Consider the following 132386-nt stretch of genomic DNA (forward strand, 5'->3'; position numbering starts at 1 on the left):
CAGTACAAATAATATTCCTTGGTAGTTTCTTTTCATCCTGCAAATATCTGCTCTGCTCCTTCAGCTACCCAGCTCTGTGTGCCTCAGTGCTCTGATTTCCCTCAGTTTAGTACTGCTGCTTTGTGAATGCAGTGCTAAAAGCAAAAGTGGAGTTAGTCTTGCTTTTGTGTCTTGCAATGTCCAGAGCAGGAATTTTACAGCTTTTGACAGAGCAACAAAAATGGACTTAATTAATTCGTTGGGGTATTTTTTTTATTGTGGCTGCCCATCAGAAGGCTCTGTGGATTGTCCTCTTCTTCCCTCCCATTATTACAAATACAGTAACTGTGCTATGTTTGAGAATAATTGTTTGGTTCCCTGCAGGGATTTAGACACTAGTTAATCATGCATTAGCAGTTTCCATAAGATGTACTTTCCAGGATGATAATGTGGTTCTAGTTCAAGCATTCATGCCTTGGAAGTATTCAATGTCTGTGTGTCTGTGCTAGTTTACAGGAAGCTAGCAAGGGATGTCTTACCTTCATTATGTTTTTCATAAACGTATGTGTGTGTGAATGGGTGTTTGCACGCTTGTTTATACATGTGAGTGTATATAAAAATCAGAAGCCTTTCTTTAGTGGCCAGTGGAGATATTACTGGGAGAAGCCTAATCCTATTGCCAGTGGATGGAAGTCAGTCTGATCAATGAGGTCCACAAGGGCACACTCAGTACTACATCTTTCCAAATAATTCTGTTGTAGTTTAATTGATGTGGCTCTAAGGCCATGTTTTGTATTTAAATATAATTCTAATCCTTAACTCTTTTATTTAGATATTGTAGCTGGTCATTCAAACATTCCTCTTAGTAGCAAATGTATAAACTCAGAATAATTGAACTCCTTGGCTCTGGTCTCCTGATGATACGTGTGCATGTCATTTCTTAAATATGCAGTTTCTGGTTTTTTCACTTTGACAGGCTATTTTGTCAGTTTTGAGTTTCATATTTCCTCAAATGCATATTCTGAAGGCAGATGCAGTTTTCAGTAACACTCTATCATAAGGGAACTTAAAAACATAAAACCAAAGTGACCATTACCCTAATGGGAACTGAAGTGCAAGTAACTATATCACAATGTTATTATGCTTCTGTGTCAGTCATATGTGTGGTCAGTATACGTGTGTGTAGTGCAAAGGAGAAAGTAGTTTTAGAACTGAAATATGCAGAATCTCTAAATGTTTCAAGGCACAGTCAATTCTTTCTTAACAAAGTTTCTCCATTCTCTTTCTTCTTAGGTTAGTGTACTATCTGACATACAGGCTAAATTAGGCAGGTCTCAAGAAGAAAAATGTATGGAAATATATTTGAAAGCACCTGTTCCTGTACCTCCCACCACCTCCTTTTGTGGAATGTTTTAAAGGATTTATAAAGTTCTTAAGAATGCTTTCCTAAGTGGTATAAAACTTTCCTTGCAATAATAACTTCTCCAGTGCCTACAGTTACTCTGCTATTGCAGTTGTTACAGGTGTTTGTTAAGGATTGAGTCCTGTGATAAGAATTTTAGTGTTGTATGTATTTTAGAGTACTTTCTTCATCCATAGACATGAAATATGGCACTTTCTCATCTGATTGTTCTCTGTAATTTAGAAAATTATAGTTATTTGTGTGTGAATTAATCTTAACACTCAATACTCTAAAAACAGAATAATCAAGAGTGCTAAATGAAACATTTTCCCTGTAAAATTTGGTTAATGATTTTGTCTAAGCTGTTTAAACACCTATTTTGCATATTCCAAACATATTCTTTACACTGTCCAGTATATTTAACTGAGCTGTTGTTGTTGTATTGTATACACACCAAAACTGATCAGAAGACATCAAAATCCTTCCAAAATATTGGGGAGGGGGGGAGGGAGGAGGGCTCTGTGAGGATGGAGAGCATATAGTCTGAATAGTTAAAGATCTAATGAGTGCCAGAGTGTTCAAAGCATAGCCTTTTAGTCCTGATTTCAATTGTTGCACAGACGTGGACTCCTTCCCTCTCATTTCTCCCTTTACTCTGCTGATGGGATATGTCAGGTGACTTCTGTGACAGAGGAAACCTATGAAGCTTCTGATAAGTGTAAAACCAGAGTCTTCTCTGTAGTGATGGCCCAGGAGAGTAGCACTTCACTTGTAGGTCAAAAGAAGCATTTTGTGGTGGTTTCTGCAATAGCGGATCCCTCTGACTCTTGGCTCTCCATTAGGGGGTTTCTTAGTACATGTTGTCTGAGTGACTGAATCAAATGGAGTCAACACAAACACCAGTATTTGCTCACTGAGTAATTTTTTTTTTTTTTTGTGAGTATTGTAGCTGTGCAAGATAAATACTTGATTTTTTTTTAAAAAAAAATTATTTTTGGTATACAGATCTTAAAGCACATTCAGAAGAAGAGTTAATATAACTTTTTCTGACTGATGCACTTAGAAAGAGGTCATGGCACTGGGCAGATGTAGCAATGAACACAGCAATATAAGGACCTTTGGACTATAGGTTTGGCATAGGAAAAAAGACGTGGTGAATCACTCTTTGTCCAGTTAACCATGTGGTAAAACTGGTGGCCTGTTGATGTACTTGTCACAGTATTCAAGACTAGATATGTCATTTGCTGTCTTGCACTTACAGTGCAGAGACACACTCCTGTGAGAGCAACTGAAATCCTGCATTTGTAAGGAAGGCTGGTGATAAGGAATATGGACTGGAGTTCATTTACATGGTGAAGGGAGGAGTAGAAAGAGTAATTAAAATTTTAGTATTTCATGTGATGCATCTTTCTGGGAAAATAGCCACACAGTGACTTGTGCAGCATTCCCATTCATATCACAGCTGAATAAAATCATGGCAAGATGAAGTTTTATAAAATTTCATTCTGTATTGTAAACAGAATAAAACACTACAAAAAAGTAGAGATAAAAATGAATCTTAGTCAGAGAAAGGTTGTTCAGTGCATGATGATTTTCCCGTTCCTTTGCTTCTGCATTTTTTTCCTTCCAGGCTTTCAGATGCTGAGGTGATTTTAGGTGCATCTTTATTTCAGAAGTAATTTAAATACAGATTTGCATGTTTATTTGTGGCTCGGGTTAATTAAAGGTCAGTATTTTGGGAGGGATTAAGGGGTACGTGCAGTTTCCATGGGATGAACCTCAAAAAGATACCAGTGATTTATCTATCCATATGCACATGTGTGTGTGCATATAAGGTATGGTACTTAAACATCTATTACAGAAAACAGCACCCTGGGGACTTGGGTAATAGATCATTTTAATGTATGAATAGGTTACATCCCTAACTACTAGTTGGGAAGGGTTACTACTTATGGGAAGGGGGCTAAAGTAAATGGCCAAGAAAATTTATAGTGTTGCAATTCAACAAAAATATTGATTACAAGATGAGGAACTCAATTTTTATAAACTTAATCAACACTGATTGTTTGATTTCAGTTAGTAGCCTGTCAGGGAGGAATAAGAGCTTTGAGCTTGGAGTTGTGCAGTGGGGGGAAAGGAGCTGGCAATGTTTTAGGAAAAAAAAGTACCAAAAAACCTAAATCCAAAAGCACTAATGTAACTTTCCAGAAGATTCAAAGACTTAATATTTAAAAGGGAATAAAAACTGCCTAAGTTTTGTTTTGTTTGCACTGCCATATATTTCCCCGACTGGAAATTATATTTCAACAAGCAACTGCTGTATTTATTGGCTTATATTTTATTTTGCTAATATTCTGCTGGTGTCCTGTATTTCCATAGTAATCATGTAATAATCTGTTCCACAAAATAGTAGGTTGCCAAGATCCATTTGGAGCTGTGAGTGCTGTGGCCAAAGGTCAGTGCTGGGGAGCTCTGCTCCTCAGTGTGCAGGTGCCACTTGCATCACAGCCATTAAGCATGAAACTAAAATCAATTTCACTGCATCTTTGCAAGCTGGCAAACGTAGGATTCACCTCAGCAGAAAAAAAAAGAAAAAGACCCAACTGGCACACATGGTATGCCTTTATAAAGAGCTGGACAGGACCTGAAAGAAGTTTTGAAGAGCCTGTAACTCTGGTTGTGTCTCCAAAACCAGCTGTTGTATTGTCTCTGCTGCCACCATTCAGGTCTTTGCTGCATTTTTGTACTGTGTTTGAAGTGATTTGCCAACAATAGCTTGATTAATGCAGTGAGCTTTACAGTGGTAGCAGAAAGTGTCTCAGAGTGTGGGCTTCTGATCTTGGATTTAAAATTACAACATGTGGCTCCTCCTCAGTACGTGATCCACTATTGACTGTATGCTTTCACTGTATGCTAGAGATTCTGCACTACCTCCTTGTTGAAAAATTGACTTTCCTTCCTTCACTGGTGTCAGAGAGAAGACAAACTTTTAAGAAGCTTTTCCTCCTGAACTTGAGATGATTTATGAGGTAGATGACAATGCCTTTCAGGTAATTTAGTGAAAGGGCATCCAACTAATTGATGTATCAATTTTGAAAAATCAGTTGAATACCAATCATTTGCTGTAACAGTCTTGGTTACTTTAAAGTCAAGGTCTAATAGTCTAATTCTTGGTGAATTTAACAATAAGGAATAAAAATCCTAAACCTGTTTGGCCCATGGGTACAGTTTAAGTTACTGTTTAAGATTAAGTTGTGTTTTGTTCTTTATATGAATTAGTTGTTATTTTTTTTCTTCAGAACATTGTATTCTTATTGCCTTCATTCATCACTGATTTACAAGCATAGTGGTATAAGGTTCTGAAGTACCCCTGAATGGCTCAACCTTCCAAGATTCTGTCATATGTGTCATAAGTACTCATCTTTTACCTGAAAGCCTCATGCACTTTGAGGGCCCCAGGCTGAAGGAGGCTTCCTGCCTTGGCACAGCTATCTGGAGCAAGAAGGAAGCTGTAATTTTGCCTGGAGGTCCTGTCCCTTTAAAATAGTCCTTGGACTGGGGAGTGATCCATGGCTCCCAAGAGCAGTGAGGAGCTGCTGCTGAGGAGCACCCTGTAGGATGAGGGCTCTCTAGGATGCCTCTCACCCACCTTGGCTGCCAGGAAAGCTTCTCCCTGCTCTCATGGGCTTTCTTGGTTGTGGGGTCACTGCTAGATCACTTCAGTTTCTGTTTCCTTCAAATTTCTCTTGGGTAAGGTGACCATTACGGAGTGTTTTTAATTTGACATTTTCTTTAGAAGCTATCAACATCCCTGGAAATAACATCTGTCAGGGAGATGGCAAGCTGGGAATTGGGTGCCTGCCCAGCCATAGCATAACAAGGCCACAGGGCACAATTGACTGCAGTGAACAAGGAAATTTCTGAGCCATTGATCCACAAGCCCATAGAATGTGTGAAATTGGAAATGTAGCCTGTCAGAAGAAGCTAGCCATATATTTTTAGATTATCTTAAAAAACAGTATCCTTAACCATTACTTGGTAGAAAAGAGTGTTTCTTTTTTCTAAAGACTGTTTTGAGGGGAATTTTGGTTGGTTGTTGTTGTTTGGGCAGATTGTTTGTTTGGTAGGGTTTTTTTTTGTTGGTTGTTTTGGTTTTTAGAATTATTTTCTACTGGTAATGATTGTATGAATTCCTTTCAAAGTCATTTTAGTAGACCAGCTTCTCTTTCATATCACATAGCTTTGTGTGAGCACATATGCATACATAGTTGTTTACATAAGTGGTTTTCAGAGGCCAGCACTAAGAAGCATTTTGCATTATACTTTTGGATGGTAGAACAAAAGACCTTGTCCTTGGCAGGACAAGAAAGACTGCTGAGACCTATTTAACTTGCAATGTCACCAAGATAAATAAATGTGTAACTGCATCCTTAGGAGAAGTCTAATCTCTTCTGACTTACTTTCTTACCTTGCTTGCAAGTATCTCTTGGCTTCAGTGAAATTATTTCTGATTAGCATGTATGTCAAACCATCCTAGAGGCTATCATATCTTCCTCTTCTGTCAGTTTTCCTTCTTTTCGAAGGGTTATTACTGCACCAGCTCTGTAATTCCTAAAAGAGTTTTCCTAGTGGCTGTGAAAAGTTTGTTGGAATCTGCAGCATGGCTGCTTGAAGTAGTTTCTCATTCTGTGAATGGATTTTTCTGTCTCATTTGCCAAAAGAATACATGAAATAAGGTGGCTTGGCTGGGACAGCATCTTTCAGCACAGCTACTCCCTTGATTAACCCATCCACTCCTACTTGAGCAGTAACAATTACCTCTTTCATGAACCTTTTTGTCTTACTCTGTATGACAAGAACATTAGCTATTCAGAAAATGGAATATTGCCATCTCTACCTGTGGAGGAAGAGAAGTGAATGCTGTTTGGGCATTGATTGCATTTTAATGTTTGCAAGCACCTTCAAATTTGGGAGATTATCTTTTGTGCTGTGTGCCACTCTTCTGCCAAAGCCCTTCAGTGTACAAAATTCAGCAATTTTATTCTTTCTCAGCTTAAAATTAAGGTGATGAATCCTACCTATAATTTTATTTTTAAAGCTATACACAATTTGAGAAGTGTTTCTTTATGATAGGTATGAGATAAATGTGAAGCAACATTTCACAAACTACATCTCTCTCTTAAGGAAAAAACCCCATCACCTTTATTACATGTTTAGTGTCAGTGATGGCAATTGCACAGGATTTTTAAAATGAAGGATTTTCTATGACCCTCACAAAAGAGTAAGCAGATCATTCCTGTAGGGCCCGTTAACTTTTACACAGATTTGAGAACAAAGCACCATTAAAGACCTTCCTTTTGTCTCTGAGATGAGAAACAAACTAGAGTTCTAAGTCACCTGGTAGTTTAAAGAGTTGGCCAATGTAAATTGAAACTAATGAACTGTGTTGCTATTTTGGTAAGAATTAAAAAGTAAATCAGATCATGAGTGTATATAGATTTTCCTTCCATCTCTTATGAGTTTCCCTACTTTTGGTCGCTGATGGCAAATGTTTTTTAACTGGTAGTCCTGTAAATATTCTGTATTCTTGGCAGCAAACTGATTAACTAGAAAAATATAGAAATTTATGACCTAATGTCCCACTTTATTGCTTATCCAAAGCACATTAAAACCAGTTTCACAAGAATTAGACCAATCCAATTTGTGTCTAAAGTTTGCTCTGAAGAGCAAATATTACTGTTTAATTAAAGTTAGTAAATTTATTAAAATAAGAGAAGAAAAATGTCAATGATATAGCCTCTAAATACACTTATTCATTCAAATAGTGAACTTCTAATAGCTGTTAAATCAAGGATAAATAGTAGGAGAAAGAACCTTTGGTGAGAAAAGTTTTGACATTTCCTTCATTGTGTACCAGTAGTACTCATACTCCTTAGCACATGGAGGGAGAAAAGCTGTGCTTCCAAACATAAAGATATTTACTGCAATTATAATCTAGATAGAAAATCAACAAGATACCAATGGAGTTCCTTGTAATTTTATTTAAACTTTATTTTCCAAAATTTTTTATATATGCAGCCAAGCTGAAGCTTGCAATTCAACAAAATTGTGAATTTTGTGCACATCTTTACCCCACAGTCTTCATTGCTTCTATAAATATTAACTTTAATACTATCTCAATGTCTCCAGTATTGCTGGTTCACGTGGTAAATTATGTTCTTCATAAATCACATAATTTTTGTTATTAGCCTCATATAAATAAGCAGATTTGCTTGGATTTTAAAATGTTCAGTTTTGCTTGAGAAGTTAAGCGATAATACTAATTTCTATTATTTATCCCTTTTCCAATAACATATCAGACATTTTGCATATGCAGAGCAAAACTGCTCCTTGCCTCAAATACTTTATAACTTAGGCTCCATTATTTTCAGTTTTAAGCTTCTCAGAAAATATTGAAGTAATTTTTCCAAAATAAAACACTTGTTTCACAAATTCAGCTAAAGATTTTCTCAGAGCTAGTTGAGTTCTGATAGTAAGATTATTTCTAGCATGAGTTCAAACAAAAATGGCAATGCACAGGACCATATGCAGTTTTTGTTGGGTTTGCTTGATGTTATCATATTATCCATTGGCATAGCACTTTTATTCAGGTGGTCAACAGGGCCTGTTGAGCCTTTTTTGATGCTTTTTTATTTATTTATTTATTTATTTATTGCTTCATCCTTATAATCCATGAGTTTCCTCTTTGAAGGACAGAGAGTCAAATCCCAACAGCCTTACAGGAAGACCATCTAATATATGTCAGATAGAAGTTAGAGGTATGTGGACCCTGGCTAAGATATTAATTTATTGTTGTTACAATGATTCATCATTCTGTCTGATCTTACCCTCTTAGAGTCCATGTCATTAATGAACATTGGCATGACACAAAATCAAAACTAATTTCATTTTGTAAGGGACACCCACAGCTGTGACTCTTGCTGTAAATATGATCATGTTGTTTTTCTGTCACAATGATGAGTAGATGTATGTAATGTTAATAAGATAGACTTTCTAGCAGTGATAGGGGAAAAAGAGTTCAAACTGTATTGTGCAAAGCTTGGAGTTTATATGTATGGGCCAAGAGAGAGATTTCTAGCTATTCATCATATTAAGATAGTTCACAAATCAGGTGGAATGTCCTTTGCTTAATTTGAAACTGTTGGATTAGATATTTAAAAACCTAAAATCAATATTTTGAATAATGAAGGAAGCCTACTATAAAGCTTTTCTATACCAGAGTAGGAGGACAGCTCTGGAACTAAAATCATGGACAGTATTTATCAGTTCCATTCAGTTATTTTTTCAGTACTTTTGTAAAAGAAAGACAGAGAGCTCTATGATTACTATGTGTCAGAATGGCAACACAAGCAACTGAAAGGTTTAAAGAGAAAGATGTCATATCCCCTTTGATAAAATCATAATTGAAATGTGATAAAGGGAATTTATCCCTCAGTTCTCGAGGTAGTTTATTAATTTCTGAAATCTCCTATCATCAATGGTTGAATTACTATGTTATAGTATAGAGAGGGACAGAAAGTTAAAAATGAGCAGTCTCTCCCCGATGATCCGACAATCACAGCTTGCTATCAACTTTTCTTCTTTTCAGGGATTAATCCACATGGGAAAGACTTGCTTTTTCTGTGCAAAACTTGCTCTCACGTGCTGCTTGACAGTTGTGTTAGCATTAAGCACTTCAGATAATATAATCAAATCAAATCTGAATCTCCCTGTTCTTTCACTGGTGCTTTTTGAGGACTGGGTTTGAACTCAAACCTAAATTAGGCTGCTTGGATTATTTTCTAGTGGCAACAGATCCATTTTGGCTACTTTATTCCTCTTGAATAGGATGACTTTATTGATTCTATTTAGTATTATTTATGGTTCATTTTGGGTTTTGTTTATTATCTATTCTTATGACCCTAATATGGAATGCTTTGGCACATAAATAGGTCAGCTGACAGACAGCCAACACACACACAGAAAGGCAAGTAAATCTCCAACAAGCAAACAAACAAACAAACAAAAAAAAACAAACAAAAAAAACCCCAAAAAAACAAAACAAAAAAAAACCCAAGAAAAGTACCTACAAATCAACAAGCCCCTCACTCCCAAAAAAACCCACCAATTATCAACTCAACAGTAACAAAGCCCCTAATTTTTCATCTTAATTTAATTAGTCACCTCTATATTTCATTCTTGTGCTCCTTCTCATTTGCAGTTTGTGCCTGAAATGAGCTGTTGGAAGCAATTGCTTCTGTTCATTCTCTGATTACAGCATTTCCACTCTTTCTCTCTGTTGTACCTCAACCAAAGGTTAGATTTTGAAACCTTTGTAACCATTATCAAAAATGAAAGGTCGTCATTTAGACAGGTTAGAATTATCTATTTCAGTCCCAACCCATTCTTGTTTTCAGGTTACTGCTGCAAACAAAAACTAGCATTAGTCTCAACCCTCTACAGAAAAGAAAAGAAAAAATCTAGGAAGGAAAATTTTCTTTGTTTTTTTCTGGAACTCAAAAACTTTAGAATTCTCTTATAGAAGCAACCACCAAGACATTTTATCTAGGTCATGAAAAAGGTGCTCTTGTTAAGCAGTTTCATTTTCTCTTCAATGTACTATCATCTTCTCAAACAGGCTGTTGATTACCACAATTAAGACAAACAAAATAACTGTTTGGCTTCTAATAGAAACATTAATTACCTAGTAAGTCTGAGATCTGAAAGTTTATACTAAAGAAAATGTTCTGGATCTGTGGTTTATACTTCTGGAGTTGTATAATGATAGTGTTCATTAAAAGTCATTCTTGATCTTTAAGTGTTTAAGGATTGGTTTTCTAAGTTTAAGCTTTCAAATATGCTTAATAACTGAGTAGGAAGACAGAATGGTAATCCAAATGGCATAATGGTCTACAGAGCCATAAAACTTTCAGAATAAACTTTAAGAGTATGATAGAAAAGGAAATGTGAAGGTAGAGCAACATGATGTAGCTTGTTCAGTTCTGTACTGGCCCTGTTCCATTAGACTGGCTTCTGGAAACCCTTAAATTTTCAGCCTGGTTCTGATCATAAGTGTTCACCTCAGGATAATGCATTACCTCTCTTTGCAGGCTTCTGTCTGTGTGAACATTGTGACTGTAGGCTGGGAAACTGGGAAGCACTATGTAGTCCCTGTGCCCAGGTGCCTCAGTGGGGAAAGAAACACCCATCTCTTCCTCCTGCAGCTTGAACTGCACCCATGCTCATCAGCACCAGCAAGCAGTGCTCTCAGTAAAACAGGGGCACTTTTCTCTGCCTTTAGTAGTTACTGTTTGGGCAGATGCTCATGAGAATGTTTAATATATTAACCACGGTTTATCCTCATTTCTAAGGCCAGCTTTGAGTGAGAAGATTAATCCCAGTCTTCTAGTGGTTTTAGCCTGTACTCCACAGAAATCCTTCCCATTGTTTGGAGCAAGGTACATAGGCATTTTTCAGATTCCCTTGTCTTCCTCTCCCATCTACTTCGTGTTTTCAAGATTATTGTTGCTATTCATGACAGCTTCATACAATTTTAAGAGAGAATTAAAAAAAAAAAAAAACAACCAACCAAAACAAAACACCACAACATAAACTCAAATCCAGCAGTGTGGAAAGATTTGCACTGTGTTTGGTATGCTTTTGGGTGAGACTATAAGCCACTGCAGGGGAATCCTATTTGATTCTTCAGCTTTGCTGTCCCCTGCCAGGACAGGGAATGACACTCATGCTTGTTTCCTTTGATGAGGCAAGTCCATTGCTCTGCACTGTCTCTTTTTCACCTGAGAACCTGAAGATGAAAATAAAGACCAAGAGCTGCATAGCACCCTCCTGTTCTCCCATGTCACTGTGTGGTGACACAGAGAATAAAGTGCAGAGCAAAGTCTGGCAGTTTGCAGCAGGCAGCTCCCCAGGCACTAAATCCACTTGCATGGGCCCATGGCTGAGGTGGTCAGCCTGCTCTGGGAGCTCCACCTTATACACAGCTGTAAATTGTTCCAAAAGCAATTTCTAAGTCACTTTTGTTTTCATTTAGGACATATTGACTGTTTGAAAATATTTTTATTTCATATTTTCCCTTCCTCCTTGATCCCTTTGAAAGGTATAAGGTGAATTAAGAATATAAAGCTCTAGCCAGCCAAAAGCCATCCATGTTGATTTCTGTTTGAGGCACTGCTTGTCATGAGAAAAGTCCAGATTGCTTGTTAGTACTGAAGCTTGAACTTCAGAGGAAACAATTACCCTTGTTAAAAGAACTCTGTTTAATGTACAGTGCATAATGAGAGGACAACAGGGAGGATCATTTCACTACTTAATGGACTACAATTAAACTTAAAGCAAACTTTTGTCCTCATTTTCACCAGTGTAACACAGGCCAGGATTCTCCTCCTATGACTGAACAAAATATGAAAGGTATAGTTCTGCAGCTGCTTTGTTTCTGTGGAAAGTTTCCTGACAGTGAAGTACTGTCAAGAGGCAGCTGCAGAATCAGGCCCTTTGTACACATGCACTTGTAGTAATCTTAAAAGAAATAAAATGGGACCAGCTATATGCCACTTCAGCGCAAAGAGAAATCTAACGTCTTCCATCTGCTCCCTGATCTTGCAGCTGCATTGAATTATGATGTGCTGTCACATTTATAGGGTGATTTCATCAACTGATTTATTTAATTAATTTAGATTTAACATTGTACAAAGGGTATGTGATAAAGTGGTGTAACTCTTTCCTCAGCCACCACACTAGCTAAGATTTATTTTGAGTATCCTCTGCCTCACTGTGTCCTCCCTTGTGCTTTTCAAGTTGCAGGCAAGGGAGAGTTCAAAATAGCTGGTTGGACCTAAAGCTGCTTCACTAACAGTGCTGCCATGGAGCAGAGCTGGCAATTTGATTCTTGTGCTGTGATGTTAGAGTTAAAACATCCATTTAGTCTCTCCACCAAAAAATATCACCCTGGTGTATCCCTAGTGACTCCTGAATATGCACAATCTTTCCTATAGAAGAACAGATGCACCTGGGGCCAGGTGGATCCTTGGGGTGTTAACAATTTTAAGATATGTTTCTTTAATACCCTTCTTGGATGTATTCTTGAAATGGCATAGACTGCACTCTTTTCCTTTGTTTCTCTACAACAATGAAATCTATAGGTGCTAACAGATAAAATCTGTAGCATTATAAATCCACAGTTGTGATTTGGTGACATGCTGGTTGCAAATATAAGGGACTCTTTCCTATGACGGTTTCAGGAATCTTAGTAGGTTTATAAAATGCTATTATCTAATGCAGATATCAGGGAAATCAGGGTACAGGTTTTGGCAACAGCTATATGCAAACTCAGGAAGTCATGATCTCTAAAGTCATGATCTCTCTGCTGAAAAACTTCATGTCAAATAGGTGAGATAATAGAACAGAAGTATTCCTAATTAAATATACTCTGGTATACATTTATATTTCTCTGTGTGTGTGCATGAGAGTGAGAAACAGGTGTTTAATTGCACTTCTTGGCTGGGTGGACACAACTCTGAGAAACCAGAGGAAGTCACCGTTTCAAATTTTTTTGTCTTAATATTTCTCCTGTGCTCATTTTGAATGAGGGCAAGAGCCATGCTGAGTAAAACCCAGAAAAATACCAAGAATGGTTTAACTGAGTCAATGCAAAAGATCTACATTTGTAACACTTATTTTGTAGTATTGATCATGCTGCAGTTATGAGCCATAAGAATTCAGTTATTCTCATATATAAGGAAAAAAAATTGTTTTTGGTGGAAGAGAGAGTGAAGATGATCAAAAAGGGACTGGATAATTATTACAATGTGTACAGAGAAGTGGTCTGGGCATCTTTTTTGAACCCCTGCTTTATGAAGCCAGAGATGATGGAATTGTCTTCTGTGTTTCATTTTCATTTGTCTTGCTTTGTTTTTCATAGTCTTGAAAAATATTCAACCTTTTAAACTGTATTTTGCTGGTTTATTTTCCTATAAATGAATATTTACTAAGAACATAGATTATTTCTATGGAAGGAGACTGCAGAAATAAAATGTTTTTTTGCTAGTAGCAAAACTGTAAAATAAGAGCTCCGTTTAAATGCATGTGCTTCATCTAAAAAGCTTCTAAGTTCTCTTGGCTGTTCTAATTTCACAATATTGGATAAAATCAGTACAAAGGGAACAGGATTATTACAGAAACTAGGCTTGTTTCTACAGTGCTAGAATTAGGATTGTGACCCTAGAACTCTAAGCAGCATGCAGCAAATAAAACTGAGGAACAACCCAGTAGTTTCTTGTGTTAGATAATCATAAAAGTAGTCATCTTGTGGCAGTTTGAAAAAAGAGTCCAAACAATGTAGGAACTATATCTTAATTTCAGAGATGATCAGGGTAATTACAAGTTGAGAATGCCATTGAGATAATGACTCAGACTTTTTGGAAGTTTATTAATCAAAAGGTGGAGATGAGAGGCAGAAAACAGCACAGTGTGTTCAGTAGTACAGAATCATGAACTACAAATAAATTACACAGAAGACCTATTTTTATAATAATACCCATTTCTAATTATTTTTTACCTTGTGTCTATGGCTAAAAGTGGGTGTTTGTGTCACAATCAAATCAGATTTGCTTTCTCCATCAGTATAGTTTATCTGAGTTAATAAAATTCTTCTTCCCCCTTCCCCTACCAACAGTTTGTGTAATTCTCATGTTGCAACAGACCCACATGTAAAATCAGAGCTGGTTCTCTGTCACTACTGCACAGATTAACTTCTGTTCTTATTGAGCAATTCACCTTTTGGTTCTCCAATCAGTACAAACTGCTTGGCATGGATGCTGCTGCCTTCCTCCATTGCACTCTTTATTTTCTGTGGTTTCTACAGTAGATATTGCTTGTCAGGAACCATGTCCTCATTCCTCTCACTGAGGGGATTATTTAGGCTGCCCTAGCTGAGTACATGTAAAATCAAGGCTTTCTCCTTGTAAAAGAAATCTCTGCTAAGTGCTTTCAAATCTGAAGCAGCATCGTGAGCATCGTGTGAGTTGGTAGCTATGGGGAAATATAGTAGAAAATACTATGTTTAGCCAGAAATTTTATCTATTATTTTTGAATGAGGTGTTGAATCTTATGAACATACCATGTTTGGCAGATTCCTTCAGGGCTGTGTTTAAATTTTTGACAGTTTTACTTTTTCCTTTTCTTCTTCCTGTTAATGTTCAGCTTGAAAACTATCACCACTTCCAGACTGAGCTGTGGTTTGTCTAGGAAGTGAAAATGAAATGCTTCTCAACCAGAAGTCTGATCTCCATATGGTTTCTCTCAGCATTAATAAGAAGCTAACAAAAAATCATCCTCTTTTGTCAAATGCGGAATGTTTGACTTTCATATCCACTTTTTAATTAGAGAAACATGTCTGAACCTGGGAGATCAAGCAGTTCACAGACGACAAGTTAATCCATCACAAGTCTAACAAATCCACATTTAAAAATAGTCTCAATGCTATCCTTTGGTCAGTAACAAGCATTATATTGTTATTGCTTGATTATTAATGTTCTTTTCCCAGTAGTAGTCATCTGAGATGTCTTCATCAAACTGGACATGATCTGGTTAATGAAGCAATCGTGGGAAATATAATATTGGCCCTAGCCAGAAGAGAGAAGTAGCAGAGAAAAGTTTTACTTATCTTTACTTACATGAGACAAAATAATGTTGAGACATTTTGTGAACAAATCAAAATGTTGTCTGTTAGACATGTTTACAGATTGAATTTTTTACACTAAAACACTGGAGAAGCTTATAGAGAAAAAAAACTTATTCAAAGATTTCTTTATTATGCTCATTACTTGCTGTTTGATTGGAAAGAAATAATAAATTGCTCCCACTTCAAAAAATAATATTAGTCTGCTGGGCTGGTCTTCTGCTATCCCAGCAGAAGACTAGATCATAGCTAAGAAAAATTTCTAGAATCAGTGCAGCAAATATTAGTAAGAAAAATAATTAGTGAGAAGCAGAAAATATTTTAAATCATTGCTCATCCATGAGGGTTAGCATCTCATTAGGTAGCAAATTAAGACCTTGGTCACAGTAATACCTTCCAAGATGAAGCAAATGATGTCACACACAATGTGTGCAGACTCCTGTGAAGAGAAGCTAAGATCACTATTTGAGCTCTCTAGTGTGCCTTTTCTAGCAGCACTTATCTCTTTACAGACCCCATTTTTGAGTGTCCTCACCACCCAGGTAGACTCCTTTTTCCACTCCTAGAATTTTCCTGACTCTCATACTCTTTATGGCTGTCTTCTGATTCCTCTGCACTTTATGCCCTATATCCTTTCTCTGCAGTGTTTGCCTTTGCACTGTGTGACCACATTTTCTTTCTGCCTTCAAAAATCTCATCTCCTGTGTCAGGCTTTTTAATTCCCTAGCTGGTTATATATCAGTGGTGAAGGGGCCATCATCTTTCCTAGAAAAGTACACCTTTAATGGTCTGTAGCCATGTGAAATAGTAAAATCCTTCTGTGTGCTTGCCTAGGCTGTAAGCATGCAGCACTTTGGCAAAAGGACTCCAGGCATCACATCAATAATAAGAAGAATGCAGTGAGTACTTTGGTTATTTGAAGCAGATGAACAGATCATGAGCAAAAAAACCCTTTAACCAAAATCAAGAGTAAATGCTGTGAAAATTGTGAACTACACAATGCTGGCAACTCTTGAATATTACAGTTTTGTGAATCTTCCTACTTGTTTGTCAAAAACATCACCACTATGTCTCCAGAGATGTGATCTTGTCTCTTTTTACTCTTACTTGCTTTTCTTTGACTTTCATATTTGAACCTTTGGAAGAGTACATAATAAGATTAATCCCAAATTGCTAAGATTTGCTTGGTTTCACATTAAATGATACAAAACCTCTGTGTTCAGCATAATTTCAACCTGAAATCATAAATCTGCTCACAGTCACTCAGCCTAGGATCATGGAGAAAATTTTAAAGGGCCCAAATGGAGGTTTCATAATTAAGCTGTCAGCAGGTTTGGATTTCATTACAAACAATTTGAACAGTTCTTTTTACAAAAGCATGCATGAGCAACTGGCCAAAAGACCAATCACAACTGAGTCATGCTGTCACCAGAAGGAGGATATGAATTTTTTCTACTGATAATGGAACAAAATGCTAGTAATATTCACCACTGGTCTTCTTTTTTTTGGACAAAACAAGTCATTTAGTGGTGCTCAAGATTAGGATTTTGGCAGCTAGACTAAAAACTTTCAGAAAGTTAACCAAATACAGCACCGATCTTATACTGTAAAAAAGTCCATGAGAAGGTAGTAAATGCACCATGAGCAATCAAACCAGGAGCAGCTGTCTGTGAACCTAAAGAAGACAGCAGGCTAATGTCATGTGTTGGAGGACTGCCTCCTATAGAATTAGCAGAAGCCATAAAGGCTGGAGCTCCTCTGTCCAAACGTTCATGGCTTTTTGATCGGTATTGAGAGGAGCATTAGAGAAAGAATAATTATAAAGACTTCTCTCTGTTAAGAGCTATGCTGCCGTTTTTAAAAATTAACTTTTTAAGAAAATGACAGGACTCTGAAGGCCAAAATAGCTGATATCATTTAAAAATGGGGAGATTATTAAACCCATGAATAGAATTTGAGAAATTGTCACGAAACTGCAGCATTCTTGCAGACATATTGTCCATGCTCAAGATATATGACAGGACTCTGGGCACCTATGTGTAATATATCTTAAATGACTTCCTAGAAAGGTCTTGCTAAAAATACTGCTGTCTGTCTTCATAATTGAATGGCTCTAATATGTGCCTTTTAAAATGCTTATGCCCAGAAATTGTACTAAGGCTACTATAGTTCTAGAAGTTTCTTACATGTGAAAAAAAATCAACTATTTTAATGTGATATTGATTATAACATGATATATTAATTCACAGTGTCCTTCTGAATTTTTATGTCTTTAATGAATAAAGGGAATTTAATTTAAGATATTTATTTTATACTTTTCCTGAAACACAAGGGAATGTATTTCTCTTGATTGAGAATTAACTATTCTTTTGACTTTACAAGTTTCTTTGAAATATCCATGTACTATTTTTCAGTCCTTCACACTGGGTATTTAAGTAAAATATTGGAAGAAGGCATGATGGTTTTAAAGGAGAAAGAAAAATCAATAGGCAGCTACTTAGAGTATTGCAGTATGCAGATAAGCAGCTTTGCTAAGTCTGAACTTTGCACAGCAACATCAATACAACTTGTAGAACAATGAACTTCAATACAAATGCTGTGGAGGGAGAGTGGAGAAATGCTTCTTATAAACAGAGCTGTAAATGGTGTTAATGCATGTTGACAAGAGCCTGCTTGAGTAATTTACTGTGTTCAAATACTTTGCAAACCAATTCTTAGCAATAACTGCTTCAGAAAAAAGGCATGGAACTGATGTGGCCTATTTGTGTGAAATGCAGCCTTCCACCACTACAAAACTGACATGTTTAGAAAGGCTTCATTTCCACAAGGTGTATTCAGATAACAGGTTTTTGGTTTTTTTTTTTTTTTTTTTAATTGTGTAGAATTAAAATGTCTGTACAAAAAAAAATAAGTATTTCACATGTTGTAAATGTTTCAGTATAAAAGATTAGAAGTATTTTGTGAATCATAGCTTCTTAAGTGTATGCTACAAGGATTATATTGGCATGTGTCCTGGATAACTGCATTACACTTATGAGTGGTGAAGGCATGACTAAGGTATTGGTTACACTAAAGAAAGGATGTGGTGAGTCTAAGAGTTTTAAGTACCTACTCCTTATGCCTCAAAAAATAATTCATTGCATACCTGGCTATTCATTCAGCTTTCTAAAATGCAGTAGTGATAGCCTTCAGACTTTGCAAACACTGAGTGGGGCTGAAATAGTAATTCCAGATGTAAAAGACAAATACTTCTGTCAAATTTCTGTGTTTGCTGGGAACACTGGCTTCTAGGAAGTTCTTGGGCAACCCTTTGGAGAGCTTCAACCTTGTCCTCACAGCTGTGTCTGGAAGGTATAACTAATGCTCTGCCAAACTCCTGGTTTTTTTATTTCTGGGGAGCATCTCACAGTTTTTCTTACTGAGTTTTTCCTATCTTTTAGTATGTATATAGAGGATTAATACAATGCTGGAGACTGGCTGGTTTAGGTCGGTCAAAAAAATTGTTAAAATAATCACTGGTCCCCGAACTAGTAGCTAGAAACTGGCTTCAGAAAGCTCTTAGAGTCCTCATAGCTGCTGCCACCTTCTTTGTAACTTGGAATGCATGTATGTTGTTGGGTGGCATTTGGGTGGACAATTGTTTTTCCCTTCTCTTGCTTTCTTACTCCTCAAGTCCATTGGCAAAATCAGATGAGAACTTAACCTCTGGTTATAATACCAGGAATTAATTTTCATTGAAGGAAATCCTGGATGTTCTGGTAATGTCAACATTTAAATTTAAAATACATAGCTAGAAAATCTAAGGAAAAATATTATAATTAGGGTTAAAACCCAAACAGTATAAGTATGGGAAGCAGTGATCTCAAGAGTATGCATCTTGTTTTGATTCCTAGAGAAGTACATCCCAGCAGAACCTTCTGACTGTTAACTAGATGAATCATAAGTAAAAAAAGTAAATATGTTCACTTTTATGAAAATGTAACTGCTAAATATTTTTGCTGTTTACCTATTTCTACATTTTATAACTATGAATATCACAGTTGTGGGAAAAAGTGGAATTGAATGTTATTTTAATTAAAAACATAATGAAAATTGACACTTCATTGCAACATAAGCAATTTCAACTACTCTCATTTAAATGTTCAGAACAGTTTTAATATCTCATGTTGAGATAATTGTAACTTTCTATAGATTGCATGATGTAATACATTGATCTTGACCCAGAAAGAAAAAAACTTTTAGCAAGCAGCCTTCAGTATACAAAGGGAAAAAAAAAAAAAAAACAAAAAACTATGGTGATATAAGATGCCTGAGATCAGATCCAGGAACACACCTTGGTATCTTTTTCAATCCTTGCAGGTCAATTATTGCACATGACCTCAGGTCAGTTTTTCTGGCCTGATGTCTCCCAAATGTCACTCAAAAGTTGTTCTGTGTCCAGAGCACTTTTATTATGCAAGCCCCAACTCAAAATGCTGGAGGTTTTTTGTTAGTTTTGTCTATTTGTTGAGGTGGTTTGTTGTTTCTGTTTGATTTTGTTTTTTTTTTTTTTTAATTTATGGTTCAGAACAATTTATAATAAGACCTTTAAATTAAGATGATGGTATTACAAAATGGCCAGCTACAATTTCAGCTCTGTCTTTCCAATGCTGTGATACCTCTGAGTCAAACACATTAATCCTACATGACAGTCAGGAAGAATCAAACTGTTCTTGTTGCCCTTCTGTCTTTCCTGGATACTTAAAAGTCTATCCACGCTTTAATGCCCTGAAATTTTTACTGTTATATTTGTTTTATTGTAAGTGTTTTTAAAATCATGGACTTACCAAAAGCTGAAAGAGCTGGTATGGTTGAAGTACACATTAAAACAGGCAAGAAGCTTTTTGCAACATGTTTGGTACCCTTTAGATCATTTTCTTTTGGGGATCTGAATTACATAATTTAAGACAATTTAAACCTATTTTAGTATTTCTGCTTCTAGTAAAGTTGTATGAATATTTTTGCTCATGATGTCCCTGTTAGCATGGAAAATGTCTAACTTCTCTTGCCTCAGAATAGTTTTTTCAGCTAGCTGCCTGAATTTTGGTACTTATATTTCCCTCACTCGTCTTTGTTGATGGTGCAGGTTAAAGCTGACTGTATACTTTTTCCCTAAAGGTGAAGCATTCAGCTTCAAGGAAAATTTCTTACCCAGTGGGAAAACCACACAACTCTATTTGCCCAACTGCAGCAATGCTGTGCTGCTCGAAAATCCGCTTCCATGCATTTTGCAGGTCTTTTCAATGACAATGAACCAAGATATTGCTACTGTGCACTTTGATTGTTTCCTGCACTTTTCTGTCCTGTAGTGGGAGGTGTAAATCTAAATGTGACTTTCAACATTCTCCACTCTGTCTGATGGGGATTTTTTATTTGTCACATCTCTGCCCTCTGTGACTACAGTGATTTGTTTCTTTTCTGTCCTTCTGAGAGTAATGTTATGTGATGTTGATTTGAAGAACTGGCAGAGAGGCCAGTCGTCCATTTATCTCAGAGAGGACATTAGAACTAAATCATTACTCAGCTGCTGAAATAAAGGAATTGTGCAGGAGCTGCTCAGCAGTGAGGGCTGTAAGCTTGTTCCCAAAACAGTCTGTCTTACTGAAAAGTAACTTCTGTGTGAATGAGGCCCTGTTCATCATCCAAATAAGTGAAAAGACTGTTCTCTGATGCATCTTAAGTGCTTGCTAACGTGAACCACTCAGAAAATAGGGTGTACATTTCCAAGGGAAATCCGGGATCATTTCTGATCATCATTTTTGCTTACTTCAAAATCTCTGGACACATTTGGAAAAGCTCTACTTCATGGGTATCAATTTACAGTTTATGAAGCTGTGATGCCAAATGTACTGTTTCTGCAGTAGGTCATAATTCAACATTCTGAGTACACAGCAGTGTGCCGTTGATGCTCAGCTCCAAGAGAGGGGGTGGGCAAAATATGTGAATCTGATTTCCAGGACTGACTTCAGCAAAGGAAAATGTAAATAAACTGTGAGCTTTTATATCTTTCACAACAAGGACTGCTTCCCTATTTATTCCTCTTTTCCTGTATGGGAAATAGGGCTTTTTCTGCATATTGCTGCATGCCATCCTTTCATGTTTCCACTTCTAAAGATTTTTTCTTCCAAATTTTTCATCTATTAGGTTTACATATGCAGTATTATTTAATCCCAAGAAAGAGAAAAGCGCTTGATTTTCATAGTTTTAAGTTATGAATGTTGTCATTTTGGGGCATCTACGTCCCTTTTGACTAGGAAATGAAATTTCCAAAGTTTACATGTTCAGTTCCTCTTTCCAAACCTACTGGGTGCATCCATCTCAGATGCAGTTATATTTTGAAGAACTACTTCTTCATATAGAGGAGAATAAACAGCAAATAGCCAATGATTTATTTTGCCTCTTGAGCTTCAGTGTTTGAAGATATTTGTTATCTGGTAACAATGACTCAGGTAGTTATTAATGAGTTATGAATGATGTTAAGCTCTTTTTATTCTGTATTAATAAGAAATAAAATGACCAATGAGACCTTTAACAAATGTATATAAGTTTAGTTCCCTGAACTTCATGAGGAGCAGTCATTCACAATTAACATATGACAAAAACATTGAAATTGGGGGTTCCAATGTCAGAAGATTAAAAATAATGCTTCTGATAACACAATGTCTCCTCCGCACTTTGGAAAATGGACATGTAAATACGCTAAACATATTTAAAAGATGTGATGCCACAGTGTTATGATGAAATGCAAACCTAATGCACAGGCTTGGTTCACCAGCATTGGCTTTTATATGTATCAGCAAGCTGAGACAGATTTTGGTGACATTTAACTTTATGCTTATTCTCTTGAGATTTTTGAGGGTTGGTTTTGGGAAAAGAATAACAATATTCTTTTTAAATGTGGTCTGAGTACTTAAATTTTGTAGGACATAGGGCAAATAATTTTAATTTTATCATCCACATTGTTCTCAGTAGTGTTTTCCATACTGTGTTTGCTAAGCAAATTCTACCTGTGATAAATGTAAGCAGTGAAAGATGGAAAAATATTCAGAATTTGAAACTTGTTCTGCACTGATTTCCCACCTAATCATTATTATGTTTCTTTCAGAACTGTCTCTGAAATGGAACTCCCTATACAGGCAGTCACTTATATGCATTACTAACTCATGTTACTTGATTTTTGTGATTTTTCCCAAGATAAGAAATTGGGGCAGGAACATTGCTGTTTAAATTTTATTCAAACTAATCAATCAGAACAGAAAATGAAGACATTATTAACATTCAAACTGCATTTTCACATCCCACAGACATGTTTTTTATTATTATGACTAACTGTGTCAGCAGTCAGACTAGACATAGACTCGTTGCCAATTAATATAAAAATTCCTTTCTTTGATTTACTAGGAGAGACTGAAGGGACAGAATTGTTTTATTTTAGTTCATGCATTTCCTTTCCCCAGGCTTCACCTGATTGAGGTATTTGCTCTCTGTGGGTCAGTGTATTTTAAAGTTATTAATTATTTCACTCCAACCTATGATACTTAATTAAAGCTTTAAACAGAAATAAATTGGTTATGTTTGGTGAAAACGTTGTCAGTCAGATGGGATTTTAGCAACATAATAGAGCCGATACATTTGTTTTGTTTATAGCGATACTGAATGACCTTGAAGTGTTCATCTGGCCAATGTGGACTCTTTAAGATAAGAACCCAATTTCTTTTCTTCTCTTTACCTGGGTTAGGATTAACAGTCTGCATTATCAAAAGGATATTAGTACATGACAAGCCTACAGATATTTTTTCCATTGCTTTCCTTGCTGTCACTTAGAGCCAGCATGAAGGCGCTGTCAGCAGAACTCATGTATTTGACTGCAGCTCTGGCTGAACAGAGAAGATGGTAGCTTTAATATTCACCCTCCAAGATCTGTTATTGCATTTCTTAAAGTTTCTTTGTGTGACTGACCGAACAATGCTGTTGTTCTGTTGCTCTGAAAGGCAGAATTCTGAAATGAAAAAGTTATTAGATTGAAACAGACATTTCCCTGCATCCTTAGAACCATCCTTAGAGAGCAACCAGATTAAGAGTTAGGTATTAAGCTCTTCCAACCCTCTCTCCTTTGCTGGAATGATTAAAGTCCAGAGGACTTTGTAGCTGGTATCATTTAAAACCAGCTGGGCAAGTAAAGCATTTTCAACATGCCACAAAATATTCTGCCCTTTTCTAGACATCAGTGATAGCTAGTCTGCTATTTCTATACTTTTCAGTTGCCAGCCAGGACTAGGAACACATGTTCTTTCTGTAATAAAAATAGAAACATTTCAGTAAATAACTCTATTATAAACTACATTTTTATCCCAAATTCCACATTTAGGCAAGATACCATGATGCCCTAGTTTTCATCCAGCTGTTTCTCTAAGGTTAATTCTCTGTGAACAGAACTAGCTTTTGATATCCTAGAGAGACTTTTATACCTTTTCAATAACATAGATGCTCTGTTTTCTTTGGAATAACTACTATGGTCTTGTGAGGTGCTTCCTCCCATCTTCCTCCCTTCTGTAGTACAAATGCACTCCTTTAAAGGCAGCATCTGGGCCAAAGTTTTCTCCTGCTTATGTAAAACCAAATGTTAAAAATGAATTTTAAAAAGGTCATTGTTTGGGCTATGAGTGCCAATCTGATATAGATGTTACTCAAAACTGAACATAAGCAAATGCCCTTTTGGCTAAGATCAAATTTAGCTCTGGTTTAATATCTGATTTATCTTACATTTAGCATTTTCTAGGTTAAAGCTTTAAAAAAATGGTATGTAATTTTCAGTAACTTTTTTTGTGCTGTGTACTTTTGAAGAGCTGGGCACCAGCTTTTAAGATGTAGTTAGGTCTGTGTATTGACTGTAAGTTGAAAACTCTTACAACACCAAGCAACCCCAACATTCACTAGCCTGTAAACAATTGCAGGGTATCACAGCTTGCTATTCTGCTGATCCTGAAAGACAAACCTTCTCCTTATACCCTGATATTTTCTATGTGGATGAGCCTCACACTCGGAACACTCTGGAGGTTCAGATTGTCAATATGTACCTTGCTGGTTGGAAAATGCTGTCTCCAGGCTCCCGGGACTGCTAATGCTCAGGAAGCAAGCTGAGCTGAAGCACTCAAAGACACAGAGGAAATACAAGGCAAGGAGATGAAAGAGGAAATGGAGAGACAGAAAATGCATGAAAATATTACCCTCCAAGTCATATACTTGTGTTATGTGGAGCCTTTTCTTCACAGATTTGGCAGGCCCTTTAGTGGAACCGATAGCTCTCTGGCAAGAGGAGAGGCATAATGTCAATTTGTCTGAGTTAAAGAGCCAGTTTAGTGGAGCATGAATTTCAGTGTACCTGAAAAGGGAGGCATGGATATACAAGAATTTCTTGTATATTCTTGTATAAGGCAGAGAGATTTTCATAGAGATTTTATTGCATTCAGCAGAGGTTCCTAACACAGGAAAGTCTTGCACAAGGTATGCAAGTCCATGGCTTCATTGTATACTTGGCTGGGTTACTGAATATTAAATCTTGTGTGTACATGTAAGCACTGAGAAAAGATGCAGAGACACATAAACCTAGGTGTGTATCTATTGCATCTGCAATTTTTTCTTTGGTGTTGAGATTGTAGTCTGCTTTATTTTTCCAGAAAATGCAGGAAATTGGAAAATAATATAGGCATCATAAACTATGGAAAAGCAGACAGTATGCAGCCAGTCCAGAAAAATGAAACTCCAGACTGTGAGAACTTTTTAAAATTGTAAGATATTTGTAGTGCTCCAGCCTGTGCAAAACAGATCAATAAATTGAAAAGCTGTTGTACAGCAAAAGCTTGATCAGTTCGGGTTTGCAATTATCTTTGACTCAGTAATTACATAACTCTGGATCCTTTCCACCTGTCATATCCTCTGACAATTACTTTATATCCCTTAGTGTCACAACGTCATATTAGTTGATAATGACTTTGCTAGGGTCATATCTTGCATTTTATAACCTGTTTCCTATTTTGCATCTCTAGTGTGGACCGCATGATACTGTGTAATGTTAATAAATTCCCTTCAAATTTAGAATCTCCAGCTGTTTGATACATAAAAGTGGCATTTCTGATCTGTTGGTTGTTTATGAAGGTCAGAACCCAAGTAACATGTAACAGGGAAACATTCTGAGGCTATAAAGAATTTGGTTTCATTAAATACCTTAGATATCGCTGGGATTTTTTATTATTTGATGCAAGACCTTCAGATGACCTAATTTAAACTGCACATAGGTAAATTTTCTTAGTCATATTAATTTTCCCCATGTCCATGCAGTCAGTGCTTTACCTTTCCTCTTAAACCAGGGAAGGAGTGATCAGCTTGTGGAGAATAATATCCTCAGCATATCTGAGGGAGTCGCATGCAGAGGGCCTCAGTTATTTTAAGCCCATACTTTTGTCTAGAAGTAGTAAACCTACCGTGAGGAAGTTGATTATTATGGGAAGTAGATGCCAGTGGACAGCAATGTGGATAAAGGTGTTAGCAGCATGGCCATTTTCTCCATTCCCAGGGTGCAGGAGCAGCACTGCTGCTGGGCAAAGGCTCAGGTGAACACTCTGATGTTACCCATATTCTGGTTGCTGCCTTTATAAATCCCATTGCGTGGACACAGGGGTCAGTCCTCTGAAGGTGCTGTCACACGATAGGGGATGCTGACATTACCAGTGCTCCCCTAACAGAAGGCAATATGTGGGTGTGAAGTGGGCTTAGAGAACATAAGCTCTGTACAAACACCGTGCTCTTTCTGCAGGTTAATCAGGTCTTTAATAAAAGACCATGAAAATGTCAGCAGTCTGAACAAATAAACCAGAATTGTAACTGAGTGTTCATTCAAACAAAGAAATAGAAACCCCTTTTTTATTAATGTTCTTCGCACAGAAAGAAAATGGATTAGAAATCTACTTAGAAAATGTTTATTTTAGAAATATTATCTATAAATTTCATAACACAACTGAATATACATTACACATTAATCTTAAAGAGATGATCATGCTTTAGGCCTGCAGTACACATTTTTTTAATGACAATTTTTTCTTGGTAAACAGATTAAATAAATAGAAGAATTAGCAATTAAGCAATTAAGCAAATAATTAAGCAATGCTTGGTATAGGATTAATTGAACGATGGCAACGACAGGAGAGAGAGGATGATAATGTTTTGTATAAAGCAAAAGGCCAATCATTTATACTTTTGGTCAGAAATATAAAATGCTCTTTAGCCAACCTTTTCTTACAGGTAGTGGTGAAATACAGTTATCCATGGAAATATATTTTTCTGAGTACTAGATGATGAGACTGAATGGTGACTGGTCTTAAAAGATCCCACTATTGTATCCTGAATTCTATATTAGACATAACTAATTATCTTTCCAGTTAGTATAATTCCCATTATACTGTTCTAGAAGGGGCTGGGGGAGGTTTATGTGGTTTTTTTTGTGAAGGTTACTTTTGAAATCATATGAAAACCAAGCTGGCAAGCCAGTTTGATTGCTTGCTCTTCTTGTAACACTTCTCTCACTATTCTACAGTGTTTTAAAACACTGTAGTAAATTTTCTTTGGGCTTGCTTACCTGTAAAATAAGGTTAATATAATGACATATCTCCTAATCACTGGAAATTAGTTTGGAAGACAGGAAAGCTATACACTTTGTACACTGCAGATAGGTGGAAATACAGTTAGTAAAACAAGATGGATTAAATTGCAGTGAGGAAAATTTACATTTAGTATAAGGAAAAACATCCACTCTTTAATATGGAGATGATGAAGCATTGGAACAGAAAGCCTCGCCAGTCCTTGTAATTTTTTCTTTGTTTCAAGAACTGGTAAGACAAATATTAAGAATGACAGTCATGTCTGATCTTTCTCTGGAACCAGGGATCGACTGTGTAACTTTTGTAGAAGAATGAGTGTGGAAGGAATCATGCATCACCTATCTAAAAAGACTGATGAGAAAGTCAGTATGCACTTCATCATTTTTCACTGTATGAAATGGTTTCTGCCTTTTTTGTTTCTTTCTTTCTTTTCACTGTTTCCAGATGAAATGGAACAGGGTTTCCTAGATTCTATCATTCTATGGATGTTGTCAAAGTTGATCATACCTGCAGAACCATGACCACATCTTCTGGATCCTCCCTGTGCTCTCAGATTTGCCTTTATTTGCATTGTTCATCTGGAGATAAGGTTAAAAAGAAGATTCATACTTAGTGTAATGCAAGGTTAAGTCTAACTGACATCTTGTTTTGGCAAGGCTTCTCCTCTTTTATATGCTCAGCTCTAAGCTCTGGTGTTTTTTGCTGTTTTTTGACACAGGTGTGGTGTAGTGCCATCGTGTGGATTCAGGATGGGTGGAGGCAGAAAATTGGCTTGAAAGACAAAAGCAGGTAGTTTGAATCACCACAGCCAAAGAAATGACAGTGTTATTCTAGATTATCACGTTCTGAATAGCCAGCCCTCCAATATTTCTTGAATAGTGAGCATCATTCAATCTAGTAAACTGTAGAAGTAATAAAAATTCATAATTGTAATCCAGAATTTGTCACAAGCAAAACTATAGATTAAGAAGAATTCTTTGTAAGTGCTCTTCTCCTTTCCTAAATGCCTTTTTTTTTCTGCATATCTATCATGCTTATTGCATGATCAGTGTAGGCTGGTATACTTGCAAAAAAGTTTTGTTCTTTGCATGATAGTCTTCTAACTAAGCTCAGCAGCATAAATAGTGTTGATTATGCCAGGACAGTGTGTTTTTTCTGTCCAAAATGGGGCAGAAAAAAGAGATACACAGAACAGTCGTAATGGAGACTATCAACTGCTTTTTACATGGAAGCAACTAAGTCTGGAATGGGGCTTTGCAAGTAGTCCCCTAAACAGGATCATATTTTGTAGAATCTATTAAAGAAAAAGACATAGAAGAGTGGGATGTGAATTTACATGTAATGTGATACATTGTGTTGTAGTTTCCCGTGGAAAACAAATGCTTTATTTTTTGCCATGTAGAAAATAGCAATGCATATTTTGAAACTTTATAATGAGCTAAAATAACAGTCTGGAATTCATGCAACAACAGCTTAAAACCCTCTAATGCCTACATGGTTAGATGGGTAAATTCCTGTTGGGTAGCTGATTCAGCTTGCTGATTTTGGACCAAAGCATAAGAAAGTTTTCATCGATCATTAGTCTTTGCAGAAAGGTGTTTGAGTGTCTAACAGAGTTCCTGTTGGGTACTGTCCCTGTCATTGAACATATTATCCAGACATTAATGTTGATAGCTTTGCCAGTGTGTTTATGAGAAAGGCCAAAATCTGAAGAGGCACAGACTAAACTAAGTCCTTCCTTCCTTCCTTGTTATGGCCTTGATACTGTACGTGAATAGGAAACCTATTATTACCTCTGCAGTGCCTGTCTTATGGATTAATAGCAGAATTTAATCTCCCTGCATGTTAACATGCACTACTCTCTCAGCAGCAATAAATTCACACAAAGGTACCAGCAGTTCACCAAAAACATTGAGTCCTGTGCTCTTTTGTTTCACCTCAGGTGCACTATGCCTGAGATTTCATATGAGTGAGTCTGCTTGATGACTAGTACATGAGAGAATCCACATTACTGCTTTAATTACTTATAATGAAGGATCACGGGATGGTGATGTCATCATTTTAAGGCTGGCTATGTCTAAGTGCACTGCCAGGAAGAGGAAAGTTGAATGATGATTTATGTACCTTGGACAAAATTCAGGTAAAAACCACTTCAAAAATGTTAATTATTTGAGGTCATTTTTTATTATATAGGATCTGTTCTTTAGAATTTCTTCCAGGTTAATAGTGTTCAGCCTGGGCTGGTTTCACAGGAAAAAGCATCAACTGTGTGGGGGGAGGGAAAAGAAAGAGACAAAGGGTGTGATTTATTGACGTGCACTTTGCTATTTGTCACTAACAAAGAGATGGTTCACAAATGTCTCAGACTCAAAGCTGCGATCTGTCAGAACTGCTGAGCTGAGGAAATACTACCACTAAGCAAAAATAGATTGGTCAGCAGTTGCAGACTTCTCTGTAAGCAGGTCATCCCATACTATCTGCATGTGCAGCAGGCAGACCAATTTGCGGGGTTAGGAGTAAGGTAACTTTGTTGCTGTTTATCAATGTTTATCAATTAATGGTTTTAATTAGTTACATCATTGACTAAAAAACCCCTCCCTGATAAATTGATTTTTTTTTTCTGATCTGGCTTACACTTGCTTTATTACGAGGCGATTTTTCATTTGAAATAAATACTTTATTATCAAAGTGCAGAAGGTTTTTATCACTTCTGAGGGAGTGGAGGAGTAAAAGTGTGCAGAAGCAAAGGAATACTGACATCTGTCTGGAAAAAAGATATTAAAGGTACTACTGATCAGTGTTAGCCTGATAAAAAATATTTGAAGGCTCTGTGAAATAGTTGTGAGGGTCCCCACATTTTTTGAAGTCTACTGCCACTTGCAAAAAATCAACATTTTTCAACGATGAAAGGGATTTGGTTTAATATTATAAATATTTTTACAATTCTCCTATGCTTTGTGATACTGTTGATTGCATAATCTGTAAATACTCTTATATTTACTAAACAGTAAATCTAATACATATTTACACCTCAACACCTCAACTCCAATACAGTTATATATATATATACACATACATCATAGAATCAGAGACTATTCTTAATTGGAAGGAACCCACTCTGAGCCCTACACAGGACCATCCCTAAGAGTCACACCACGTGCCTGAGAGCATCAACCAAATGCTCCTTGAACTCTTGAAAAAGCAAACTGTTACCATGGGTAGTTATGTGCATATGAATTTGCTCATCATGAGCCTGAGGAAAGCTTTGCTATGGTTAGCAGATCCCATCACAGTAAATAAGTGGTGGCATTGACTTGGCTCATAAAATCCTAATCCACACATGTATGTCATTACAGCTCGTGATAGTATCTCTGGAGTGGTAAATACACTGTATGTGTCACAGGAATGATTTTGTAGACTGTCTGGAAACACTGGAAGAGTATCTTGAGTAAGTTGACCAAGACTTCTAGGAAAAATGGACTGAGTTGTATAGTACATGGGTTGTAGGACTTTGGAATGCTAAGCTGGAAAGTGTGAGCCTTGAAAAAGAGTCTAAGCAAAGCAATTTCTCCTGGCATATGGACCAGGATCTTTTTTTATTTCTCTTCATCTCAGTGGCTTTATACTGTTCTAGCATTGAATACCTTTATGTTCCAGTGTCTGTCATTGACCATGTTGGCTGTTTCCCTTGACTGAGAAAATGTTCCTGCTTGCTTGTTTCTGTCTTGAGGAAAAAAATTTATTAGACTAGTGACCCACAGCACCAAGACAGTAATGTGACTGAAGTTCTCCAATGACGATTGTGGGTACATCTGCAGGCCTAGAAGTCTGACTAACACCTGCAGGATCAGAGTGAATTACACATTTGTGGTTTTCAGAGAATGGAGATTTAATGAGAAAACAGCAAACTGACTTAAGATGTAGCAGCCTGGTAACTGATTTTCAACCAGTGGGTGTTTAGTGATGACTGTACATTACAGGGAATGAGGAATGTACATAGCTAAGCTTACCTGGGGCTCCCTGCCAACTTCCAGGAGACAGGTAAAATTTTCCTTTGTCTCCTTCTGCCTGTCAATACTGTGGTCCTGGTCTGTATGTACTGACTCTGAACTCTGTTCCTCGTTGGTGACTCTGAACAACTCACTTTGTATCACAGACCACCTTTGGGGTCTCTTATTGCAAATGTGTTTTTCAATAACTCCCTTTTGAGATGAATAATAATAATAATGGAGAGCATGTGGTTAATGTTCATGGAACACTAAGAGAAACAGACATGAGTTATTTCCATGAACAACTCTGTATTTCTATTACAGAAAGATAAATCACAAGCTTATTTTGCACTGGAGCAACAAAAGCAAACTATGTTCTTCTAATACTTGCAGTGAACTTTTTTTCTGGCATCTAGATAGAAAGTAGTTGAAGCACTTTTGCTGCAGCAACTATGCAAATAAGAAATACTCCATGCCTGCTAAGATATCATAGCTCTGCTTTTTGGTACCTGATGGTTTAAATGCCTATTGCTAGCCAAAGGTTCTTGAGCCAGTTGCTAATGAATTGCTTTCTGCAAAGGGAGAGCATTACGGTAATTCTGATACCCGTGCAATATTTCCAGCTACGAGTCTTTGCTAAGCTTTAGATCACCCTTATGCAAAAGCAGTGAAGCAGGTGATGTGCAAAAGGGAAAACTGTCACTGCCAGATCCTGTGTTTCAGAGCATGTCCACTCACACACTGGAGACACTGAGCAGCTGCCCCAGCCAGGCTCTGAGCTAAACTGGCTGGTACAAAATCACTGGGTTTATTCACTGGACCCCAGTGCAGCTGATGAAACCCTCTACTACTAGTTGTGGACTCAGCATTTTTATACTATGTAGGGGGGGAAACGTTGAAGAGGAGGCACATTCTAATTTGGGGAAAAAAATTACTCTGTTGCCTTTGCCTTTAAACTCGGTCAAGAGTCCTGTTCCAAATGTTGCAAGCTCTGACACCTGGGACTGGCTTTAATTGCTGACTAAGGAGATTGCAGGCTGAGCCATGAGTGAGCTGCTTGCTGATTTGTACTGGGTCATGGAAGGCAGCAAAGCAACTTTCTCAGGTTCATTGCCCAGCTTGGAGCAATAAGGCCACTCCTGTGGGCTCTATCAACAGCAGCTCTGGGTCACTCTGTCTGCCACTCTGCTCTGTGACTTGTAGCCAGTCTGTAGCAGCCAATACCAAAGTCTAGAAAAAATGTGGGCCTGGAAGCCTAATTTCTTCGGGAAGCAGATCCTGGTGAGCCCTATACAGGTAACACATCTTAAGTCAATCCTGACATTTCACTCAACATTTGTGCTAGAAAGGTGGCTTTTGGACAGGACACTGACAAGGACTGAGCTTGTCCTGCCCTGAGGGTGTCCTCCTGAAGAGCATTCACTGCTCCCATGCAGTGATGCATGTCCTTAGTTCAGGTCCCTTCACTGTGCCTCATGCGAGCCCTTGTGCTTTTACGTCTGTATTACACAGTCTTCAGGGAAGCACTTGAACACTTGGTTGCAAAAGGCTCATTAGCAGACAGAAATTACACAGAGAAGTACAACAAGATGTAGACAAGAAGAACATGAACCTCAAAGTTCAGGGAGGAAGTTGGAAGTACAAACAAAAAAACTTCAGAGGACAAATCTTTAGTGTGATCTCATAGTGGAGATATTTTGAATTCCGACTCATGTAGGATTGTGTAGTGACATTAAGTCACCTTGCCTAAGTCAAGTTCTGAGTCATCTTTATGAAGTCACTGCAGGTTTCTTATGGCAATAATCAATAAAAACTTCTTTACAGTCTTATTTCAAGCATTTTCTGGAGGGAAAACTATTTTCAGGAGTTCTCTCTCATGGGTAATGACAGGAAGTTTGAAGAGGATAGGTGTATTGCTGACACAGGTACAATGGCATTTCAGGATGTATTAAAAAAGGCTGGATTAGATTCACAATGAGTGCACAGAGCAAATTAATTTTGTCTGAAAACATCCAGCAAAAATAGTTTGATTAATATTGTAGAACAAGACTCCTACGCTAACAGCCACAAATTTGGGATCTGTGGGACATTTGGGTAAATCTTTGACATCCAAAATGGAAGATGCTGAAGGCAGTAGGTGCTTTAAGATTACTTCTGGGTTGTGATTTGAGATTTTTTGTTTAATAGCTTAGAAGAAGCTATTACTCTTAACTTCACGCTCTGATAATGTGGTTCCAGTTGGTTTGTGCTAGAGCCTCCTGTCATTCTCTGTCTATTTAAACTTCAAGTTCCCAGTGACTTGGAAATCAGTTCTGACAGAGCAGGCATTCTTGTTTCCAGTCTTCTACAGAACAAGATGTCAGCAGGTGACAACCAGTGCTTCCTTAATATAGTTAACAAGGTTCAAAGGACTTAATCCATGGCCCTTGTGAATGTCTTGCTATTCTGACAGTTTCCCACTAGCATCTTAAGCAGTGGGTATTGAGGACTGTCAGCTTAATGTCTGACATTGTACTTCAATGTAGACTGCTTAATTTCATCCTCTAATCTGTGGAATCTTGTTAAGAATTATTGTGTTAGGCGTTCAAAAATAAAGTAGATTCACCAAAGGCAGTACCCGCTTAGCTTCTTGGAAGACTCTATTGAGCCAGTCTCAGGTACTTTTAACCTGAGACTTAAAACCTGAGACTGGCTTTAACTTTTTACTTTTCTCTTGTCTCCTGGCCAGTGGCATAGAAAGCTATGTATGCTTTGTTTCAAACAGGCAATTTTTTGTTTAATTTGATTTGACATTAAGCATCTTTTCCATGTAGATATACAGCAGCCTCTGAAAAAATTGCACACAACACCTCTACAACAGATCCTAATAGAGCTGGGATTGTGGTCAGCAGAGTAAAGATAAATTCCCTACAAAATAATGTGTAAGTAGTTACTATTACATAGAGGGGACAAACTGCATTATACATTATTCCTTATCACTTTAGGCTGTTTCTGTGATACCCCCACGAGTTGTCAGGGTACCTTCAGGAGACCCAGCCTGCCAGAGTGGCTGGGGACTGCACTGGCTGCACATGCCAACACCTTGTATGTCCACACCCTTACAACTCTGCTCTAGGACCTTACTTCTTACAGTCTCCATGATTGTTAGTTAGAGACATTGTTGCTTTTTAATAGACCAGACATCCCTTTCATTCAGGGATGCCTTATGCAAAGCATTTGCTGCAGAAGCAGTATAAAAAACTCAAGACAAAACCACCTTCCCCACGGGAGCACTTCCTCAGTACATGTTGATGAAATATGTCAAGACTCTCTAAATTGACTTCTTAGGTTCACTGCACAGTTTCTCTTTCAATCACAATCTTTTGTCCTGTCTGTGCCTTAGTTGTATATATTTTGTTACTCCTTCAATGGTTGATTTATTGGTGGAGAGACCAGCTGTGCCTAGTTTACATGAACTGTGATATAGGAGGCCTGAAAAGGTCTGGTTTAACTTAGAAATATTGGAGCTGTAAAATTGATGATTGCAGGTTGATAGAGCACTGATTTACCTGATTTCTGTTTACCTGGATCAGTCAAACCAGTTTCTCCCAGGTGTCAACTGACCAGTGTTTCAGTGTAGAAAGTGTAATGGAAAAAAAATGCCATTTCAAGTTGTCATTTCATGATTTTTTTTTGTCAGAATCTAAGGGACAAAGGCAAATATTTCCAAGTTTTCTCTTCCAATTATTGTGAGTCTCTTCCACAACTATTGCCCTACATCAAACACCACTTTGTGTGGCCTTGCTTGTACTCACTGAGCTCTTAGTTTTAGTTAAATGCCGCTGTATGTGCTAACAAAACTGAAACAGCTGTGTTAAATTGCTCTGAGTTGCAGTGGTTAGAAACAATAACTGTTTCCATCATATATGAAACTCCAAGAAAGACAAATATCTCTGAGCTAGAATACAGGATGCTCCACAGCCCAAACAAATAGAAACAGACTCCGAGTAGCTGAACTGACCATGATGACTTCAAAAAGAAATTGCCTAGCTGTTGATAATAGGAGACATATATGACTGTCAGCTCATCTCGTAATAGGAATAAATTAAAAATATGATGGTAACCTACTTTTCGTTAGCTGCTTTAGGTACTTAAAGTTTCTCTTGTCTTTCTCCCCTGGGCTCTGATTCCTGCTCTTTGAGTTCATGGAAGTCAAGGCACAAAGGAATAATAGAATGAACTTCTAAGGGTTTATATTATTTCTGTGCATGTGTGTAAAGGTAGGCATAATTTCACTAAAACAGAAATCTATCATTCCTTCTATCTGAAAATGAGTAAAATAAACTGTCCTCGGTGATTTGATTGCAACACTAAAACAAAAAAACCCCGTTACTTTTATAACCTTTTAAATACATGTTTTACACTGGTAAGAGTTTTACTGTTATCTCATACTGCTGTTGCTGGTTTTACTAGGGAAAGTGCAAGTCAGAGCCTTGTGCTATGTAATGGGTAACTGGGCAGAGACCCTGTCTCTTCTCCTTAAATAAACCTTATGTAAGATTTTGCACTTTCATATAGGTAAGTGTATCTTGCAGAAAAGAAATGGTGTCAGTGTATACTATGGAAAGCTGTCATGACCTGTCATTTTGAACAAGGGCCTCAGGGAAGAGAGGTTTGTTCCCATTCCCTTGAAAAATCAATCCACATCTGCCTGTGCATTAAGCTTCTAACTAAAAGAACTTGCACCCTCAGCACTTTCTGAAGACTTTCTGCTAAATCTCCAGAGTGGTCGGTTTGACCAACGCGTTCTGCACTGTACAGATCCTCAGGGCCATGCAGGATGTTAGAGGGTCAGGGACCTCGTGCTACAGGGTGAATCCCTACTGGGCTGGCCAAGAGATAGCAACGCTCATTTTGCTTTTTGTTTGCCATGATGATTTGGAGAAATTTCCAATCCTTTTAAAGTTCAAGCTATGATCAAATTCCAAAGTCAAAGAACAGATATGAGTTATGGCATTTTTTTGCTGTGTGTCATTCTTGTTTTGAGGCTTGTCTTCTTTTTTTTTTGCTTTTTTAGGAAAACCAGGTTGCACTAATATGCTTGGCATCTTGGTCATAGTTACCTATTGTAATGAGTACAAAAGACTCTTTTCCTTTTAAATAGTTGGTTTTGCCACTTAAAATCTTGTAACTTATGCAGCACTCAGTGTGGCTCCATGTGATGTGGCTACAATTCTGAAATTTTAATTTTAAAAAGTTTTAGGAAATTACATACTGGAAAAGCCTACATAAAAGAACAGTGTCATAGTATTAGGCACTCAAAACATGAACAAGATTTACCTTTTCAATCTGAATTCACCCCCTTTGTTCAGAGTGTTTGTACATGTAATTGTATATTCTTGCATTTACTGGACTCTGGGCTTACTCAATGCACAGGAAAAACAAGAATTCTTCATGAGTCTCAGGTATGTTATTTTAAGGTTATATCTTTGGGTTGAATCCTAGGAATTTACAAGTTTGAGCACTAGTTCTGACACATTCCTAGCTGTACCTGAATGAGACTTCTACGGCATGTCAGTGAGCAAATAAAAAATGCATGGGGCAATCTCAATCCTAACATTTCCTCACAGGCAAGCTCTTGATTTCATTTTTAATGTAATGCTCTTTAAATGTAGAGACCGTGTGCATGTGTAATAGAAAAACACATCCTGTTAGATCGATGGAATACAGGGGCAAACGTGCCTCTATAAACCATGGCGTAAATGAAGATGTGTGACCGGACTAACTGAGTGCTCCCTTTTATGGCCATGGTACCATATATTTAAGGTTACAGTACAGTGGGAATCCAGATCTCTGGAATTGCCCTAGGATCATATTTCCTGGTTTCTAGTGATTACGATTTAGTAACATATGGTGCTGAAAGTAAATCAGATTATGTAGATCATTTAACCCAATACAGGTTAACTTAGAGGTGAAGTCCCTTATAAGTCCTGATTCTGATATTTTTATACTAATTCCTATAATGACAAAATTAATTGTTATTCCATTGAATGTGATCTTCTCTTCATTAACTTTGGTGTGTCTTCATGCTTATATTCATAACTGAATAATGGTCATGATTTTATCAGTTCTTCTCTGACAGAATTTGACCTGGTAATTTTGGAGACTGAAGACTCTCAGGTCACCATTTCCCCTGATGGCACTGGGGCTAACCCACCAGTGACATTAGGTATAGTGCCTCTATTCTGAACCTATGAAGGTTTGAAAAAAGTGAGGCCCTCTCGTTGTCACTGTGGCATGTACTGAACCTTGCTGTGGGTGGCAGGAAGAGTAGCACTGCTGGGAAATGTCTCTTGGCTCCCTCATGCAAAGCTGGCTGTGCCTCTTCTAAGGAGCACTGAGACAAAGTTAGACCTGACAAGATTTTGGAGCTTAGTTGTTGAACTTAAAGCATAGGAGATTTGATACTGCTCAAGAAAGATATACATCTTCAGTCCAATTTAACTGCTTTTCATACTGAAACCCAAATATTTATATATTTTCAGTTACTTTCTCTACTATATTAGTTATTTCTAAAATTATGATATTTGAAATGTCTTTTCTAGATTTGCAAACTACATTTGCTTTTCAGGTTTGAAATCTCTAGGGTATAGTATGGTTATATTTTCAAGCTCTCTGCAGCCAAGAGTAATAAGGAATGAAAAAATAAAGTGAAAGCTCAGCTTCACAAATATTTACTGGTCATTTAGGATGTATTGCAGCTTTATCTGGTTGTTACTATTTCAAATTAAATTGGTAATGGAGTGTTTTTTAAGATCACCTACAAACTTCAGAAATAGTTGTAGTGGGTAAATCTGACTGTACCTTGGACAGAATCACTCTCCAACACATTCACCTCCCCCCAGTCACTCTAGGGGTAGTGCAGCTGGCAGGGAGGAGGAAGCTTGCCTTGGTCATAACCCAGGCTGGAAGTTCTTCATGAACTTTATGAACAAGTAGGGAATTGAGGTTATACATCTCTCATATGGGCTGTTATATTTGACACCAGATTTTAAGAAAGTGGGATGAAAAGAATATTTTATTGTTATGATCATAGTAGTGTACTATCTGCTGGAAATGGACCTGGAGAAGAGTCAACAAAGGATGTTTTCTATTTTGTTAGCTGGTTTTAATTTATCAGCTGCCAGCTTCAATGTATTTCTCTAACTAGTTGTTGGAAAAGTATCTACCCCCTACCATTCAGATTCTGATGAGGGATATGTGAATATCCTTGTGCGTGTTCATAACATTTCCAGGCAGATCCCAAATGTTTGTTTAAAAGCTAGAAAAATCCAGCCTTCAAAGTTCAGAACTTTACTGCTCATACTGATGCGAAGAAATTTATCATGCCAATATCTGTTAATATCTCAGGGAAATTAATGCCTCTTGAGTAATGGGATAAATGTTGAGCCTCAATGCCAAGGTGCCCGTGGGTTACAACTGTTGGGTTTATGTTATAGTATGGTTCCAGGCAAAAAGGATTGTCTCTGCAAATGAGATAACCGTGAGTCATCAGCCCCACTCCTGTCCCTGATACTAACTGGGGATATTCCTGCGGTGGTGGAACGACAGCTGCCGGCACAGCTCTGCTGGATGCCCTGCTACAGGCACACCAGGCTTGCAGGCTCTCTCACACGAGGCAGTGCTCATCATCACAGCAAGAGGTTTACATCCTCATCCACTCACACTTCTGTAATCCTGCTGCTCCACGAGAGTACAGAAATCATAACTTTGGATTTCACTGAGTTTGGAACTTCCATTACCGAAAGTACAGCAGTCGAGCGCCAGTGTGTATCACAGTGACCTTCACTCCAAATGCCTTTTTCTGACATAATAGCTGCATCCATGGCACTTCCAGGACAATCCTTAGAACAATGACATGAAAACTGAACTTTTATTTCCTGACAGTATTAGAGGGTTTTTGTAACAAGATAGATGCAATATGACATGAGATTCTGAACAGAATTGAAACAAAAAAGCACCTGTTGTGCAAATATTGGGAGAATTTGTTTCCTCTCTGCATGGAAATGCTCCAGCATAGTCGTCCTGTGCTTCATGGAAACCTGCAGCAATAAAGGCAAGCATTTGAAAATTTCAGATAAATGGTTAGAGACCTATTTTGGTACTGACTTCTGATGGCACCAGATATTGTGATTTATGATTTCAGGATGGTTTTGATAGTTAAGTTTATGCTTTCACTGAAACAATCGGATGGCCAGAAATCAGGAAATTTTTGAGGCTTAATGTATTTTCAAAAAGGCTTTATATTACATTTACAGTGACACAAAATACTGTTGTTGGAGGAACTTAAGAATTTTATTGCCAAGAAGCAGCAGTGAGGTCAGATGAGAGCAATCCTGGTGCAGCCAGCTCCCAGGAGGGACACCTTTGTCAGGTCATCAAAGGAAACTGGTTCTTCCTGGTCATGGTCTTGGCCCAGGGTCTGCTTTCCCTCATACAGCATCTTCACTTATGCCAGTCTTTTGTCACTGTTTTCACAAGAATCCGGGTTTTGCCTTGAAATCTATTTATTGGACAATCCTAAGCTCTTGCTTGTTATCAGTTGTTAAACTTCTTGTTATCAGGACAGTCTGTAGCACTTTCTTCACAAGTATCACTTCTTTCCTCCTGACTTGAAAGAAATAGCTTCTTGGTTCCCTTCTCTAGGTGCCAAGATGGAGACATCTCCTAGCACAGGTTTGCTGCTTCTTCATGGTAGTCAGCACTTTTGGATGAGTATTTTGGGAAAACACACTGCTTTTAACTCTTTCAATGCTCTCAAGTGGACAAAAATTAAATAGATAATGTATGTGGATATTGTGCAGTTTATATGTTAGCAATATCTAACAAATAGAAAAGAAATTGACAGAAGGATAGGAAAATAAAGCCCAGTGATTGTGGAAAAACATGTATATAAGAAGTTTAATTAATTATGACATGCAGATAAATTCTTTGTCACTGTCAGGATCAAAGTTTAATCTGTCCTTTTCCTATTAGATCTACCTCAGGAAGAGTATCTGTTCAGTGCCACCGTAGTTGTAACTGTATGAAAGACTTGACAGTTTGATCACAAAATAGTGTTGAATGTTAATAACCCATTTTTGTAGGTTTAAAATAGTTTTTTCCTACATGATCAACAGCAGCACCTCAGACTGAGTTTCTACAGTAACCAACTTCATAGCATGGGAGAAAAAAGTATTTAAGCCCTGAACTGATCAAGAATTGGATTTTAAATACAATATTCTAGGAAGGGTTTTACCTGAAAATATTTCAGTGTTCATGCATGAGTGTTTGGAAAACATGGAAAGGTGGGACAGTCCTGACGTGTCCTGCCCTGATGCTAAATGAACATGATCTAAGAATTGTGATGAAACCAAGAAACAGTTATCAATCAGCATCAGTTTCAGGAAGCATTATTGTATCGAGACATCTCATGGTGCCTTTATAAAAGAAAAACCTACAATAATTTAATAGCTCAGCCTGCTGTGCCAAATAAATGAGTCAAAGCAGGGGGGTGAGGGGGGGAAGAGAAGGAGTATGAGCCATAGTTTCACAATTGCACTAGCCTGCAGGAAAGTGTTGATTTACTTCCAAAGTATTTCTGCTAGGAGAATGATGGGAGATGTCACTGCAAAGCTTGAGCTTTTCTGGGAAATTAAGGACACCTCACTTTTTTATTCTCCATTTACAAGCACAGATTTTCATTCAGTTTTCAAAAGGCCTTCAGACAAAGAAACCAAGTGAATGACGTGAAAGTGTATTTTATGCATAGTGCAGCAGAAGTTAGCTGTTGGAAAGAGATAGTTGCTATAGGCTTGTATGGCTCATGTAAACTCAAGGGCAGATGGTTCACAGCCTGTGTTGGGCCTCTTCAGGGATGTGGAAACCAGGCTGGGCAGGAAGGGTTTAAGATTTTTCTCCTGAAGTTTGAATTTCAAGTGGAAAATTTAAAATGCCTCCATTTTGATAGGCTTTTGCAGGGTTTGAGAGATGCTGCAGTTATGTTATTTTTGTCTTCTGAATGGTAGGCTATGTTTTCTGGATGAACTATATTTCCTCAATATATAAAAATTGCTGACATAAAGGACAACAGCTTCAGGAAGAATGGTGACTACATTAACATGAGAGACATGATCACAGTAGCTGGGACACAGAAGACACGCGTATTTCATCCAAGTTGGCCAGCGTTTTCCAGGTGTGTTGTGTGTAAGCGACAATCCTCTGAAAACAAATAAAACTGCTTAGCTTAAAAGCCTGGAAATCAAATGAAAAAATTATTCTGGTGACCTTACTTCTGTTCCTTGCATGACGAACATGATGGCATCTAAAACCAGTTTTAGTGTGCTGGAGCAGAGCCTGAAGCTGGCAGAAGAGTACAGCTTTGGCTTCAGTTGCTGAGATGCCAGAAGAGATTGTAAGTCCTTGAAATTCTTCCAAGAAGTCACTTTGTCCTGGATGAAAACTGGCATTTATCAGTTCAGATGATAGTGGTGTATTTTAGATGGCATCAATATTGATTTGTATACTGCACGAGCTTTTAAATATGATTTAAGATAAAGCTTAGCTTAATGTAAGACATTTCTCCACAAAGCATTGATTTAATGTTAATGTTTTATGTGTTGCTTTCTTTGCTATAGACTTTCCTTTGGTTCACAGAGACTTCCCAAGTAACCTTCTCAGTTTCCTCTTTCAGGCACTTGCAAAAACCCCACAAACACTTGACGTGTGAATAAGTACTCAAAAGTTTAATTTATACTATGTGACAGGCAGCTTCATAAGCATTTAATTAATGGTGGTCATTATTGTTCCTCTCAGATTCATTATTACCCTTCTAGTTGCTTCGACTTGGCTTATTGTTTTCCAAGCCTTATGAAGACCATGGAAGAAGATTTAACTTGATGAAGATCTAGCAGAAAAGTCAAAATAGGTTAGTTCTTTTACTATTCCTATAGGATAATTTCTCATACTTTGCCTCTTAAAGTGCTAGGCATTGTAAGCAGAGTCCTTACTAACCTAGAGAGAGAATTTCCTATTTGACTTCTATTTAAATAATCTACAGCAATTCTTGCTAGGTGCAACGGCACGGAGTATCAGTCTACTCTGTGTGTCTACTTGACCTTGCTTGGGCGTTTCAGAGCGTGAAGGCTGGGGAAGCCGAACGCTGTAGCTACTGATCTGTGAATCCTGACGACCAGATCTCTGGAGCAGCGCGGCTGTGTGGAAGCAGCATCAAGCTTTCGGGAGATGAGCAGGAAATAAATATCTCCTCGGCAGGTTGAAGATGCCCTGACAGGAGAGGTGCTGGGAGAGGGGCAGGGTTTGTATCAGCTGGCAGTCGCTGCGGCCCCTCCAGAGCCTGCGCGGGCGCGGTGCCCGCGGGTGGCGGGGGGCTGCGCCCGCCCCATCCCGGGGCTTCCCGCGGGTCCGGGGCGGCTGCGGGGCAGGGGCCGGGCGCTGCGGCGGGGCCGCCGGGCGGAGGCAGCGCCGGCAGTGGCGCAGCGGGGGCTCTGGGCGGTGTTTCTGAGCGGCGGCTTTTTCGGAGTGCTTTTCTCGGCGAGCCCGACCTGTTAAAGCGCATTTCAGCTTTGGCTCGGTTAGGTTTCCCACCCCCCACCCCCTCCCGCTTGCGGTTTAAAAGTGGCGTTTCGCCGCTCAGCGGGACGCGTGCGTTCCGGGTTACTTTGGTTGCCTGCCAGGTAGCGCACATCTTCTACAGCATCCTCCTACCATCAAGCAAAAATTGTCTCCTCTCCTAAGGATTAATTATTCAACACGTTTAATGTGTTTCGGCTGACGGGGAAGACGGCCACTCGGGTACATCCTGGTGCCGCAGCGCCTGTCCCCGCTTTGTCTCGCACCTGGTGTGTTTGCGCGGCTCGCCTGTCTTCCTCCCCCCGAGCCGCCGCCTCCCGCTCCTCCCGCCCGCGCCCCGCTGCTGCCCGCGGGGCCGGGGGGACGCGGGCCGGTGCCCCGGGACGCCGCGGTGCCGCCGCCCGGCCCCGCACCTTGCCCGCGGGGATGCGCGGGGCGGGGCCGCCGCTGCGCCCCCTCGGCGGACGCTCCGCGGGCGGGGCGGGGCGGGGGCTGCCGGCCGGGCGGGGCGGCCCGGGCAGAGGGGCCCGGCGGCCGCGGAGGAGGGGCCGGGGGCTGGCCGGAGCCGGGCGGTGCCGCCGCCCGGGCAGCGCCGGGGGCTCGGCGGCGGGCGCGGCGGAGCGGGGGCTTCGCTCCTGACTTCGCTTCTCCCCGCAGAGCCCGAGAGGCGCCGGCACCGCTGAGGGAACGAGGCGCTTTCTTCCCGACCGGTGGCGGCGGGGCGGCACCGGACCGAGGGAAGGACCGGCGGAGAAGCATCCCGGCGCGGGCTGTCCCGTCCCTGCCCGGCTCCGTGCGTCCCATCGCGGCCCGCAGCCGCCGGCCCGGGCCATGGGCCGGCCCGACTGAGGGCCCGCGGACCGTCCGGCAGCCCGGCCGGTGCTGCCCGGAGCGCCGAGGCGGGGCCGCAGCAGCGCGGGGAAGATGCGCTCGGCGGCGCGGACAGCCGGGTTCCTCCTGCTCTGCGGGGGTAAGTACCGCCGAGCCCGGCACCCGGGAACTTTGCGGAGCTCAGGTGGCACAAGCGGCTCGGTCCGGCTCCGAAAATCTTGCCACAAATACAGACGAGATATAAATAATCCTGATGCGTTTTCTTCGTTTTTTAAAAGCTAAGTTAGAACAGATGTGAGTTTGCTTTTCTCTGAATTTATGATGTGAAAGGGAAAATATTAAAGTATATTCTTATTTTAAGTTTTTAAAACATGATTTCTTCTCTGCTATCCCACTCCCAGAGCTTTTTGTATCATTAGATAAAATGCGTTTTGGATTGGTAAATGAAGATGACCAGAATATAAATAGTGATTGGATTGTAACTTAGATGATGCTATCCACAGATGTCAAGTTTCTAAAACAAACAGAAAATCCATTATATCTCTTTTTCTTCCATATGGCTTTGTTTGCTGATGGATTTCTGACGTTTACATGAATAAATCAAAGTTGTATGCTAGAGAATGCAGTACAACCTTGCACATCAAAAATGCATTTATGAAAAAAAGTAAAGCCCAAACTAGTTCACTAGTTGTTCTAACAGTGAGTGGAGTGCAGTATTAATTCTGCCCTTGTAATTCCCCATAAGCGTGTGACTCTTTCCTTCTTGTTATTAATTCAGATTAACTGTATTAATTTGCACCACTTTAAACTACTTTCAGTACATGCAGATATTATAAAGCTCCTAATTAATTTTTAAATTTTTTTTTTTACTATGCTAAAATACTTTTAAGTTGCCCATGTGTTTTCGCTTCTTAACACGTTGTTATTAAGGCCTGATTTTTGTAAAATCTCACTAGTAGTGAAGTTTAGGATATAAGTAGATAAAACGTGTAGGAGTTACGGCATCTAAACACACACATCTCGTAAAAAAAAATAAAGTGGGTTGCATCCCAAGACATTTCACTGTCAGGAAGAATTAGCCGTACTTGTATTGCTAATGGATGATCTATCATGCCTACTTTGCTTTTATCTTTGGCAAATCCATTTTCTTTAATGTTTTTGGCAGAATTAGGAGAAATGTAATTTACGTAAGTTCCTCAGCTTGAGGGGTATGTTTTCATTAGCCAAAATGATTCACATGCATTTGCTTGAAGATGATTTTTAGTGATTTCTGTTTAAGCTGGACAGATAAGCTTTCTTTAATTCATGCCGTGATACCCCAGATTATTGCACATCCTAAACTAGCTGGTGTTAGGAACTCCGGAGCTGCTTTCTCAAATGGCTTTTTTTTTTTTTTTTTTCCCCTGCAGCATTTCCCTTTCAGTTGGACCACCATTTGATTTTACTTTTAACTGCACAACTTTACATGAATTTCATTCTGAAACTCTCAGATGGGAAAGGGGTTCTCTCTACTGAAGACAGATAGCTAAACCTTCCTGAACATCAGACCTCAGCAGTTGGAAATAGTTTCAAAGGCTTTTTATTAAATGTAGCCATAAATTGTTAACTTTCGGATCTGCCAAAAATATATTTGGAGGAATATTACAGGAGCTAATTTATTTGAGTAGAGTAGGCTGCCAAGTAGATTTTTTTTGTATATTGCTTGCTTATACTTAAAGTTTCAAATGTTTTGTTTATGCTCTCAGCTTTGACTACTGCGGCTTAGTACTTGGTTTCCCTTAGTTTCTACTAAAACTATGGGGAAGGAAAGTTGTGTACATTTATGCCCACACTTTAGGAACATTGTATTCATAGTTATTTCAGAAAGTCTGGTGTATTAGCAATGTTCTATGGGGTGTCTGTTGATAGAGAAACACTGCTTCACATTTACGTGTGCAACGCTAATTAGCTTATGTGCAATAAGAGCTGAGTTTACAGCATTATGTCTTGGAGGTATTAGCAAAACCCCTGCATGCATAGAGTTCTAGTTTAGGAGCACAGCTGTCTTAGGAGTGATGATGCGTTCCCATCGTGGGGAATACAGTGAAACTTCAGTGGGCTCCATCCTGGGGGAAAGCCAGGGATTCTTCAGTGGTAACTGACATGCTCTTGCCAGGTGTTGTGAAGTCTTTTCAGCTGAGCAAGACCTCATCATAGAGGATTGCCACCCAAAGTTAACCTGCAGGGATACCCTTGCACTCAATTGTTATTGGTGCATCTTTGGTTTATATAAAGGTTTTGGAAAGCTTCAAACTGCCGTAGTCCATAAAACGTGTGCTCACAACAAACCCAAAGGCATTTTACTGAGTGAGCTGGCGTAGTCAATCTGGTGAACGTGCTGTTAGTAGAAAGGATTAGATTTGGTTATTTTGTATTGGCAGGCTTCAAAAAGCACACTGGCCCATTTGTTCTGAAGCAGAAAGGCACAGCCTTGGCGTTTCTGCACCACGGGCAACGTGTGAGTCTCCTGTAGGCACTGTCCTTAACGTGCAGTAGCCTAGAAATAGCAAAATAAAAGGAATGTTTCTTCCCAAATTAAGGCTTCTGTCTCTTTTACCAATTAAAAGAAATATGCAGGGTTTTATTTTGGAGTGTGCACATGTCTTTTTCGAAAGTTTTGCATCTTGTCAGTTGTAGGACTTCAGGGTGTTTAGTTGCCTGTCATGCTGCCTGGTTGTTTGGTGCTGGAGTTTTGATTCTGAAAGCTCATTGGTATCAGAGGAGGACCTTGTTCAGTTAAATGTAGAAAAGAATGCCAGTGGGAAAGACTTGGTAGGACTGTCTTGTAATTAAGGGGAGTACTTTTGATGAGATAATTTCTTTTCAGTGAATAAAACACAGTTTGTAAGCATTGGACTATGCAAATCTTTTAAAATTAGAAGGGAAATCTCCTAATGGAAATAATAGGGTTCCTACTTCAACAATGTGCTCTTGAATGCTTATTATTCAAACTTTTTTTCTATTTTATTGACTGTGATATAAAACTTCTGGTGAATGTACTAGTTCTGATACTCGTTTATGGACTGTTTGGGATCGATTCTTACAGTGCATTTCCCTGCTGCTAAGAGTGCTGCTAATGTTTTGACTGGTTACAATTTAGAGCAAATCCAGGCTCAACTCATGCATCCAGATCAAGGACAGACCAACTTCAGAAACCAACTGCAGATACTGGCATTCTTCTCCCCCAGGTGTGGATTATTTCACATAATATTTGTATTTCATGATAGAAAATGAGTGCTTTCTCTAGGAAAAGAATACCTATGTGATTCTGTCAAATAAAAGATCTCCTGTGCACTCATACTTTTAGATCAAACCAGTACTGATCAGTTCAAATGGTGGAGCACAGACCATTCATTGACTTCAGTCAGGAACTGGCTAAGACATAATTTGTGTGCCTCCTTTTTTTTTTTTTTTTTTTTTTTTTTAACAGCTGTCTATCAGATAATGTATGATCAGGATTTTACATTGTAAAGTAAAAATTCTTCTGTTTTATTATAACCCTGACTGTGGGCAAAGGGAGTCTGTGGAGGAGCACGAGAGGCACTTCATTAGATCTTCTGTCTTAATCAGGAAAGAGCAAAGCGTTACGTGGGAATTTCAAACCTTGCTGCTCTTTTTGATAGGAAAAGGAGCATTAATCATGATGCTTTGGTTCCTTCCTACTTTGTTGTTTTTCTCTGCCCAGAGGTTCAACATCTTACCTTCTGGCTCTTCCCCAGGTGGCACGTGTCCTGTCTCTGGTCACCTGCTGCTGCCTGCATTGGACTGTGAAAGTGCTGCTTCACTTGCACAGCACTCGCCAGGGTTCATCCCAGCGCTCCTACCACGGAAGGAGCCTGGGCTCTCTGTGGCCCTCTAAGCTTCATGTCTCCCCTCGTTTTACTCCCATTGTCAGGTCCTTCACCTTCTAATTTCTTCACAAATGAAATTTTGCAGTGGAGTTCACCTCCTGCAGTGTTTTCCCTTTCACAGAAAGTAATTTACTGTGTAGGTTATTTTTTAAATTCATGTTAATTGGATCCATATTTGTGTTATATTTAGTTCCCTTCTCATTGTTATGTGCTGCCTTCTCAAGGTGTCAGTCAGGGCAATATGTGCTATTGGCTTGATTATTTCTGCTAGTCAGTTAGTTGCATTCTTGGTCTTTGGCTTCATTCAAGGGTTTTGTTACTATCATAGAGACAGTATAAAGGAAATGAATATGATGATAACAAAAAGCCAGCATTTTAATGCTTAAAGCTCATTTGTTAGTCTTTGATTAACAGATGAGATTCCTCATAGCATTAACATCAGCAGTCAGTCTGTATGACAGTGTGGGTTCAGCACCTGAATGCAAGATGCACATTCAGTAGCATGCCCACCATCAGTTTTTCAACTGTATGTCATGTTATAGTCTCTTACATTTTTGGTTTTTTTACTGAAATGACAGACATGGCTGGTGAAAACACATGTATTTTGTTAATTTTCATTTCTTCCATTTTCCCCAATTTGGCCCCTGGCAGGAGGGAGAGGATTTGTTCACTTTTTGGTGTGCTTTCATGTTTGGCTTGGCACGGCTGGTTCCACTCCTCCAGGCTGCTTTCTCTCCCATAAAGCAGCCTAGCAAACACAGATATGCCATGGGTTGGAAGAAATCCATACTATAGAATCTCGGTGTTTTCTGGAGAGCCTTGTTGTGCAAAGGTCATTTAGAGCCTGTCTGCGGTGGGGAGAGCGTTTGCTCTCTTCAGACATTGGCATCCTTCAGCTCTCCAGCAGAGCTGTAAGCGGTGCCAGCTGGTGATGGACTGCAATTATCTCTTGGTTTTGAAATTTAAAAATTGCCTGACAGTGCTTATTGAGCATGGGTATTTGTTTCAGGAGCATTGCAAAACTTACCTGAACACAGGCGGCGGTTCCCTATGGGAGCAGGGTGGATATTAAGACCATCTTCTTCCAGGATTGAGGCACGTTCGTGCTGCAGTCTGTTCTTAGCTCTTACTTTCTACTTTTGTTTGGTTTGGCAGAAGCAAAGCTTAAAAATTCACCAAAATATTCTAAAGAAACTTTGGAATTGTTTATTCTCCAGATGATTATTTTTTTTTTTGTAACGGTCTTATATTTTGGAAAGCAAGCAACTGAAGCATTGCAAGGATAAATACAGCATTTACTGCAGGAGAAGGACAGATTTGAGGTTTGCATATTAGTTTGGTTAGATCAGGGTTCATATTCAATTGACAGCTGTGCTACACATTTGCTCAGTTGTCTCACACTCTCTCTCAGTTTTCTGTAAAGTACCACCATCAGTTACTTTATCCTTAGAATATCATGTGCATTGTTGATTGACTAATGCAGTTCCAATCTGGGTGATACTGGAGCCTACGCAAAGCAGGGAAAACAGTGGGAAATCTTACAGAATCTCTAGAGTGATAATGCATCAATGAAAAACAGCATCGGATGTTCCACAATGTTTTGGCAAAGTCATTATGAGCCTTTTAAAAAGTTTTCATGTAGTTATGTTGCTAATTAATAAAGTTATTAAGAAAGTTTTTGTTAACAAAATAGTAAGTCAGCTGAGGTGTAAATAACCAGATGGATTTTGATCCTTTGGGAGCTCACGATTTTTAAAAAAATTGTCTAAAGCTGTCTCTTTTTTCCTCACATAAGGAGAAGACAAAGCTGGTTTTCTTAAAAGATTACTTCATAAAAATGGCTAAATAGTTTCAGATTTCTGGATCTTGAAATGAGACCATAAACATGCTAGGAACATTTTAACCGAAGAGATGCTCTGTAAATCTGCTGAAACGAAGATGATCATCAGCGCTTTAGAGCCTAAGGGAAAATTACAGTGATTGCAGTCAAAAAAGGGAATTGGAAACTTTGCTGGGGTAATAGTGCCAGAAATGTTGTTTGACTGAATTAGTTTAGAAATTTGTCTGATTGTAAATCAGGTGATTGTAAAAAGAAAATGGATGTATTACTCCTAATGGCTGTCTAATGGCTTTTCAGTCTATGCATTTAGAAAACTAATTAAACAATATATTTAACTGATATAACAAAGTTGCTTGTGTTGCTGTAATGGGTGGTTGGGTTTTGGTTGGTTTTTTTTTTTAATGTCCATTATGGCTTTTTTCTAAGTGAGACAAATTTCAGTCTCAGATAATAAAATTAAATCTAGCTTTTTCTCCTAATTCAGAGGCACCAAGTTTTCTGATATGGACAATTCCATTATCTGTTCTTTTCACTTGTGAAATGGAAAGACTCATTTTGACGTGAGTAGACCAGAATTTCATGTATCTCCAAAGCCCCTAGTTTTGCCACTGAATAAGAGCAGGCATCCTGTGGTCCTGTCAGTGCCATTCTGAGGGTGTCTTGGAGATGAGACTTAAATCTCCCAGTGGCTTAAAGACACAAGTAATGGTTTCTCTGGATTTGGGAGGAGTGGAAGCTACTGTGGGTAGTTCTTTACCATTCCTGCATAAAGAGCTGATACTTTCATTTTGGCCCCTAACAAAGACAATACAGAGCAGCTTCCTTTGACTCCCTTAAGAGGTGATACTTCTTCACTGATTGGCTTCTGGAAATTTTTTGTCTTTGTTGATGAGGTGCCCTTCCATACCCTATTAGACACTGGAAAGTATTTCTGTGCAAAGAGAAGTAAGGATGTAAAAAATATCAGTGGTTCAGAAGATGTTGATAATGGATTTTATTCTCGTAAGTTCTCTTTCCACCCCTACCACTGTGTTGCTTAAAACTTGTCTCTTGTGTTAAAATTACCTCTGTGTGTTGCTGCTGTGCATTTGGGAGGAAGGTTCTGACCGCCAGTGTTCCACCTGTTTGGTGAAGAAGGGGAGTAATAATTTGCATTAACACAAATAAAATGTAACATAACATCGAAGAAAAGCTATTGTTTACTGAAATATAGCCCATAACAATCTATGACTCTAAAAAGCTGATTAAAAAAAATTAGATTAATTATGTCTATTTGGATGAGAATAGCCAGTATAGCATGATTAATACATATGTTTATGGCAGTCAGTCATCTCAGAAGACCAGAGGGTTTGAAATGTATATGTACTCTAGGGCAGCAACCAGGCTGTGTTTTGCACAGCATAAAAGCAGATACTAGAAAATTATATGAACACATTTATATTGCCAGATTGTGGTGTGCAAGACTGTAAGTCAAAAGTGTGCTGTTCATGAAATCTGAATAACAGTGAGGGGAAAGGAAAGAATCCAAAGAATTCTCATCAAGAAAAGGCCTAAAGTTTTTATTTTCATAGGAAAAGTTTATTTTCCAGAGGGAAAAAACCCACAAAAATTAAAATTGGGAGTAGTGGAAGAAAGTGGATTTGCATAAAGGGCATTGGCTGCCATGTAAAATTTGCACTGTGATGACTGGGAAGTTCTGACAGGACCTTTGGAGAAAGTATCCAATACTGATTTTTAACAAAACAGAGTGCTGCTTTGGCCCCTGCAGTGAGAAGTCATAATTTTGTAAAACACTTGAGTGGAGCCTTCTCACATCTCTGAAGTGCTTAGGCATATGCTTAGTTTTATCCCACATCAGCAAAGCATTTTAGAGTGGGACTGCTGCATCAAAGCCCCGTAAAGAACTGCACAGTTCCCAAAGTTAAAACTCTCTGGCAGTACATTCACGGGCTGGATTTCTCTTTGCTCCCATTTGATGTCTAGTTCCCCTTTCGTGGTGTGTGCTGTCTAACCATTGAAATGACTCTGAGGTGCAGGATTTCCTGTTGTGGGACCAACACAACAAATCAAGATAACATCTCCAATTCTTTTGCTGCATGGAGAATACAAAGATTCGTCTAGTTTGGAAACTGCTGCACGTGTTATTACTCAGGCACGTAGGTGAGGTTGGTTTGCACAGAACTCTGTTTTGCCTTGGTTTACAGTATCAGGGCTCGTTTATTTAGAGCTGGTTTGGATGTCTTTGTCCTCCCTTGTTTGCCTGAGGTTTAGGTACAGTGTTCCTGACCACTTGGTCAGTATGGCTAGGCTAAGATACACATCTGAGATTCTTTTCACTGACAGCATGAACCAAATTCTGTGTGTCTGTGTATATAGCAAGAGTGACTCTTTTGACTGGATAGTTTTAATGAGTAGCCTTAATAGTCTAACTTTCCTCAGTTAGACCCGGGGAGATGTCCTTAAGCCTTTCTGTAGGACTGTTGTTTACCTGGGCTGTAGATTTTTGGCAACAATTTCTGGTGCTACCTTGGCTTGCTTCTGCTACCTTTGAACTGTGAGTTATGTATTGGGTGCCCCATTTGTATTTTGATAGTCACAGTGTGTTTGGAGAGAAATACAGAAACAAATATTAAAAAACCATGGTGATTGTCTGTTACTGCTTTTCAGCAATTCTGGATAGAGCTTTCTCTAGCTGAGCTCTTGGATGCCAATGAAGTAAAAAGGACTGAGGAAAATGATTTCTGTAAAATGGCTCATCCCAATTGATTTTATGAAACAAAAAAAGCAATGAGAGTGTTTAGATTTTGGGTTTGAACATACACGTTTTAAAGTAATGAAGGGGAAACAATATGGCTGTAATATAAATTTTATTGCACATTTCAGTTCAGCGTTGCTGACACACTCTAGATGAGAAGGCATTTTAAACAATTTTATTGCTTTGGTAAACTTTTGCCTTTGTGAAGATTAGAAAAGTTGTCTTAAATTGCTTTGCTGAGAGGACTTTCTGGCTAGTGAGAGAGTTTGTAACATGTCTTTTCTAGATTTTTTATTTAGAAAAGGAGACAAACCCCAAACCTGTAGATTTAACAGCAAACAGGATCATCTTAAGAGACTGTGAGAGATAACCCTTAAAAGCTCAGTGAAAACCAGAAACATTTATAAAATTATTTTTTCTTACCAAGGCATTGAAGTGAGCCTGTTGGAAAATGGGTCTTTTTTAACTATTTATTTTCTTAGATTCTAGTCTAATAAAATTTGAAATGAAAGTTGGACCAAAAGTTTTAGGGCAGTAAATGTCTAAAAAAAATAAGCAGTAATAGCCTAAGGTTTTACTTATCTTTTTGATGTTGCCCGTCCACCTCTTTTTTATTTTCAATCTTGCCACCATAGACTATTTTTATTTGTGCTTTTATAATTTTTCCAATAATTTCTTGAATCCTCATTTTCTTGGCATCATGTAGTTGTGTGTCAATTTTTTAGTTTATCGGAAAAATTTTGTCCTCTGTCTTTGCACAGGCAATTTTGGTATCATGGCAGAGCCATCCTAATACCTGGCAATTAGAAAGCAAAGGGGATAAATCTGTGCAAGTCTCTACTTTGGCCTTTCAGAATATGTTTGTCCACAACACAACTTCCAGAAGACAATAAAGGAAATGTACATTATTTAAATATTTAGATTGGTCATCAGAAACTCAGTTTAGATTGATTACAGTAGTTATATTTGTCAGTGTAATAAGAATGGTGGCAAGGACTTTTACTTATATTATAAAATGTTCTGTTGTTGAAGAGTCCTTATTACAAAAGATTTTTTTTCTCCTTTCCCTGGTAAACCTTGGTAATGGTATTTAGATAATGTAAAAATTAGTACATAGAGTCACACCTGACACAATAGTTTATTTCCTGATGATGCCTGGCAATGTCCAGTTTTGAATGGTGCATTTTGGTCTTCATACTTCTTGAAATGCAAAGAAATTTAGAAAATGCTGTTTTTGAAGAAAAATATAAATGAGTGGCAACATTTATTTACAAAGACAACTGAGAAAGCACAGAGTTTAGAATTTTCAGTTTAAGCTGAAGTGTTACAAAAGTGGATATACTGGTGGAAATTGAGTAATGGTGGAAACAAACACTTGGGAGATAGCAAGTGATGCAAGGGAAATATTTTGATGGCAGAGAGCTACGAGGATTGTTGGCTGCATTGTGGGGTTTCTTTTAATTGGGAATATCTTAAGAACAAGTGGGACAGCAGTGTATTCATGTTGGTTATATTTAATCAATCCTACCTTAGATGAGTTAGATGACCTCTTTTGGAAACTTTTGACTTCATCTTCTTATGGTTTTGTGCTCGGGGTGTTAAAAACAGGACAAATGCAGCCTTTGTATGTCTGCTGAAACTAATGTCTGGTGTTTGGTCAATCAGGGCTCCTTATGAGATCATGATAACTTAGTCTGCAGTAAATGTAACTTGAGAGTTAATATCAAAATACTTATATTGTTAATCATCAACAGCTGAATAGACAGGAGTTAGATGCCTTTGATGTCAAGACGAGCTTCTGGAGTTTCTGGTTTTCAGAATATCCCCAGGGATATATTTGATATGTGGTTGTCTTTGTCTTCTCAAAAATCAATTTCTAATTCCATGCTCAACATTCTCAAATCCCACCAGTGAGTTGGGGACCTCACACTACCACTGAGCATTTCCAATTAAGGCCTTAGAAAAGTCTGTATACATATGGCCTAACCTTGTCACTGAGAAGAGTAAAGAGTGCTGTTTTCTTCAGATAAAAAATGAAATGCATTGCAGTGATGATGTTTGTTGAAGTAGACACAGGATTTGAGGATCCATTTTCTCAATAGTTAAACTGGATTTATGATTTGGTAGGCAGTTCTTGTTAAATAAGAATTTAATGACAGCAGAGAGACCATCAAAAAAATTAGCAGTGGGAATATAACTTTACTGTCAATATTTTCCACCCTGAATCCTAAATTGCCATTGCCAGGACTATTTATCTGTCTTTGACATCAACTGCTAAGTCACCCTTTTATCAATGTAATGCTTTGTTAGATTTTGATCTTTGAAAAACTTCAGCTTATGTTTTTCTACTGTTGCTTCTGTTTCACAGTTAGCATCTTCCACTGCATTCATTATAGCTTCACATGTTTGTGTTTAAATATGCTCAATTTAAAATGGGGTTTGGGACATGAGCTACTTAACTACTCTTGGTTGGCAGCACTGGTCTCATGAAAGGAGCTTGTGATAAGGTGTTTTACAAAACTCCAGGGGAATGTGGTGCAATCCTATAATGTTATCCTATTTCTCATTCTTAGAAGATTTTTGTTTACCCTATACATGCCAGCATGACATTATCCCACTCTGAATGTGAGAAAGGCAGAGGAAATCTATTTGAAAAAGACTGTTCCTCCTTTCCAAGAACTAAACTCAATCCTAACTAGTCTTGATTTGAAGCAGAATTGTTACCTGGCCACTTTTTCTGCCATTTGGACAGAAAGCTACGCGTGTGTGGAAAATGAAATTGCACTGGGTGCGTGATTACCTTTCCAAATGTCCTGATAGAGAGTGCAGACACTGTCACAGCATCTGTGTTTGTTTAGGCATGTGATTTTGTCTGGGATGAATGTTTTATTTGGATTTTTTTCCACATTTAACTTTTGAATAGCTTGTGAGTCCAATCTGTCTCGCAATAGAATGAAAACATTAAGCCACAGCTCTTTCTGCATTCATTAAGAAGATAGGAAGGAGCATTATCATGGCAGAGGTGATTCAGAGAAACTGCAGAACCTCATTTTTGCCTTTCCACACCAGACACCTCTATCTAACAACTTTAATTATGACTGCCCTTAGATACACCCCTGGATCAGGGAGTGTATTGCCTGAAGTCTTTTGTGCAAAGGCCTGCCTGTACTTTTTTTTGTTAAATGTCCACATGGATTTAGGATTGACCAGAGATCCAAAATATAACCCTATTTAGAAAGAATGAGCTTTAAAAAATTGTCAGTGAGATAAGAAATTAAAATAATGAAAAACCACAATGAAATTAATTCAGCTGCTACGTTTCAGCTGCTACATTCCAGCTTCTGTACCTGTTTTATTTGCCTGGGGAAATTTCAGCAAAGTGAGTGTTAAAATGCTTGTTTCTTTTCTGTTTCTTATGCCAGTTTTACTGGATGAGGGAAAACAGACTGAAGCTTAGGAAAAACCAGGAAACTGTTAATCCAAAAGTACTGTCAAAAGCAGAATGGGCAAGATTTTCAGATAATGGTTCGCTTCTATGTTTAATGCGGTCATAGTTTTTTCTAGCATTACTTAATGAAGATGGATTTCTCACCTAGATTTCAGATAACCTGGAGACTGTAAAATAATTAAAACAAGAATGCAATTGTCACTATTATTAATAGTGTTTTTTTTTTTTTTTTTTTTTTTTCATTTAAAGATGCCATACATGCTTCTGGAGAGCACAGTAGGACTTAGTTTCTATTCCTTTTACCATGGTGACTTTTCCCAACATCAAGTCATGAAAAACACATTAGGTGACAACTTCAGAGTTTGCAAATCACTTTGGAAGAAAAACTGTAGGAGTAAGGGATTGTTCCATCTATCTCAATGAGACATTAAATCTGAAATCTTAAAGTCATTGAAGTGTGGTCATTGGCAGCTTTCTCACTGCTGATGTTTTTGTAGAGCTGTCTGGGTAAACGATTTTGGATTGTTGTGGGAACAAATGGCCAGTGATAGGCATAGTGATCTTTGCCAGAGTTAGGTCAATATTTAACAAGGTCTTCAAGCCCTAGTCAAAAATCACCTAGCAATCCTACCAACGGAGTATCACACAGAAACTTTGCATGGGCTCCGTGTTTTAAGTATCCATGGGTATTTTTTTATAACAAGATGTTGATATGGTGATATATGAAGTGTGAAGTTGCAGAGTGATATAAAATGAGTACCCTGGAAATTAAATAAGCCACATGGACTGTTTTGCTGATTTTTATCTCCCTAAATAATGTTCCTGTTATTTTGTAAATGCTGGTGGAGAATCAGGTGCATTTAAGGCACTTGGCATTTTCTGGAGTCTGTGTTTCTCATTATGAAATTAAGAGCCTACTTACCATCAAGTACACAGATAAATATACACAAGTTTATTTGGGTTTACCCTTTCTGGAGTGGTACTTTTCAGACTGTGGTTTCCTTCAGTACATGGTTGACTTATAGTGGTGGTCTTTGTCTCAGTGCCATTGTTTCTGTATTGTGCCTCTGGCAGTGGAATACCCATGGGAAAATGTGTTACCTTTTGATCACTGGTTTTTGAACTGTAGGTTTGATGGACTGTCAGCCATGGTAAAGATCTGAGATGCCTTATTAAACAACTGTTTCAGTATTGCTTGCAATTAAAGCCTTGATGATAAACATGTATTTGGTCATAAGAAGGGGATGAGGACTGAGAGACACACAGTGATACAAAATGCTGGGAACCCCTTTTGTGACAATCTTTCATAACAAAATTTTTGTTAACAGTTTTGAATACACAACTGCTCCTTCCTTTTTTTTTTTTTTTTTGAGGGGATTTTAATTTTTTGTGGAAAATACTCAGTTATATATTTATATGTATATGCACATGTGTAAAAATAACAAGTTGAAGAAAAAAGTAAAAGTAAAGAAGCTTCTGTCTGTCCAGTAGCTTGGGGGCATTTGCTGCTATTCTTTAAGCACCGAAAAGGACTTGTAACTTTCTGAAACAGTGGACATTTTCATTATAGGGGGCTTAAAAAGACATTCCAAAATAAGTTTAGAATCAAACCTTTGTCAGAATATATCCTGTCTGCAGCTGTTAGGTTACTTAGTGTGTTTAAATATGAAAGTTGTGAAGTCAGGATTACTCTGCTGGATCTGTAAGGTAAGGATTTCCTCTTTGTACACTTTGGCCTGTCAGATGTGGTCTGGGCACTGATGTCATACTTAATATATTATATTTTAGCAGCGGCTGATGAACACCAATTCCTGTCAGCAGAGCTGGATGCATTTGTCAAGGGAGAAAGTGAGAAGCTGCCGTTTTGCATCACACTGTCACATCTCCCAGCACTTGTGGTATTAAGCCCTGCTTCCCTCACACTCGGTATGCAGAATGAATGAGGCTGTTTTAGTATGACTTCTGGTTTTATAGTTAGCTGAACTTTGAAATTGTCTCCTAAATCATCCTTGCCAGTAGCATTAACTACCCCTTTGCTGGTAGTCAGAGATTATTCTGCAGTAAGTTAAAGGGTAACTCATCTTCTTTTGTGATGACAGGAAACATGGAGGGATGTAAAAGATAATGGCTAATTCAAAGCAGAGCACTCCACTCTGCTTCTGGAAATCCATCAACTCCATTCAAACACAGATCTGAAATTTTGCAACAAACTTGGACATCTCTTTCCTTTTTGCTGCTTCAGTAAATTGGTATTGGGGGGAGGATGGTGCAGATGCCTGTGAATTATGATGCCTTTCATTACAAGGGGGTGAATTGCACATTAGCCTGGCATTCAGAAACCTGGAGGTTTTAGCCACTGTGCTTTTGGTGTTTCAAAAGAGGTAAAAGTGTGATGCGAAGTAGATAAATGATGTGGTATTAAAGAAAGGTCTTTATCCTTCCTTCTCCTTTAGCAGCACCAAAGCTCTGAAAATAGATCATTTAAAAATGTTCTTGTGCAGAGATGAGTCATCCCAGCTGTACGGCTGGGCCAGGTAGTGAGCGACAGGGCCAGGTGGAGCAGAGGAACAGCAGGTGAATTGATCCTTGGGTAAACACCTGTGTTTGCTTTTTTAAAATTTTCTTGGTAAAGACAGCTGCAGCAAGGGAGCAAGAAAAATCTAATGTAATAACAAGCCATGGAAGGACATTTGAGGGAGTTACTTTTTTCAGAAACAAACTGTATCTATCTGGCTCTCTTCACATGGAAGTTGCATCCATGCTTCCTGTTCATTACCTGGGGTTGCTTCTGCTAAGTAAAATCTTGCTGTTGTGGTTGACACCCAGATTGTTGCTCCTGTCATTAGCTACTTCAAAGAAATGATACCATTTTCTGCAGGTGGAGGAGTGGGATCAAGAAAACATTTCTGCTGAGTCAAGAGCGTTACCTTTTCATTTACTGTGTTCTTCTGGAGCAAGGCATCTTGTAAGACCTTGAGCAAAACACATGAAAATTCTGGATCAGACTGTTTGCTCATGAGGAAACATGGACAGTGAAAAGACTGGGTGGAAACAGGAGCAACCCACTTTTTAAATGTTCTAAAAAACCTTAGGAAGCTCTGTGTCCAAGACAGTTTTTAAGACATCCCTGTGCTCTGGGGAGCTCTGGAGATGGAGGAAAAAGACCAGATTCTTCTGTTACAGCCACTCTTAATCCTTGAGTATAGAAATAATTTACTTAGGCAGCATTTAGGTATGGCAGTCAAAAGCACTGTAAAAAATTATGAAGTAGATTGGTTTTGTTAGACTGTGATTATACTTATTCACAGCTCTTGATAGGTGTCATGTACTGTGAAGCATTTTTAATTTCCTGAGAACAATGTAACTTAAGATATCTTTCTTCACCAGGCCATTTAATTTATTAGAAAACTGCAAGATCCATGTAGTGCAGGCTCTGCTAGTGATTGTTGTGCATCATTCCTGCTGTGAAAAAGTGGAAGCATGGTAGATTGCATGTGTTAAATTGATGCACATTTTAATATGCTACATACAATATGTCTTATACATGCTACATACATTATATATTTCTATATAAGGTGTGTCAGACATAAAGAAAACAAATATTCAATGCTGTCCCTACACAGTCATTGTAAAGGATAGTGGGAGTTGCCTTACTGAAGTGCTGTTTCTTCCTACGCTGCCACATGCAAAAGAGATTTATGGAAAATAGAGGAAGCAACACTGATGAGAGAAACAGATTTACAGTGAAATCCACTATCACAATATAGCTACACTGTTTAGCAAACACCTTATGGAAGACAATACAATGTGCCAACAAGACTGCTTTTATTTTACAGTATTTCCTTACAAGCTAATAGACAGTGTGCTTGATAAAACAATCTTGTTATGATAGATGTATTGTCATTATAAATAAGTTTTACTAAATGAATTAATTTGTTTCATTTACTCCTTAAAAAGTCAATATGTTACTGGAGAATTAAGCAGTTCTTTGCTGTCAGTGTCTTAAATTCTTAAGGGGGGAGAGGTAAATAAATAAATGAAATAGTAGGAGATAAGATAAGCATCCACCAAAAAGAGTTGAAATTTTGTCCAAACATTGACAAGCACTTCTGCCTTCCGAGGCTTGGATCGGTCCTTATGACTCACACCCTTATGAAAAAAAGAATAAAATTAAAAATGTCTGAATGTTTGCATTCACAAGCTTATTATCCATGATAAATCAGGGAAGGATATTTTGCACAAAGTCAGCTATTGTCTGAAAAGTTCATAGCTGTTTAATAAAACAAGTAATTGGTATTATTTTGTTGCAAGGATGAACTTTTTTCCCAGATAGTAGGCTTGCATGATTCTGACTTGTACGGTTCAGGTGCTTTTATTGGCAGCTTTCATGATTTATGGCTTGTTGAGAGACATTTTATTTCCTATTCAAGGTAGTAACAGCTTAGAGTCTTCAATTAATCACTTTTATAAGTAAAACTGTGCTGGGTATTTCAAGAGCAATATTCAGGCCGGGTTCCTTGAGAGATCCAAATTGTCAAGAAAACCAAGAACCAAGTGGATGAACACAACCTAGTGCATGCAGATATATATGAGCCAGAGAGGATTAAGGAGGCTGTAGCTGTAATGTCTAGACTAGCATTTGTGACTGCTAATGCACTGCTAATATGGGTCTGTTTTTTCAAACAGAGGTGTTCAGAGGGGGCTCAAGGTCTATTATGAGTTTTCCTCCTGTGACAGAAGTGAAATAACTTTGGGTAGGATCAAGCTTTGTGGATTTCAGCTGCAAAACTCTCATTAAGTTTCATTTCACCTTTTGTGTTGGTTTTGAGACCCTGTCAGAATTGCATTTGGCACAGCGAGAGCAGTGAGTTCATTGAAGAAATAAAGAATTTTAAAAAGCATGATTGCTTTTACAGTCTCATGGTGTGTAGCCTGGCAGGACAAGTGTCTGTGCCCAGAGACTCTGTAGTTCATATTCTTGCACTGATGATTAGATCTAATTTCTTAATAAAAACATTAAGTGTGGTTTAGGGAAAACATTGCAGTGAGATGATTAGTGGTGGAAGGAAAAGACATCCTCTTACTGGAATTCAAGTGCCTTCCTCTGATTTTAAGGCACACAGTGATGACTATGCTGCTGCTAATGTGTGTTTTTCACTCTTAGCCTTAGAAGTTGAGAAACACTGAAGAGGCATGAATATAAAAGCCTGAGAAACTAAACTGGTGTAGGTATCTGAAGGGAGGTTTGTTCATACTTGAGAGAATAATGATAAGTTGAATGAACAGGTTATTGTCAGAGCTTCTGCATTTGAGGATTCTTTATATGGAAAAGAATAACCTCCATGATCTCATGGAATTTTGGCTTCTGAGAGGGCAACACACTGGCTTGTCAAGAAGAACTTGATAGGCTGCAGAGGACGTAATGTCAGATGAGGAGTTAGGAAAAATGTTTTCTTTTTCATTTCAGTTCTTGGCCATATTTCTTCCACTTTACCTGTTACCTCCTTCTCCAATTTATGGCAATGGAGATCCAGTATTGTAAAAGCTCTTTGTGGTCTGTGAATGGAAAAGTACTCTTAGTTCTAGTAACTAAATATTACAGTCATCTTGTTTGCTATTCTCAAGTATTGCTGTAATTTTTTAACTATCTCAGTATAAAGGTTAGTGAAAAATCCTATCTTTGTTTCTTTAAAGAGATATTTCTGATCAGTTTCATCATGTGAGATACTGCAACACTGGCGGAATTGTGGGAAAAGATAAATGCTGTTAATCCAGTCTTTTGTTGGTTTAAGTAGGATTCTCTGGTGTGTATTGCCTCCATTTGTAAGAATCAGGCAGTACTTTTGCCTCTTGTAATATGGTATTTGTTTAAAGGCAGGATTCCAAATATATTTGTTGGCTTTTCTCCTGAATCATAACTGTAACAGGGACATGGATACCTTAGAGAGCTAAATATCCTGCAGTCTGGTTTGCTACTGATGTGCATACATAATTTCCACTGACAGTAATGGGAGTTACATGTGTATAGAAAACAAAACAGACCCCTTAAAAATGTTGGTCAAGTAATAAAAGCTAGTCTAAAGAAAGGGTGGAAGTATAGAGTGGGAGGGAGACTTTTTTTTCTTTTTTCAGTTTGCTTTGTCTTTAACTTATCCTCATCCCACTCATGTTAGCTTAATATTTTTTTATGGATTCCATCCTGATCTATTATGGCACGAGGGGTAAGAAATAGGTAATCAGAAGAAGATTTAAAAACATATTTACTCCCTTTTCCAGCTCCCAGAGGAGTGAGATGTTCCCCTGTGTAGTGGTGGTACCACAGAAGAGCCTGCCCTACCTATGTGCTGCTGAAACTCTTCTTTATGATGCAGGAAATTGTAGCGTTGCCCCCGCAGCAAGGGCAGGGCTGCAGAGCCCCCTGCCACTGAATTAGTGCATCCCAGCAGCATCCAGCATCCAAAGTGTGAAACTGGCTATCCCACTGTGTTTATTGGGAACTCTACTGTCCTTTGCATGCTCTGTGTTATTTTGAACTCTGAACACAGGAAACATAACTTCTTTGGAGGCTGTCAGACTTGGAGTGTTTTCCTTGAGCTTCATTGAGAAGGGAGAAGCAAATTCCTGGATAGTTAGAATCAGCGCTCTGCAGTCTGTACCGTAATTAAATTCTCTGCAACCTGTGTGTTTTCATTGTTGATCAATGGTCATTTGTCCTCAGAAGTAACTAGCTCTGGGGAATGTAAGAAAGAATAAAACTGTTCAGAACCTCAAATGTTATACAAAAGGCGTAAAATTAAAATTGTCCTTTTCCAAAATAGCTGAGCGTTATGGCATCTTGATAAAGGGAGTGCTAGAATATGTTCTCTTAATAAACCTCAGTAAAACCTCTAAAAATAACTACACAGATATATTCTAAGTTGATTACCAGTAATTGAACTGACTTAATGTAGTTGGATGATGTCATGTAAAATATTCCTCTAAAGTAATTTCTGTAGACAAGCCATTTGAAGTCCTCTTGCAGGCAGCATAAACATCTTCATGTTGCTAAACTGAGCACTCGGACTAAAGCACTCAGCAGTAGAGCTCTGACATCTCTCTGTTTTATCTCCCTCCTTTGAGCCACTCTGGCTTGCCTGTAAGAGGCTGCTTTGCAATGACAAATGTCTCATCCTTGTTTTAGTGAAAACCTGAGAAATCTGTAGCAGTTTAGACATGTTAGTTGTAGAATAAGAGAGTCTAAAGGTGGAAAGGACTTCTGGAAGTGTCTGGTTTCCAAGTTTCCCTGCAGTGTGCATTTCCAGTGTTCTGTCCAACTTCAGCCTGAGCAATGGGGACTGTTCCATGGCCTAATTCATCTCAGGAGAACGAAGCTTGGAAAATGATTTTCCAAGGTTTTGGTCTTGTTTTTGCATTTGCTTATATGTTTCCTTGTATATTGGCTCTTGTATTTTTATAGCCTTTTAAAGCTTTGTAGTTAGTTAATGCAGATAAAATCTTCTTCCAAAATGTGTTTAGCTTGGATTGTTACTTTTATGGAAATGGTTTAATAGCATGGGGGTTTTGCTATGTTTATTTTTTTTTCTTTTTATTTTCTCTTTTATTTTTTGTTTCCTTGTTTGTTTCTTTTTTTGTTGTTTGTTTATTTGTATTTGGGTTTTTGGGGGGATTTTGGTGACATTTTTTTTGGTCGGTTGGTTGGGTTTTTTGTGTTTTGAGTTATTCTCTGGGAGCCAAGACATCCATGACTGATTCAAGTGTTCAGGGTGCAAATGTAGATTTTACAGAAATAAAGTGCTGTGTCCCTGCTCTGAGATTTTTCTATTTACTGACCTAGCTTGGTTTAATATAGAAGCACCTCAGAGGTTTTCTTCATCAGCTCTCTGTATTCCTTCTTCATGCCCTGAGGTACTGGCATATCAGTAACTCTTGGGCAGTTTTGTTTACTGGGGTACCAGTATATCAGTTACTGAGTAATCATTTTGCTGATACAATGGAGAAATTCAGTCTGAGATTTGCAGATGCTACTCTTCCCTTTACCACATCTGGAACTATGCCCTGTGAGAAAATGCCATAATTTTGCTGTTTTTTCCCCTAAGGCCACAAGTTGTTTGTGTGGGGTTTTTTTTGTTTTGTTTTGTTTTTTTGGGGTGATTGTTTTTTTGTCCAGAAAGGTTGGTCAGTGAGTGATTCAGTAAAGCACTGATGTGCAAATCCTGTCAGAAATTTGCACTAACCTCCTGAACCTGTCAAAATGCCAAAGGCACTGTTAGTTAGGATGCTGCTCTTAATCAAGAGGCCTGGCAAGGCCAGAGCTGTGGCTTCTGTTCTTGTATTATTAAATATCAACAGCTAATAGCGTGCTTAGTTAGTAGTAGTTGATTCTTTGAATGATAGCTTATGGGAGAAGAGCACATCCTGTGTATGAGGGGAAGAGTCATTAACTTCCCCTTGAATAATGACATTTAGGAGCAGGCTTCAACATGCCCATGTTTTGCCCCTTCCCCTGTTCGCCTTTGAAGAGGCGATTTCCTCTTTCTCTCGTATGTTGTTTTGCCAACTGTCCTGGGTTGCCCCCTGGAGCATTGAGTTCTGTTTCCCCAGAGGCCTTGTGACAAGTTTTCCTGCTGGAGCATGAACCTAGCTGGCTGAATGAGTATCCTTTTTGAAACCTCTGTTCTCTGTGCACTTAAGGGACATGTCTGTTGTAACCTTTTGCAGAATCAGATGCTTGCCTTGCAGGTTTGAGAGTTGCTGGTGAAAGCTATTGTCTTCCTAGGCATGGAACACAGCAGGACATGGACTGACAGATTTTGGAGTCTTCCTGTCGCTTAAAGACAAGTCTTAGTCATTCAGATCAGGACTGAACCTATAGTGTTTTGAGAGAGGCTGACAATGCCATTTTTATGTGCAACAGTGCACTCTATTCATCAAGGAAATGACCGCAGAAATGTGTACCCAGCTGTCTCTGTATCAGTAGCATCTATGCATAGCAGCTGCTGATGTTTGTGATCATTTCCTATCAGGCCCTTCTTATTTTGGTGGATAAGCCTCAAAATAATTAGTTAAAATCTTGGAACTCAAGGACACCTAAGAGCCAAAATCAAAGCCACTTCAGTAACACTATTGTTGCATTGCCTTAATCCGGTAAATTTAAGCCGACGTTGAATGATGTTCTCTCAGGGAGTTTGAGGCAGTATTCCCTGCAGTCCTTGTCCTTGAGTATCTCCTGCTGCAGCCCTGGTCTCATGCCACTCAGCCCAGAGGAGCCTCTGGAGTCCCACAGCACCCTGCAGACCCGGGTTAGCTCTATGCGCTGCGTGGGTGTCGGGTGCTCACATCTCCAGCTGCTCAGGATATGCCTGCGGCGCTGGATGCGGAGTGTGCCTTGGCCATCAGCAGATACCATCTGAGCAGGGTCCTACTCTAACACTTGGATTTCTTGTTGTCATTTTAAAATCTTTGTAGCTGTCTCTTCTTCATAAAGAGACCTTCTGGCTCTTTTAAAGTTGTTTTTGAAAGTCCTTTTTGTACAATTTTACAAGAATCACAGTAAGAAAAGAGATTCTATCGTGGCCAGGGCTTTAATCTATTATTTATTAGACCTCAATTAAATGAGGTGCCTGTGACAAAGCAGGGTGCATGGTGTTGGTTAAGTCCCCTGGGTCCCTTGGTATGCAGTGTATCAGAACTGTCAGTGCAAAACACTCTTAGAGAGGAACTTCCTATTTGGACATAACCCCCTTACTACTTCCAGCTTCTCTTTGCAAAGGAAATTGTGTCCTTAAAAGCAGATTATAGGTGGATTAGGTCTGTACTGAAGACATATCTGTGTTACAGACTTTACCTGATGGACATAGTTTTGTCATTTAGATACATCCTTAACCTTTCTGTGTCCCAGTTCTCCAGGTGTAAAACAGGGATAAGATTCTTGACAACTCAAAGTGGAAATCCATTAAACATTGTGAGACCACTTAGTACTACAGTGATGGGGAAGAATTCTCTAACGAGGAGATAAAATTTCACATTTATGTTTTTAAGGGCTTGACAGTGCTTATCCACACAGAAACTACACCACAAATATGTGTCCATTCTGTGAAAACCTGCTGCAAAGAGGGAATCTTTTGCATCTTAGAATAGCTTAGAGCTGTTGTAGACCTGCATATTCAAGATGTCCTGTGCTTTTCTGTTTGGGCCAGTAAATATTTCTCACCCTAGTGCTGGAACTTCATTTTCTTGTCCTAAGTCAGGTACTGTGAAAAGAGTATAAGGTCTGTGGAAAGGATGAAAGAAATATGCTGGTGATTGAAAAACTTTGTTTCTACTAGCAACCAGGAGTAGGTAAACAAACATTACTTCTTTTTTTCTCCCTGTTGATGTGATTTTAAACCAAATGAATGCTTACCCAGTCAGTACAAAAAGCATTCCATGATTTGTGCTGTTTTGGTTTGGGAAGGAGGAGATGTGAACTGGGAGACTTCGTACCTTGAGATTCTTTGTGGATATTTTGCTCCTCAAAGCGGCAGTCCCCATCAGATGCTTCTCAACAACCTTAGTTTTTCAGTAACCTTAATCATCTTTCAATGGATGTTACTTTGAGAGCAGAACTAATACACTGACTACTTACAGTGGATGGAATGACATTTAAGATCAGGTTTGCCTTTTTTTCCACCCTCTTGACAGTGTACACAGAACTGATGTAGCTGACAGTGGTGTGATCCAGGGGGCCACTCTAAGTGGCTGCTTTTTCAACCACTTGTTAGAGCTCCCAGTCTAGGCTGTACTTCCTGAGCCATTGAAGCCTTCTCTGTCAGATCAGTGACTTGGAACAGTGATCAGTGCAGCAGGTTTCTCATTTTGCATGGTTTCCTGACAGGAGGTAGACTTCTTTTATTTCTAAGAGTTGATAAAATCAGAACTCTAAATCAGAACTCTGTTACAAGGCTCCCAGTCTACATCTGTGTCAGCTGTGTATTAGCAGGATACCTTTGTTTTCTAAGGTGTGTAGATTGATACTAGACATCCCCAGTGTACCTCACATACTTAAACTGACAACAGTTCTAATGAACTACTCATTTACTTTGGCCCTCTTTTTTTTTCTCGTGAGTAATACCAAGCCAATACCAACAAATTGTCTTAATACTTCAGTTTCATGGTTAGTTGGTTGCTCTTGTTTTGAAGTTTTCCCCTCTAGTTCTTTGAACAGTTGCAGTAGTTGTCTTTACATGGAAAACAGGCGAATTTGTAGTCATTACAAATAGTTCAGAGGGCAAACCCTAATAAAAGGGAGGAGTTCAGCAGTATGCTTTCCATGTTTTAAGAATGTATAGAATAATACATGCAGAAGAATCAGGGACAAATTATGCCCAAGTAGTGTATACTGATAAGACAGTCATTGATGATTTTTTTGTATGTGGCCACCTAACTATACATCAGTATCTTTTGGATGATACACTGTACTCTTTGCAATTACCCACAAATTTTAAGAAAAATAAAACCCAATTGAGTAAAATAGTGTGCAGAATGTAGCATTTTCCTGCTCAAACTGGTGTTTTAGTATCAATGAAGATTGATTTAATGGTATTTTCCTCATAAGAAGAGTTCAGAACACCAGTTTCCCATTTTTTCCTAGTATGTTGTCCAGGAAAACAGAATTGGAGTGAATTCTGTTAAAGTTACTGGAAAAGTCATGGAGGCTCTCCTCCTGGAAAGAATAATGGCAAATTTCACTGGGACATCTGTTTGGTTATTTAAAAAAAAATGGCATGATGTTAGCTTGACTTTTTTCAGAGTGGTTATTTCAAATATTATTTGGTTGAAAAGAAATATTTTGGATTTTAGTTAAAGGTATATCCAGTGCTTTTCTGGGTGCACATGTTTATATACATGCAGAGAAATAAAAATCATTGTCTTATTTAGCTGCTCCTTTCTGACACAGTTTTATTTCATTCATGGAAGAATAAGTAGAGAAAATGTAATAATAAACTTTATTGTGGTTAATGCCTTAAAGATTGGAAATCATCTGGAATCTGTGATCAAATTACCAACTATTATTATTTTAAGTACCCATTTTCTGTTTCCATCTAAATAATGATGACCAGTAGGGAACTGCTACATTACTTAGCATGTTCATTAGCAATTTTTCCTTTTGATGGGGCTTACAAAAAAAAAAAAAAAAGAGGAAGAGGTAAGAGCTGAGTCTGAAGGTAATGCTGATTTGGATTAAGTTAATAATGGTATTTCCATTTGGAATGTTCAGAGGAGCAAAGTACAAACCCAAATTAAACTGTATGTGAATTCAGCAGTTTTCAAGGCTGAAGCAAAACAGAAGTTAAGTTTTTTTTTCATGTCTCTCTATTGAATTGTGATAATTTCATGAAATTACTCTGCAGCTAATCTGGGCAGGAAACCAACCTTGTCAGACTGAAGTCTAATCCAGATCTGTAACTCTGAGAGCAAATTTATGAACGTGGAACTTGGTATCACCTCTTCACTCATTCAAAAGAATTTTAAGGCATCTTTTTTGGCTCACTTGTAATTTCAGAAGCTTATTCCCACTAGTTTGCTCACCTGCCTCTGTATCTTGCTTTTGCCAGATTTACGTAGCCAATTATGCTCAATATAAAGATACATTAAATCATTTAAATTATTTTAGAATTCACATGGTCTGACCAGCCAGAATGTTTTTTAGATACTTAAAACATGTTTTCCGAAAGTACTTCATAAAAATAATCTAACAATCTCCAAACTCATGCTACCTTTGAGGAGGAGATCTCTATGTTTTCTGGAGTCAATGTTACTAAAATGTAATGTGGATATAGGGATGAAACTTGTAGGAGTGTAATCAGCTACTAAAATACTCCGAATTCATCCTTAGGTATTTGCTGAAAACTGCTACCTTAAGGTGACAAAGGTGTGAAGTAGCTGTGTAGACTGACATTTCAACAGCCTGTAGATGCACTTTCCCTGATTCAATTTCTGCCTCTCAAGGTCTCTTGTCGTGGTGGTGTTCATTTTCAAAGAGCAACTACTTCAGTTGTTAAAACATAATGGAGAAGTCTTTATCCATTACATCCAGATGATGTTTTCCATTGGTTCTGCTAAAAATCTGTTTTACTAATTGTGCCCACCCAATTGTTGAATGTGCTTTACCTTGGTTTACTAGTTTTCAATATTTTGTTTTGTCTTGTAGTTTTGGATGGTTTTCTTTATGTATTTGATATAAAACCACATTCATATATTTTTTCAGTGCAACTGCCTGGTTAAATGTATTTCCTCCATGTGTGATTTTGTAGGTATCCAAATGCACTGTAGAGGACTTGGGTGTTTTGTCTGTTGTTTGAAGTAGAAGAGCTGTAGTTTGTTCATTAGGAGCATGAGGTTCAGGGTTGCAGATTAACCAGCTGCACTGCCTGCATTCATGTGGTCACAACCTTCCAAATTTACCCCATCATGAAAGGAAGAATTAATTATACTCCTAATTGACTGTTTCCTTGGATATAAGCAGGAAGGAACTGCTAGGAGGCAAAGTGATTAATCAGTTAAGCTAGTTACATCAATCAAATGTGTGAGAAAGTTCATCATCCCAAAGGCAGAGTAAAGTAATGCCAAAATACAAAAGCCGTCAACTCTTCCATTGGGGTTTTGCTGTGTTTCTTTTGTCAGTTTTCCGAGGAATTGCAAAAAAAAAAAATAAATAAAAACACATGGTGATTGACCCAGTCTGCTTGACAATCTGTCTGGATTATAGTGGAAGAGGTAATGCAGCAATCTGTTCTCTTATCAGACATTGCATGTAGTTCTCATTAAAAGACCTTAGCATACGTTTTTCATGCAGATGGACAAGTCACACGTGTCTCCCAAACAAATAACTCGGTGCCACTATCTCACAAATCCCATCAGTGAAATGGAGTCCTTGGTTGCAGTCTCGGTGACGTACCACCCACAGAGCTTGATCTAGTGAAAGCCTAAAACTTTAACTCTCAATTGACAATGCTTCATAGTGTTCTCCCTGTGTCCCCTGGCTGCCAGCCCTTCCTCCCCCAGGGAACATATGGCACCTTGAGGGCAAGTGAAAAAATTCTGGAAAATCCCTCTGAAGCATTATCATCTTCAAGTGAAGGTATTTTGAATAATTGTAATTGACTGGATTGTAAACAGCAGCTTTTAAAGAGCAGTTAAGTCTTCCTTGCTTTGGCTGACAAGCTCTGTCAGAGGGGAAGGGAGAAGGAAAGGGAACCACTCTTATCCTTTGCTCTGGAGAGCCTTTGGACGAGCAAGGCCCCATGCACTGGGTGGTCTGTGTGTGCCATCCTTCCTTCTGGGCAAAGTTGGTTTAAGCCCAGCTTGTCACACACAGTTCCACGCTGGGAGACACATCTGAGGGAATGGGGTTGGAAAGGAAGAGACAAAATGTGGGTGAGAACAGCTTCTGCTGGCCTTGCCAATAATAGCAAAGGTTGTGGCATGACGGTCCCAGAGCCTTGAGACACAAGCTCAACACTGACCTTTGCTTCAGAGGAGCCACTTGTGGCTCAGAGCCACAGGAACTGAATTGCCAGGACTGGAAACTTCATTGTCATGCACTATTGTAGGAAACAATCCAATTTCAGTCACTTCTCTATGTCTATACCTAGAAGCTGATAAATAGAAGGCTTTCAGTTTGCTGGAGCTCTGGAGGGCTGTGGGTGCCAATCATGTGATGATTGAAGGAAAACTTGGGAAATAGAGCTGTGGAGGAGGTTATGAGGGGTATGAAAGTATAAGAACAAACAGGCTTCTGTAATTTAACACTGGAAAAACTCACTTCAATTCTGTAAGGTCTACTGGAAGTAGTAATGTATTGAGATATAAAATTCATACACAATAGCCTATCTAGAAGAAGACCGTATGAACATTTATGCTGAACACTTCTTGATTGTCTAAAAGATTAGGGTTCAACATGTGTGTGTGTGTATCTGTATTACTACTTTCATTAGATTTTCACAGATGTGCATTTCTGCTTATGAATGAGCACATACTAGTACATAGTGTTGTTTGTACATCACCAATATGAAATTTAAGTGTTGATATGTAAGTTGTTTAAATCAGAAGAGAAATATGAGCAGTATTAATTTTGTTCTTGCTTTGTTTCTATATTTGAAACACTGGACTGTGTAATGAGGATATGCTGAATGTTAGCTAACAGCTTCATTTATGAGCTTCCTAGGGTAAATTAATTGTTCTAGAAAACAGGGTTTTCTCCATACTTAAGAAGAGACAAATTTGATCCAAATTGCACCAGAAAAAAACATGATTTTTTATTATTATTATAATTAAGGTCTAGGCAGTGCAATTTATATTAGCATATATATTTATTAAGTGTGGATTCTATGTATATTGATTTTGTTTTCTTTTATAAATATCAAATCTATAGCAACTTTTTAATGCAGCTGCTTTTAATCTTCTATCATTGTGCTAAATCCTTGGCAGATGGCTCTTATTTTGTGAAAGGAAACATTTCCAGGAAGGTCATCTTTCACTTGCGTACAGCTTAATTTTCTTGAATCAAAGGTGAAGTGTATGAAGTACTGTTGTGACTGTAAATGTCTTGTGGTCAAAATGTCTTTTGCCTGGCATACTTCTGGGCTTGGCTTAAAAGAGGTTATCTTAAGTAGTAGGACAAGTGGCTTTAGGTGGTGTTGCTTGAGTAGGAGTGTTGGACCAGATGATCACCAGAGGTCCCTGCCAACATCAAGCATTCTGCAATTCTGTGATATCTTGTTTTTAAGAAATCTATAGCACGAGACCACTGTTTCTAATCAAATACCATCTGTTTGTGCCTTCTCAAATTTCCTTTAGAAGTGGAAAAGGTACTGGTAACTGTATATGCTTGAGAGATGGCCAAGGTGTCTCGAAAATAAACTAACCTCCCATAATTAGGGTAGTGCTGAGAAAATGGAAATGCTGTCTGCAGGTGAGCGGGTGAATCCAATTTGCAATGGATCCAAGACATACTGCCATGGAGGTTGCCCAGTCTATTCTGGACTTCAGCCTTACAAACACAGAGGCCTGATGTCTAACTCTACTCTCTGTCTCCTGCTCCAGAAGAGAGTTATATTTTGCTCATACAGCTGTATAAGTTGATTTGCTCTGCCTTTTTTCAGAGAAAAGTGGATTAAACCCATAATGAATAAATCTAATTTTAAAATTACATTGTTGATCTTCACTGCAGCAACATGTGAGATCCTTTCTGAGGTTTGTCAATCAAATGTGCAAAGACAAAACAAAATAATGTATCTTCAGCTAGGCATTCCCATTTGCAGAGTCAGAGCAATGTGATCTTTGTAAAAAGTCGTATTGCAGCAAAAATTGGGTCAGCCAAAAAGCTTTGAGTAGGTCCACAAAGTCCTTATGGGCTTAATGATATATAGACTGACTGACTCCACTGGGCTTTTTGGTAAAGTAGCATTCATTCAAATGGATGGGAATCATTGAAAAATTACAGTTGATGTGCTACATTAATTTTGGTTTGAAAGGAAATATTGTCTAACCTTAAAAACAAAATAATGCTGAATTAAAGCTACAGAAAACCACATTAAACTCTTAGAATAGTGCTAATTGTCCAAATACGATTTTGAACCTAAATTCTGCACAAAGAAGTTTAAAACAACATGCACCATTACCCAGGGAATTGTAGCTGAGACTTTTAAATATGTTTTCCTTAGCCTAAATTCTTAAAATGTCGCACTTTCTCATTCTTTTTGACTAAACATTTTTATGCACTAGTCCCCAAGCATGCATCTTTCTCTCCTTAGGTGTAACCCATACTCTCACATACTTATGTCACTGTGGGTATGATAAAATTTGTCTTCTTATCCTGTCAGCAAGTATTTGCAAAACGTTGCCTGTAGTCTCAAAGCTGGTGAAGTCTTAGAGGGTTCTTGACCTCAGCAAGTGTGGGTGAGGCAGTGATTGTATTAAAAATAGGTATTTTTGTGAGATGTGCTTGCAGCTGTCAGCTGCTCTGAGCCTGTAGCCTGGTGCAGACTCAGCACTGCTTAGGCAGTAGCATGAGCTGCTGTTCAGGACCATGAACCACATTAAAGCACGTGGTTCGTGTGCTCTCTGGGGAGAGCTGGAGTGCTGCACGTCCAGGTGCTCCTCTGTGAGTGTGGGCAGGCTTGGCTCACTGGTGCCAGCTGTGGTATCACAGAGCTGGTAGGGCTGGAAGGGACCTCTGGCCATCATCCAGTCCCACCCAGGGTCATCTGGAGCAGGTGACACAGGGACATGTCCAGGTGGGTTTGGAATGTCTCCAGAGAGGGAGGCTCCGTGATGCCCCTGGGCTGCCTGCTCCATTGCTCAATGGAAAGAATCTCTTCCTCATGTTGAGGTGAAACTTCCAGCCATTTTACCTGTATCTCCTGCCCAGCTCTTCCCAACATGTTTTCAATCTAAGAGACAAGACTGCTGATGAAAAACACCTGGTCCTTAAAACTTTGAAGCATTTAAGGAAACTTTTGAGTCCTCTGTGCATTTTTAAGTGGGACATAGTTGTCAGTCTATGGTTTTTAAAATTCTTCTGCTTCAGAAGGACCAGTCAGTGGATGAGCTTGAAAGTTGTTCAGAAGTGCTAGCAAATAGTAGGTCTGTTTCTAAGTGATAGGTTGAGGTACTTGGAGGCAGATTTATGCAGAGAACCTCCCAAGGAATGTTCAAAGTGGCGTGAGGTGGCCAGGCTTCACTGGAAGTCCTTTTGTACCAGATACACAGTTGGAGTTTTGTTTTTGTTTGTTTGGTTTTGTTTTTTTGGTTTTTTTTGGTTTTTAATTCTACATTGTGCACCAAATGCACAAGCAATTGGGTTAGCTAGCTGAGCAAAGTCTTCTCCAGTGCATGAAAAAATACAGGAGGTCAAGCCCTTTCTAATAACATACAAAAACTAGTCACTAGGAACAGCACTGCCTTCGAAGTGATTCATGCAAGCTGAAAGCCAGAATCTTCTCTTTCCTTGAAACCAGTGTTTATTAAATTGATAATTGCCTTAAATTAGAGAAATATGGAAAGGAATGACATTTATTTTCCTTCTGACTGCTTTCATCTCTGCCAGCCGGTGTGTGGGAACTTCCCAGGAGGGCCAGCAGAACTTGTCAATGTTCATTCCAGAGCAAAGCAATTGGAAAGCCACAAAATACTTTTAAGCAACTCTGTCCCCATTTTTCTCACACTGAAGTCTGGTTAACAAAGTGAGCAGTTGCCCAGTGGATTTTACTGCCCTCAGAAAATTATTAGCACATCAGCAAAAGAAATGTGTGCCAAAAATATAAAAACATACACCTGTGGTTGGGTAATGCTCTGGGAAGTGGCTTTAATGCTCATCAGGGACCTCTGTGACCTGAAGGTTGATTATACCCTGAGGACCTTTTACTCTGTAGCCTGAAAATATTCCCAAAATTTCCTAGGTATCTGGCTTGGTTGTGGTGTGCATTTTGCATCATATTTATAGTGGTAGAGTCTAGAATCAATGTGGATCCATGTTAAAACTGAATCTGAGTTTTTGAATACAAAGATTTACACAGGTAATGTTTTGTTATGGACATTTAATTATATTATAGCAATCATGCGGCATTTCCTTCTTCTCTTTCTCAATTTTTCTAATTGCACCAGCAAGTTGGAACTTCGATCTGAAATTTCCTAAGCCAGCTCTTTTTAATCCCATGCAGTTTGAGAATCCCAGTTTAGTCCAGCAGGTTGTTTTTTTTTTTTTTTTTCCCATTTCTTGTCTTTTTGTCACACTGACTTCAAAAATTCTAGGAACATTTAGCTTCAGCCTTGAATCCTGAACCTGTTGGCAAAGGAGATTTATGAAAGGAAGGTTCCACTTTTCTGTGAGCATATTCATAGTAGCCGTGGCATAGAAAGAAATCTGGAAGTTGTAAAGATTTGTATATTGTCATCTCCTTTTGGCATGAAACATAACAGGTGTTATCAATGATAAAATGGGAATAGATAAGTGTATTCTGTAAACTTAAGCTTTGTTAAGTTTTTATAATAAAAAGCATCAAGCCAGGCATCTTTTTATGCCTCGTGCAGGGAAACTGTTTCATGAGAAGCATTAACAGAAAAGTCAGTGCATTTGAGTCATGTACCATGACTTTAAAACCCAGCTTGGTTCGTTGATGACAGTGTTTCTGGTGTGTGGGGAGGGGGTGGTGTTTAAGGCAGAGGTAAAGAAAAGCACTTCTTAATGGACTCGCCCAAGTTTTTAATTTGCATTTCTGTGGTATTCAGTTGAAATCTGAACTTATGTTTTCATTATATGTTATGGTCTACTACCTGTGAATATTGCTGCCTTGATCAGGATAGAGGGGAAGCAGAGGAAATGAGGATTTTTACTGACACTTAAATTTAAAACATAAATTTAAAACATAAGCTCTAGATGAAATAGTGCAACAAGCACCTTTGCAGAGGAGTAGAAAAATCAAAATGCCTTGATAGAATGTGCGTGGAGATACTGTGCTGTAACGAAACCCGATTACTTCTTTGTGACAGAAGCCACTGGAGGTGTTTTCAGCTCATGGAGAGAGCAGGAGGCATCAGTTTCACCATCTAAGAAAAATGTAAATGTATAAACTTTGTGTTTCAATATTCTTTTTGGGTCGGGCTGCCCAGGAGCTGAAGGATGATAGCTGAAGGATGATAGCCCTTCCTTTGACTCTGGGTCTGTCACTTACAGTTTGTTTGTACATCAAAAACGTGTAATCAGAATGACTGCTCTGGTAGTCTGAGTTCAGAATAAATGTCAGCATCAAGGACTATCTGTATGCATCAGTTCAAGCCAGGACTTGGTGCGGACCTTGATGTAGAAGAAGTAGCTAATAATTAAAGACAGTAAGAAGTTACCCGACAGAGAAACTGCAGCCTAGCAGCATTAGCAAAATCATTGTCAAAAGTGACTGTATGTATCACAGATATAAAGAATTGGTTCCTTTCTCTTGGCAGTGGAGGGTGTAAACATGGGGCAAAGTTTTAGCTGTTACAGTAAAAATGTTTGTAAAGTAAAAAAGGCATTGAAATAGTTATGAAATATATTAAGCAAATTCAGTCTTTAATAATCAGATTAGGATTGTTCTGTGCATGTGCTCGCTTGGCAGTCCGTGGGGTTTGGCATGCCCTCTAGCAAGGGACTGGGCTGGAACCCAGAAGTTCACTTATAGGAAAAGAAAGCTCTTGTAAAATCCTGTAAAGGTCCCTGCTATTCCAGATTTTATTGCTGCTTTACTATTGTTTCTTTTAGACTTCCCTAGTTCATTCCCGTCCTTGTCAAAGCTGCGATGCAGTTTGTGACTGTCTCGAAGCCAGTAGAGAAGAGCTGTCTAGAGCAGGCAGCAGTGCCCAGCACATATCATTAGTGGTCTGTCGGCCCCTTTCCAAGCCTTGTCAATACAATTCTGCCCTTCTGCTGACAACATTTATGCTTTAAGACAACAGCATAATGAGTAGCTACTGTGCAGTAATGACTGAAAGTCCCCAAAGGAAAAGTTCTGTTTTATTAAACAGGGAAGTTCACTGTTCACAGTTGGGGTAGCGGGAGTTCTTATTGTCTTTTTGTTTTGTTTTGTTTTGTTTTTTTTTAATGATGGCAAGTGTGATATAGATTTTTATTAAACTATTTTAGAAGCAGTCTGCCTTGTAAGAGCACTTAAGAAAATATATTTGCCAGAACGTCTTAAGGAATTAGAGATTCAAGTGAAGGTGTGTCTTAACAGTATTTAGTTCTTACATGTATATACATTAGAATGAGATCATAAAGTATTAAAAAATCTCCAATAGCATAAGAGCTTCTGTTCTACATTTGATTTCATTGATCGCCTAAAATATAGTAATCTTAACCTAAAATACAGTGATTAAACCAAAATGCTCTCTTAATTCAAGACAAAACTTGAAATAAATCAATAAACAAATAAGCTTGCAGTTGCAGTGAGATTTCACTTCCTGGACTGAAAAATTGAACTGTGGGCTCATAGCTCCCTTGAGTGTTTGGAAAGAGAATAGCAGCTCTTAATAACAGAGCACTTTGCTGTGAGGGGTGGGCGTTCATGTCATTACCATTTTTCTGGCAACTTTTCAACCACCAGCAGCAAAAGTTTTCATTGATTGCCTCTTGCTGTAAGGCAGTAATTACACTGCTCTGTCTCTCTCTTTCATGAGCTGCAGGAATTGGAGAAAATAAGGGAAGCTAGAGATATTAGCTATGGATAAAATGTAATTCAGGCTGAGCTATTTCCTATTTTACTGCATGGGGTCAAGCAGGCTAATTTTTACACATCTGCACTAAATATAGAAAATAGGTTTTACAGTGCAACGGTGGAAAATCCAAAGTAAAAATTTGATCCAGATGCTGTAAAGTCATCCAATGCCTAGAAAATGAGAAGGTATCGCATGCAACTTTTCTCTGAAAATCAGACTCCTCTCGCCACCACCCAGGTGCAGGGTCACTGGTGTTGATCAAGAACAATTAAACATTCTGCAATTACCCCAAATTGGTCTTGTTACATTTGGCCAAGGTTCTGTTCATTGTTGTGGTCCAAGGATGCTAAGGGGAAAGAAGCTGTTGGTGAGAAATATTGGTACTTACTTCACCTGAGCATGTTTTCTCTCTGAAGGTGGCTTAGGCAGAGGAAATGGATGGAGGTATTTGTGAACTGCACTGAGGTGTCAGAAAGTGATCCCTTATGTCTGACTTCATCTATTTATAATTGACAGGAAGACTTGTGTTCATTTTGGTGATGCAGAATCAAGTGCAGCTGGAGGAAGAGAAATGAGGAAATTTGAGCTTAAGTAGTAATGGAATGCAGGAGATTGTGCATATACAAATCTTTGTCATAAATCAGCAGTTAATTGGTTTTCATTCATTTTCATGACTTGGGATTGTGAAAATGTAGTACTCTATATTTATTAAGGAATCAGCACAGTGATCTTGATCTGTATCTTAATGTAGGAAATGTTTTGTGAGGCTGATATCCTTTTAACTAAGATAATTAATTTAAACTTCTTTGTCTTTGCCTTTAAGGATCTTTTCATCTTATCAAGTATGCTGAACAATTTCTGCAGATAAGTGTCCTGTGATTTATTTTTATGTTTTTATGAAACAAATATATTTGGTTGTCAGTACTTTGTTCTCCAAATTGCTACTATAATGTTTACCTTCTGTGTTAGCTCGGCACTGTTAGAGTAAATAGATAAATAGAGTAAATACATACACTGTTAGAGTAAATACACACAATCTAATTAAAGTGTAACAAGGATTTAGAGCACTTGTATGTCACTACATTATTAATTGAGGATTTTATGGTTTTGATACAAGTAGTGTGTCAGTTTCAGCACAGAACAGTGAGACACGTGTCACTGGTCTTCTCTAGCTTCTCATTACAGCAATGTTTACATACACATAATGCATAAACACATTAGAGAAGGCACATAAGATCATACACAGAGTAAATAAATTCTATTAAGTATTCATTAATATAATTTGTGCTGCAATACAATTATTTCCTTGTCTTACATTTCAGCTATGTACTCCTACAGAGCAAAATTACATCCAGGTATTCTCTAACAACTAGGCCATATTTTAAAGAAGAAGTATTCAGTCACACAAGTAAGGAGAAGTGGCAGAATCAGGATCTGAAGAATTTTCAGAAACCCCTGCAATCTCTCACAAGAAGCTTTCCATGCATATTAATTTCTACAATGGATAGGTTAAGTTCTACTAACACTGGTATTTAGAACAGGGGAGCATCAAAATTTTGTCTTTTTGCTAAAGTAATAAAAAACCCCAAAACAAACAACAAATTGTAAGAATGCAAGAGGAAAGAAGCTTCTTGCCTTTGTGGCACTTAAAGAGGAATTTCCTGAAACTTACATAAGAGGTGCAGGCTCTGGAAGGAAACTGTAGGCACAGGTTTGACCTCTATCTGAACTCACAAGTGAAGATTCAGTAGAGTTGCTGTCATGTTCTCTGGTAGATCCTGAGCTGCACAGATTTTCCAGTCTTGAATTGAGACATAAATGAAAATCTTGGCAGTTCTCACAAATCAAAATTCATTTCTTTTTGATAAATTTAGGGTCTGTCTTTGATCTGGACATTTTTTATATTTATGTTCAATATGCCTGATATAGGAAACAAACTTTGTTTTTGTGAGATCCATCTTTCTGATTCAACATGTCTGTCTTATTTTCCTATACTAGAAAATTTTTCTCATTTTGCTGACTAGCAGAATATTTACTACTGTATCTAATTATATATTTGTATCTTATATACTTACATGTTCTGTAATACTATATTTAATAGAATATCTGATGTAATATTTATTTCTATTAATTTCTAAATTTTCAGTCTAAAATTCAGGGTCATTTTCAGTATGAGTGTGGGAATCTGTTGAGGAAAATCGCAGGAGAGGCAATTAAGTTAAAACAGAGCAGTTCAACAGGTCTGGAGTATATTCCAGTTAAGGACTGTTTCTGCTTACCATCACTTTGTACGGACCTGTTTTCCCTGGAGGTACCGTGTTCTGTAAAGCACGTGTATTTCACTGAGGCTGCTGGTACTGACATTTATTCTGTTGTTCTCCAACAGTTGTGCTACATGTAAATGTACACAACAGGTGACATTTAGCAATTATCCAGCTCCAGAAGTTTGACTACAACCACTGTAAGGAAATTCTGGTATGAATCCCTGCAGTGAGTGATCTTTCCCCAGTTCACTCTAACCTAGGCTCCAGAGGGGGAGCTTTGTGAAAAAAAAAAGGAAAAAAAATCATTTTCACTTTAATACAGTTTCTTATGTTCTTGAGTTCATGCCTCATCTGTTACAATTTCTGCAGTGATCAGCTTAAAAATGACACATCTAAAAGTAAATAACATCACGCTGCTGAGCTGTGTAAATGGGTTGCTAGTCAATTAGGAGAATGCCACTTGTTCTCTTTGTCACTGTGGCAGTGACTCTCAGACCCATCAGGAGTTACAGCCAGGCAGGAACTCTACAGCCTCAACAAGCTGGTGGCGGAATTTGACGGAACTTTTTGTATAAAACCAGGAGAAGTTCTGTGACTTCTGCTTGTGCAAGAGGCAGCGTGCCCTGTGTGGTGCCTGGAGCCTGGCTCACCCTGGTGCCAGCCTGGGTGGGCACTGAAGGCAGCTCAGGGTCCCTGTGCCACCGCTGCCGTGTCCCCAGCGGGCGCGGGCTGGCTCTGCCGGACCACGTGCTCCGCTGGCGATTGAATCCAAAGTGGTGTTTCTAGCGCTGCTGCTCCATACTACCCTTCTGTCAAGTGACAGTGTTTTTCCTAAATTACAGACTTTTTGGTTTATGAGGGCAAGTTTATTTCCTAATTGTGTAGAGACTAGAAGGGAATTAAGTGGGCAAGTCCTTTAATTTAAAATATGAAAGTGTATTACTGGCCTTGTTCTCTGATGAATCGAACATTAGGTATATTAATACTAGTAATGGAACATAATGGCTACTTGTCAGAAGTAAAGATAATTATTTCAGGAACACAAAACTAACCTGGACAGATAATTGCCTGTTGAAATCTGATGCTGTGCAACAAATGGAGGATTATTAACAACATAGTCCCGTGTTCATCTGTTATATCATTAAATCCTGTATGCTACATTGGCAGGGCTATCATTGTATTAAAAGCATCTCCATCTTCTTGGAGATGCATGTCAGTTCTGGATTAAAGATTTTGATTGCCTGGGGCTGTTCTGTTCTAAATAACTTGTTTTGTTGTCCTCCAAAATGCTGAGAAGGTCTGAGTAAGTTTTGTCACATGTGGGTTATATAGGTGTATACCACTTGCTGAATAAAAAACAACCATCATTTCCATTTTGCTGATTTTTTTTCCTTTTTTCTTTTTAAAAAAGGCAAACTGGTCCTATTTTTTTAAATACATATTCATCCAGCAGGCACCTTGAGATCTGTGAAGATTTTCATTTACTGAACAAAAGTGTACTAACATGAACTAGTGACAAGAAGTTTGAAGTTAACAGACACTCAGGCTTGAGAGACAGTTTTCAATTGCATCAGTAATGAAACCTAAAATAACTTTAGTGAGTAATGTTATATTTCAGCCATCTGAATTTTTTAAATCAAGAGTAAACTTTTTGTTCAAATGCATAGTGTAACATAAACCAAGCAGTGGTCATTCAAACTTTGAAGTTTGACTATGAACTTCATAAGACATCTGCTAGTTCAAAACTATTTGTTTGAAGTCTATAGTTGTACCTTGAAAGATGGTTACAGACATTGTCTGGGAGAATGTCTGTAGTGAAGTCTTGTAAATCTAATAAAAATGTCCTGCTCCTTCATTTTGTGACTAAAATGTTAAGTTGTATTTTCGGTCATCAAGGTTGATATTAAGAATATAATGTTACTGTAGTCATTTTAACAGTTTCATCGAGAGCCGTCCCCAAATGCTACTCAAGATGATAGTGGCAAGCATAAAAAGCACTAAAAACATCTAAAGTTTTGTAGAGCAAATTGTGTTCAGAAAAAATCAATTTGTATCAAAAAAGGCATTATTTACCAAATCATTCATGACTGGAAAAAAGCCACATGAAAAATTGCCTTATTTCAAAAGGCAATCATGAAGGCTTCAAATACATATAATCTCATTTCTCTACTCTCATTTTACCTGCTTTCTCTCCCTGAACTGGAAAACTGCTGTCATAACTGTATCTATTTCCTGTAAGAGCTATTAGTTAGTAGCATTACATCCGCTTAAACGTGATCACTTTTCTCTTCTGTGTGTTACTGATATGCTATTATTATCCCATAATATTGCTCATCCATCAGAGTTTGCCATGTTTCCTGTGCTGATTGTAGTATGGAGAGCTGAAGTGTCCTCTAAAAAAATGTTCAGAGATGCCAGAATATTTTAATGATTCTGTGATGTTACAGAGCGCAACCTTCTTGTGATGCATTTCAAGCTTGTAAAGTAAAATTTTCTCTGCTTTTAATTCCTAAGCAAAAGCACATTAACCATCAGTTTTGAATGTAACCATCTCAATTCCTCTTTATTTAAATGGCAGATTCATTAAAAACTCCATCTGGCTTCCATAGGAAGCTCGCACAAGTCCTTAGAAATGGATTTTTTTTTTTTCAGGACACAAGGAGCTGTGGCCAGGATTAGAACCTCTTCCTCCTGCAGCATACTTGCCAGATGGCAAGTTTATTGAATCTGGTTTTAACTCACTAGGGCTTAAAGGAATGAACACACCTCTGAGAAGTGGGTGCTACATTTCTACTTCAAAGCTCTCCTTTGAAATTAGCCCCCAAAGATTTATATGCACAGAGTGGTTATGACCTGGGCAGTCTGCTGCATATCTCTCATCTCTGTCAGTGCTGAGTCAGAGTGACACAAACCACTTTACAAAATCAAAATCCCAGTAATTTCACAACACTGGGTGAATGTTGCTACATGGCTTCATCAAATTATATATATATTTATTTATTTATTTATTTATTTTGCCGTGTTGTAAAGTCTCTTCACTTCAAATACTTGTTTTCTAAGTAAAATATGGAAATTTGACATATTCACTGGTGTCACTTAAAACTATCCTTGGATATTGTTCTCAGTATGGAAGTCTGCTCTGTACTAAAAATGAATACTTTCAATGGACAGAATTTAGTTTTAATCAGTTTTAGTTTTGAATTGAGTAGAAAAAGAGTACGTGTCTATTTAAATCTCTTACAACAGCTTTTTCTAATTTCTTGTAGTGGCTTTGAAACTTGTGAAATACATTTCCAGCTAATTAGTGTGTAAATGCTAAATTATTTTGTTAAGGAATCCCCCTCTCATCAAAATGCAAAGCATTGTTTTGCATTTCTGTTATTTACAGAGAAATCAGATTTTTAATATTACAGGATGTTTTCCCTTTCTTTCTGACAGTGGAGAAGACTCCTCCTGTGAACTGATGCCAAAGAACTTCAGAGTCTGCAGCATCAGTATTAGTCTTTTCTTTCAGATGCAGAGCTGTGGTGATGCTGACTCTGCTGAGATGTAGTTGTGTGCCAGGTTTCAGGCATTAAGTGGCCGTGTCTGTCATAATTATTTATGTGCTTGGCTGAACACAACTGTACCTGTGTGCAGTGTGAGCCCTCATTTGTGGAGCAAAGCATATAAAGATTAGCACACTTGTTTAAGATAAGGAAGCAAATAATTGCAACTCAAAATACTCCATTTTTCTCCCTTCCCACTTCCCATGTTACACATTGATCTTGTTTATGTGTACTCTGTATATGCTCCTTCTGCTGGAGGTGATTTCCTATCTCTGCAGTGGTGCTGGTTCTTGTGCTGCATGACGTGAGCACACAGGACTGTTCACCCCAGTCTTGGAAATAAGCAAATAACAGCTACTGTTGTTTAAGCCTCATTTGTATGCATTTATGAGTTGAAAGTAATTTTTTAGTCTTGAGTAGTGAATTTTCAGTGTCGAATTTTTTGTGAAGAAACTTTCATTGTTTTAAAATCAAGTTTTTACACAAAATACCTCAAGGGAATCTTACTTACTTGCACTGGGACTGGGCTTTGTATTTGGATATCACCTTATTCCTCTTGTTACTGAACCCATTTGTTAGGAATTCTAGCAGCACATATTCCCCAGGTTTTCTTGCATTTTAAAAAAGACTGAAGGACTGAAAAAAATATTTGTAATTTAATACAAATATTCAGGAATCTTACTTATCAAGAGGAGAGGATGATAGCCCCAGAATCAAAAGTAATAATTTTTTTCTGGACAGAGAATGTCACAAATTAATGCTTTTCTAAAACTCTCAAAAAGACACTGGTTGAGTTCTCTTTGAATTAATTCCTTTGGAAGAAATTCACCTACCATATTACTTTACCACTTTATTCAAATATTGCAAAATATATGTAGAAAAAAAAATGGGCCTCTGAAAACCTGATGGATGTAATTGCATCCAGGGATAGGGATGATGTCTGAATCTTTGCAAGATACAATGGTTTCTGTGGTATTTCTAAATGAAATTAGAGGTCTCTTGTTTACAGTTTGTTTGTGGTGCACTCCATTCAGTAGAACAGTGTATGGATCCAATACTAATGCAGAATAAATATGTGCTATAGCCTGATTCTCTTTTGAAGATGTTTTTATATCCCTAATTTTACTTCTGCATTACCATGATTTCCAGTTGTATCTGGTTTGATTTAAGCTGAGAGAGCTTTGTATTAGTAACATATGGAAGTTGTTATTGTTTACCTTTGTTCAGCAGATGTGTGACCTTTTTATATGCCTGACTCCTTATCAGTTGGATTAAATTATGCATAATTCTGCAGTATTCAAGTTGGATGAAAACAAGTAGTGACTGTCAGTGCACGTAAAGTCCAGGAGTGACAGTTCCAGTGTTTCAGTCTGTGTGAGCATCACTTTGTCCCCTCCTTGCAAACCCAGCATTCCCCTGTATTCACATTTGCAAGAAGTGAAATTGGAAGGGAAGCGCTGCAAACAGGTAGAGAGGCCATTGCACAGTGACCTGGTGAGGTGAGATCAGCTGAAGAGACCAGCAGCAAGGGGCAGTTGAGCCCTACTAAATGTAAATGCCTTCAGTGCCAGGGTGGGAAATGCTTGGGTCAGTCACAGTCATTGTACTAAAAATGCAATGTACGTGTCCCTTCTCGCTCACTTCTCAGCTTTCCCATCTGTCATATTTAAAATACTTAAAACACTTTCAGTATTTTTTAAACAACTACCATTTTCTGTATAAAAGTACCATGCTGGCCTGTTTAGAAAAGGGGGACCCAAAAAGGCTCTACAAGAGAGGTTTTATGTAACCTGAGGAAAAGTGTGCAAGCCATTGATGAATTTTTGTGTTTTCTTTCAGTAGAGAGCATATTTAAAGGCTTTTAAAGTGTCTGATTTCATCTAAGGTTTTTTTCCTTCTTTGAGTATCATCTGTGAGGTGATGGAATTACAACTGAGAGCACCGCATAGGAACTTAAGTAAAATTTGGCAAGCAGAGCTTCCTTAAGTGTTCATCTTAAACCAGGGAGCCTTGTCTACAGCAGAGCAGTTTTACTTTCAAAAAGCAGTTAATATTGTAATTGAGCATAAACAACAGGCCATATTTTTGGTGGCAGTGTCCTTGGCCTCACTGAAGTAAAACTGTATTTATTTACACCACACGAGGATCTGCCTTTTCCCATTTATTTTTTTAATGCTTCTTTACTTCCTAGAGAATGAAACCTTTGTTTCTTTGGAAACACATCTATTGAGAAAACACCAGTGCAAAAATCATTTAACTGGGCCTACCTCTTCTCTCGTGTACCTTCCTTTGCAGTGGCCTTGGGTCTCTACTTCCCCAGGAAGGAGTACTTGGAGAATGTCTACATTGACGAGCCAGCGGGAATGCCGCTCCTGCGCATCCATGCCTTGAGGGACTCACATGAGGAAGTGGCCCACTTTCATGTGTGCCAGAATCTCATAGTTCCTCGAGCAAGACCACAAGAAAATAATTGGTTCCAAATCAGAGAAAAAACAGGACTTCTCTACCTCAGCAAAAGTCTGGATAGAGAGGACTTTAACATGCTGTGTAAGTATGAGAAGACCAGCTTTTCTTCTTGAGGTATCTGTTCTTAAAAAAAAATATGTTCAGACAATGAGATTTCTCCTTTGGAAGATGAGCATCAAATTTGAAAAAAACACATCTGCCCTTTTAAAATGAGGAACCAGACCTAGTGAAATCCACAGCAGTATGCCAAAGCATACTGGGACAGATCCTGTTGCTCACACTGGGAACTCCAGGAGGGTGAGACAGTTGCATTACTGGAAATATTTTTTCTCTGTTTCACAGCTGTATAGGTCACAACTTTACACTGAAATTTGCAGTTAGAAAGTTAGACCAGTTCTATTGTGTTAGGGATTCCCAAACAAATGCTATGAGAGTGGTTCAAATTCCTACGTCCTTGAATTCTGGTGACATGGATTCACAAATTACATTTGCATGAAACGCCAAAGAGCTCTTAGAAGAAGTGGTTAATTATACCTCTCTCCCTCTCTAGAGATTTGGTTTTGTTAGAGAAGTTTACTGTTGAACTACAAAAATTCATTATCTCAGGGTTTTTTTTTTTCTCTTCTTTTATGCTCTAGCAGTAAATTGGTTTTGGTGATTGTGATCTATGAGGAAATTAGTTATCATTAGATAGTGGAGGAGGAGATGGATGAGGAGTTAATGGCATACCACTGTGATCAGTTGCAGAAATTTTACTGTTGAAGGGAGTCTGTAGTAACTGTCTTCAGTTTGTAAGATCCATATATCAACACTACCTTCAGACTTAGGTGCCTTGATGTTGAAATCTTCAATTTCAGACACTTAATGCTTTATTTTTGAAGTGCTGAGTGTTTGATATTTCATTCATATTTGGGACTCGGCATTCATGTATATCAAATATTTGTGCTGAACAAAGGAGGAATAGCTACTTAACACCTGAGAGCCTTGTTTTTTTCATACAGATCAAAGTGACCAAGAACTTCTTTTCAAGTAAGTTAGATCTATTACAGAGATAGTACTGTGCTGTCTGTAGTCAAGCCAAGCGAATCAAAACAAAGCTTGAGGATGTATTAGTAGATGCCACAGGTTGATTTTAACTTTGATTTTTATCTTTTGTCCACCTCTTCATATTTCAAAATGATGAAGCAATCTGTTCTCCGAACCTAGACAATTTGGTCCATGCTGTTGGAATGCTGTGACTGAAATGTTAGTCCTGATACGGATTTGTCCTGAGTATCTGTCGCCATCTCATGCATTACTTTTCCTGTTTTCCACCCTACTCTGCTCTAGTCCCTTCAAAAAGCAGTCCTATCAAAGAGCTGGTTACTGCCAGTGACTTGTTTTTATGTCAGTATCTTACAGACACAGAATACTGATAATGGTTTTGAGATTCTATGATGTAAAATTGGTGCTAAGCCATATAGTTTTAGGCTTATTTGGATTATTAAGGTTTAAGGTCTTCCCATGAGCATCTGGCACATTGAAGAGTTGCTTTGCCACATAATAGGATTAAATGATCATTTATGGAATAATGGACTAGGGTAGAATATAAAGAAAAGAAATGTTGGCTTGTCTTCTGTAAAATATTTCTTATGGTGATTTCTTCCTCCTGAAGCTGTAGGAAATTGGATGCCATTATCCAAGGTGATGCTGTATGTATGTGTATCTCACCCTTTCCAAGAGAAGGATTGTGACTCCGCTGCACGCACCACGGTTTTCCTCTCTTTGATCAATGCCACTGCACCAGCTTGCAGTTCCCTGACAGCAAGGCAGCTTTGCTTCACAGAAATGGATCTCTCCTTTCACATCAAGGAAAATAAACCACCTGGTACATTTCATCAGCTCCAATTACCCTCAGTTCATCATCTGTGTCAGAATCTCAGCATTTCCTACAAATTGCTTGCAGGTAAAACTCGATCTGAGCTGCTCACGTACTAGCAATAGATTCAAACAGCTGCACTGTTAAAAGATCTCTTATGTCGTGGATCCTCTAAATTTGATTCTATAGAGGAAGCTCCTTTACAAACCTAAACTAAGCCTGAAGATTTTGCCCTTGAGATATATAGAGGAAAAGAAAAGATCAGTTTTAGAATTCTATATCTGCTAAAAGTAGACTGAGAATATCCTGAGCTTTAAATTGTGCTGCTTCTAAACTGTCTTCCCATACATTCTGTGCTTTCTCCCTACTCTAATATAACCACAAAAGTTCCTTCTGTTTGTTCTGAATCTGTCTTTTATTGTGCAGTCATGATGTCCAAATGGATTTACTGGAGTGCAGAAAAGTATTAATGCCATTAGAGCCCTATACTCAGAAGTGATTGTGGCTGTGTGTGTTGTGGCTGTTTTGCAGCTGAAGGAGTTCCCTTTCGGTACAACGAGAACACCACCAGCGTGCGGGTGACACAGCGCCTGGATCGGGAGGAGAGGGAGAGATACGAGCTCATTGCCAAGTGCACTGTCAGAGAGGGACTCAGGGAAATGCAGGTTGAGGTGCCTTTCCTGGTGAACGTGTTAGATGAAGATGACTCTCCTCCCTTCCTTCCCAATGGCACTGATACTGCAGATGCTGTCGTGGAGTTCAACAGGAAAGAGGTAATTTTGGTAATGCTCCTCTTCACCTAGTCCCTGAAGTATGAGCACAGCAGTGGGAGGCAGGACTCCTGGGAAGCATCATGTTCTGCCTGGATAATGGATCTTGGCAACAAGCCCATCACCATACCATGCTCTGCAGATCTGCAATTGTGAAATGCTGTTTTTAGGATTCCTCTGCCCCAAGTTATGTCTTACTCAGATCCCAAAGAAAGAGGACTTTGGGTTAGTGATTAAAGAGTGTGAAGAAATTTGAGCAGTATCCAAGGTCGGGATGGACATTTGCTGAGTCTGTGGTCAGGATCACTCTGGGTCTCTCCATACTGAGCTCTGCTCTGTTTGTTATGGGGTTGCTTCCCCCAAGGGATTAAAATCGTGTTGTTAGAGCTAGTGTATGTGCATGCCTGTCCCATACATGCAAATCTGTGTAATGTATCAGGACTATGTTCGGAAAATTTATTAGGATGCTGTAGAAGTAGTGGTTGACTTCCACTGCACCTGTGAAGTTTCCAGGCTGTTAATGGCAAGCTCCAGGATCTTCATTTTAATTATGTCTGCCCATTTTTCCCTTACTATGCTGAGCTGATCTTTCAAAAGGTCTGAATCCCTGGGTATCTTTGGTGCCCCTGCACACACACAGCCCAGGCTTCAGTAGAGAAGTACACATGTGGGCTCTTTGGCTCTTCTGAGGAGCAATGACCCTTTTAAAGTCAATGGTATAGAGAAGACTTTTGCAGGGGGTGGGGGGCATAAATGATGTGTATTTCATGACAGAACTTCCGTTTCCTAACAACAAGATCTCTTGGTAGTCAATTTTCCCTTCAAAGTACATTTTGATCATATTTGTGTCTGAATGGAAAAGACTGATTTTAGGAGTTTGCTGCCATCTCCTGACTAGAACAAGTCTTGACAAGACACTTTTGAATACGTTTGCCTGGGTTTCAGTGAACGTTGTAAGGTCTTGTTTGACCAGTATTTCAATCTGCAGAAGAGTTATCAGAAGAAGAAAGCTTCAGGTCCTTCAGCAGTGCCGTTTATTGTTTCCTACCAGGGCACTGTTCTTTCCACGCTGACTGTGTACGATGCAGACACCACACCCATTTATCCCCTTGAAAGCAGCAGAAAGAAATACACAGGAACCATCATTACTGACGATCCCTGGATAAGTGAAACATTTCGTGTAGAGCACATCTTTGATGAAATCCACTTCAGCCCAAACGGCAGCCAAGTGAGGGGAACTCGGCATGAGTACAGTAAGGACTCTTTCTTCAAATAAAGGAGAAGTTGCTTTTTAGTAGTTGACCAATAAGCTCTTGAATTTTTTTGAGCATTTTGTAAGTATTGAGCCAAAGAAAGCTGAGAAAATTCATGTAAAAGAAAACACTGAGTTTTAAATATGTACTGAAAAAATGGAGCTTGTGCATCTCTGCAATAGGGAGTGTATGGGATGATGATGTATAAACTGATAAGCAAGAGGTTTTGATTGTAGGATTATTGGCTTGATAGGTAGAAGGGAAGAAGGCCTCCTAAACATCTTGAATGACAGAGAGCATAAGAACATATTTCATATTTAACTTGACTTCTATTTCCTATTAGGAAACTTGGATGTGTATAATTAAATTTGGTACATCTATTTTTTTGGGGCTTGCAGTATTAAAAGACGCATTTGCAGATAATGTGGGTTGCTAATAGATGAATCTTTTCCTTTGCAGAACTGGTACTGAATAAAAGCATTTCCGTCACAGAGCATCGTTCTTTCCAGCTGGATGTTTTGGTGAATGACACAGAATTTCCTGGCCCAGAAAGATCAGTGATGCTTCATTTCAATGTCTCCATCCTCCCTGTCAGCATTCAGTTTTCAAACATAACTTACCAGTTCACAGTGAACAGAAATGCTGAACGTTTTGCACAAGTAAGAACCATGTTAATTATATTTCCCCTTTCTGATGGAGCTAAAGAGCTGGATCACTAGGGCCAGATGCATTACAGTGCTCAGTGGTTTTAACAGTTTTAAGGAGAATCACTGAAAAATGTGTTGTCATTGTGATTGTTGCTGGATGTAGGAGGTAGCAGGTAGGCTGGGCACTACCTCTCCCACCACGTAATAACTGAGGAGGGGCCACACATGGAAGTATTGATGGAGAGAAATAACGTGTTGTGGACAGGGGGACTTGCAACCATGAGTGGTTTAGGCATGAATAACTGCAACAATGTCAAGGGCAAAAAAAAGGAATTTGTCCAGCTATTGGAGTCTCAGTATATTAATGGCTTTTCTTTAGGTAATGGCTAGTTAGTAATTAATGTGTTTCCTAATTTAACCCTTGTTTTAGCTTAATCACCCTCATTGCCATTAATAATGCTTTCCAGAGACACTTTCTAACAGGTTGAAATTAGTCAGGTGAAAATTCCAATGTAATTCCTATGAAACATGTACATTAATAAGGAACTAGTTCAATGCAATTAATATTATGAAAGTAAATACCAAAAACATCAGTGATGAACCCTTTTGGGAGAGCTGCTGGTAAGCATGCCTTGTAAGCATTTTAGCAGAGAGGAGGACTGAGATTAAAATATGGTCATCCCAAGTGCAGAGAAAACCAATTCATTAGAAGCATTTTAAGGAAGAATTAAGTTTTATTAATCTCTAAGCCTCTGGCTAATTTTAAGAAGAAAGAAAAGGAAAGTTAGATATATTGCATGTTATTATATCTAATCTGATGAAATGGTTTGCATTCATAATCTGATGAAATGCATTGCAGCTTAATGGCTCTTCAGAGTACAGAACAGGCTGTATGTGACCAGTAAAAATTCTACTGCTTTGACAGGGGACATTTTGTCCATAGTCTGCACTGAATATCCTAAATAAGAAGAAGGTATGAAGTGTGCTCGCGTAGCAGCCTCACTACAGAAGCTACTCCTTTATGACATTTCATGATTCCTTGTGGCTGAAATTTTTCAATTTGCAGTCTGTTAGAAACTTCAGAGGATAGTCTGTTCTTTTTGTGCAGATCAAATTGTTTTTGATGTTAGGTTTGAGGCTTTTGTAGCAACAGAATGTGAAAGCTTTACCCTTGCCTGTTGCCTGGGGATAGGGTGAAACCTGGGTTTTCCCCCAAAAAGAAATAATGGCACAGGTATGTAAGATACTCATAGTCTAACCCTTGCATCTAGAACTCTTGTATCTGTGTCACAACGTGACTGTAATTGAAACAAATGTGGACACTTACCTGTTAGGTATGTATGAATTTAGATTATTGAATTGGTTGAGTTGTTTTCTGTGTGCATGTTTTTATATATAGATGTATGCATACAATATTATTATGAATGAATGAGTTTCCCAATTAAATTTGGACAATCATGGTTATCTATGCATAACCTGGATTGCTTGAACACTTCAGTTTTAAAATCTGGGAGTATGTGTATTTTTAAAGTTATAGGGTGCAAAACCAAAAAAAAGCCAGTTGAACTTTAAAGCTACTGATGTGGAATATTGTCATGAGAGTCAAACATCTGAAAAGGAATTTTAGGATCTTCTAAAACAGTGGCATTTCCCTCTAATTGTGTAGTTTCACTGGGTGGCAGTAGTAGCAGGGGAAACTGTTCCTGGCAAGAGCTCCATGTCTCTGGGAGGAGATCTTTTTCTTTGTGCTGCCTAAACACAAAGTCACAACGAGATTTTGTTCTGATTATTGAGCAGCAAAGTGCAAAACTCATCCTGGCTCTGGAGATGGTGTTCTCAGTTAGTTAAAGTGTCATCCACTTACTTCTGAAACTGGGTTTGAATTTACAGTGTGCTCAGCTTGGAGCACAAGTCAGTGTAAGCAGCTTAGGCCCCAGCACTTCACATTATTAAAGTTGGCTGCATAATTAGCCTTGATGTGCCAGAGTAGTCAGGGAAAGTACTGGGCCAAATCAATATGAAGGCTGAACTGTCTCTTACCCCAAGGAAAACACAGCAGCGTGAAGAAATTATTAACTGCTGGGCTGATGCCATTTGTCTATTTGAGCAGCTAAATGAATTGAAAAGCAGAAGCACGGCCTGACAGTGCAGGCTTGCCCAGTGGCATTTAACTTATCAAAGGACTTAAAGCTCTATTGACATTTACTGAGACAAATGATGAATAACATTGGCTGAGATTTTTAGAGAGGTTTTATGTCCAAATGTTCCTGGAATTCAGTGAAGAGGAACAGTATCATTATCCAGACTTTATTAAACATTGGAACTTGAAAGGTGGATTTTTCTGTTCTTATTTCTAATAATGGTATTTCTGTGTTAACTGTTGAGAGTCTTGCAAATTTGTAGGTTCCTCCCCTGTAAGCTGATGTTATACCTGACTACCCTTTACCCTGATTACTTGTTTTTTTACCCTTTTGCGAAGGAGGAAGTAGCTACTTTTACCTTTTTCCTCTGGAGTTGTGCTCTGCTGCACCTGAGAGCTGAGCTGGCTCCAGAACTTTTGGAGCAGAGCAAAGTTACGAGGTTGGGCTTTCCTCAGTGGAATCAGGCAAAAAGAGAAAGTCTATCTTTTTTGTAGAAATTTCTTGAGGGAGGTCTTTATAGCTTCTTCTCTAATTATATGGAGAAAGCAAAATTGGCCAATGTGCTATTCTAAGGAATAAACTGGCTGATCTGCTCTTCGGATTTTATGGGGTCGTCTGAATTTATGGGGTCTTCTGAATTTATGGGGTCTTCTCCAACCCCACTGAAGGAAATTGCTGTGATCAAAAAGGTGCCTGGAAAGAGCAGTTATGACAGAGTAGGCAGAAAGGGCAGTTTAATGTGGTCTGTGTAAAGGTTAATGCCATGGATCATCACTGTGTTCTCCTCCTCAAAGCAGCACCATCTGAGCAGTAGCAGAGCACTGCCAGTTGCAGTGTGGCACCAAAGCTGTGCTGACGTGCTTCTGGAAGGGACATGTCTAGACCTTGTGTCTAGACAGAGTTTATGAACAGAGTGGAAATCTTGTCTTCTTCTTCCTGCCAGTCCCAGCATGTTGTGCAGAGGAGACGGCCAGAAAGAAATGTCCTTGCTTTTGATGGTTTTAATAGTCTTTCTATGTTATTCTGCCACCTAAAATCCCAACAGGAATGGTGCCAAATGACCCATCAGTGATGTGAATGAAGTAGGATTATCCTATAACAAAGTATGCTTCTAGAACTGCAAAGGCTTCTTCTCTGACTTTAAATAGTCAAGGTTCATGGGAAGAGGTCTTAGTACACAAAAACTTCTTTGTTTTATAACATTCTTTAGTAAGAATGCTGAAACCATGATGTACAGATATGCTTTTACAGCAGTGGTGTTTCTTGAAAACATTTCTTAACTGCAGCATTTGAAAATAATCCATTACCAAGTTCCTTTCAATAACACCCCACCCTTCACATTGTGGTTTTCCCTGCGAAGAAAGCCAATGCCTCTGGGCCTGATCGAAATCCCACTCTTGTAAATGGAAAAACCAAAGTGAGCTTTGGATCAGTTCCTGTAGGAGCTGGACAGGAGATGGGGCTTTACATTCCTGTGCTTCTTAGATGATGTGTTTTAGACTGAGGAGTGTTCTAGCCTAGATACTCTGGCACACAGAAGTTCAAATATGGCAAACCAACGTATTTTCATTTTTAGATTAAAATGTTTTAAAATTGAAGATGGGAAACAATGAGGTTCTTATTCCTTTTAAGGCATTCAGAGAGCTCTTCTGGCCAGAAAGTTTTTGACTGTAATATTATAAAAATTATGTAATAGCAATTTCTATGTTATTTGAAGAGTGTCTCAGCTTTGTTCATGCTGAGCTCTTTGATTTCTCAAGATTGACAAAAGTGTTTTTCAATTATCTGCCTGGGACAGAGCATAGATTGAACTCAGAATTTCCTAAATCTCAGGGTCTTGCTCTCACTGAATGCTGCTGCCCATCAGCAGTAGGCACCAAATACCACTGAGTCTTGAGTCAAGGCTTTTTGCATTTTCAGTGCTAGTCTGAAGGCAACAGCTGATGCTTTACATCTCATTTTTACTGAGAATAAATCACATTTAAAGCACTTACGTACTGCATTTGTAGGAAAATAACAAATCTGTAAACCCCAAATAAACACTTGAATTTGACAAGGTATAGTATGCTCTATTTTATTTCAGATATTTTTGAGACGCACTAAATATTTTTTGTGTAGAGTTTTGTTCCTGTCTGTGATTGCTTTGTTGGTGTTTGAGCCTAGGTAGGAAAGATCTGCATTGAAAACTGCATGAAATTCCGTGGTGTAAACATCACCTACAGGTTGCTGTCCCCCAACTCGAGCTGCTATCCTGTCAGCATTCTGCAAGGCCGAGAGGACAAATTTGGGAGCCTCTATGTGAACGATTCCTCTGTGCTACGCAGACCTGAATGCAAGGAGATACAATACACTGTTCAAGCTACAGACAAGCAGAGCAGGAAGCACACCAAAACCCTCCTCACTGTTGTCCTGGAAGGGACTCGTAAGTACCCCAGTCAGAACTCTTTATTTATTAGCAAGTGTTACTGGTACGAGGTGATCCATTAGCAGGGTGATCTGTAAAATGATAGCATTAACAATTAAAATGAGTCTGAACTGCCAGATAATGGATCAGAGTTTGGATTTTGAATTTTGATTTGTGCCTTCCTGTAGTAGCTATTTGTTTGAAGAACCAATGCAGAAAAAGGTGGGATATTATATGCAATTCATAATGTTCATGATGACCTTTGATTTAGAAGAATCTTTAGTGTGTGTGTGTCTATGTGTGACCTTTATTTTGTATTTCACATATTCCTGTGGAAGAAGAGAAAGAGTCTATAGGGGTGTGTGTGTGTATTTCTATCTATTTGAAGAAAGAACTATATGGCCTAAGTATGTTTGTTCACTGTTTTTTCTCCTCCCTTGTCTTTGCAATTTTTTAATAGTTTTCTTAGTATTCATGTAGCAATCACACTGAATTCAAGTTCTTAAGGTGTGATGACCTACCCTTATGAGGAAGGAAGTTAGAAATATCCTGTAACACCCACAGAGAAGGATTTCACTGGAAACATACTCATTTCTCTGCAAACTATATTGCATTTTATGCAAAACTGTACAATTGTACCTGGTAAACACCTCTGTTGCATTTTATCAGATCAGAACTCCTATGCTAAGAGCAAATGGGTTGAAGAAAAATTAAAAAAAAAACATGCAGTGGACTTTTCTTTTAGTACAAGCCTCATATTGTCTGAAAACACACATTTCTAGCTGGTGCTCTTTGGATTACTACTGAATTAGCCCAAGAACTAAGTATTTTCCCCTAATTAAACATTCTGTATGAAGCTGTAAGTATCTGTGCTCTCCATTCTTCTGTTATCAGTATGTTTGCACATAGCTATAGTTCTAGGCAGTGACAGTGTGCTGTCAAGCAGGCCTAACCATGCCTTCATGATCTTGCTGTTGATCTTTTATTTCACAGAGAAGGAACACCTGGGCTTTTCTTTAATTGTTCCCTAAGTTTACTGATAATTGGGTCAGTCAGTTTTCAGTCTTCCACTGCTTTCTTCATCTTTCTTTCCTTCCTATCTATCCCTAAAAAGTTTTCCTGTTTTGACCTGACCTGCTTGTGTATTCATTTCCCTTGTCCTGAATTTTTCCCAACAGTTTTAAAAAAAGAAGAGGACTGCCCTGACTCTTGTGCTATAAGTAAGCACCGTGCTGAATGTGAAGAGTGCGGTGGCCTGGGAGTGCTAACAGGAAGATGCCAGTGGAGACAGGGGAGTGGGAAAGGTACATATTTGTTGTGTAAAGTCAAACTTCTGTTTAGTTGTAATTGTGCATTTGAGTTCCATAGATACAAACTGATTTATTCTGACTGGAAAACATGGTATAGTAAATAAACTACACAGAAGCTGAGGCTAAAAAGTATAATCATAATACCCATATGAAGTATGCACTGTAAAGGAAAATGAGGTGAAGTTGGAAGGGCCATTCTTCATCTTGTCCCTGGTGATGCTGAACCTGATACGTAAACCAGCAGGAAGTGAACTGAGCTTGCAGCAGTGTGACTGGAGCAGGTGCTGAGCAGGTGCACCCAGCAGACAGTGAGCACAAAGCAGTGTCTCTTTCTGTGGTCTGGAGCACAGATCTGACGGGTGACAGCACTCGCCTCTTCCAGAACAACGATTCTGTGTCGGTGCTTGATCCCTTCAAACTGCGTCTCTACAACCACTTGTAACCCTCGTATTCAAGTGGGTGAAATTGTGTAGAGAAATCCTCAGATGTGAAAGCTGCTCTTCAGTTTTCAAGTGGTCAGCCAGCTCCTTTTCAAGCAGTATTCACAGTAACTGCAAGTGACAGGACCAGAGGGCTGTCAAAAGCAGAAAAGATAGCAAAAAATTATTTCTTCCATTTGCCTTTATTTGTTGTCTTGCCTGTTACTTTAGCAGATGTTTATAGTCCTAGATGTTCATATTAAAAGGCACTATAACCTGTGCTTTGGAGTGTTAGTGTGCCCTGAGAAGATGCAATGAACTTTCCTTTCTTGTGGTATTAGTGCAGCTGTTTCTCTGTTAACAGGGATCACCACAAACTACTCCACGTGCACCCCGAGCATCAAGACTTGTCCAGATGGGATCTGTGACGTGGTGGAGGGCAAAGACCCGGCTGTGTGTCCCCAAGACTGCACAAGTAGGGAACGTTTTAGAATGGGCTTTTCTGTTACACCTCTGATTGCTTCTCAAATGTCACTTCCCAAGTGCAGATACTTTTACAAGCTCAACATCTCTGCGTTGTCACACTTGCGTTTGAATCGTTCAGTCGAGTTAAGGTTATGGGGATTAATCTTGACCTTTTTTGAGCCAGGCAGATGAAACCCATTGGCTGACTGATGGAGGGATAAGGTGTTCTCAGCAATGCCCATTCTGCTCCCTGTTCATTCCCAGGTGGTGTTTTTGAGTGGAGGTACTTGCTAAAGAGGTATAGGTTCTAGGCACGTTAATGCCTCACTTCCTAGCTCAGGTACAGTATGACAGGAGCCAGGCCTATTTGAGCTCCTGGGTAAAGAAGTGAGAAGAAACAAATTTCCAGTTAAAATAAATGTGTTTACAAAATATCATCTGGGGAAATGTACCTGCCCTTTTTTGACAGGTGGCTGTCAGAATGATCCAATGCCTTACCTATTTGAAGATCCAGGCAGAGGCTCATATGAGCAGAATTTATGAAGGAACAATTGAAATGCATTTGTGTTAGATCTTTTTGCTTGAACATCTATTTCTACACTCTACTCATATACCTGAGAATACCTGCAAATTCACAACTCACTCTGAAGATATACAGGCTAGAAAAAACATTGTCATTCTCTTGAGCAATTTCCATTTTCTGAGAGATGATAATTTTTAAGTGGATCTTTATATCTGATAGTCTAATTCAGGAATAAAGACACTTGTTTCTTGAATGCTGCTTCTGACTCTGACATCATATACTTCAAGTTTAGATTTTAAAATGGAGTCTTAGAGGAACTAACATTTTTTTAAAGGCTGGGACTTAATGTTCTTTTATAAAATTAATTTCTAAAGAGGCTTCTTAGTATTTTGTACATGCAAGAATGGATTGTGTATTGTAAATTAGTGTTCTCAGAAAGATAATTATTTCATCAGAGTGCATAAAAACAATCCCTTAAGTGGGAGAAATGCTTGAAGGAAATGCAAGTAACTTCTCTAATCATCAGAAAAGAATTCTTTGTTGGTAATAATTGCAATACTTTGTCATTTTGAAAGTGGAAATATTTGTGCCAGGGTCTGCAGTGCTAAAATATGTACAACATATGCAACATCAAATGTTTTGCTTAAAAGAAATATTGTCTTTCTGGATAATAAGCAGGCAAGTAAGACAAGTTTTCAGGATGTTATGCAAGCCCTTTTAATGCCTAAGTTGAATAATTGTGTACATGACTTGACACAATTGAGAACCTGGGCTGGTGCCCAAAAGCAGTATACTTGCAGACAAAAAAATGAGTGTGTTTTGGGAGCTCAAGCTGCAGGAGTACCATTTTATCTGGTTTTACTGGCATGGGGCATTCCTTTGGAAATGGCAAACAGTAAGTAGGCCAAGATGTGTTAAGATCAAGGACACTCTTCAGGTTCAGAAAGTTGTGAAAATACTTATTTCTGTAATTCATTTGTATTATGATAGCTATGTCCTTGAGTCCCAAAATTGCTTTCTCACAGTAACACTATGAATATTACATTCAGGGACACTCAGCTGAAGCAGCTGGTGCTGTGGCTGTGCCTACCAAATAGAGGCAACCTAATTGCATTCTTAGCAAGAGACTGATGTAGTAAGCAACTGCTCAAGAGCAGGTTAGGTAGGACTGGCTCATTCCCTGCTTCCTTCTTCCAGGTCTTCAAACATAGGCAGATATAGATAAATGCATATGATTTTCTGTGGTAAATGGAAACTTTATTTCATCATCTCATCATGATAGAGGAAGTTGGCTGGGGAGAGGCAGGGAGGATAATGAGGAATTGTTGGGAACACCAGTGCTTTTAAGTGTCAGCTCAAAGGGTGGTGACTCAGCAGAGTCTCTTCCAAAATTAACCACCTGAGCTCTTGTAAAACGCTGTTTGTGATTAAGGCAGTTTAGAGATAAAAATGTCACTACTAATGGTAATTTTTATAACATACACAGAAAAAAACTATTTACTTGGAAATGCAGTTGCTGTTAACTCTGCATGAAATACTTGAAGTCAAGAGTACGAGTTTCTGCAATTCTTTTACTAATATTAAATAATGCATTTTTAGATAGTGTGATTCATATTTTTTTTATCACTTGGCCCTTGGCATTTTCTCTTAGTGCTTTGACTAGACTGTCCTGTGGCATTTTGCAGAGGTGGTTTAAGTGTGATCTCCATTTGACAGTGGAACCAATGATACCTAGAACAGTAGGCTGACTTTTCCAAGGGAAGGGGAAATTGGCATCAGAAGCAGGAGCAGAACTCAGTAACATTGAGGACTGATGAGGACTAATGTTTAAACAGTGCAAGGTCCCCCCATTTCAGGATCTCAGAAATTACAGAATTTAGAGTCTTCCATCTCCCTCAGGAGTCCCTGTCATTATCCCTGTACTGTGCTCCCTGCTTACATTTCAGACTCATACCGGGGTAAACCCATGGAAAACGGAGCCTTTTCTTTTCCCTTTACCTGCATGTAAGAATCTTAGCCTGTTGCCTGTGTTTGATTAGGTGGAAACATTATTGGTGGCCATGGGAAGGGCATTGGAAATCTTGGAATTAAGTCAGGACATGGGATTTGTTACTGCTTCCCAAGACAGAACTGTTATTGTGAGAAAGATGATATCAAAGGTAAGTCTATCTGTTGTTCTCAAAGTAATCTTTTTCTCTGTATACATCATGTGTACATATAGAACTGTCTACACTTGTGGCCATGTTAATAAACCGTATCTTTGGTCAGAGACTGCTAATACAGAAATAGTGAGGAACTGGCACCTTGATATCCACTAGGGAGCCTGAAAATTTCCAGAATGGGTTATTTATAGCTTTGGCTAAGGATTCTTTTTTATTCATTACTACTTGATAAACAAGTCGGTCATCCTTTGATTTCCAGCACCATTTGCATTTCATTGAGACTTACTTGATATTTGCAGAGGCAGCTAAGAGAATTAGAATAATGATTTCTATTACTTTCAAGTAATTCCAGCTTTCTGATAATTTCTGAAAATCTCAGCTTCAAAATGTCAGAGATAACCATCACTCATGGTGTTAGGAGGAGGAGTGCATTACTTTTTTCCTTTGTTTAAACAGAAAAGCTTTGTGCAGTTTTTTGAAACAGAAAATGGATATTTTAAATTGTTTTTATTTTGGTTAATAATAAAAATAGCATGAAATAGTTTGCATCTTTAAAACTGAATTATTATGCAGAAGTAAGAGGCCACAAGGAAAGTTCTAAGAAGCTCTTCTTGGTCCACAGAGCAACTGTGCGATGACTTGTGCAAGACTGTGATCACAGGGGCAGTGGTGCTGTGCTTCATCATCTCCGTGCTGGTTTCTTTCTATTGCATCCACCGTTACCACAAGAACTCCCCGAAGCCGCCCATCGCCTCCGCGGAAATGACGTTCCGGCGCCCGGTGCAGTCCTACCCCATCAGCTACTCTTCCAGCAACGTCCGCCGGCCTTCCCTGGATTCCATGGAGAACCAGGTGTCTGTGGACACCTTCAAAATACCAGTAAGCCTGATGCCATTTTGCATGCTCTGTTTTGATGTCAGCCTTGTTTATGCATGCAGATGATGTTACAGGAGTGCAGTCCATTCATGGAAACACCCATTTCCTTCAAATAGCAGCATTGGAAATCACGTGCATGGAAGATACTTCATGAGTAATTGCATTAACATTTTAATTTGCTCTATAAGGCCAGTGTGTTCTTCCTTTTTTATTATGCTTTAATACATTGTACCATTTTAGGTTGATACAAGCCAGTGATTTTTACTGATGTAACTGCATTTGACAGTACTGTGGTTTTACTTTTAACATTGTCCAGTTAAGCACTAATGATCAGCAGGTTTGTACTCTCTATGATGTGCCAAAGTACTACAACAAGGCTAAGTTTCAAACATTACAAAAGAATCCCTCCTGATACCTCTTCCTGATTTCTGAAATACACATTGTAGATATCAGTTGGTGTGGGAGTTTTGCCCACATTTAAGGACTTTTGCCCAGTCATGCTGTCATACCTTTACTCTACTTTTTCCTGCTTTGAATCACACACTAGCCAGGATTCCTGCCAGATGGAATGTTTTCATGAGCCAAGGTGGTAGAGAAACACTGCTGCTTTATATGACAACAACAGATCTATTTGAGTGTTAGGTAGTGAGGTCTTCACAGACCTTGTGCTCTGTTTGCTTTAGTTTCTTGTCTGGTTTGTACATCTGTCATCATTTTGCAACCTTAAGGCTTATTAGCACTAATTTTATAAGAGGATGATTGTTGTCTCTGATCAATTCTTAAGGGAAAACCTTATTCTGTGAGTAAAACGTCTCCATGAAAGTCACATGTTCATAGTTATTCTGAAAGCAAGCATTTATCCTGTATCACTTCATTTTTCATTTGTACCCAATTTGCCAGACCTGTAAATATAATCCATTGTCCATAGACTACCTGTACAGCCTGTTTTGAAGGAGTTGTTTTCAGGTAAGGGAAAATACATTTGCAAAATACCTCGATACCCAGAAGCTTTTATAAGAACTCACTGATACTGATAAAAAGAGCAACCAAACACTGCACACTGAAGTGCACCTTTTCCTAGGAATAGCCACTCCTTTCCTTGCTTTATCTCGCAGGGTTTCTTTTCTCTCCTGCAGGAAGATCCAAAGTGGGAATTCCCTCGGAAGAACTTAGTTCTGGGCAAGACTCTTGGAGAAGGAGAATTTGGAAAGGTCGTCAAGGCAACAGCATTCCGACTTAAGGGAAGGGCTGGCTATACCACTGTGGCAGTGAAAATGTTGAAAGGTACCTTTCAAAATGATTTGCAAACTATTTGTGGTAACCTCTGAATAGATTTTAAGAGGGGCTTGTGTGAAAGCAAAAGGTCAGCTAAATACCCAGCAGTGTCACAGCCTCTCTTTCTTCCAGCATTCTGATACATTTTGACAGTCACAATCTGCAGATTTGTGACTTTAGCAGTTAGCATCACATTGATCCAAGTAAGTAATTCTAAATCACGATGCACAAGAGGCGTCTGTCTTAACAAAGCAAATGTATTCAATTCTGTTTGGCATTGATGGAAATATTGCAAGGGTTTGTTAAAGCTTTCTGATTCTTTTTCTCTATCCAGTTTCCTTGGACAAAGCTTTTTAAATAAATCATGTGATAATCATATGAAGAGACAGAACAGACCTGTTAACTTACTCTCCTGATTGAGAATTCTGTTTAGTTTTATACTTTCTGATCTGCTTTTCAATCACTAGGAGCTCTATCAGAATGGCTTGAATAACACAGTGCTGTCTTCAGTTCACCCTAAGACTTTAAACCTGTGAGGAACAAAGTATGCCTAGATAATGTTAAGATAATATGAGACCTTGCACTGAACCATTCACTGCTGCTTATGAGTAAAAGCATGTCATTACAGGAAAATGTTTTACTTCTTTTTGCCATTTCTGTTATTTTCAAAGCACATTTGCTACTCCTTGAGAGGAAAGATGCTGCATATCCCACCCCTTTACCTAAGAAGCAAATGCATTATGCAGTGCATGCCTTCATTGCAGGAGGTTCAGGTCACATGGAGGAAGTCTAGGAACTAAGATTTTTTGGAAGTGAAGACTAATTAACTATTACTTATAATACTCAAGTAATGACCTGTGTTGTATTATGTTGTCAATACAATAGTCACTATTTCATCTCATGTTTATTTGTGCACTTAGTGACATTGCTTTTTCTAGCACATTTTCATCAACATGTGACTGAGTTCAGATTCTAAGATATAGTGGTAAAAATGTTGCTTTTACTTGGAGAGGATTTGACATTCAGTTTTTCCTATCTATTATGGAGGAAAGAATTGACCAAATTGACTATGCAAAGGAGTAAACCTTTATTTTAAGTGCCTTGTTTTAATAAATTGATCTGACATTTACAGTAATGCTTCAGGCTCTAATGAATCCCTCTGTAATGTAAATTAAATTGCAGATAGTCACCTGAAATTCCATTTTCCAACTTGACTGTGGGGAGCATTTGTCATTCTGCAAATATTTATATGCTATTATTGGCTTAACTTTACTGTTCACACAGGACAATTGAAGCATAGGGTCCAGTGCATTAGCTTCAGTGGCCTTTGCAATGCTGCCAGGAAGGACAAAGGACAGTTATTTTGGATCAGGCTAGCACCACCCATTCTTTCCCTGCACCAGATGCAGAGAAGGTCATTTGTCCAAGTGTTCAGGACTGTTACATACTGAGTGATCTTTAAAGGGCAGTGGTAGGCACACCAGTACATTATTGCCTCTTACTGCATGAAAGAGATCTCCTGCCTGAGCTGGGTAGATGGGCACAATCTGGGTAAGAACAGACCAGGGCAGGACTCTCCCTGCTGTGACAGCTTGGTGTTAGGTACTGTGGAGGGAACAGGGAGCAATGAGTTGAACCAAAATAGTCTTGAAGCTATGGATGGAGGCTTAAAGGAACAGATGGATAATTTTTTTCTCAGCCCATTATTACGACTTTTCTCATATGAATTAAATTTGACCTCCTGCCTGATATGAATGCTCTCATTACAATAAAATTAAAGGGGAAAACACCAACCAAGACATAAATACAAATTATTCGCAGTTTGTTAAAATGAGTGGCCTAAAAGCTTTAGAGCTGAATGTCTCCATTTGAAGTTCGTTTTTTTCAGCAGACAAACAGGCATGGTACATGGATAACTTTGGTCTGTTCTGTTTGTTCACATCACACAGCTCCAGAACTACAAAAATCAGACTTTTCCTACAAGCATTAAGTTGACATTTCTGATTTTTGTTTTACATAAATAAGTGCTTTGTGTAGTCTTTATCAGTAGTGAGAGACCAGCTGATATTGTCCTCCCTGTGGTGGAAGATTCTCTACTGTGAGTGCAGATTCAGACTACAAGATAGTATAAGGTAGATGCAAACATGCAGTTCTGATAGAAACATAACAGTAGTACAGAACAACTATTTTTATAAGGAGGGCAAACTGGTCACACATGAATAGGCAAATAAATCCTTTGGTGCTCACAGCCTTTATGAAAAAACACATTGTACAGTCACAAAGAGCTGAAGTCAAACTTGTTTTTATTATCCTTAAATCAGGATGAACACATCCTTGTCAATGCCCACTAATGACACTGGAGGAACTGTCCAGGCTGGTTCTGTGTGTCAGAGAGATTAAGGATGAGGAAGAAGAAGGGTTATCTCTGACCTATGGTGTCTTTATGAGTAGGGATCTCCTTCAAACCCCAGTGCCCTTAAAGAGGAGGCTTGTCAGTCTGAAGAACTCTGCAGAAAGGCAAAACACTTGAAAGGCTAAGCCTTTTGGAGCCATATGTTGCCACATGATTCTCACTGACATCAGTGAAGTCTGCATATGTGTCCCCTGGTAAAATCAGTTTGAACTGTACATTTAGCTTCTGAACTCTAAATCTGGATGTATGCTACAAGAGTAAGCCAGTAGATTAGTGGATTTTTACTCTGTTGGAAAATGTATTTAGGAGAAGGAATGAGTGAGTCTTTTTTTGTTTGATCAGCATGAGAGCTTGGCTTTCATATGCTTCTGAAGATTTTATTGCACTGGTTCACCCTAAGAATTTGCTTTAGAACACCAGAAAAGGTCTGTAATAATTTCATGGCATCTTTAATACATTACAGACTCTGCTTCTGATTCTTGCCTGACCTCCTTGTTCTGCAGTCATTAGTATCAGGGCAGAGCAATGCTTAGAGCAGGCTGCTTGCAAGCCAGAGCAACAGCAGTCGCATTCCCTTGCTTCTGATGTGAATGGCTGCAGGACACCGGAGATGGGAAAATTTCTCTCCTGTGGGGAAGTACAGAGTTTTCCAACCTCTTGCTAACTCCGGGAGAGATGGTAGATCTCATATTTCACACTTTACAACAGAGAACTCTTGAGTGATGCTTTCCTAACCAAAACTGTGTGTTTGTTCACTTTCTGCAGAAAATGCTTCCCAGAGTGAGCTGCGAGATCTCCTGTCAGAGTTCAACCTTCTGAAACAAGTCAACCATCCTCATGTCATCAAACTTTATGGAGCCTGCAGTCAAGATGGTAAATACTAAAAGCTTGTTACTAAGATGAAACCATCCAGAAAGGAAATATTGATGGATTTCAACAACTGCTTAGTGATTGCTGACCATCCTTTAAATTTGCTGTTGGCTGAAAAAACAGGGATATATTAAAAAAACAGTACTTGAAAGGAAAGGGAAATACTAATTCAGTGTAACTAAACATTATTTCTGTGGTTTTCCTCAATGCACATTTTGATTCTGAAGCTATTTTAAATTACAAGTCTCCTATAAATTCTCTTCCAATCAATATATATATTTATATTATGTTAATAATCAGTGTTTTCAAATATGAGTTATATTTCAGGTTTGATTGAGTTTTCATTATTGTTGTTATTATTTATACTAAAACAATGCAAATAGACAACTACAGCCATATATAGACAAATATAGCTGGATAGTTAGGTTGATAATCAGTTTGCCTCCACTGTCATAAAACTATTGTCTCCCTCTGGTTATGATATGGTTTCTAAAAGCCACAGTCATCAACAAGCATGTTTCAAGGAGAAAAATCTGCAGAAACATGTATTATAAATTGCCAATGCAACAAATTTCTGCATAGGAGTTGCTCATTTTAAGTGAAATGGCATGGCAACATTCTCTTCCTTTGCATCTGCAGTGGTGCAGCCTGAAATCACAGCATGGATTCTGCAAACTCGGGCACAGACCTGCCTTCTTTGCCCACCCAGTTCTGTTGCAAATGTCACTTTTTAGTTGTAGACAGAGAACGTAATTCAGGAGTGAGTCATCTCTGAGTCTTAGTAAGGTAATGAGCCATTGGGGTGGGTTCGTTTTTTTTTTTCTTTTCAGTACAATATATTTTTCATCCCAAAGGAAGTGAAATGCTTCTGAGTCACAGGCTTTTAATAAATATCAAGTTAATTCATTAGTGTATGAGGTAGGAGGGCTTTGATACAGCTCACAAATGTATTTATCATTAGGTAGGTATTACTGAGTAGATATTATTCATGTGAGAAATGGGGAGGAGAAATTAATGGATTGTAATGTCAGAATGTTTCTAAGTGCTATCAAAAGGCACCTTAAACACAGTGCTGGAATTAGCAGATGATTTGAGCTCAGTATCACAAGCTCAAGAAGATTATTTTAATTTTAAAGTTTCTCTAAGTTAGGCTGCTTCACAGATCCAATTTGTATGAAGGTTGTATGTTTTTTTGGTCTCAGATTATCTAGATGAGGGATTATAGGCAAGAGCCAGCATTCTGCTTTGATTTAGCCTGAAACTCATTCTCTTTGCATAGAGGATCTAAGCTAAAAATACTCTTAGTTCAGTGCTTTTTACATGAAGGACAGAGGTGTTCTGGAGCCTCTGACTGTTCAAAACAATATGCTGATTAGAAGAGACTTGTTTGAAAAAGACCCCTGAAATGGTTATCTATGAATTGTTTACTGAGCTGTGTGTTTGTTTATTTCAGGCCCACTGTATTTAATTGTGGAATATGCCAAATACGGCTCCTTGCGCAGTTTCCTCAGGGAAAGTCGAAAAGTAGGCCCGAGCTACGTGGGCAGTGATGGCAACAGAAATTCCAGTTATTTGGATAACCCTGATGAGAGAGCCTTAACGATGGGAGACCTGATCTCGTTTGCGTGGCAGATATCCCGAGGGATGCAGTACCTTGCAGAAATGAAGGTAGGGCAGGCAGGGGTGATCTCAGCGTGCGATAGACGTGGAGCAAGCAGCTGGTTCCTCCACAAGAAGCATAAACACTCCTGTTGTTTCCTTCCAACAGCTTGTGCATCGGGATTTAGCAGCCAGGAACGTGTTGGTGGCAGAAGGGCGCAAAATGAAGATTTCTGATTTTGGCCTCTCACGTGATGTATATGAAGAAGATTCGTATGTAAAGAGGAGCAAGGTACAGAGTGTGTTAAAAGTAGTAGTGGAAATTATTGCCTGATCAAGGAAATTAATTTATACTGTGGGTCTTGAGCATGGATGAAAGCATGGCTATTTTTATTAACTTAAGATAATTATTTTAAGGAAATAAAAATGACAATGACGCAAAAGCATGAGCTTAACCAGTGTGATAGAAATACATATGTGTATATATATATATATATAAATATATGTATAATATGTATCATGTTTAAGTAACTATTACCTCTTCCACTCCTCATTTATCCACTCCTCTCATTCCACTCCTTATTTATCCAGTTCCTCATCAAACTACATGAAAACACAAACCAAAAAAAACATCTTTTTTTTCTTTCTCTCTTCCTATTTATAATTTAAAATATCAACTAAAAATAACAAAGAGCTGAAAAACATATAGACAATTTATATCAAGTTCCACACAACTTCCACAAGTCAGTTCTAGGCTAGACTGTGATGTTCGTGAACACAGTGTCCCACTGACTGTGTCAGATGAGCAGTTCAGTTCCCTCTGTGGCTTAATATGAAGGAGCTGCCAGCAGAATTTTTTTGCGTGTGAAAATGTTAAGATTTTATGAGAAGATTTCCATAAATACTGTGAATTTTTAGTTTAGCTTTCTCTGTTTTTAAGGGCCAGTTTGTGTGAATGTTGCATAAGTCAAAAAGAGTTGTGAAGAAAAAAAAACTTCTGGAAGACATGATCTTATGTAAAAGGGCACTGCCATGTTCATTTAGCTATCTTCTGATGGATGTGTTTTTACATTGATTTATAACAGTTGCTCTATATTTTAAGAGTAATGCATTTACATAAAGGCAGTTTGGCAGTTTAGTTTCATTTGGTGGGGCATGATGTATTGAGTGGATATTTGCTCTTTACTTCTGAGACACTCACCACTGTAGTATTATTCAGAACCTAACAAGCATCTGTCTGCTTGGATGGGGAGACAGGGAAAAGAAGAATTTGAGAAGGAAGAGGAAGTTTGAAATCCTACTGAAATACTTTTTGCATCGATATATATGGATTTCGTGAGAATGAGAAGTAAGGCACATGAATGCTAATCATACTGTGAAGGTTATGAAACATCTTGGAAATTTTGCATACCTATATTTTTATAGGATTACTCAGATTTTCTCAGTGAATTTCTGCCAGTGAAAAATAGCAACTTGTAGATTCCAGTTAGAAACTAGTAACCAAATATGACTGTCCAGGTTCACTTCTGAAACCAAAGGTATCTGTAACATCCAGGTACTTCTATTTATGTATCATCCCTAGTATAAATTAGATACTTCTTCCTCTTTAATCATCATTCCTCATCATTTTTGCATCTGCACATTTTCAAAGCTCTTTGTTAAGAGTTGAGTTTATCTGAATTAAACTGATGACCACCTGCAAAAAGCCCCACCAGCTTATTGCACATAAATAGATTACTGAAGTGTGTGAGAAGACATGACCTATTTTTTTTTAAAAACTCTTAAAATTATTCTCCTCACTGTTTTTCTTATGAAATGCCAAATCATAAGTGCATTGGCAAGTGCTGTAGTATTTCAGACAGTGTTTTGGTATTTTGAAGATAAATATCTTGTTTTTTCATTTGGAAATTTATATTTCTGATCATTACTGCTTTTTTACCCCCTAGGGTCGAATCCCTGTGAAATGGATGGCCATAGAGTCACTATTTGACCATATCTACACAACACAAAGTGATGTGTAAGTGTAAATTCCTGAATATTTTCTGGTTTGTGTGCTTGTTTATGGAGCTGGGGGAGGAAGCACAGCAAGGTGTGCAGGAGCCAAAGCCATTACTCTTGCAAAGAAATGTGAAGGAAGTTTGGGTGGCATCATCAACTGGCAATGATGCCCAAGATTTTTGCTGTTGAATTAAATCTGAATAAAAGATTATCAGAGGTATTTATGTACATAATTCTTGTTGAAATCAGCAAGGGTTGGATCTGTTCGTGTGACATGATTGACTTTGAATATATAGACACGGGTTAGTAGAGTTTGCTACAGATAATGGTCATACCTGAACTTCTCTGTTCTGTTCATCATTTGTCTGGAACAGACTGGCACGTGAGGGATGGAGTGGAAGAAAGGAAAGGGAATTTGATGCCTGACCTCTCTCCTGTTGAAATCAATGACAGAACTCCAGTCAGCTCAGTCAAGTTTCAGTGCCAAGATAAAACCTTATTTTCATGATTAGGGAAACAGAGGCCCTGAAGATGGATATGCTGGAATCTCCACCTGTGATGAAGTGGAGGCAAAACAACCACAGCTAAATTATCCCCATGTCTGATAAGCATGGGGCCAGGCAGAAAAGTGTTTGTAGACATTTTTAATTCAGGATCAGATGCTTTTAATTTCTTTTTCTCTGGGGTGAACGATGTTTTTGACTAGTCACCAAGCAGACTCTAAAGCTAACAATTATTTATTTAGGAGAAAAACCTCTAAAGGACTGTAAAAGCAGCAGTACATAGGCCTGATTTTATGCTAGGTAGCATCTTGATACCTTCTGAGTTTGCCTGGAAGGAGAGCATCTGACCAAAGTAATGTTTTTTGTTACACTCAAATGGAGTGCAATGCCAATTTGGGTGGCATTGCACTTTGAGGGGAAAAAACACTTTTGATAGCAGGATGTCAAAATATGCACCTTTAGATTTGTGCTTCTAAAATTATTACCGTTCACTTTTTACTCTTCTCTCTGCAGATCAGAGCAGTTTTAGTGAAATAAAGTATTTTGCACACCTTGGACATTCCTTACAAAATGAATTTCCAAAGTATTCTCCTTTACTTTTATCTGTAAAGTAAGAAGTAGTAAGGAGTAAGAAAAGGAAAAAATAGGGATAATTCTTGAGAGAATGTCACTTTTATTTAGGTCAGTTTACAAGTTTTTCTGAGTCTATTTTTATCCTCCTCAGAGCACCCATTGTGCTGACTTGCTTCTCTAAAATTACTTTTCCCAAAGAATCGTTAAAATTCCTTTAAAAACTTCTAAGCGTATTTTTAATTTCTTCAGTTTTGTCACTATGGTTTGGGGCCAGAAGAGATTGTGTTGTCATGTAACTGCCTCTTCTTTGATTGCTGATTGTTCATCTGGATCCAATAGCATTCCTCCCATTCCGTTTTCCTGATGGGGTGCTATTAAGGAAGCCCAGGAGCGTGTTTCCTGTCAGTGGGATCCAACAGCATGCAGAGATTGCCCAGCTGGCATCAGGCTAGCCAGCTCAGAGCCCTGGGCAGCACAATGTGCTGTGTGGCTTCCCTGCTTCCCAAGGCTGGCTTAGGATCTCCATGCAGAACTGTGCTGGTTGCCCAGCTCTCCTGGAGGTGCCTCAGGAGCACGGCATTGTGCCGTGCACGTCTGCTCCCATGCAGTGCCAGAAAGGGTCCAGGTGTCTGCTGGGCTTACACTGTGCCTTTGTCTCACTGCTGGCTCACCTTTGCTGTGTCATTGTACATGAAATAATCCAGGAGTGCTGTGTATAGCAGCTCCTAATTTAGCCAGGTTCCTGCAGAGCAGAACCAAAACACACACACACACAGAGCTGCAGAGCAAATCCTCTCCAGCACCAGGTTCCACGATGGCATTTCAGAGCAGGATACTGATCAGTGAAGTACTCCTTTTGCTACACTGATTGATGTTTTAGATAATAGCACTCACTGAAAATATTATTTTATGGATATTCTTTGTTGTTTGTGGTGATGCAGTTATATTTTAGGTGAACATACTACTCTACAACTGTTCCAATATGTCCTTTTTTCTGATATTCTGTTTCTGTTTTCCACCCTCTTCCTGCTCAAGATGTTCTGTATAGTTAGTGGTCAGCAGAGCTTAATAACAGTACCACACTTGCCAGCATTTACAAAAACCCCATTTTTGCTTCAGAGGTTGATGACATCAGTGGAAAGCTAACCTACTATCTTCTTCTTCACATACTTTTCTTTCCTGGCTTTTCGTGATCATATTTTTATTCAACAATAAACATAACGCAGTGGGAAATTCTTCATCTTTCATTTCTTCTCCCATAGTACTTAATTTGTATAACAGTCTGAAAGTACTGCAGCATTCTACAACATTCTATTCTAATATGTTCACTTACTGAACAACTTCAGTTAAGAAATTGTTCATCTGATCCCCCCTTCCATATTCTGTAAAATTCCTCCTAAGCAGAAGTGGATTTTAGAAATAAAACTGCCATGCTCCAAAGTTTATTTGAATTAATCATGGACAGAATTATAACCTGATGGCAGAGCATAATTGGCTTCAAAAAGGGTATGAGGAGAAATATTAATAAAGTATATGAAAATGCTATAAATATTCATAAGCTTTCAAGAATGTGCAGAATGATTAAAAATTAATTCAGTGAATGGCATTAGGCAGAGGAATGGCAGCATACCACTTGCGACCATGTGAGAGTCACTTTGACTTCTCTGACAATTTGGGAAGTTTTATTGCTGTACCTTTGGGGTTACTTTTGTTCTTTAAAACGTGAGAAGCGCAGGTGGAAGAGAGTCAGAGAGGAGGTGAGGTATTTGGCTAACATTTTGAGATGGAATTTTCATAGGGAATTAGACATGGCTGTTTGGTTTGGCAGTAGGTGTCAAACACTTCCTAAAGTTTTCTTTAAAATGGAGTTTACAGAGAAATTGCCCAAAGCTAGCATTTTCATAAATTGTATGCAATTTTGCTTCCAGATGCATTCCATTGAGTAGCCCCAGTGTTGGCTGGTTTCCTTCCTTTTGAACATCCAGATTTTGTCAGTTGAGCAGATTCAGAGTCATTTGTAGCTTCTTTGTGTCTCAAAAAGCCTTTCACTAAGAAAAGAAAAACATTTTTGCCTCATTTCTCCTGGCTTGCTCTCCAGAAATGGACTAATTTATCTAAATATTTCTCACCCATTGTGCAAGGTCTTTTTGTTTGCGCTCAACAGAAATTCACTATTTCTTCTGTTCATTTCAGAAAATGGTTTCTTGTGTTCTGTGTCAGAATTCATTTTAGGCATTTGGTATTTCCAGAGGAAATTCTTTCCTCTTCTTTCATCAACTCTAAGAAGAAAATTAAGTCCTGAATTACTGAAGTGGCCTAACAGACCAGCTGAAGTCAAAGGTGTTACTTATGATTGAAATAAACACCTTGTGTTGTCTCATAGTCAAGACAGCAAACCAATTTGTAAATTTAATTTGAGTTACTCTGAATACAAGAGCTAATTAGGGAGGTTAGACTGATGCAGGAGCCATGTGAAGCAGAGGAACAAGTCTTTGGGCTGGGCCACCAGAGGAAAGACTTCCTCTTTCTGCTGTCTAGAGAAGATGGATCTTCCAGGGTATAATTAGCTTTTGTCAATGGATAAAACAGGGGTATCTGTTCTCTCTACTGTCTTGGTTGCTAACATTTTCAATGAACAGTATTTGGGAACAAGGATGGCTCTGCTTGCATCTGAACAACTGCTCTGGCGTGAGGTGCCTTGAATTTTGTTGATTTCTGAAAATACTAGGAAGAGGTTTGTTGTGTAAATGCCACACTAAGCTTGTGAAACCTACCACTATATAAAAGCTCATTTTGTCTTTTTCAGGTGGTCATTTGGAGTTCTGCTATGGGAGATTGTTACTTTAGGAGGCAATCCTTACCCAGGTATTGCTCCTGAAAGACTCTTTAACCTCCTAAAAACAGGCTATAGAATGGAGAGACCAGAAAACTGCAGTGAAGAAATGTAAGTAACTCTTGATCTGATTAGATTCAGAAAACATTAATAAATATACTTGAAAAAAATTAAATAAATACCTCATAAATACTATTCTGTATTTCTTAGAGATATAGTCAAAATATGTCGAGCTTTAAAGAATGTGATGAAATTAGTGAACAGTAAAGTGAGGGGAAAAAATTGCTCACAGAATGCCTACAGCTATATCCAAACCATTTGTAGTGTATTGAATAACATGCTTGCCAAACAATTAAAAGAGTTTGTACATTCAAAACTTCTGAGGGTGAGGGAAGGAGGAAACTTCCATAAAACACAGTGGTAGCTGAAATATTCAAGAAAATGTCATAGTACTTTCTGCAAATGAAACAGATATTCCATCCACAGTCATTGTCTATTAGTTGTCACGGCATTCCAGTGGAAAAATGGTACCTTGGCCCAGAAATCTACACCCTTGAAGATAAAAATGTTCTGTGACTTGATAAGCCCATGGCTTTGGAGACAGCTCATAATTTGTTGGCTGATTTATTAAAAGACATTCAATGTGAAATACCTTTTTTTCTGTGATCTTCCATGGCATTTGGAGATGAGGCATGATTTTATGTTCAGCCTGCAAATTTGATTGTGGTTGCAGTTTTTTGAAAGTTTCCAAGCTTTAATCGTTGTGACCACACTTTTCACTGATTTTCAGTTGGAAGGATGCTTTGACCACATTTGGGCTGAGAAAAAAAATTTCAAAATAATTAATAATTCTTTTAACATACAGAGAAAAACATTAAGTATTTCCAAATTTAAGGCAGTGTAGAAGCTTACAAGAATGATTGGCAAATATAGTCTAAGAAATGATAATACTAATTCTTTATTTGTTTCATCTCAGTGAGGAATATTCATTCCACAGACATGTTATGTCATTGATAATTACTAGTTTAGGCAAGCTGACCACATCTGAGTTTCTGGGATTTTTTTAAATTGCAGCTAAATCATGGTTTTCTGACTTTTTTTCAGATTTTCTTCTGTTTTACTCAGAAATTTTTCTGACAGCTTGTGAAAGCCCACTTTAAGGACCATTTTTTCTCAAATTGCACTCTCCTATACGCAGTCAAGTATGAGAGGGATCGTGGATGAAGGCATAAAATGCAGTGCTTTTCAATAGCTTCCTATAGTTCTCATAGCCCACTGTTTGCACCATTAGAGCACTTATGTGGACAGATCACTCAGTCCTGAGAACAGCTGAGCTAGAAAAATGACATGAATGGCACAGGTTGGAGAATTACGCTTCCAGAACTTTCCAGTGTCCATCTGATAGTCACTCAACTATAAAACTTTAATTCTGATCCCTTTCCTTTCCACATGCTATGCTGTAGAAGGCAGTTAAGGAGAGAACAAATACGTTTAATCAAAAGAACAATAATAGAAGTAATCAAAAGAACATTAGTTTCTACAAATAGGCTTTGCTTTGAAGAAAAGTTTACAGAAACTTAAGAATTGGAACAAATGAAAACCAAAATTCTGCTTTTTGGTATAACAGCAGAGTTTTTCAATTTGATACACAAATTTCTTCAGTGTCACATACAAAGTGAACTAGCAATCTGGCATGCTGCCCTGCATTTGAGGTGGTCCCTTGAGAAAGTGAAACCTGAGACTAGAGTCCTTCAAGGACAGCCAAGTGCATCATCATTTAAACTCATGGAGACTCTTGAAAATAAAAGCCCATTGTTGTGAGTGTCAGTTGTTAATTCCAGGGAACATTTAACAGTACTCTCAACAAAGATTGATGTACTTGTGGATGGCCTTCATGCCACAGTTAAGTTCAGTGCTGTAAATCATTAGAGCAGCAGCATGACCCGTTTCTAACAGTTTGGGTTTGTTTCACCCTGTGACGGGTCCCAGGTACAGCCTCATGTTGCGCTGTTGGAAGCAAGAAGCTGATAAAAGACCAACATTTACTGAGATCAGCAAGGAACTAGAGAAAATGATGGTGAAGAGTAGGGTAAGTGTGGAAAGCATGGAATTTGAAAGTTTTTGTGGTCTTCTGAGTTTGAATGTACAAAAATAATTACTTTTTAATTTTATTTTAAAGCAAAGTAACTTATTCTTCATCAAATCTTGAAGCATTTACATATCTAGTTCCTTCTGCATGCATGCAGCTTTTGGAAAGCAGTATTACCTCTTCAAATAGCCTTGGCGACTTCAACTCAAAATGTGGATGAATTATTCTTAACTTGTCTATTTTCTTTACATAATAGTAATAATTTTAAAACTATTATGAAAAGTTACTCCTAAATTTCAGTCTTGAATAAATAAAGTTAGAGAGCCAGTGGTATTTCATGAATTTTAAATTAGTTGAAAATGCTTCACATTCTTTTTTTTTTTTTTTTTTGCATCAAAGCAATTCAGCAACACAAATAAAAACCAATGAATTCTTATTGGTGACCTAAATATTTAGTTTTATAACAGCAACCAAAGCTTTATTTGGCAATATTTACATAGTTATTTTATGCATTGTTATGTAATGGCTTTTGTAAAATGATTATGAGATCTGAGTACCTTGTCCTTTAAGCATGCATGTGTATCTCCATATATATATTTCAGGCATACATATGGATCAGGTGTACCAGCAACTGAAGGACAAACAGAGCAGTTAGGACAGCTTTTCAGTTTGTTGAGTGTTTTGCTGATGTGCAGAATTAAGTAGGGGAAGTATTCATATGTCTCTAGCAGGGGCAGTGTTCAGGCAAATCAGATGCTTCCAGAGCTGCTGTGGCTGCTGGAAAGCAGAGCCTCCTCAGGTGCCAGGGGTTCTAGAGAAAGGTTAATGCAGTTGGTGTGTAGTTCCTTGCTGTAAAGAAAGCTGGTACACATTTATGGTTTTTACCCAAACAGCAACACTGTCACGTGCATTAATGCAGCTTTTTGTGTATTCATTTCTCAGGACTACTTAGACCTTGCAGCTTCCACGCCCTCTGATTCCTTACTGTACGATGATGGGCTCTCAGAAGAGGAGACACCTCTCGTGGACTGTAATAATGCTCCCCTCCCTCGAACCCTCCCTTCCACATGGATTGAAAACAAACTCTATGGTAGAATTTCACATGCATTTACTAGATTCTAGCAACACACAAAAAAAGTTGATTTTTCTTCTGCACTGTTCTCAGACTCTGTAACCCCATTACAGTGTTTCTTGTCTGAATGAAGCCAATCAAAATTTGCTTGGAAGCTTTTTTTGGGTTGTTTTTTTTGTTTGTTTGTTTGTTTTTTCTTTTGGTAAATGTCAAAGTTTGCATCAGGATCATCCTTTAGTCATTTTGCAGCTGTGTCTAAAATAAACATTTTAAAAGGATGTGAAAATAAGTAAACTGACTAGATATCATACAGTAAAAGCAAAAAAAGATCAGGGAAGTATTCTCAGGGGAAATATAAAATACTAATGAGTATCTAATTCAACTATCCTGTTGGGGGAGGCTACAACATTTCAAATATGTTAGATTCTGCACCTCTAATTTAAGCAATATACCTTTTTTTATACTGTTTTTTGCCATAACTCAGTGATAAGACTCATCTGCAACATTTTCATTTATTCAGAAGGATGTCTAAATTTCAGCTGCTATTAGTACATTTTGGATCTATAAGCTGAAATGTATTTAATGTATCATAGTATGAAAACAGATTATTATATACAGAAACTAGAAATACTGTATATAAATATTATATACAGACTAAACTGACATGTAAAATCCTTTGAAAACTTAATTAACAATGGGCATTTTGAAAATATCAGCTGTTTTCACGTCCTTTGATTTGTTATGAACATGTTAGTACTAAACCTCGACTCAATGATGTAGCAAGTGTTTTTAAAAAGAACATACGCTTTCATATTGTGATGGTGAGATGGACAGTAAAAATGGTTCTTGCCAAAACTCCTATATTTTGTCTTCTGATTAAATATTCTACACGGTTTTAGATACTAACATCACAGATACTTTTTTCATTCTTCAAGCAGTATGACTTTTGAAAAGTTGGATCTTTTAGTTTAAAAGTTGCCATTAATACATGGCTTTGGGTCTATTTTTGATCTGTACTTTAGCTATTATTTTCTTCATTAGGTTTTCTCATGTTGATTTTGGGGCACTTAGTGAAGTAGCAGAAAAAAGTTGCCACAAGGTTGATGGCAGATGCTGAATGCTTAATAAGCAACAGAATCAGATTTCTGTTTTTGAAAATCTCAACCCTGCTATGGTTCTGTGCTTGCACAGCTGAATCAACATGGTGCTAAGCACTCTGCATCTATTTTGGTTATCACTTGTGCCTAAACACAGAAACAGTTACTGCACTCAATGCAAATAATTACAGGCCTGAAATGCAACTTTAAATGCTGAATCAAGACTGGAGTGCTCAGCACTTTGTTGGACTTTACTCAGTTGCGCTCCTGGGATTTCCTGAAATTAAGCAGTGGATCCCTGGTGGGGATGTGAAAATGTCCCCAGAACCTCACCGAAGCCAAAGAAAAAGCATCCATTTAAGTATATGGAAGTAGTCTGTCATTGAAATGGACTTTGGATCCTGTCCCAAATAGGTTTATTAATTCTCGGAGCATTTCCTGTACAGCAAGAACTTTCTCTTGCAAAGCAATATATTGCTACGTGATTGTTAAAATATAAAATTATGGAAAGTTGGAGGCTTATGAGAAGAATAATTCTTAGCTTTTTATTATGCACATGTGCATGCATGCACACAATTTTTATTGAGTAAGCACTTTAATTTATCCAGGTTATTTGCCTGCATCTGAATTTCTGCTTCAGGGATTTCAAAACATCATTTACATGAATTGATTTGGGACAAAATCCAGTGGACTGGCTTAAAGTATTGAAGGGAGTTTTGCCAAGGGCCTTACTGTCTGCACATGAAGTTATGGTTCTTCAGTGCAGAAAAAATTATCTGTTTTCATTTTTAGGCATGTCATACCCGAACTGGCCTGAGGAGAGCCCCGTTCCACTCACAAGATTCGATGGCACTAACTCTGTGTTTTCAAGATATGCAAATGATAGTGTATATGCTAACTGGATGGTTTCACACTCAGCGGCAAAATTTATGGACAAGTTTGATAGCTAAAAGTTTCTTTGTGAAAGGTAATGGACTCCTGAGGAAAGCAAGGAGGCAAAGAGTGGGAAGTCCATTGACGTGTTCTTTGTACAATCAACAACGAACTTTCAAATTGGCAAATCCCTTTATTGGTAGTTTTTCAAGTGTGCTATTTATGCTGAAGACTATAATTGATACTCTCCCCTTTCAGAAAACATATCAAGCTGGATAAGAGTTGTAGTTCTGGTACTTCTTTCTAAGTTGCCAGTTTGCATATGGTTCCATTTGGCAACTTCTTAGTGCAAATGGCCTTGCACTTCATCCTCAGTGGTTTTTAGACTAACCATCCTGTGTTACAGCGTTCTGGGATGGTAAAACGTACTTGAACTGCTACTTTTATAGTGGCTGTTAGCATAAACCACTCGATCTAAGCAGGAAGCACAAACAATATATAGAAGGGAGGAGGGCAACAGGCTCCCACATGACTGAACTTGCTATCAGATGACAAGTGTTAGAATGATGTTGGCACTAACAAAGCCAATATCTTGGTTTGGAAGCAAACATTTAGTAACTCAATAGAGGACTTGAGATTCAACATTTGAAGTCTTGTAAAATGTATTGTCTTGTCTTAATGAGAAGAGAATTTGTTTTATTAGTCTTAACTTCTCTTACCTTTAGCACAATGGAGATAAATTTGATACAAGATAAGCTGTATAGACTGATGGCAATCAAGAATGTTCATCTAACACATTTACTTTCCATTACTTTCCATATTAGTAATGTTAAAACATAGAGTCTTATACAATCATAGTTTCTTTTATGAGTTAAAAATAGGCTATACAGGATTTTTAGACTGAATTCATAGAATAGAGTAGAATAGTAACATCATAGAATGGTTTGTGTTGGAAAGGAACTTGGAGGTCATCTAGCTCCAACTCCCTGCTCTGCTGCCCACTCCTCTGCTGTGGGGAGGAATACCTTCCACTAAACCAGGTTGCTCAAATTCCCATCCAACCTGGACTTTAACACTGCCAGGGATGTGGCATCCACAACTTCTCTGGGCAGCCTGTTCCGGTACCTCATGACCTTCACAGTAAAGAACTTCTTTTTAATATCTAACCTAAACCTGCCTTCTTGCAGTTTAAAGCCATTTCCCTATCCTAATGTTACATGCCCCAATAAAAAACTCCCTGTCCAGCTTTCCTGTAGCTCCCTTTAGGTACTGAAAGGCTGCTCCAAGGTCTCCCCAGAGCCTTCTCCAGGCTGAACAGCCAACACTCTCTCAGCCCTCTGACAGTCTTTGTGACCCTTGTCTGGACCCGCTCCAACAGGTCCATGAAGTCCTTATGCCGGGGATGCCAGAGCTGATGCAGCACTCCAGGTTGGGTCTCAAAAGAATAGAGTAGAGGAGGAGAAAGCCATCCTTGACCTGCTCCCCACACTGCTTTTGATGTAGCCTGGGATACAGTTAGCTTGTTGGGCTGTAAAAATATATTCCCTGGTCATATTGAGCATCTCATCAATCAACACCCCCAAGTCCTTTTCCCCAGGGCTGCTCTCAGTCCGTTCTCCAGCCATCCTGTCTTCGTGCTTGGGATTGCCATGACCCAGGTGCAGGACCTTGTCTTGCCTTGTTGAACTTGCTGTGGGCCCACTTTCAAGGTCCCTGTGGATAGCATCCCTTCTCTCCATTGTGTCAGCTGCACCACACAGCTTGGTGTCATTGAAAAACTTGCTGAGGGTGCCCTCGATCTGCTGTCGATGTCACCGATTAGGGTGTCAAACAGTGCTAGTCCCAATGCTGATCCCTGTGGAACAGCACTCAATCACTGGTTTCCACTTGGACATTGAACTGTTGACAGCAACTCTGAGTGTGACCATCCAGCCAATTCCTTATCCACCACATGGTCCATCCATCAAATCCATGCCTCTCCAGTTTCAAGACAAGGATCTAAGATATGTAAGACACATCTTAGATATGCAGATATGCTCTGCACAAGTCCAGGTAGATGGCATCAATCGCTCTTCTCTTACCCACCAACACTGTAATTCTGTCATAGAAGGATGTTTGTAGGGTTTGTCCTTAGTGATGCCATGTGGGCTGTCACCAATCACCTTATTTTCCATATTTTGTCATCAGGTTCCATGGACTTGTGGACCCTCAGGTTCCTTAGCTGGTTCAGAAGCTGATCTTTCCCTATGGTGGGTGGTTCTTTATTCTCACAGTCCCTGCCTTTGCCACCTCAGCAAAGGGGCTCGTGCCTTGGGCACTTGGGCCTCAGTGACTTACCAGCTGGCTGGTGAAGACCGAGGCAAAAATGTACTCAATGACATTGAGTACCTCAGCCTTCTCCATGTCCCAGGTAACCAAGTCTCTCATTTCATTCTGGAGAGGGTTCACATTTTCACTGATGTACCCGTAGAAGCCTTTTTTTGTTGCCCTTGATGGCCCTGGCCAGATAGAATTCTATCAGGGCTTTAGCTTCCTGACCTGATCCCTGGCTGCTTGGACAATTGCTCTGTATTCCTCTTGGGCTATCTGTCCTTGCTTTCACCCTTTTTCTGTGGGGAAAGCATAGGTTTCCTTTTTGTGTTTGAGTTTGTCCAGGAGTTCCTTGTTCATCCATGCAGGTCTCCTGACATTTTTGCCTGACTTCCTCTTTGTTGCATTGGTCCTGACCTTGCAAGAGGTGATCCTTGAATATTAACCAGCTTTCTTGGGTCACTCTTCCTTTCAGGGCTTTATCCCATGGTACTCTACCCAGAAGATCCCGGAAGAGGCCAAGGTGTGCCTTCCTGATGTCCAGGTCAGTGAGCTTGTGGTGTGCCACCTTGCTGGCCTGAGGATATTGAAGTCCACCATTTCATGGTCACTGCAGCCAAGGCTGCCCTTGAGATTCACATTCCCCACCAGCCTCTCCTTATTGGAAAGAACAAGGTCCAGCATAGCAACTCTCCTCATTTACTCCTCTGTCACTTGGAGAAGTAAGTTATCCATGTATTCCAAGGATCTCATGCCCTGCTGTGTTGTCCCTCCAATGGATATTGGGGTAGTTGAAGTCCCTCATGAGGACCGGGGCTCCCTCATGAGGCAGTGCCTCTGTCTGTAGAGGGTCTCATCTGCTTGGCTGTCATCTCCTGCTTGGGTGGCCTTAGACTCCCATTATAATGTCACTTGTCCTTGCCCTCTCTTTAATCCTCATCCATAAACTCATCGAACCCCAGTACAGATCCAAACACCCCATGTGGTCATGGACATAGGGGGCAACACCCCTCTCTCCTGTTCCCTGCCTGTCCTTCCTAAAGGGCCTGTATCCTTCCACTCCAACACTCCAGTCACAGGAGCCATCCTACCACATACCTGATGCCAGTAAGCTCACCGCCCTGCAGGTGTGCACAGTCTCCTGCTGCTCTTGTTTATCTCCCCCATGCTACGTGCATTTGCATAAAGGCATTTAAGTTGGGGCTCTGATGGAGCAGACTTACTGGCAGGAATGGCTGGAGTTCCCTTGCACAGCACTTCAGCTTCTCTCTTGCTGATTTGCAGTCCCTCTCCAGGCTCTGGGCATCCCTTGCTGATGCTGGCATCAAACGAGTAGGAGTGGAATGGATTGAGGATTCCCTCAATGTAATCAGCTTCAATGTAAGCCTTCTTCACCAGCTTGGCAAGCCTGTGACCACTGATGCTCTGGCCGTTCCTGGCAGGTGGGCCCCCATCAGACTCCACCAGCCTAGGAGGTTTCAACATGAGTCCCCAGGAGCAGCCAGAGCCCTGGCTGTGGCACTAGACCCCTAACCATTTGCTGATTGGCCAGATTCACCTGGCCCTTTCAAAGCCCTTGCCTTTGACAGGGAGGACTGATGAAAAAGCTGCCAGCACTTGAGTCCCTCAGTGCCACTCCTAGGGATCTGTAATGTCCTTAGTCCTCCTCAGAGCACTCCTGGCTGTATGCCTGGTGTGCATGTGAAACAACAGCAGCAGATAATAGTCAGGAGACTGTACAAGGCTCTGGGTGACATCCCAGCTGCAGCTCTCTGGTAATCAGTCAGGTTGATGAGTGTCTCTCCGTGCTGCTCAGAGGAGAGTCCCCTGCTACTCTCACCTGTCACCTTTGCCAGTTGTGCTGGTTGGTACACAGGGAGCAGATGGGGCTGCCTGACTCAGCTCCAGCCTCACTCCTGATGTGATGGGTCCTCCCTCTCCAGCCTGCAGAGTGCTGAAGTGGGTCTGCAGGGTCACCCCAGGCTTCAGGGAAGTCTCTTCCTCCAGCAGGTCCTTGTCATTTCAAGTGTCCGTTCTTCTGCCTTACTGACACCCCTCCTCCCTTCTGTGTGTGCATGGTGGGGGAGTTTTTGCCTCTTTGGCTGTGGGTTTATTGCAGGCTGCCCTTAGAACCAGCCATCCAACTCCTTCACTGCCTGAAGTTATGTAGCCTTCTCACCCCTCCTGCAGCTCTGCCACAGGATGTCCTCTGCCTCAGCACATCTTTTGCAGATACTCAAGTACAGAAATTTTGTTTGCAGTCTTGTTAAGTGGGTTGGAGACCTCCTCTCAGCTCCAAATTGCATATAGTGCCATGTACAGGACACTACCATAACATAATTCCAAATAAACCTATTACCTTGAAAGTAACAAATAAAAAACAGTTGCATGGCAAAATTGGTCTAAAACTCTGATGTTGAAACTACCCAAGGCAAATGTCACTGGAATTTGTTAAGGTGGAATATAAAAATGTCCTTACAAAAGTTACTTGATACTTGGGAGAACAATCAGACTGTGAGTCATGTTCTATGTGGAAGACATCACTACTTTTGTCTTTATTTGTAATCTACCATGGTTAAGGGTAACCTTTCATTTGCTACAAATGTTGGGATGGAAATCCTGAGTGACTCGTTGTTAGCGTTGTGATGGTTATTCTAAATAATCCAATTCTACCAAAGCTTGCTCCTGTCACAGTCCAATTTAGATGTTTCAGATCTGTTTTCAGATGTTGTTTTGTGTATCAACTTTATGTTTCCATTAAAGTCTGTGATTTCAGAAGCATGGTCTTGAGTCAGACTGCCAAAACCTGAACACAGATTTTCATTTTGCAAAAAGTGGGATATGAAGTTGTGTGTTGGAATTGAAAGAGTTTCCCTGTTGGATTGATCCTGTCCTGGTTTCGGACAAGCAGTAGGCACAGCAGCTTTTCCTTTGCACAGAATTAGCCATGTTGAGTAATGCCTATGCACAGCAGACATGCAGCTCTGAATGCAGGAGGGGCTCGGCTGTGACACCACGGTGATCTTCGTTGGCATGACACGACTGTCAGAGTGCATACTTGGAAAACAAAGGGCACTGAAAATTAAACTCTTGATATGGGCTGTTTTTTCTATTGAGAGATCTACAAAAAAGGAGACAAAAATTACATTTGTGGTAACTTCATGCTTTGTCTAATTGTATTCCTATATTTTATGTCTGTAAATGGGAATTCTTCACTTGCCATGAGCAGCTAAGGCATCAAGATTCTTGGTTTTGTTTGGTTTTTTTTCTTCCTTAAATGAAAAATGTAACTTTATCCAGTATGTTCAGCAAGAGTATGCGACTGAGAGATGTGAAACACCCGGTTTCTAATCCAACAGCCCTGTGACAACGTTGCTGTATGGTAGGTGAGTGGGACAGTAAGTGATGCTGAAATAACCAGTGGAGGCAGGGAGTAGTGTGTGCTTTAGACTTTCAGCATAAGTCAGTGTTGTTTCAACCATTAATTTGTGTGAAAATTTCACTAATAGTCATTGCTACCTATCCTACTGGACATAGATCCTGCATATAAAATACATACATGGCCCATAATTACAGTTCCCATGCACAATTACCTGCATTAAGTGCAGTTTAATGAAAAATTACATGTTTCCTAATCCAATTAATTTTTACTCCTTTCCTGCTCATGAATGTTGGCAAGAAATAGATTATTGCTTTTAAGTATTCATTCATAATATGAATTCATAAGGCTTCTTATATCTTCTGTGTATGCTATTTTTGTAAATATTTCCCTTGAAGTGTTTCCTGTTTGTTCTGTGTTGCCACTAGTCAAAATGGTGACAATTTTGTTTCAGTTCCTCTTTGGAGAGTAAATGTACTTCCCACATGGGAAAAAAATTGATACAGCAGATGATAATTTCCATCAGTGCCAGAAATACTTAGGCACTTGGCTGCCCTGAGGAAAGTGAATTCAGAGGGAACAAATGACTCACCTAAATATACAGGGTGGAGGGAATAACTTTCTAAAAATTTCTGCCAACCTTTTCTAAGTATCTGCAGAAATGACATGGTTTACCTGATCTGTGCTTTGGGTTGTAACAGATGGGGGAGAGCATGAATCTCACATGTCAGTACAGTCCTTAGATCAGCACAAGGAAATCATTGCAATATTGGTTTCCACAAACTTCCAGAGGCAGGATACTCAGCAGATCTACTGTGAACTTGCAAATTTTAATTTTCCTACATTAGCCTGTTTCATATAGTAGAAGTTCTTAAAAATATTATCCCATGGATATGAGCTACATAATATTTAAATAATGGGGATTTTATCTACAACTCATCATGCAAAATATGCATGAATCTCTCTGGTACCCTCAACTGGACCTTAGCAATTCTCAAAAACATACAGTAAGAGCAAGCTTATATTCCTTATTGATTTAGCATTAGTCTTATATGAATAATACAAGCTTCAAAATACATATAAAAAGACTATTCCTACTCTACATTTTTTGAAAGTCCAAAAAAACTGCTTATAATTTTGAAGTATTTTGTTTCAAAATTCAGCTTACCTGAAAGTGTTGTTTCTCACTGTAGCTACAGTGGTAAATTTATAACAAGATACTGAAGATAATATGCAAAAGCACCAACCCTTAAGTAGCACCAGCAATATTCCCCATGAACAGAGTGCAGATGGGCCATAATGTGATGAATGATCTGATCTTTTCAGCCCAAGCAAACTTCCTGAAAAAGAACTGAATCATTCCCTAAAAAATTATGCAAGTACTTAAAATCTTAATAAGAAAACCTTAGCTGTTCATGTCCTCTCCTCTTAAATAAAATTTAAGTTGTCCCTCTGAAGTTAGTGGGGTCATTCATAAATACATTATTCATAGACATGTGCTGGTCTGAAGTCCAATATCCCAAGATTCAACTAGCAAGAGAACAAAGGGTATTATCAAAATGTGGACAAAGTAGCACTAGCCTTGGGGTACCCATCCTTGGTACAACATTTTAGCTTGCATATTGGGAAGGAGTCTGTAGAATTAGGTACTAGACACTAGAGAACAGGTAAGCACAAATAAATTTCTAATTTATACCTAGAAGAGACAATGAATGAAATATTTTTTTGTATTTATCAAATTCTCCAGTAAAGCTGAGTCATTAGTTTAAGCTCCGTTTTGTATTTCTCATTTCTAAACTGGGACAGCAACCTGTGTATTCCAGTTACAATAGTTAAGTACTCCTAATGCATTCTGAGAAAATCAAAAGTTTCACTTTTTATAGTGTTTTTTGGCTTTACCTGGTCTTTTAATGGGTTATATGTATCATAAACCAACAAATTTCTTGCTGAAACCTCTTTCTTTGAGCCATTATCAAAGATGATGTTCTGAAGTTAAGTAAAAGCATTTTGCCTGCCTGGATAGATGAGTACACCTTCCCTTAAGCTCATAAAAAAGAATTAGCTCCTTATTTGGTTAAAAAAGTACAATTCATAAAAATGCAACTTTATCTCACCTGAAAGCATTTTCATATGGAAATAATTTTCATATGATTTCACTTTTCATTACAGAGTAATCTAAATAGTGAGATCAGTTTAAGAGCATTGCAGTTGTACTTACTATAGATTTGAAATCTTGAACAATTCAGCCTCATTCTGGATATCAATCATTGCAGTTCCTAGTCTGATTTTTCTTCTCTCAGCATGTCACATTAATTCTTGTTTAAGCCCTTATATAATTTTTCAGCTGTTCAGGGCATTCCTTCCTGACATGATCACGATTAAAAGAGTTTGAAGTGAACCCTGATTTTTGTTTGGAACATGTGCCATTTTCATAGCTTCCTGCCAATGCAATTTCCTTTCTGAATTTACTGTGTTTAACGATGGAAGTATTTTAAATTTTTTAATAAAACTAAATCAAATGAGTATGTATTTTAAGTATTTGGTTTGCAAAGAATCTTGCTTGCCTGTATTTAGGTATATTTGAAAGTTATTTTGGGGGAAAGAATCCCCAAAAACTCCATTTAGTCTTTCAGAGAATGTAATGTGGTGTAAGCTATAGCCCAGTGCAAATCAATAAACTAATAGGATACACTCATTCTACTTTTTTTGCCAAACTGCTGCCAGTAACAAGAATAGTATCCCTTTATTGAAGAGTATTTCACAAAAAAGGAAGACATTCGGAATAAATTCTTGTCTGTTGGAAAAGCACACGTCAAAAGGGTGGAATCCCAAGTAAGGGGTGGCTGATGGGACAGATGAGGAGGCTGAGAGAGAGGGCTGATCTCATTCCTTGAGAAAGCTGGTAAGGATTCATCGTCAGATCATTAAAAAGCTTGGAAGAGCATTGTAAAGACTGAAATATGGGAAAAGTGTATGAAAAGATCCAGGAGATCAATACCAGAGCCATAGTATATTTTTTTTTAAATGTCTACAGAGCTTTGAGAACCAGCCAGCAAGAAACAAACAGGGTTAACTGTTCTCTAAGAGAGTTTTTGTGTGGTCAAGAGTGTCAGCAGAAGACAAGAATTATTCTTTTTGGTACAGGGTATAAATAACTGAGGGAGATTTTAGCATTGAGTCAGGAAATCATTTAACTGCATACTTCACTGTTCTTCCTGTGCAGAGGCTTTCTGAACAGTGGCCTGCTCTAGCCAGCAAACAGAAAGGCATAAAGTTTATGCTGCCTATAGGGATTTTTATTTTAAAACATTGCTGTTGGAGGTCTAACCCAGTGTTGTTCTTCCAGGATCATTTGTTAAAACGAACTGTGACAGTTCGTTAAATACCAAGGAAAAACAGATGATGTGAGTTTTTGTAGAAATACTACAAAGAATACTTTAATTTATACTGCAAAATATTGATCCCCATTTTTACATGCACAAAGAAAAGTAAGCAATCAAGTTAGGTTACAACAAGTTACCCTCAGAGACAACTTTGTAACCAAACAGAAATAATGTTTATGGAATCAATTCTATTTGCTTACTGAGTCTCCATTATGGTTTCCTCGTGTTAGAAAATGTGAAATGCAAGCTTTGAAATGCTAGACCTTAAACTAGAGATTGCTTCTAATTGTTATGATTTCCAATGAGAATTATATTTCCTAGGCAATACATAGCAGAACACTATCCAAGGGTATTAAACCTGGAAACGCAGTGATGAGAGTAGCACATAGTACCTTTATTGCTATGAAAGGCATCAAGTCTACACTAAAGACCTTGTCATACAAGATTTAAGCATAGCTCAGGGGGAGCAGAAAACATACATAAAATTATCAGCAGCATTTTAGCATTCACAAGTTAAGCTATGTTTTTTCACCTCCTACACGTGGCCAATTTTTATGGTTTGCATTTGTCTGCACTTGTAATGAACCTCTTCATGTTGTGAGTGTACATCAGTAATTTAAACACAGCTTGCACCCAGCTTCTAAGATGCTTAAGTTGCAGAAAAAGTCAGTTTGAAAAAACATTTTATCTCTGTGCTTATCCTGTCATAAATATGATTTGTTTTTTAAAATAGTGCAAATCCTTGCTTGTCTAGCATAGTGCCAGAACTGGTAACTGACATTCTTTAAATTAAAAAGAGAATGAAACTGAAATAGAAATGTCATTTATAACTATTAAATTCCATCTAGTAAATAATTCTGAACTTGATATTCCATAATTTAAATGGGGTGCAGGCTGCCAGATCAGATCTTTCTCATTTTATTTCTAAAAATACGGACAGGTCAAGCAAGAACACATTTTCCTTGCTCTTGAGAAGGAGGGGGAACAAATTCAAGTGATTTTCAAAATGTTCAGCTCTCCTGTAGTTGCATTTCTAGTGTAAAATCTTGCTTTGAATTAATTTGATTTGGAGTTTCATTTTACCAACAGATGTGAGTCATTGTAAGATGCTCATTAGCAAAACTTTTTCCTAACAAAGATAAAACAAGTCAGCAATTAAAGAGAAGCTTATGAGACTGCTAGGAATGCAGTGACATTTGATCCTGACTTTGCAAATCAGTTCATCCTTACCCATTAGTTTTATAATGATAATGATAGTGAAGTCTCAACAGCATACTTTAACACTTTTCAAAATCAACCACTGCTTTTATGCACCACAGGAACAGATGCTAATTTCCATGAAAATCTAAACAAAGTATTTGCAACTGCTCAACTGAGGTATGGTATTTTTTTCTGGTTGTCCATTGATACTCTGTGGTACCCAGGAGGGTTCTCTCTTGACAAGGGAACCTTCCTTTTGCCCTGTCTTAACACTGTTACAGCCCTGTGACAGTTTTGCAGTCATTGGTAAAGTACTGCTAATAAAATCAAAGTAGTTAGGTGATTTTATTATTACTGCCATGCCATTTTATGGAAGGGAGGAGTTTAAAAACATGAAAAATGTTGCTCTTAAAAACATTTTAATGATTTGTATGCAACAACGAATGGTGCCAGAAACAAGAGAAACAAATAATTTGTTTTATGAACTGGCTGGAGTTTTTACTCAAATGGAGGGAGATCTTTTTTGGGCAGTGACAGACAAGTCTTAACACTAGCAAAAAACCCAACCCCTGAACTGGAGTAGATAAATATTGCAAACAATGGATCAGCACAGTACAGACAATGAACAATAGAAGTTTCTTAGTATCTGGTCCTGTCTAGTGAACGAAGAAATGAACACTGGCTTTGTACTAACTGTTTACTATATCAGCGTGGATGATCATCTCTGTACTGTGCCTTTCTACAGTTTTGTTTTTGTGTGGAAGGTGGTGGTGGTTTTATTGACTGTTGGGCAGGCTCAGTGGGTACACCTGATCATGCAGTAATGCATGTTAAGTACTGATATACTGAGTATTTTCTGTAAAACATGATGCACGTCAGATTACGAAAGCCCAAATATTTCTCTCTAAAGAGATGGCATTTACTGTATATATTTATCTGAATAACTTGAGCTTTGGTGCATGTGGAATTCAAGCACAGAAAAAAACCCAACCAGATAACCAACCAAAAGACCTTGATAATTTATATTGTTATCTCATCAAACAAGGAGTGTCTATGAAAGATTTTCTGGCTTAAATCTCATATATAGAATGTTCTAACTTCTTTTGCTACATCCTAGGTAGTCAAGTCTACAATTTGAAAAACAATTTAATATACTTGATTTAAATCTGTTACTTTATGGTATTCATAGGTTACTGTTCTGCAGTACTGAAGGATGGGAAAAAAAAAAAGGAATGTGTAATTTTTTAGTATGTTTTGCATAACACCATATCTTCCAGTCAAAACCCTCCTATTTGTTTTCCATTCTAGGCACAGAATATGGTTGCTTGGACTTTGTTTCACAACTGCTTTGCAGTCAATGTATTCGTGACAAAATTTTCTTCTCCTTTTAGAAAAATGCCTACGGCACTTCTCAGTGCTATTAGACAGAAGCTGTATAGTAAAGATGTTTTGGAATAGTCAGAAATAAACCAGTATAGAATTCCAGCACTACCTACGTGGATTACTTTCCATATATGTTGTTACTGCTGCCTCTGATGTGATACCCTGGTGCAGCTGGGAGTGAGCAGTGAAACTGTGGGCACACAACCCATTGTTCCTGCCAGGAAAAATAGGGCCATGTGGCCAGGAAAAATGCTCAGCCACCACTGCAGAATATTCCCTGCTGCTCTCAGCTGGAGCAGCAGCAGAGCCCAGGCATTTAATGCAGCTCCCTGCTGGTCCCCTTCTGTATTCCTTTTCCCCCATGGCACCAGCCAGAGTGACACTGTACTGATGGTACAGAAATGTTTCCACAATCCATTTGCTGCTGTCACAGAGCTTGGCAAACATTTGTTGCTAACAGCAACTATATGTTGGTTTCAAAGAGAAAAAGTTATTTGAAGAGATTGTATCCAAAACATTCTGATTTATCCTTCCATACACTTTTCCAGATGCTAAACTATCACTATTCAAAGAAAAAAGTAAGTGGACTACAGTAAGCACTTCTGTTATCAGAAGAAAGCCTTTTCAGAGAGTAGATAAAACTAAACTTTATTTACATTTGCTTACAGCTGTGATTGTATTGATTTTGTTTTTTATGATAAGGAATGTCTTCTACTTTCATGAATTAGTACCATAATTTTTGAGTCTGCTTTACTGTATGAAAGGACTCTATATAAATTTTAAGTCAGTTAATACTGTTTTCTAATGAGAATTTTTGAAAGGAAGTAATTTAGCAACTGTGATCCCAAAACAAGAGGAAATGAGCAACCCATAGCAGTTCATTTACCAAACATTATATAAATTACATGCTTCTGAGTCCAAAATTCAGTACATTATAATATCAAAGAATTACTGTTTATTTGATCTCAAAACACTACATGAAAAAAATGTAGTCCTTCAGCACTCAAAGACATAGGGACCAAAACCCTAGGCATTGAGAAAAAGGAAATGTTGCTCAGTGCAAAATAAAGGGCACAGTAACAATAAACACAGGAAGATTTTTGTGTGGTATGTTGGTACAGATGCGCTGTCTCTCCTAAAGCTATGGTAAATCAAGGGATTATTCCAGTCTCTGAAAGCAGCGAGGTAAAATACCCTGCCATTCCAAGCGCCCGTAACTCGTGTCGTTGATGCCCCACGATGACAATAAGGCTGTGTCCTTTCAGAGCTCCAGAGCAAGCCCTGGACTGGGCTTTCAGTGCCCCAGCTGGTGCTGACACTGCAGCACTGCCAGCAGAGCCTGAGGTGGAGCTTGGCATTGCCCCAGGCAGGCGTGAGTTAATTCTGCTGAAGCCCACGGCCTCTCCCAAGACCCCGTTTCACTGCCCGGAGCAACGGGATGCGTTTGGACAGGAGCAGTGACAAAGGGTTACAGAGTGTAACTTAGTGAGAAGCTCAGATTGAGGATTTCGAGGGATATAAATCACAATGAATAAAATATTGTAGGAGGGTTGATTTCGGGCTATTAAAATTTCTTCATGATTTTGCTTGCATTGTTCAGTATCTGTTATAAATAATTTGCAACACTTAAGGAAAAAGAAAGCGATTTCACATGGGATCATGCTGGAATTGTGCCATCAGTAAAGCTGAGCTGTGGTATTTGACAAAAAGCCTTGTGTCAAGGCAAACTAATGACTATTGTTTGACAATTAAAGCTCAGAATTTTCAGGCAAAATAATGGACCATTTTTCTTATTCTGCATGCATATTTCACTTTGGCTCAAGAGGTTAGCAGAACAAAAATACCCTTTGTTGAAGAATTGCTTTTTTTCTTTTCTCCTTTGGCCTCATTTACATTATTCCTTCACTTTGGTATCATGTTCTCAGATCAGCTCTTCTCTCTCTTTTTCTTTTGTTTCTTCCCCTCCAGCCCACACATATGCTTTAGGAAAAAAAAAAAAAAAAAGAAAAAAAAGGCACGAGAAAGAAAACCAAAACCACTAGAGGCTGGAGCTAATGCTGTTCTGGAAAATGCTTCTTTTTTGAATAAGCTATTGCCAGCCAGCCACTTCCTTTCCCCCAACTGTACCAATTTAAGAACAGTGTTTAGCAAAGTTTAGGGAAACATTTTTAAAGTCTGTCTCCTAAATAACCATCCTATCATAATATTTTAGGTAAATTCAAAGCTGAGCCACATACATTATAAATATATAAATATATATATTATTGCTCTCAGGTGCTAGGACGTCTGCAACTACCTGTCTAAGAAAAATCCTGAGGCTGAAATGAATTGTATGTTAAAACACAGACATTTCCTAAATGTTTTACTGCCTGCTTTATTCACAAACAACATGGGAACCTCTGTACGCCTGTAAGAATAACACCAAATAGGAACTATAACATCAGTCTGCATAAATACAGGTCTGAGTTATGAAGGAATATCTAATCTTAGAACAGCTTGTTCTGATAGAAGAATCAGGAAACTATATGCAACATCACTGCAAACCCGTCATTTTTCCTGACATGGTAGACCTTTCATACAGAGATGATTATGAATACCCATGTTGCTCCTACAAGAGGTTAAGAAATCTATTTTTTCCTTCTCTCAATCTGGAAAAAAACCCCAACCTTTCTGGTAGAGAAGAAATTCTGGTAAGCAGCAGAAACTGGCACTTAGAGAAGAAGAAGTATTCTGTGTATAATCCCCTGGAAGGTCCTGTATAGCTCTCCCCACATAACAGCAACAAGCTCATGTGCAGAAAGGTGGTACCTGGGAAACTTGAAGGACAATATTCAGAGTCTGGTTGCTCTCTGTAGGCCAACCAGTGGGTGCTGCAGCATTGTCAGAATGAAGGGTTAGTTAACAAAATCAGTATTTTCAGTTATCTCCATTCCATTATCTTCTTGTACTCACAAATATTATGTCTACAGAACCCTGCAGTCTCCAGTGTGTCGGTGTCTACTAAACTCCCACTCATTATCCACAACAAAGATGACAAGCAGGATGCTCAACAGTCATCTGTAACATGCAATACTGAAATTTTGCATGAGGTCAGGTTTAAAATAGTAAATTTACATGCTGTTTTAAAAGAGTAATAAAGCCACATTTACTTAGTTTGAGGAGTACATATGTGAATACTTAAAACCTTCTGATAATTCTGTTCCATAAATATACTTTTTAAGTATGCTTTTGAGGGATACCTAAAATGATGATCTAGCATTGTGACAAGTTTTAATGGATAGGAAATGGATTGATGGATGGTAACATCAGCCAAGTGTCTTTTCCCTGTTCATTTAAGGTATTCCCTGGAAAGACCTTTGCTGTCTGAGGGCTTGAAATCTAGACTGAACAGATCTGGTCCTTGGACACCCAGCCCCCTCCCATGCTGTGCAGGGTAGCTATTTATGAACCAATGCGTTTATGCCTGCCTGAAGACAAAGGGCTCCTCTGTGCTGAATGGGATACAGATCTCAACAGAGCAGTAACGTGACAAAGGATGCAGCTTCTGCTGCTCAGGCCATTGGAGCTCTGTGCTGGAAAGCCCTGAGTGCCTGCCTTTGAGGCAGGTGAGCAGTTCCAGGCAATCCAGCAGAGTGATGTCAAGTTAGGGGGTGCAGGTCTGTACCTAATAAGCCTTTACTGCTTTCTCTGACTCTGTTTTTGATGAGCAGGACCAAAAACGTTTGGTACATAGTTGTGGAAGGCCATTCCTACCTTACCTGCTTCCTGAACTTTACCCTTTTAAACTGCTACAAGCCACAATTCATGCACGTGGCTGGAAGCTGCATGAGTTCTCAAGCTTGGCTTCTTTTCAGGTCAAGCCCTGCAGACAACCAATAATTTAAAAATATATAGTGTAATGAAATGTTCTTCTGGAAATACAGAACCGTACATAAATACTTGGATAAGTAAAAAAAAAAAAAATTATTGGTAAATTCTGCTTGTTGTTTCCACCATAAAGGCTACATGACAATTTCAGGGTTTTGCT

At 38.6% G+C, this 132386-nt stretch overlaps 1 protein-coding gene across 2 annotated transcripts; it reads left to right on the plus strand.

The window, feature by feature from the left end:
- The first annotated feature begins 43304 nt into the window (after positions 1–43304).
- RET (ret proto-oncogene) lies at positions 43305–119975 on the plus strand. 2 transcript variants are annotated; one of them, XM_053949311.1, is made up of 20 exons: positions 43305–43381; positions 84511–84762; positions 86336–86626; positions 87071–87312; positions 88361–88562; positions 89022–89221; positions 93514–93772; positions 94933–95058; positions 95848–95958; positions 98511–98630; positions 99256–99512; positions 100646–100793; positions 103963–104070; positions 105521–105735; positions 105836–105958; positions 107613–107683; positions 111547–111684; positions 113563–113662; positions 114605–114752; positions 116624–119975. In XM_053949311.1, exons 1-20 carry the CDS (start codon positions 43336–43338, stop codon positions 116779–116781), a joined length of 3315 nt encoding a protein of 1104 aa, XP_053805286.1. In that variant the 5' UTR covers positions 43305–43335; the 3' UTR covers positions 116782–119975. The 2 variants fall into 2 exon arrangements, with proteins under 2 accessions (XP_053805286.1, XP_053805285.1); XM_053949310.1 differs by lacking the exon at positions 116624–119975 and having other exon boundaries at positions 114605–115595.
- Positions 119976–132386: the final 12411 nt, after the last annotated feature.

The sequence above is a fragment of the Vidua chalybeata genome, chromosome 8 (genome assembly GCF_026979565.1).
Source record: "Vidua chalybeata isolate OUT-0048 chromosome 8, bVidCha1 merged haplotype, whole genome shotgun sequence".
Taxonomy (NCBI): Eukaryota; Metazoa; Chordata; class Aves; order Passeriformes; family Viduidae; genus Vidua; species Vidua chalybeata.

Coding starts and splice junctions, on each gene's coding strand:
- RET (XM_053949311.1), top strand. CDS start 43,336: ATGCGCTCGGCGGCGCGGACAGCCGGGTTCCTCCTGCTCTGCGGGG. Junction 84,763..86,335: donor AGAGGACTTTAACATGCTGT/GTAAGTATGAGA, acceptor TTCCTCCTGAAG/CTGTAGGAAATTGGATGCCA. Junction 113,663..114,604: donor AAATGATGGTGAAGAGTAGG/GTAAGTGTGGAA, acceptor TTCATTTCTCAG/GACTACTTAGACCTTGCAGC.